General features: G+C 47.3%; 1 protein-coding gene across 5 annotated transcripts; it reads right to left on the bottom strand.

The window, feature by feature from the left end:
• Positions 1-50336: 50336 nt before the first annotated feature.
• On the bottom strand, positions 50337-126085 carry STK32A (serine/threonine kinase 32A). Of its 5 annotated transcripts, none has more exons than XM_029049733.2 (13): positions 125787-126085; positions 112258-112412; positions 99987-100042; positions 96867-97018; positions 89427-89600; positions 74440-74477; positions 74030-74119; positions 72186-72283; positions 66021-66137; positions 63885-64010; positions 62968-63096; positions 51315-51379; positions 50337-50578 (listed from the first exon to the last, which is right to left on the bottom strand). In XM_029049733.2, the coding sequence occupies exons 2-13, from the start codon at positions 112307-112309 to the stop codon at positions 50488-50490; spliced, it is 1188 nt and encodes a 395-aa protein (XP_028905566.1). In that variant the 5' UTR covers positions 112310-112412; positions 125787-126085; the 3' UTR covers positions 50337-50487. The 5 variants fall into 5 exon arrangements, with proteins under 5 accessions (XP_028905566.1, XP_028905567.1, XP_028905568.1 ...); XM_029049734.2 differs by lacking the exon at positions 125787-126085 and adding an exon at positions 125578-125779; XM_029049735.2 differs by lacking the exon at positions 125787-126085 and adding an exon at positions 113959-114323 and having other exon boundaries at positions 50337-50594.
• Positions 126086-144179: the final 18094 nt, after the last annotated feature.

Genomic DNA, 144179 nt, shown 5'->3' with positions numbered 1-144179 from the left:
AAAAGGCTTGGGGCCATACCTGCAAGGCAAAGGCTGCCTGGCTCAAACTGGAAACATGAGGGTTCAGGGCCAAAACTGCAAGGCAAACTCTAGGGGGCCCAAACTGGAACCAAAAGGGTGCAGGGCAAAACCTGCAGGGCAAATGCTGCGGGGCCCAAAGTGGAACCAAAGGGGTTCAGGGCCAATGCAGCAAGGCAAAGGCTGCGGGGTCCAAACTGGTACCAGAAGGGTTCCAGGCCAACTTGCCAGGCAAAGGCGAGAACCAAAGTGAAACGAAACGGGTTTGGGGCTAAACCTTCAAGGTAAACTCTAAGGGGCCCAAAATGGAAACAAAAAGGTTCGGGGCCAAAACTGCAAGGCAAAGGATGTGGGGCAAACCTGCAAGGCAAAGGCTGCGGGGCCCAAAGTGGAATCAAAAAGAATTTGGGGTCAAACCTACAAAGGCTGCGTGGCCCAAACGTGAACAAAAGGTTTTCGGGCCCAAACCTGCAAGACAAAGGCTGCAGGACCCAAACTGAAACGAAAGAGTTCGAGGCCAAACCAGCAAGGCAAAGGCTGCAGGGCCTAAACTGGAACCAAAAGGGCTTGGGGACAAAGCTGAAAGGCAAAGGCTGGGGGACCCAAACTGGATCCAAAAGGCTTCAGGACCAAACCTGCAAGGCAAACTCGAGGGGGCCCAAACTGGAACCAAAAGGGTTTGTGGCCCAACCTGCAAGACAAAGGTTGTAGGGCCCAAACTGGAATGAAAACGGTTGGGGCCCAACCAGGAAGGCAAAGGCAGTGGGGCCCAAACTGGAATGAAACCAGTTCGGGGCCAAACCTGCAAGGCAAAGGCTGTGGGACCCAAACTGAAATGAAATCAGTTTGGGGCCAATTCTGCAAGGCAAACTCAGGAGGGCCCAAACTGGAACCAAAAGGGCTCGGGGCCAAACCTGCAAGGCAAAGGCTGCGAGGCCCAAAGTGGAACCGAAAGGATTCGGGGCCAAACCTGCAAAGCAAAGACTGGGCTGGGGGGAAACCTGAATGAACGGGGTGCGGGGTCAACCTTGCAATCAAACTCTAGGGTGCCCAAATTGGAACGAATAAGGTTCGGGGCCCAACCTGCAAGACAAAGGCTATGGGGCCCAAACTGGAACAAAAACAGTTGGGGCCCAACAGGCAAGGGCAGTGGGACCCAAACTGGAATGAAACTGGTTCGGGGCCAAACCTGCAAGGCAAAGGCTGCGGGGCCCAAACCTGAATGAAAAGGTTTTGGAGACAAACCTACAAGGCAAACTCTAAGGGTCCCAAACTGGAAACAAAGGTTCAGGGCCAAACCCGCAAGGCAAATGCTGGGAGGCCCAAACTGTAACCAAAAGGGTTCGGGGTCAATCCTGCAAGGCAAAGGCTGCGGGACCCAAACTAGAACCAAGAGTGTACCGGGCCTAACCTCCAATGCAAAGTCTGCAGGACCTGAACTGGAACAAGAAGGGTTCAGGGCCCAACCTGCAAGGCAAAGACTGTGGGACCCAAATGAAATGGGTTCAGGGCCAATCCTGTGAGGAAAACTCTGTGGGGGTAAACTGGAACAAAAAGCACTGGGGGCCAGACCTGTAAGGCAAAGGCTGCCAGGCCCAAACTAAAACCAAAAGTATTCGGGGCCAAACCTGCAAGGCAAACTTAAGGGGGCGCTAACTGGAACGAGAGGGTTCAGGGCCCAATCTGCAAGGCAAAGTCTGGGGGACCCAAACTGGAACGAAATAGGTTCGGGGCCAATCCTGCAAGGCAAAGATTGGGGGCGGGGGCAAACCTGCAAGACAAAGGCCACAGGGACCAAACTGGAACCAAAAGTGTTCAGGGCCAAAACTGCAAGGAAAAATCTGGGGGGCCCAACGTGGATACAAAAGAGTTCGGGGCCAAACCTGCAAGGCAAACCTTAGGGGGCCTAAACTGGAACGAGTAGGGTTTGTGGCCCAATCTGCAAGGCAAAGTCTGGGGGACCCAAACTGGAACAAAAAAGGTTCGGGGCCAAACATGCAAGGCAAAGTTTTGGGGGGCAAATCTCCAAGGCAAAGGCATCGGGGCCCGAACTGGAACCAAACCTGCAAGGCAAAGGCTGCCTGGCTCAAACTGGAACCAAAAGTGTTTGGGACCAAACCTGCAAAGCTAAGGCTGGGGGGTCCCAAACAAACGAAAATGGCTCGGGGCCAAAAGTGCAAAGCAAAAGGTGGGGGGGCCAAACCTGCAAGGCATAGGCTGGGGGGCCCAAACTGGAACAAAAAGGGTTCAGGTCCCGGCCTGCAATGCAAAGGCTAGTGGACCCAAAATAGAACGTGAAGAGTTTGGAGCCAAACCTGCAAGGCAAAGGCTAGGGGTCCCAAATTGGAATGAAAATGGTTTGGGGCCAAACCTGCAAGGCAAAGGCTAGGGGGGCAAAGCTGGAATGAAAACGGTTTGGGGCCAGGCCTGCAATGCAAAGGCTCAGGGGAAAAACTGGAATGCAAAGGTTAGGGGTCCCAAAATGAAAGAGAAGGGTGCGAGTCCAGGCCTGGTACAAAAAGCGTTCGGGGCCATACCTGCCAAGGTAAGGCTGGGTGGCCCAAACTGGAACAAAAAGGATTTGGGGCCAAACCTCTAAAACAAAGACTGGGGGGTTAGGGGGCACGGAACAGGAACGACAAGGGTTTGGGGTCAAACCTGCAAGGCAAAGGCTGGGGTGGGGAGCAAATCTGGAAGACAAAAGCTGGAGGTCCCAAAATGGAATGAGAAGGCTTTGGGGTCAGACCTGGAAGGCAAAAGCAGGGGGCCCCAAACTGGCACGAAAAGGGTTTGGGTCAAACCTGAAAAGTAGGACTGGGAGGCCCAAGCTGGAATGAAAAGGGTTTGGAGTCAAACCTGCAAGTCAAAGGGGGGGGCGGGGAGGGTGTGTGTGTGTGGGGGGGTGGGGGACTGGAATGAAAGGGGTTTGGGGCCAAACCTGCAAGGCAAAGGCTGGGAGGGGAAAATATGGAAGGCAAAGGCTGGGGGGCCCAACCTGGAAAGAGAAGGACTCAGACCAGGCCAAGAAGGCAAAGGCAGGGGGGCAGGCTGGCAAGTTCAAGGCAGAGGGGCCCAGCCTGATATGAGAAGGGTTCAGGGCCAGGCCGGGAAGGCAAAGGCTGGGGGGCCAAAACTGGAATGTGAAGGCATCGGGTCCAGGCCAGGAAGGCAAAGGCGGCATTACTAAACCTGGAACGAGAAGGGTTCAGGGCCGGGCCTGGAAGGCAAAAGCTGGGGGACCCAACCTGGAAGCAGAAGGCTTTGGGGCCAGGCCTGGAAGGCAAAGGCTGGGGGCCCAACCTGGAACGAGAAGGCTTTGGGGCCAGGTCGGGAAGGAAAAGGAGGGGGTCCAGGCTGGGAACTCAAAGGCGGAGGGGCCCAACCTGGAACGAGAAGATTTCGGGGCCAGGCCTGGAAGGCCAAGGCGGGGGTGCTGAACCTGGAAAGCAAAGGCAGGGGGGCCCAACCTAGAATGAGAGGGGTTCAGCCCAGGCTGGGAAAGCAAAGACAGGGGGGCCCAACCTGGAACAAGAAGAGTTTGGGGCCAGGCCTGGAAGGCAAAGGTAGGGGGCCAGGCCGGGAAGGCACAAGCAGTGGCTGGGGTTGGGGCAGGCAAGCCTGGAAAGAGAAGTGTTCAGGGCCAGGCCTGGATGGCAAAGGCGTGGGGGTCCAACCTGGAACGAGAAAGGTTAATGGCCAGGCCTGGGAGGTAAAGGCGGGGGCCCTGGCTGGGAAGTCAAAAGTGAGTTGGGGGGCAAACCTGAAACGAGAAGTGTTTGGGGCTAGGCCTGGAAAGCAAAGCTTGGGAGGCCCAACCTGGAAGGCAAAGGCAGTGGGGTCAAACCTGGAAGGCAAAGGGAGGAGGGCCCAACTTGGTACTAGAAGGGTTCGGGACCAGGCCTGGAAGGCAAAGGGAGGAGGGCCCAACTTGGAACTAGAAGGGTTCGGGACCAGGCCTGGAAGGCAAAGGCGGAGAGACCAAACCTGGAACAAGAAGGCTTCAGGGCCAGACCTGGAAGATAAAGGTGGGGGGACCCAACCTGGAACAAGAAGAGTTCGGGGCCAGGCTGGGAAGGCAAATGCTTGCTGGGGGCAAACCTAGAAGGAGAATGCTTCAGAGTCAGGCTGGGAAGGCAAAGGTTGGGGGGCCAAACCTAGAAGGCAAAGGCGGGGGTGTGGGGGGGCAAACCAGGAAGGCAAATGCCAGAGAGGCCCAACCTGGAGTGAGGCTTCGGGGCCAGGCCTGGAACACAAAGGTGGGGGGACCTAATCAGGAACGAGAAGGGTTCGTTTTCAGGCATGGAAGGCAAAGGTGGGGGGAACCAACCTGGAATGAGAAGCGTTCATGGCCAGGCACAGAAGGCAATGGCGGCGGGGAGGGGGGCTCCTGAAACGAGAAAGGTTCGGGGCCAGTCCTGGAATCAAAGGAGTGGAGGCAACCTAAAACGAGAAGGCCTCGGGGTCAGTTCGGGAAGGCAAAGGTGGGGTGGCCCAGCCTGGAACGAGAAGGGTTCAGGGCCAGGCCTGGAAGGAAACGGCAGGGGTGTCCAACCTTGAAGGTAAAGACTGGGAGGCCCAACCTGGAAAGAGAAGTGTTTGGGGCCAGGCCTCGAAGGCAAAGCTGGGGGCATCCAACTTCAAAGGCAAAGTCGAGGGGCCCAACCTGGAACGAGAAGGGTTTGGGGCAGGGCCCCCTCGAAGGCAAAGGCGGGGGGACCCCAACCTGGAAGGAGAAGGGTTCAGACCAGGCCTGGAAGGCAAAGGTGGGGGAACCCAACCTGGAATGAGAAGGGTTCGGGGCCAGACTTGGAAGGCAATGGCAGGGTGGGCCCAACCTGGAATGACAAAGGTTTGGGGCCAGGCCTGGAATCAAAGGCGGGGTGGTGGGGCTCAACCTGGAATGAGAAGGCTTCGGGGCTAGGTCAGGAAGGCAAAGGCTGGGGGTGGAAAACCTGGAATGCGAAGGCTTCGGGGCCAGCCTGGGAGGTCCAAACCTGGAACGAGAAGGGCTTGGGGCCTGGGCCTGGAAGGCAAAGGCAGGGAGGGGTCCAATCTGCAAGGCAAAGGCAGGTGGGCCCAACCTGGAAAGGAAAGGCCTCGGGGCCAGGCCAAGATGGCATAGGTTAGGCAAGATGTAAAGTTTAGGTTAGGGGATAGGGATAGGATGGGGGAAAGATTAGGTCAAGGGAAAAGTTTAAGTCAGGGAATAAGTTATGCTAGGGGAAAAGGTTAGGCCGGGGGGAAAAGGTTAGGCCGGGGGGAAAAGGTTAGGCCGGGGGGAAAAGGTTAGGCCGGGGGGAAAAGGTTAGGCCGGGGGGAAAAGGTTAGGCCGGGGGGAAAAGGTTAGGCCAAGTTAAAAGGTTATTCTAGGCAAAAACGTTAGGCTAGGGGAAAGGATAGGATAGGGGTCAGGTTAGGCTTTGGGAAAAGGTTTGGCCAGGGGAAAAGCTTAGATCAGGGAAAAGGTTAAGCGAGGGGACGAGGTCTGGCCAGGGGACGAGGTCTGGCCAGGGGACGAGGTCTGGCCAGGGGACGAGGTCTGGCCAGGGGACGAGGTCTGGCCAGGGGACGAGGTCTGGCCAGGGGAAGAGGTCTGGCCAGGGGAAGAGGTCTGGCCAGGGGAAAAGGTTAGTTTAACGGGAAAATATTAGGCATGGGGAGAATGTTGGGGTAGGGGTAAAGGTTTGGCTAGGGTAAAATGTTAGGCCTGGGAAAAATTTAGGCCAGGGAAAAAGTTAGACTTGGGGAAAGGTTTGGATGGGAAAAAGCTTAGGCCAGGAGAGTAGCTTAGGCCAGGGAAAAAGGTTAGGCCAGCGGAAAAGATTAGTCTAGGAAAAAACGTTAGGCTAGGGGAAAAGTTAGGCTAGTGGTCAGATTAGGCTATGGGAAAAGGGTAGGTCGGGGAAAAGGGTAGGCCAGGGGAAAAGGGTAGGCCAGGGGAAAAGGGTAGGCTAGGCAGAAATGTTAGGCCAGGGGGAAAGGGTTAGGCCAGGGGGAAAGGGTTAGGCCAGGGGGAAAGGGTTAGGCCAGGGGGAAAGGGTTAGGCCAGGGGGAAAGGTTAACTAGGATAAACTTCTTTTCTTCTTTCATTGACACTCATGCCCGTCACCCCCACCAATTGTTCTGGACTTTTAATTCTCTCCTCAGGCCCCCTGTTCCTCCCCCTCCCCCATCACCCCCAATGATCTGGCCACCTACTTCATCACAAAAATTAACACAATCAGGTCTGAGCTCCCCAAAGTCACCCCTCCCCCTTCTGCCTCCCCCCCACCCCTGCATCCCTCTCCCCTACTTTCCCAGCTTTCCCTGCAGTATCCTCAAAGAAGTGCCACCCCCTCCACCTGTGCTTCAGACCCCATTCCCTCTCACCTTATGAAAACCATTGCCCCTTCCCTCCTTCCCTCCTTAACTTCTATCTTTAACCGCACACTCTCCAATGGCTTCTTCCCCTCTGCCTTCAAACAAGCCCATGTCTCTCCCATCCTAAAAAAAACCCTCTCTCGACCCCACTTCCTCTTCCAGTTATCGCCCTATCTCCCTACTACCCTTCCTTTCCAAGCTCCTAGAACAAGTCATCTGCATTCACTGCCTAGAATTCCTTAACTCCAATTCTCTCCTGGACCCCCTCCAATCTGGCTACCATCCCCTCCACTCTTCCGAGACTGCTCTCTCTAAGGTCACCCATGACCTTCTTGCCAAATCCAATGGCTCCTACTCCATCCTAATCCTCTTTGACCTCTCGCCTGCCTTTGCCACCGTAGACATCCCCTTCTCCTCCACACCTTATCTCACCTTGGCTTCTCGAACTCTGTCCTCTCCTGGTTCTCCTCTTATCTTTCTGGCCATTCATTCTCGGTCTCCTTCGCAGGCTCCTCCTCCCCCTCCCATCCTCTAACTGTTGGGGTTCCTCAAGGGTCAGTTCTTGGCCCTCTTCTGTTCTCCATCTACACTCCTCCCTCAGTGAACTCATTCGCTCTCACGGCTTCAACTATCATCTCTATGCAGATGACACACAAATCTACATCTCTGCTCCGTCCTCTCCCCCTCCCTCAGGCTTGTATCTCCTCCTGCCTCCAGTACGTCTCTACCTGGATGTCTGCCGGCCACCTAAAACTCAACATGTCCAAAACTGAGCTCCTTATCTTCCCTCCCAAGCTCTGTCCTCTTCCTGACTTCCCTATCACTGTGGATGGTACGACTATCCTTCCCGTCTCTCAAGTCTGCAACCTCGGTGTCATCTTTGACTCGGCTGTCTCATTCATCCCACACATCCAATCTGTCACCAAGACCTGCCGGTCTCACCTTTATAATATCGTCAAGATCCACCCTTTCCTCTCCATCCAAATGGCTATCTTACTGGTACAGGCTCTCATAATATCCTGGCTGGATTATTGTATCAGCCTTCTCTCTGATCTCCCTTCCTCCTGTCTCTCCCCGCTCCAGTCTATTCTTTATTCCGCTGCCCGGCTCATCTTCCTGCAGAAACGCTCTGGACATGTCACTCCCCTTCTTAAAAACCTCCAGTGGTTGCCTATCAACCTCTGCACAAAACAAAAACTTCTCACTCTAGGCTACAAGGCTCTCCATCACCTTGCCCCCTCCTACCTCTCCTTCCCGCTTTCTACTGCCCACCCCATAGGCTCCGCTCCTCTGCTGCCCACCTCCTCACTGTCCCCCGTTCTCACCTATCCCGCCGTTGACCCCTGGGCCACATCCTCCCACTGTCCGGGAATGCCCTCCCTCCTCACCTCCGCCAAACTAATTCTCTTCCCCTCTTCAAAGCCCTGAGAGCTCACCTCCTCCAAGAGGCCTTCCCAGACTGAGCTTCCCCTTTTCCCTCTGTTCCCTCTCTACCCCCCCTTCAACTCCCCTCAGCTAAACCCCCTTTTCCCTCCCCTTTCCCTCTGCTCCTCCCCCTCTCCCTTCCCCTCCCCTCAGCACTGTGCTCATCCGCTCATTTGTATATATTTTTATTACCCTATTAATTTTGTTAATGAGCTGTACATCACCTTGATTCTATTTATTGCTACTGTTTTAATGAGATGTACATCCCCTTGATTCTATTTATTGCTATTGTTTTTGTCTGTCTCCCCCGATTAGACTGTAAGCCCGTCAATGGGCAGAGACTGTCTCTATCTGTTGCCGATTTGTACATTCCAAGAGCTTAGTACAGTGCTCTGCACATAGTAAGCACTCAAGAAATACTATTGAATGAATGAAAGCAGCTGGATGGTTTTTTCAGGAAGCAAAATTCTCCTTTTCAGATGCCATTTATTTTCATGCCTTGAAGACTTCAAATTAGAAAATTGAAAGCAGGAAATGGTTTGCGTAAGGCAAATTTCTCCTTTTTCCACTTGAAATAATCTCCACAGAGGCCTTGAAGACCTCTGAGAAACCTGAACTAGACATTGCATCCAGGAAACTACCTTTCTCCTTTTTCACCTCCAGTACCTTCTTTCGAGGCCTCCAAGACCTCAGGTAGAGAAAGAGAAGTTGGAGATAGTTTCCTTCAAGTTTCTCCTTTCTGACCTTAAATATTTTCTTTACGGTCTTGAAGACCTCTGGTAGAGAAATCCAAGCTGGAGAGTTTTGCATGAAGCAAGTTTCCCTTTTACACCTCAAATGTTCCCTCATTCATGCTTAGTACTTTCCAAACCACGAGTTTGGGAGTCGGAGGATGTGGGTTCTAATCCCTGCTCTGCCACTTGTCTGCTGTGTGACTTTGGACAAGCCACTTAACTTCTCTGTGCCCTCAGTTACCTCATCTGGAAAATGGGGATGAAGATTGTGAGCCTCATGTGGAACAACCTGATTACCTTGTATCTCCCCAAGCTTATAGTCTAGAGGACTTGAGTACTTACTTTGTGCAGAGCACTATACTCAGCGGGGCCGGCGCAATCAATCAGCATCCAAAGCATCTGATGAGTAGCTGGTCAGTCTTCTGCTGCCCATGGGGTCGGGTGGTCCGGTTTGGGGCTGTGCTTTGGCTTTCTGGGGATGGAGGTGACCGTTAGGTGACTGATGAGGTGGGCTCCAGGTGGGAGGGGAGAGTGTCAGCCCATCACAGTTGGGGGTGGGGAAGAATTGGATGGGCCTCCCATGGGGTGCCAATTCCTCCAGCCAGGAAACAGGAAGTTTTATGTTGAGTAGGAACCTGGTCAGGGGTCACTACTGACCTCCAGAGGGACTCGGTCACTGATCTGGTTTGTGGACTATAAAGTTGCAGTGGATTGTGTATGCACATACATATGTATGTATAGCAGGGGATAAGGTTTCCTTCACTATGCTCTCTCAAGTGCTTCACATAGTGCTCTAGACTTAACTGCTCAATAAAGACCATCGATTCCTTCCACTTGCCCGAAACAGAACCCAGAGAGCCCCAAGCTTACAGCATAAAACTCACCATCCCATCCAGTCCTGTCTGCACCAACATGTCCTTGGGGAGGCAGGGTTGGACCAGGGGGCTGGGTCTCCCCTGATGCACCTGGGGCTCAGGCTCCTTCCCTGGCCTTAAGGATAAACCTGGTCAGGTCTCAGGGTAATCTTGCTCTGTGGCCCTGCTCAGGTCAGGGGGGGTTGCAGCCAGGGCCCAGCCCCATCTGTGCCCCCATGCTCCCATGCTGCAGCTGGACTGTGTCCTGCAAGCTGACTCAGACCAGAAGTGAGAGTAAGCACAAGAGAAAAAGAGCATGAGATTGAGAGAGAGCGAGAAAACTAGAGATGAGGGGCGACCCCTCAGACATAAGAGAGAAGCTGCCACTCACACATCCTGCAGGGGAGGCCCTGACTGGCTTTGTCACCTCGAGGCAGGACACTCCAGGCAGTCTGGGTTTCCCCAACAGACTCAGCCCCTGCAGACCCCCTCCTTACTACACCCACCCCCCAATTCCCCAGAGTTTTACCTGTGAATAGGATTGTCTGGCAGACTTCTCCAGGGCGCAGAAAGAAGCTGGGCTACTACCCTTTCTCTCTGGCAGTCAAGTCCCTGAACACTTACCCAGTGCCAATCTGATCCTTCACCCCTGCTCCTCTTCCATTCTCCCAACAGTAGACCCGGATGGGGCAGCTGACCCCAAGTTTGGCCTGGAGCGAGACCACACCCTCTTAAGCATCCTTTTGGGCAAACTTGGTACAGGAGAAACAGCCCCTGCCCACTGGGAGCATACAAGCTAAGTCAGTCTGTCAGTCCATTGCACTGGAGCTCTTTCCATGTGCAGAACACTGTACTAACTCCTTGGCACAGTACAGTAAAGCCATGTAATGAACATGCCACAACAAGCTCACAGCCTAGAGAGGGAAGCATTGACTTTGGAGCAACACGGTGAGAGGAGAATTCTTCAGAGAGTTTAGCAGTACATAGAATGCATGGCCCCTGTTCTCAACAAGCTTCCGGTGTACATGACAGATATTAAAATTGAGTTACACACAGGTGGACTAGCACATACAAGCTCAATAGATGAAGTTGTATACCCTGAACCCATGATAAATTTGAATAGGCATAAAAAACAAGCAGATAAAGTAAATCAATATGTAGAGCAAAAGGGTGGCAGTGTTGCATTAAGACAGCAATAGCATTTATCGAACACCATTTGACAGAGAACCATACTAAGAGCACGACAGGAGTGAGAGGCCTCAGTCATTGAATAGTTTTTACCCAGCACTTACTACAGAGCACAATATAACTGACAGATTCTCAGCCCAGTATGAGCTTACCATCTAGAGGGGGAGACAGGCATTAATATGAATAAATTACATCCATTTGAGTAGGAGCCATGACAAGTGGGTGGAGGAGTCATGTGGAAGTATTCTGTAGACTAGATTCCACTTCAGAGATTTGCACTTGGTAACTCAGTCTCCCAGGTGCGCAACGATTAAAGTACTTAAATACTGTTGGAGACTCAGCTTCTGTTAGAACCACGCTCGTGTTGATGGTGCTCTTGGTCAGGCTGGCTTATTTCTTGAGCGCAGAGTACTGTATTAAGCACTTTGGAGAGCACAATGTAACATACCCTGCCCACAGCAAGTTTACAGTTTACTCCACACGGGTGGAGTTACTGAACCCCCCCAACTCACTGCGGGGCTTTTATGGAATCCCACAGTGGCAGAACGGGAGATTGTATCTTGGGGTATAGGAACTGGGAAGCCCAAGAAGAGTCCCCAGCCAGCTGGCTGAGGTCAGCGCAATCCTGCCCTCGAGGGCCACATGATAATACCACCACCCCACCCCTTCCCCATTGGCGGGTCTCGCTTCCTGCCCCGGGGAGGCTCATATCCTGATACTCTAAGTCACTTCCAGGACCGACCCACGGCTCTGAATTCACTGAGGAGGGTGGGGGCGGGAGGGAGAAACATTTCCAATGGATGGGGGCTGGAGGTGCACACTCTTTTGGATAATGGGGTTGGGGGGGTGGTGTACAAGCCTTGCAGAAATAACCCCTCACCTTCCAGCACCTTCCAGACACAAAGTCCTGGGTTAAGGTTGTGGAAGATTACTGGCTTGGATGATTTTAAGATTGAGTGGGCAATACTACCTAACTGGAGCCTGGCACTCACATAGAAAGAGTTCAGTGACAGAGACACAGAGACAGTGAGCACACACCCCTATGCACCCCATAGTTTCTGCCCCATCAAAACCCTCACTTCATAACCCAGAGCAGCAATCATTCCCCTCCAAAGCAAGACTTTGCATCATTGCATTGCACCACCCCTCAATTTCCTCTGCTCCTAAGAACCACATCAGAGGCTCGAATACAAACACTGTTAACCACACACATGTCCAATCTGGTTATCTTCTACCTACCCCTCCACTTGGAACACATTAAGTGCCTACCAAATACCATCATCTCCAACAGAATCAACAAGTAAATGGTATCAAACCTTCCCCTACCACCCTCCGGCCTCTCTATTGCATGCACATCATTAATCCAGTCGACACTGACTCTCCAGCCCTAGGCTCCTGCCTGCCCCACTACACATGCAACTCCAAACTTTTTCACCCCCTCTGGGATAATTCAGTACAGGAGATATCGCTTATCCCAAGCCTAGATTATCAACTCCAGTCATTACTATCACTACTTACCTTCTAACCATTCCAGTGCTCAATACAGGGCTTGGCATATGGTAAACACTTAACAAATACCATTATAAATATCAAGAATACACATCAAGTCAATATTTACAGAGCACTTATTAAAGCCAGAGCACTATCTTAAGCAGTTAGGTGAGTACAAGGTCACACATAACTGCAACCCCTTCCCCTAAAGGGCCACCACCATTATGTCAATTATCACAGACTTGGGGCTCCCTTCCCTACTCCTTTAATTCAGACCCTGAACCCAGCCCATTCTTCAGTCCCCTCAATCACCATAATCCATAAAACCACTAATATTCCAAACCTAAGCATTCAAATCATTAATAAGTCATCAGTATAAAACCAACTCCCCTCACAAAAGTCACCCCCTCACCATTGGAGTCAACATCTATTAACCCAGTCTTAAGTTATCCCCCAAAAGCATCAACCCCACTCACTGCTGAGCCATCAAAACCAAACCACTTGCCCTACCCTCCTCAGCACCACTGGTATAAGAAATAGAGAAAGCCAACTTTGGGGGACTTTTAATCTAATACATCAACTACCACAGCTAAACTGCCAAGGCAACAACTAGCAGAGCTGAACCAAAGGTTTGTTAACCAAGAGAGCATCACAATCCCTGCTCACCAAAACCCCAGAAGAACACACTCTGCCTTCTCTCCACAGCCCTTCCCTAAGATAAAGACCCAGCAGCCTCTAGGGCTGTAAAGGGGCAGTGCCACTTGCCCTATTGTAGGGCACTTAATGGAGAGACTGGGTTGCTGGTGGGGGGGGGGGCGGGAAGAATTGCAGGAGTAGGGAAGAATAAAAAGGCAGAAGGCTATTAAAGAGAAGGTGATTTGCAGTTGCTCATTGTTAAAAGGATCTGGAAAAACATCCTTAATTATAGGCACCTGCAACCCATTCACATACTCCTTGAGGATGGGGTCTAATTCTCATCCAGGGCTATTCCAGCGCCTAGTACAGTGCATTGCACCCAGGAAGATATTCAATAAATAAGAATGAATGAGCAAATGAATGAATGAATCAATCAGTCAATAAACTCAAGCTCTTCCCTGAGGTTTCCCCTGTCCCCAGGCCCCTCTGTCCCCTCCACTCTTTCTCTCCTTTTTGTTTCCTTTTTAATGGTATTTGTTAAGCATTTTCTGTGTGCCAAGCTGAGTGCCACGGTGGATACAAAATAGGTTGGACACGATCTCCGTCCCATATGGGGCTCACACTCTTGATCCCCCATTTTACACATGAGGTGACTGAGGCCCAGAGAAGTGAAGCACAGGGTCACACAGCAGATGGATTGTGGAGCTGGAATTGGAACCCGGATCCTCTGACTCCCAGGCACGAGCCCTTACCACTAGGCCATGCTGCTTCTCTCCTCCCTGCTCCTGTTCCTTTTAGCCTCTGGAGAAGGACTGTTGGTGTAAGAAGTAATTAGAGGAGGCCAAGTTTGGGGGCTCTTAATCCAAGAGCCTGGAGAGAGTGGAGAGAAAAGGCAGGGAGGGTGAAGAAGACAGGAAGAAAGGACGGGTCAGCTTTCAGGCTGGCCACTAGGGTGGCCACTGATGGCCCTTTCAGATCTTGGACCAACAGCTAATAAAAATGGTATTTGTTAAGCGCTTACTTTGTAGCAAGGACTGCACTAAGCCCTGTTGCCCAGGATGTCATGTGTCTCATGAACACTTTTTTAATGGTATTTGTTAAGCGCTTACTATGTGTTCGACACCGTTCTAAGCGCTGGGGTAGAAACAAGTGAATTATTTCAGAAACAGTCCCTGTCCCTTACAGGGCTCACAGTCTAAGTAAGAGGGAGAACAGAATAACTGAGGCCCAGAGAAGGGGAGTGACTTGGCCAAGGTCACACAGCAGACAAGAGGCAGAGGCAAGATTAGAACTCTTAACCTTCTGACTCACAGGCCCATGCATGATTGACTTTTTTAAACCTCACAATGTTGATCCTTTCTACTCATTCTTCAGCGTGTCACTATTTTACTCAAATTCACCCTTCATCTGCTCTACTCATTTTAGGGAGGTGGAATTTAGGGAAAATGGGGGAATTTTATGGTTCTTTTAAAAGCAAGCCTCCTCCAAGAGGCCTTCCCTGACTGAGCCCTCATTCCCTTTTCTCCCACTCTCTCTGTGTCACCCTGATTTGCTCAGTGGAAAGAGCATGGGCTTTGGAGTCAGGGCTCATGAGTTCGAATCCCAGCTCTGCCACTTGTCGGCTGTGTGACTGTGGGCAAGTCACTTAACTTCTCTGTGCCTCAGTTCCCTCATCTGTAAAATGGGGATTAAGACTGTGAGCCCCACGAGGGACAACCTGATTCCCCTATGTCTACCCCAGCGCTTAGAACAGTGCTCGGCACATAGTAAGCGCTTAACAAATACCAACATTATTATTATTATTATTATCCCTTTATTCACTCCCCTCTCAGCCCCACAGCACTTTTGCCCATATCCATAATTTCTTATATTAATGCTGGTCTCCCCCTCTAGACTGTAAGCTCTGTTTGGGAAGGAAATGTGTCAGTCAATTCTGTTATATTGTACTCTCCCAAGCAGTTAGTACAGTGCTCTACACACAGTAGGCACTAAATAAATACCATTGATTGATTGAATGATTCGCTCCTAGATTGACAGCCCAGAGCCTGGACAATGCCCCATGATACTTTCTCGTGCTGCCAACAAACACCTCAGTGGTGGGGAACAGTTTCTGGGTCCCAAGTGGGACAAAAACCTCGTCTGAAGTAATTGTCTTCTGTTCTAAAAACTTCACATATTAAAGGCCACCCTATTTATCTCACTCCTCATCCTGTGCACTAATGTTTGCAATTTGTGTTTAGTTTGCTATCTCTTTGAAGTGGCTCAACTAATTCCACAGAAAGTACTTTTTTTTCAGCTGGGAGAATTTGGTCAAGGAGCCGAGCTGAAAAATTGCTAAGGGCTCTTGGCACTAAGCTGAAACCAATCCAGGAATTGAGAACTGATAATTGACCTTTGGAACGTCAGTCCCAGCTCAAGCCCATGTGTTTGCCTTACTTGTCAGTGATCAGTCTATCAGTCAATGATATTTACTGAGCCCTTACTATATGCGGAGCACTGTACTAAGCATTTGGGAGAGAACTATAGGACAGAGTTGGTAGATACACTCAAATTGATCTATCAATCGTATTTATTGAGTGCTTACTGTGGGCAGAGAACTGTACTAAGCACTTGGAAGAGGACAGTAGAACAGAGTAGCTAGATACGTTCCTTGGCCACAAGGAGTTTACGGTGTAGAGGGGGAAACAGACATTAATCTAAATCAATAAATTCTGGATACGTGCAAGTGCGAAGCAGAAGGTGATCTTCCATCTTGTCCAAGCTTGGTGCAGTTTTTTGGTGCAAAGAAAGTGCTTAATAAATACCATCATTATCATACACACCTTGCTTCTGCTGCAGGCACATGGGACATTGGAGGGGAGTGGGAATATACACACACACACACCCCACTCCCCCCCCCCACACCCCCTCCACTCCCTCCCTGCCCCTTGCTTCTCCCCCTCTTTCCCTGTAGCTCATCTCTAAACTCCATTTCTTCCCTCTGCTTATAAAGTATTGAAGTGTCCAACTCTCCAACTAGATTTTAAGCTCAGAAGGTATTGTGTCAATGTTTCAGCATTCCTTGCTCCCCACTTGTGCTCTTACATTGTGAGCCCCCCAAGTCTAATTCCCACCTGTGCCTTCTCTCCCCATGCTTCGATCAGTGTTCTGCACCCAGTAAGAACGTAATACCATTACTATGGCTGTTATTGCTACTATGGCACAGCTCCAAGCTCATCTCCTCCAGGAAGCCCACCCTGATTGACTCCATCCATTTTCCTCCCACCCCAAAACTGTGAGTGAGTGTCCCGCTCCGGGATTCAGGAGTCAGAGTTCACCAGTGACTGTGCGTGGCCACGGATGAGTGTGTGGTCCAGATTCCTTCGGCCAAGGGGAGTGATGCCCTGGCTACCACATGAGGCTCTGGGTTCGAGGCTGTGCGTGACCGTGGGCCGCCCAATCTGCCTCGCCCCTTTCTCGGACCCAGACAGCCACTGGCTTGCAAGCCTGGGCCTGTCCGGACAGATACCAGAAGAAATGACTTTGTCCCTGACAAAATTCTGCTGCGATCCTCACCTAGAGCTATGGAACCCCATCTTGAGAGGTGAGTGGATTACTGATACGGGGGTCCACAGTCTCCCATCCTACCTTCTGGAAAAAGCTGAGAACTGTGTTTGTTACCATACATTTCAGTCTGGGTAGGGAGTTGTAGACAGCCTAGTTTGGGGCACATACTAGTCTCCCCATCCCCTAAGACACGGACCCTAATTCCAAGAAAGGATATGCACAGACAACAGCACTTAGAATACTCACCAGTGCTTAGAACAGTGCTTGGCACCTAGTAAGCACTTAATAAAAGCCATAATTATTGTTATTACTAAGACTTGCCCCCCTCCCCCTTGCCTCCAGGCCCTTGATTCTGTTACTCAGAAACTCCAGTCCCCTTTAGCCTGTACACTTATTGTGAGGAGAGAATGTGTCTGTCCTATTATACTATCCCAAGCGCTTAGTACAGTGCTCTGCACACAGAAGGCACTCCATCAATCCAATTGATTGATTGAAGGTGCAAAACGGCACAAACCTGCCTTCTGCCCTCCCAGCCCACAGCCCTGTTGACTTGGTTTCAGGCAGGAGTCTGCATAACTCTGCTTATGAGAGAGAAATAGGGTGGAGACACATATACACCCCGTACTCCTCCTGACATTAAATCCCACACGCTGCTGCGTTGAGCCCATAAGGGTCCCTTCTCTGGGGACTGAGGCTGTGCAGTGACCCTGCAGACAGGACTATATAGAGGTAGGATTAGAACGCATGACCTTCTGATTCCCAGGCTCGTGCTCTATCCACTAGGCCAGCACCCCCTAGTGGCAGTAGGCATCGGTCTGGGTAGCTGCGCCTCTCTACCGCCCCTTGGTGGCATCAGCCGTTGGTCTGGGAGGCTGCCTTAGCGCTTAGTACAGTGCCCTGCACGCAGTAAGTGCTTAATAAATACGATTGAGTGAATGGAGGTATTAATAATAATAATAATGTTGGTATTTGTTAAGTGCTTACTATGTGCAGAGCACTGTTCTAAGCGCTGGGATAGATACAGACTAATCAGGTTGTCCCACGTGAGGCTCACAATCTTCATCCCCATTTTACAGATGAGGGAACTGAGGCACAGAGAAGTTAAGTGACTTGCCCACAGTCACACAGCTGACAAGTGGCAGAGTAAGGATTCGAACCCATGACCTCTGACTCCCAAGCCCGGGCTCTTTCCACTGAGCCACACTGTAGGCATTGTTCTGTGAGGCTTCACCTTTCTATCACCCACGGTGGCACTAATCTTTTCTCTTTTTTTTTCATGGTGTTTGTGAAGTAATTTACAATGTGCCAGGCACTGAGCTAAGCGCTGGGATCGAGATAAACTCATCAGGTTGGACAACAGTCCACATCCCACATGTGGGTCGCAGTCTTAACCCCATTTTAGAGATGAGGTAACTGAGGCTCAGGGAAGTGAAGTGACTTATCCAAGGTCACCCAACAGAGAAGCTGAGGGGTCTGGATTAGGAGCCAGGTCCTTCTGACGCGCAAGCCTGGGCTGTAGCCACCAGGCGGCGCTGCTTCTCCCCTACATGGCGATTCTGGGCGGCCGCGCTTCTCTATCGCCACCTGGTGGCACTTTGCTCCTACTGCGCCGGATTCCTCCCTGGGCCTCCAGCTCGCTCCGTCGTCTCCGACTCCTTTACCATGGCTTCCCCCTGGCCTGGATCTCCCTCCCTCTCCACATAGGCCAGACCACCACTTTCCCCTTCTTCAAAGCATTATTAAGGTCGCAACACCGCCAAGAGGCCTTCTTGGATTAAGTCCTCTTTCCCCCCAGGCTCCTCCCTTCTGCAACGTCAACACCTTGGATCTGTGACTTTAGGACATTTGCTGTTTTCCCTGCAGTATTTATATGCATATCTGTAAACTACACACTATGGGTGAAGAACTGTGGTGGATGGGTGTGAGCGCGGATGGGGTAGTTGGGAGGAAAGAGGTGAAGACATACTAGTGATTATTGAGCATTTACTATGGACAAAGCACTGTAGGATGTGCTGGGGGAGTACAATACTATGTTGATGAGCATGTTTCCTACCTACAAGGAGCTGACAGTGAAAATTTCCAGCCATTTAAGAAACCGACAATCTAAGCAAAAACGTTTCAGGCAGCCAATTGGATCATTAGCAGGTTTTCAATTGTGGCCCAGAGTTTGAGAACCTCATTTTGAGGAGGAGGAGAATGATTGACAGTGAGGAGCACCGCCACTGTGGGAGAGACTGAGGCAGGGGAACAGCATGGCACCATGTAACCCATCGGACAACTGCTGCTGCTTTTCCTCCTCCTCTTCCTCCTCCTCTTCCCCCATCCTCAGGGCTCACGTCTCTGCTGAGACAACAGAAGTGCGATCCTTGGTGAGCCAGGGGTGTTGGCAGCCACAAGGAGTTCTTGGCACCTGCTCTTAGAATTAGTGAGCCAGTGACTCTCTGCAGGAGAAATCCATCAATCATTTTCATGGAGTACATACTGTGTGCAGAGCACTGTACTAAGAACCGGGGAGAGAACAAAATAAAGTTGTTGTTGTCTTATGCTGCTGGGTCGTGTCCGACCCATAGCGACGCCTTGGACACATCTCTCCCAGAACGCCCCACCTCCACCTGCAATCGTTCCAGTAGTGTATCCTTACAGTTTTTTCGGTAAAAATCTGGAAATGGTTTACCACTGCCTCTTTCTGCACAATAAATGAGTCTCTGCCCTTGACTCTCTCCCATGCCGCTGCTGCCCGGCCCAGATGAGTTGAGAGTTTATATTTTATTAAGCCCTTAGTACAGTGCTTTTCACAGAGTAAATTCTCAATAAATATGATTGAATGAATGAATAAATGAATGAATGAAAGAGTTGGTAGACATGTTCTTTGCCCAGCACCACCACCTTACAGAGTAGAGGGGGAGACGTTAATATTGATAAATTACTGATATGGGCATAAGTGCTGTGGGGCTAAGGGGTGAATGAAGGGTGCAAAGGAGACACAGAAGGGAGTGGGAGAAGAGGAAATAATAATAATAATAATAATGATAAGTATGGTATTTATTAAGCGCTTACTATATGTATGCCAGGCACTGTACTAAGCACTGGGGCTGCTACAAGCAAATCAAGTTGGACACAGTCCTTTGTACCATGTTGCTTTACTTACCTGAGCCTCAGTTCCCTCATCTGTAAAATGGGGATTAAGACTGTGATCCCCCCATGGGACAGAAACTTGTGTCCAACCTGATTACCTTGTACCTACCCCAGTGCTTAGAACAGCGCTTGGCATAAAGTAGGTGTTTAATAAATACAATAATTATTATAATTATGACTGGAGATTACTCCTGCTTCCCAACCCATTGAGCTGCACCAGCTTTCTAAAAAATATTTGCTCAATCCATCAATCCTATTTATTGAGTGCTTACTATGTGCAGACCACTGTACTAAGTTCTTGGGAGAGTACAATGCAACAGATAGTAGACACGTCCCCTGCTTGTAACAAACTTATAGTTTACACTTAGATGTCGAAGGCAGAGGCAAGGGAGCAAAGGGCGTTGTGGTTCCCAGGACTCTCTCTCCATTTAATCTCTCATTTATGCCCTTAAGGGTGGGCAGATGTGGTACTTGCCAGGACAGCTGAGGTGAGGAGGAGGAGGGGAGGTCTGCCCAAGCACCATAAAAATCACTAACAGAGCCAGAGCAAAAGGAAGACAGACATCCCAAAAGAACCCATTCATTCAATTAATCAATCCATCAGTGGCATTTATTGAGCACTGACTACGGGCACCGTACTAGGTGAGAAGCAGTGTGGCCTATTGGAGAACACACAGCTCTGGGAGTCAGAAAGACCTAGATTCTAATTCTGGCTCAGCTAGGTGACCTTGCACAAGTCACTTTACTTCTCAGGTCCTCAGTTTTCTCATTTGTAAAATTGGGGATTAAGACTGTGAGCCCCAAGTTGGACATAGACTGTGTCCAACTTGATTATCTTATACCTACCCCAGTGCTTAGTACAGTGCCTAGCACATAGTAAGTGCTTAAGAAATACCATAACCTCCCCCCCTTAGCCCCCCCCCCAAACAGTCTTAAAGTCAGTGATGCTCCATGAGGTAGACTAGTGTCCGCATACTGGCTTGGTCACAGAACCAGAAGATGGTGAAGGACCTTCTAACAAATCCAGTTATACTTGGGGTTACAGTTCCCATCGTTCCATGACTTCGAATGTTTGTTCTGGAAATGGACACAGTCTTCCTGTAGGTCCTTTTTCTGATTCCAGTTGTTCGGCTGTCCATCAACCCAGAACCTGGAAAATGACAAAGACTTTAATTCCAGACCCTCTAGACTGATAGCACATTGTGGGCAGGCAATGTGTCTGTTTATTGTTGTATCATACTTTTGCTAGCACTTAGTTCAGGGCTCTGCACACAGTAAGCTCAATAAATATGATTGAGACCAAGAGGTAAAATCCTTTTTAGTGATCCAGAATCCATCAGAGGTATTTCTTGAGCGCTTACTGTGTGCCAAGCACTGTATTAAGACCTTGGGAGAGTACAGTAGAGCAATGTAACAGGCACGTTCACTGCCCATGATGAGCTTTCAGTCCAGAGGGGTTGAGCAATGAGGAATCCCCTTGGATGTCCAGAGGCTCTGTCCATCTAACTCCAGAGACAGTGGAACAAAGAAGAAGCTGAGGAAAGTCAGGAAAAGCAATGTGGCCTAGTGGACAGAGCATGAGCTTGTGTATCTAAGTACATATTTATAATTCTATTCATTCATATTAATGATGAGTATATATCTATAATTCTATTTATTTATATTGATGCTATTGATGCCTGTTTACTTGTTTTGATGCCTGTCTCCCTCCTTCTTGACTGTGAGGCTGCTGTGGGTGGGGATTGTCTCTATTTGTTGCTCAAGTGTACTTTCCAAGTGCTTAGTATAGCGCTCTGCATACAGTAAGTGCTCTATAAATATGATTGATTGAATGAATGAATGAATGAGAAGGATCTGGCTTCTAATTTCAGCTCTGCCACTTGTCTGCTATGTGATCTTGGGTGAGTCTCTTCACTTCTCTGGGCCTCAGTTCCCTCAGCTGTAAAATGGGGATTAAGACTCTGAGCCCCAAGTGAGCCTGAGTAGGAACCCAGGTCCTCTGACTCCCAGGCCTGGACCCTTTCCACTAGGCTGCGCTGCTTCTCTCCTCACTGCTTCTATCCAGTTCAGCTTCTGGGAAAGGTCTGTTGGTGTAAGAAGTACGTAGAGGAGGCCAACTCTGGGGGGCTCTTAGCCCAGGAGCCAGAGGAGACTAGAGGGAAAAGAAGGGGAGTGGAGGGGAAAGACAGGAAGGAAGAGCAGGTCAGCTTTAGGGTCGGTCCCTAGGGTGGCCACTGATGGCCCTTGAAGATCTTGAAATGACAGATAATAATAATGGTATTTGTTAAGCGCTTACTATATGCCAAGCACTGTACTAAGCACTGATGCCCCAGAGTGTCATGTCTCACATAACACTTTTTTATGCTATTTGTTAAACGCTTACTATTTGTTCAATACCATTCTAAGTGCAAGTGAATTAGTTCGGGTACAGTCCATGTCCCATATGGGGCTCACAGTCTAAATAGAAGAACAGGAGAACCGAAGCCCAGAAAAGTGCAGCGACTGGACCAAGATTACAAAGCAGGCATTTGGCGGAGTCAGGTTTGGAACTCAAGTCTTTTGACTCCCAGGCCTGGGCTCTTTCCACAAGGCCACACTGCTTCTTAGAAGTCCACCTGAACCTTGCACGTTTCTCCAGTGGTGTTCCCCTCTCCTGTCCCCGGAAGCACAGGCACCGCTTCCAAGTCATGGAACTCGGTAATCAGAGTAAGGGAATGGAGAGATGCTGGGCATGGAAAATAAAAATGGTGGACAGGAAGGCGACGGGATTGACCCCTAACGTTCTGGCTGGGTCGGCTGTGAATCCAATTAAGTTAGGGGTAAGATTGGGCAAATGGCCATTCTGCTGACTACCTTGTTTGCGGGCCTGTGACTGAGGCCACAAAGCAGGTCTGCTGTGGGGTTCTCTGATCTCTCCTCCCAGAATACCTTGGGGTTGAGACATGCCACACAAAGCCCCTCAGGACTCACCGTAGAAAGGGTTTCCAGTTTTAGCGTGCAGAGGATGGACCAAGATGCCATGTGTCTGCTCACTGCACTTCTCTGTGCCTCAGTTACCTCATCTGTAAAACGAAGATTAAGACTGTGAGCTCCATGTGGGACGGCGTCTATATCCAGCCTCATTACCTTGTATCTACCCCAGTGCTTAGAACGGTGCTTGGTAAGCACTTAACAAATACTACAGGTATTATTATTAGCAGACTAAACAGCAGTGTTCAGCCTTTATTCACTGAACGTGCCAAAACCCACCTCAAGCTCATACATAATCTTCCACGTCCCTTCTGATGAAAAACACTCAGGACGTACCTCATTTCTGAGCAGAGACAGTTCACTGCCTATTGTCAAAGTGGATGAAGTTTTACTGCTGAATAAACCAAGTCAATTCAGGATGAATGGGTCTTCTAGGAGGGTACAGAGACCATGGAAATCCAAAGGCGGCGAAGCTGAAAATGGAGTATTAAAACATGGCATGAACTCAACTTTGTAAAATAAAGAGCTAAGCCTGAACTGTAAATCAATGCCATGAAGTTTCTCATAACTCGGAAGATGTCGTTAAAAGATGTCTCTGCTTACAGCTGGAAATTATGAGGAAGAAAATGTAGAATCAAGGGATAGCCTTTAGACTTTATACTAAGAATAATAATAGTAATATTATTATGGTATCTACTCCAGCGCTTAGTACAGAGCTTGCCAGTCAGTGCTTAACAAATACCATAAAAAAGGGCTATAGACTCTTACCAGGAAAACCAAAGCAGTAGCATCAGCGGTGTTGGCCTTTAACCTGGAAGCAGTGTGTATCCTTTGGCAAACAAGAGCAGCAGTGCCTGGCATATAGTTAGTGCTTAACATATATTATTATAATTATTATTATTAAGGGATAGGCTTCAACCCATCAACAGTCAATCAACCATACTTACTGAGCACTTATTCTGTGTCAAGCACTGGATTAAGCAACTGAAAGAGTCCACTAGAGTTAGTAGTTACAGTCCCTGCCCTCCAGGGGCTAAAGAGGCCAGCAAGTTGCCATTAAGAGTCCTTTCAGCCTTAAGTGGCAACTCTCAAAGAGCAGAGAAGAGACTGCCTGCCTATCAATCTTAATTAACCTTACTGTCTCAGTCTTACTTGATTTCAGCTGTTCTTAATTAGCTTCATTAACAGTAAAGTAAAACTAAAACAAAATTTTAAAGGTTACCGATGGAGTAGGACTAAAACTTTTGCCTCAGCATCTCCCGGTGTTGTGAGTTCTGATCCTACTTGGCTGATCAGAATCTTTTTTAAAATTCTAAGACTGGAGCAAAGATTAGAACCCAGGCCTCCAAGCCATTATCTTCCCTCTAGTTCATAGCAGGCCTCACAAGGGAAGGGTCTCATTCATCCAATTTCAAACAGAGGATAAAGTCAAAGCAGAAAAAAAAACCCCTTAATACCACAGGTTTTCTCTTAGGGAGAAGCAGAGAAGGCAGTAGACGTGGAGTAGAGGTAAGACTTCCGTCTCTCAATTCAGAGGCTGTCAATTCTAACCTGTGGGATAGTCTGTAAAGGAAATATATGTGTGCACCTGTCTAGAAATAAGTATTGTCATGTGTAAATAAGATGGTGTATATAAGCATCTGAATAAAGTGAAATAAGTGTGTAAATGTACGTGTGTTTCCTCAGTGTATATCTTTGTTGGCATAGCACCAAGAAAAATGCTCTGTATGTTTAAGGGTGTGAATATACTTGTGCACACAAAGAAAAAATGAATATCTCTCTTCTTTTTAACAGGATATTTGCTAAGCACTGGGATAGATATCAGACATGGTCACAGACTTTACCCCACGTTAGACACAAGAAATCAGTGAGGCATGGAGAAATTAAGTGACTTCATTCATTCATTCCGGTGAATCTATCGAGCGCTTACTGTGTGCAGAGCACTGTACTAAGCACTTGGGGAAGTATAATACAACCAAAAACAGACACACTCCCTGTCCGCAATGAGTTTACAGTGTAGAAGCAGGGAAACAGACATTACTATAAACAAATGACAGATATGGACATAATTGCTGAGGGGCCGGGAGGGGAGATGAATTAAGGGAGTCTCACATCAGACAATGGCAGAGCCAGGACTTCCGTGCAAGTATGTGTGTGTCTGCAAAGGGGTGAGTCTTAGGACCTCTAAGTATTTTCCTGCAGAGAAGTAAAGTCATTTGTTTCTGTGTAAGTATACATGCACCTACATACTTCCCACTCTCTTCCTGCCATGATTCTTGAGGCACTCGGTCCCTTTTTGATGGGTTGCACTTCCCTCATCTGTAAAATAGATATTCAAAAGCCCTTTCTTCCTCCCCCTTAGACCATGAGCCCCACTGGAGGTTAGTTCAGGGCCTGCCCTATACTAAACCCTTGAAAAATATCACACATCATTTATAGCTATCAATTTTGCAATACTGTCTACCTAGCTGCCTCGAGACCGTGAGGTCACTGAGGGTTGGGAACGTGTCTGCTGATTCTGTGGGATTCTTCCAAATGCTCGGTCCGCTGTTCTGTACACGTTAAGTGCTCATGAATACCATTAATGGTGATGATTATCATTTCCATCGTTAAGCCCAAATAGACGATGCCATCAAGGTACAGTACTTTTCAAGAGTTTAGTGCAGTGCTCTGCACAAAGTGCTCAATAAATATGATCAAATGAATTAATGAATGAAACTTGGCTTCATTGACTCCGTCCTCTCCTGATTCTCCTCTTATCTCTCTGGCCATTCATTCTCAGTCTCCTCCACGGGCTTCTCCTCCCCGTCCCTGAAAGGTTCAGTTCTTTTTCCCCTTCTATTCTTCATGTACACTCACTGCCTTGGAGAACTCATTCGCTCCCAAGGCTTCAATTATCGCCTCTATGCAGATGACATCCACATCTATATCTCCTCCTCTGTTCTCTCTCCCTCCCTCCAGGCTCACATCTCCTCCTGCCTTCAGGAAATCTCTACTTGGATGCCCTCCCGCCACCTCAAACTCAACATGTCCAAGACAGAGCTCCTTATCTTCCCTCCCTGTCCTCTCTCAAACTGTCCCATCACTGTAGATGGCACAACCATCCTTCCTGTCTCAAAAGCTCATAACCTTGGTGTCATCCATGACTCTGCCCTCTCCTTCATCTTCATCCCATATATCCAATCTATTACCTAATCCTTTCAGTCTCACCTTCAAAACATTGCCAAGATCTGCCCTTTTCTTGCCATCCAAACTGCTACAACGTTAGTACAGTCACTCATCCCATTCTGACTGGATTACTTCATCAGCCTCCTTTCTGCCCTCCCAACCTTTTGCCCCTCCCCACTTCAGTCCATACTTCACTCAGCTACCCGGATTATATTTCTACAGAAAGTTTCAGGGCATGTCACCCCCCCCCCCCCAAAAATCTCCAGTGGTTGCCCATCAACCTCCGTATCAACCAAAAACTCCTCATTATCAGCTTTAAAGCACTCCATCACCTTGCCCCTTCCTGCTTCACCGCCCTTCTCCCTTCTCTCCTTCTACATCCCAGCTGGCACAGTCTGCTCCCCTGGTGCTAAGCTTCTCACTGGGCCTCAATCTCACCTGTCTTGCCACCGGTCCCTGGCCCACTTCCTCCCTCTGGCCTGGGACTCCCTCCCTCCTCAGATCTACCAAACAATCATTCTTCCCCCCTTCCAAACCCTACAGAAGATTAACCTCCTTCAAGAGGCCTTCCCAGGCTAAGCACCCAATTTCCTCAGCTCCTCCTCCCTTCTGCTTCACCTCGATTCTCTACCTTTGCCCTTCTTCCCTCTCCCCACCACATAACACTTATGTATTTATCTATATATCTATAAATCTATTTATCTTGATGCCTGTTTACTGTTTTTGATGTCTGACTCCCTGTCCTTGTTCCCTCCCCGCACCTCCACAGACTGTAAACCCACTCTGGGCAGGGATTGTCTCTCTTTATTGCTGTATTATACTTTCCAAGCACTTAGTACAGTACTCTGCACGCACTAAGTGCTCAATAAATATGAATGAATGAATGAATGAATGAATGAATAATGGGGCTGAATCTCTCTCTCATCCCCGGGTGGATCCCATCATTATACAGAGTGCCTGCGCCTCTCTATCACAGCCTAGTGTCAGAAAAGTATGGCACTGCAGTAAGTTTTTTCTGTAAAGAACTGAAGCTGGTTTTCTCTAAGCGCTGGCATAGAGAGTAACTCAAAAGGTTGAACACAATCCACGTTCCACATGGGACTCACAAGTCTTAATCCCTATTTAATAGATGAAGTAACTGAGGCTCAGAGGAATGAATTGACTTGACCAAAGTCACCAAGCAGAAACATGGCAGGGGCTGGATTAGAAGCCAGGTCCTTCTGACGCGCGGGCCCAGGTTGTAGCCACTAATGCCAGTGGTTAACGTGAAGCAAATTTCTCCTGTTGCACCTCAGACCTCAAACATTCCCTCATTCACGCTCAGTTCAAAGGCCTTCCAGTAGTCAGGAGAGTGAACTGTTCAAAATCAAGGAACCTCATCCTATGACATTTTATTCTTTCTTTTTAAGGAGATGTGAGGTAAAATTCCCTTGGAAATTTACAGTAATGTTCAGTTTTTGCATCGACTTTTAAATAGCCCAACAGTACTATGTATTTCATCTCTCTTTTATTTTCCCCTAAAAATTGCTAATATATTGAAGATGCTGAAACCTATTCATCAGTATGCCACCAAAGACAATTTTAGGCTATTTCTGTAATGAATCCTTTAATCAAACCAATGATCGTACTTCACCTAAATAAATAAATACATAAATAAGTACCAATAACTATGAATAAATTGGGCTTTTTTTCCCCTGTCCTGGACTAAGGTCGCCTTTCCCCTCCATTCCTTTCCCTTTTGTGTCACCTAGGCAACTGGATTTGTAAGCTTTAAGCACATTCCTAAATATTTGGGAGGCTACAATGCAGTTGACAGGCATCCCTACCCACAAGGATTTTACAAACAATGGGGGAGACAGACAGGAAAGTAAAGTGGAGAAACAGCGTGGCCTAGTGACAAGAGCACGGCTTGGGAGTCAGAGGACGTGGGTTCTAATTCCTGATCGTCCGCTTGACTGCTGTGTCTATTTGGGCAAGCTGCTTAACACCTCCGGCCTTCAATTCCTTCAACTGTCAAATGGATATTAAGACTGTGAGCCCCACTTCTCGGCAGGGACTATGTCCAACCTAATGACCTCAAATCAAGCTAACCCAGGAACAGCCAGCGTGGCTTATTGGCAAGAGCATGGGCTTGGGAGTCGGAGGACGTGAGTTCTAATTCCTGCTCTGCCACTTGTCTGCTGGGTGACTTTGGACAAGATGCTTAACTTCTCTGTGCCCTCAGTTACCTCATCTGGAAAATGGGGATGAAGACTGTGAGCCCCATGTGGAACAAGCTGATTACCTTGTATCTCCCCAGGCACTTAAAACAGTGCTTGGCACATCATAAGCACTTAACAAATACCATTAAATAATTTTTTTAAAAGTGCTGAGAACAGTGCTTGGCACACAGCAAGTACTTAACAAATATCATAATTAGAATTATTATTGTCATTATAATTAATAATAAATGAGGGAAAGTGATGGAGTAGATGGATATGTCGATGAGGCATTTCTGTCGCCTAAACTGCTGGCAGTAGGATGTACCCTTCCCATATTTACCAATCCTGTTGGAGCAATGGCACCCACAGGTCATGGGACTGGATGAGATGCCTGGTGGTGTTTTTATGGGAAAAATGTGCAATAGTATCTCTCAAAAATACAGATTCTCATAGATGCAGTCTCACCAACGGTGCTCCCTTAGGACTGAGAGCCCAGTTTTGATCATTTGCCATAAAGTTTTCCAGGAGGAAAGCAAGCACTCACCAGGTGAATATCCAGTAGTCACCAATGATTATTCTTATGTTGAATCAGAATATCAGAATGCTGATCCCTTACCTTTTTAAATGTTTGCCTGTCAGCCTGGTTTCTGAAATCCTCAGGGTGGAACCTTCCAATAAATTATTTCCCTTAATTAAATACAGAATTAAAAACACTGTTTATCTGGAATGTTTTACTGTCAATTGCTAAGCAGCATGGTGTAGTGGATAGAGCATGGGCCTGGGAGTCAGAAGGTCATGGATGCTAATCCCAGCTCTGGCGCTTGTCTGCTATGTGGCCCTGGGCAAGTCATTTCACTTATCTGTGTCTCAGTTACCTCATCTGTCGAATGGGGATTAAGACTGAGCCCCAGGTGGGACGGGGACTGTGTCCAACCCCATTTGCTTGTATCTACCCCAGTGCTTAGAACCGTGTTAGGCACTGAATAAGTGCTTAACAAGTACCATGATTAGTAGTAGTCTATCTATTCTATAGGTCTCTAAATTTTGAATGGAGCTAAGAGTACAAGTGGAGATACTTGAAAATAGAGGGATAGGCCTTGCTTAGTAAGGAGCAATTACAGCCATTTTGCCATGGTAAATTAGGCAGGTCTAGGCCCAGGAGGAGCTCCTGAGACCTGCTGGTGTTGGCAGCAGCAAGTTTTTCTCATCTGCTCTACCAGTTTCTGCTCCCCTTCACCAGCTCTGAAGGCAAATGGTTGTGTACATCTAGGCCGGATTGGGAAGTGCTAGGAATCTGTACGGGGCTGTATGTTTAGTGGTGTGCAACGTGGGAAGAAACTTACAGGAGTATGTGTGAAGAAGTGTGGACCATAAGGGGAGAGCAAAGGGTTGCATTAGTGTGTTAAGAAGGGTGGGTAAAAGGGAGCAGGGATATGTATGTGGGGAGGGCTAGGGATGTGTAATAGGGAAAAGGTGTGAATGTGTCATTTCAAAGCCAGTAGGTACCACAAGGATACGTGAGTTTTGCTTGCCTTATGCATGGTCCATTAATCCAAGGAAGCTGTCCACACTGAGAAATATACCTTGCAAAATATCAGGCTGGACCTGGGACACATCAGGTCTGCTGGGGGGTTGGGGGGTGGGGCGGCGGCCTTTTCAGGCCTTGAAGACCTGCGGTAGAGAAGTAAAAGCAGGGGTTTTGGCATGAAGCAAGATTCTCCTTTTTCACCTCAAATAATCTCAACTCACTCTCCCTTCAAAGGCCTGAGGTGGACCAATGCCCAGGAGATGTGTCTGCATGAAGCACATTTCTCCCTTTCCAGCTCATCTATTTTCTCTTCAGGCCTTGAAGACCCTAAGGTAGAAAGATGATCATGTAAGTTTTTGCATGAAGCAAATTTCTCCTTTTTCAATCTCATATATCGTCTTTTTTTGCCCTGAAGACCTTAGGTAGACAAACTTAAGCAGGAGACTGTTTGCATGAAGTACGTCTCCCCTTTTCCACCTTGTATATTCTCTCTAAATTCTCAATTAAAGGCCCTGAAGGCCTTAGGTGGCATAACAAGCAGTAACATTTTTTGCACGAAGCCAAACTGCTCCTTTGCCAGCTCAAATGCATTCTCTTTTTGCAGGCCTTGAAAACCATAGGTAGAGAAATAAGGGGATATATTTTCTTCCATGAAGCAAATAATTTCCCTTGCCCATCGGCTATTTTCTCCTCATTCTCAATTAAAACACTTTAAAAGTGAGAGGTGGCATAACAAAAAGGAGATTTGTCCAGGGAAGCAGAATTTCTCTTTTCAACCCAGATATTCCTTTTTTTGGCCTTGAAAACCTTAGTGTAGAGAAACAAAAGCAGGAGATAGTGTACATGAAGCCAATTCCTCCTCTTTCAAATGAAATATTCTCTCTTTGTTCTTTATTAAAAGACCTTGAAGGCCTGAAATGGACTAATGCACAGGAGATGTGTCGGCATGGAGCCAATATCTCCTGTACCAGTTCACATAATTTCTCTTCCGGCCTTGAGGATCTTAGACAGATCATTAGGAGAGCATTTGCATGACGCAAGGTTTTCTGTCTTTTAATCCCATCTATTGCCTTTCCGGCCCTAAGGTGGAGGAACAGAAGCAGGAGATTGTTGCATAAAGAAAACCTGTCCTTTTTCCCTGACATATTCTCTTTTCGGGTCATGAAGACTTCAGGTAGAGAAGTGAAAGTGGGAGATGGTTTTGCATGAAGCTTATTTCTCCATTTTCATCTCTAAGAGTCTCTTTTGAGGTCTTGAAGACATTAGATAGGGAACAAAAAGTAGAAGATTCTTTGCATGGAGCAAATTTCTCCTTTTTCACCTCAAATATTCTCTTTTCAAGTCTTAGAGACCTTAGGTGGACAAATGAAAGCAGGAGATGGAAAAACTCCTGCTATATTCATGGCAACAGTAATAACTTGGAAGGAGTCCAGCCAGTATTCCTGTGGGCATTGTCCCAAATCTGTTCTCTACTTCTCTGCTCCCCAAACACCTTTGCTATTTCTTCAATTGGTGGTACTTACACAGGTTGCAGGAAAAAAAATCATAAAGAAAAGCAAATAAACTTTTCCTATGTTACATATGCCCATGCACTTAGTTTATAGGATTCTTCAATTAAATCTCTCCTTTGTGTGCAGTTGCACTTATCAGAGTTTTCCATGACCACTAGTTGCACAAAGTTTCATTGCAAATTTTTCTCTAATACACCCTTAATAGACCAATAATCAATCACAGACATCTTAAAACACTGAACTTACTTTCTTAAGAACAATTTGCTCCCAAATCCCATTCACTATGCCTAGTCACAAAATCCTGTCTCAGTGTGTCATGGCATCACTATTGGTCAGATACAGCTTGACAGCATAACAGTATACTTGTTCTTACATCTGTGAGTAGGATTTTAAGGGTCTAGAGTCAATAATGAGGTGTCAGGTGCCAGAGAGTTCATTCATTCAATCGTATTTATTGAGCGCTTACTGTGTGCAGAGTACTGTATTAAGCACTTGGAGTGTACAATTCGGCAACAGAGAGAGATAATCCCTGCCCAACAACGGTCTCATGGGGCAGGGCTCATCAATCAATCAATCCTATTGATTTACAGAGCACTGAAGTACACGTTTGGGAGACTACGATATAACAAAGTAAGTACACACATTCCTTGACCACAATGAACTTACAGTCTAGATGGGGAGACAGACAAAAATAGAAGTAAATAAATGATGGATATGGGCATAAATGCTGTGGGGCTGAGGGAGGAGCGAATAAAGGGTGCAAATCCAAGTACAAGAGCAACTCGGAAGGGAGGGGCGCAGAAGTAGGCATAATCCTAAAACTACTATATTCTCCCAGTTTAGGACATTCCTCCCAAACAATATGTACTTAATCAATCCACAGATAACATTTATTGATTGGAATCGGAGTCCAGAGGCCAGGAGCTAGGAGGGCAAGTCTGGAGCCCCCACGAAGACAGGTTTCCAAGAATTTGGTGCTCCAAGGGCCGAGAGCCCTCACCTCTCCTCGCCCCCATCTCATTCATCCTGTGGAAAGCAATGTGTAGGCCATTTGGTGGAAACATAGCCTTAGCAGAAGTAACACCGGAGAACTTTTAAAATGCCAGTGTGAAAAGTACCTTCTGGGTTAGAAAATCCTTTGTAACTGCTGGATTTAACTGCTGACCATTGAGAATGTGTCAACAGGCTCTGGGCCTAAGATGACCTTATCTGGGGATCAAGATGTCTATGTGAGCGATTGAAATGCACAAGTAAGGGGGAGGGGAGGGCTATTGTTCGGGTATAAATAATAACTGAATAATTGTCTTTAGGGTCTTATACTAATCACCTCTGGAGGTGTAGTGTTTGACCCAGCACCCCCCCCCCCGCCCCCAAAGTGAGCTCCTTGAGGGATGGATTGTGTCTCCTCAAGGAGCTCACTTTGGGCGGGGGGGGGGGGGGTGCTGGGTCAAACACTACACCTCCAGAGGTGATTAGTATAAGACCCTAAAGACAATTATTCAGTTATTATTTATACCCGAACAATAGCCCTCCCCTCCCCCTTACTTGTGCATTTCAATCGCTGACCTCCCTTCCTCCTCTCTCGCCCCGCTCCGGTCTATTCTTCACTCCGCTACCCGGCTCATCTTCCTGCAGAAACGATCTGGGCATGTCACTCCCCTTCTTAAACAACTCCAGTGGTTGCCTATCGACCTCCGCTCCAAACAAAAACTCCTCACTCTAGGCTTCAAGGCTCTCCATCACCTTGCCCCTTCCTACCTCTCCTCCCTTCTCTCTTTCTACCGCCCACCCCGCACGCTCCGCTCCTCTGCCGCCCACCTCCTCGCCGTCCCTCGGTCTCGCCTATCCCGCCATCGACCCCTGGGTCACGTCCTCCCGCGGTCCTGGAACGCCCTCCCTCCTCACCTCCGCCAAACTGATTCTCTTTCCCTCTTCAAAACCTTACTTAAAAATCACCTCCTCCAAGAGGCCTTCCCAGACTGAGCTCCTCTTCCCCCTCTACTCCCTCTGCCATCCCCCCTTTACCTCTCCGCAGCTAAAGCCTCATTTTCCCCTTTTCCCTCTGCTCCTCCACCTCTCCCTTCCCATCCCCACAGCACTGTACCCGTCCGCTCAACTGTATATATTTTCGTTACCCTATTTATTTTGTTAATGAATTGTACATCGCCTTGATTCTATTTAGTTGCCATTGTTTTTACGAGATGTTCTTCCCCTTGACGCTGTTTAGTGCCATTGTTCTTGTCTGTCCGTCTCCCCCGATTAGACTGTAAGCCCGTCAAACGGCAGGGACTGTCTCTATCTGTTGCCGACTTGTTCATCCCAAGCGCTTAGTACAGTGCTCTGCACATAGTAAGCGCTCAATAAATACTATTGAATGAATGAATGAGTACCATTTGTATTTCACTCTCTCAACTGCTTAGTATAGTGCTCTGCACCAAGTAAGTACTCAGTAAATCCTATCAATTGATTGATTGATTACCTCCACTTCCTCTCCTCCCTTTTTGATTCTGTACAATATGCTGGAAGAAGTGTGGAAGAAGGCCACTTCTGAATTTTTACCAAAAGAATGCTATGTATATAGTACCAGAACAATTGAAAATGGAGGTGGGGCGTTTTGGGAGAGATGTGTCCATAGAGTCACTGGGTTGGAGACAACTTGACAGCATAAGACAAGACTCTAACCTAATCTTCTCTGACCTTGGATCTACCTCTAGAGGCCTCTCCATTGCCCTGGAATCTCCCTTCTCCTGTATTTTACTGACACAGTTATCTCCTGATTCTCCTTTTACTTCTCTGGCTGCTTCTTCGCAATCTCTTTCACTGACTCTTCCTTCACCTCTCATCCCCTAACTGTGGCTGTCCCTTCCTTTACACCAGCTCTTTAGAGGAGTTCATTCACTCCCATGGCTTCAGCTAACACTTCTGTGTTGATGTCCAAATCTACCCCACTATCCCTGACCTCTCACCTCCTAGTGCGAGGTCTAGGAATCAGTCTACTTGAGTTCTAATCTTGGCTCTGTGTGGGATACCAAGACCCTTATTGAAAATAAATACTCAGAGTCGTCTCAAGGTAACAATCAAAAGAGTTTTATTACGGTTCTTGCAAGAACCGGGGACAGTCCCGGCTCCAACGAATCGGAACAAGGAGTCCCCTTTTACAGAAGCAGAGCAGCTAGTTAAATAGAGAAAAGACAAAGAACCCCCCCATCTTCTGTTGGCTTTTGTTTTCATTGGTTGGGCGGAATTCCTTTCCTTATTAGGGAATTTTTTGCCTAGTTTGTGTTTCCAATGGTCAGGTGGTCTCGGGGGGGGATGTAACCTTAGTCTAGTATTTCACCATTTTCAGCTAACTGAGGATACCTCAACACTATGGTCAGCCATTTTATCCCACTCAATCCCTCCTCTTATATTTGGAAATCCTTGAGGGTTCCTCACAAGTTACTTGTGTTCAAATTTTCTCAAAGCCACCGAGTACTGGACGTCGACATCATCCTTGTCAGAGTCAACCCCCTCTATTGGGAGCCATCCCTGGCTTTTCATGATCATCATTTGAACATTTCCTTCTGCCTTGACCATTTTGGATAAGGAACTTTGTACGATCCCTGTAATCAGCAAATGGGTAGGAGGATAATTCCACTGAGAGCAATCAGGCCAAACCATAGAACCTACTTCCACCAACTACCTCCAAACCATGCCCACCATGAACTATTATAGGGGGAGCTCCATGTTTGAACAGGGACGTAAGCTAGCTTCCTGATGTCTTGTGTTATCTCTTTGACTAGTCTTCCATTATCGTCGATTTTCATGCAACAATTGGTAAGGTTGAGTTTCCCACAGACTCCTCCTACTTCCACTAATCTATGTTGTATTTCTGCTTCCCATGTCTGGGTCGCTTGGTCTAACAGGTCCAATGCCTTAGCAGTTTGGTTGGTGACTTCCACAACGGCTTGTAGCCTAATTAACCTGTTCAGCATGTAGATGGGAGTTCTATATCTCCAACTTCCACCTCGAGCCCAGGTCGCAGGCCCATATTCTTCAATTATTCTTTCAGGGGGCCACTCCTTTCCCCACCCATTGGCATTTCCAGCTTGGGTAAGGGAGGTGTCTATACTTCTTGTCAGCCTCCCCATTTCTTTATATAATGGAATGGCCAGATGCTTTCCAGCTTGTTCTGGTAGGAAGGAGAATTTGGGCTGAATTAATCCTATATAACAAACCCCAGTCCACTTTAGAGGAAGATGGGTGTATGCTGTCTTTCCACAAATCCAACAGTGTCCCTTTAGGGCTGGCTGTTTTTCCTTAAATATACAAGTTCGATTTTCGCTGTCTCGTATATTAGGATAATATTGCTGATCCACTAGCCCCAAGGGTCCTGCTCCATAGTTGTGATCGTACTGGCACTTCCAAAGTTTTTGTTTGCCCTTCCACTCACACTGTCCTACCACAACTTGCCCCTGTTTTGTTTTGAAGACTCCAAAACTGAGTTAGTCCCCCTCTCCTCGTCTGATTTTGCCACTTTCATTCATAATGGACCTTTGTCCAATTACCAGTTTGATTTGCTGCCTTACACTTGGCATGATCTAAGTTCCCTTTGCACATGCCCCTAATTGTGCCTCCTCCTCCTAACTTATAGTGGCATGAGGAACTATTAGCAGACCCATCTGGGGCGTTAGGAGGGTGATCGAGGCATGACACCCAGGTTCCGTTAGAGCACTTGACATGGGTCTGATTCCATTGATCCTTATACTGTGTACAGTTGATGGTTTTGAGAACGGCACTCCTTGAATAAGTGTAATCACAGTGGCTAACGCCCATCCCTCTCCCTATTCCAGTCTGATTTAGGCAATATTTACTCTCTGGGGCTGCCGCTAAGGCCCATTCGTGTTGCTCCTCTGATTTCCAGAACCCTGTCCCATTATGTGTTTGTGACCGATTACTCAGGATCCCAGCGGGGCTGAGGGGAATGGATACCCAAGGCCATTGGGTTGAGCCTTGTGGCCCACCACAGATCCAGCAGTTAGTCAGATTAAATGTTACAGCAATCATCTGGATTAATTGCTAGAACTGTTTTTCTCCAATGGGAGAGGGATTGATGGGCAAGGCTGAGCAAACACTGGAGGCCAACAGGAGCATCGCCAATACCGGAGTTGGTCCTTTCGATCCTCCCAGCAGGCCCATCTTAAGGCCCCCTAGGTCGCCTTGGTCGACCCCAAGGAGTGACACCATTAGTGCAGCCGGATATGGATGGATTGGATGTGGGGGCCTCTAGCAATACACGCAATTACACTACTTACAAAACAAAAGAGTGACTGTGGTATTATGATCGAGAGAGAAATACCTAAGATCCTTCACCTCCTAAGCAGAGGTGAGGAATTGTCCATCGGGGAGATCTTATGTTCTCCCGAGGTGCAGTCTTAGTTTGTTGTCTGGATCTGGAACTGCGGTACAAGCCTCCGGAGTGTCCACAGGTCCCTTGGTGCGAGTGCGATGGGTCCACCCCCGCTCCTGAGTCCGGTCAGCGGTGTCAGATGTCAGAAGGATCTGGAAGGGTCCCTCCCAGCTGGGCATCAGCTTCTCCTCTTTCCAAGTCTTTATCAGGACCCAATCTCTGGGTTGGTACTTATGAATCGGGAATCCGAGGGGAGGGGTTTGAGCAATAAGTCCTTTGATTTTTAACTCTTTCAGATGTTTAGTCAAAGCTAACACATATTCTCTAATAAATCTATCCTTAGTCTCCTATACTGGGTCCACTTTCCTCTTCTTGACTCCTGGGTAGGGATGCCCAAACATCAGTTCATATGGCGACAACCCAATGTCCCTCCTTGGCTTGGTTCTTATTCTTAGCAAGGCCAGAGGCAAGCATTTTGTCCAGGGCAGCTGAGTCCAATTTGGTCAGTTGCCTTTTTATCTCCTGGTTCATCCGTTCCACTTTACCCGAAGACAGGGGATGCCAAGGAGCATACTCTTGGGACAGGGATTGGAGGATTTTCGCTGTGAAGTGTGTCCCCTGATCTGAGTCTATCTGTTCTACCAGCCCATACCGAGGAATTATTTGTTCTAGGAGTACTTTGCTGACCAGTGGGGCCGTAGCTTGGGGCAACGGAAAGACCTCAACCCATGAAGTCAAGTGGTCCACTACGACCAAGAGGTATTTGAGACGTCCTACTGGTGGGAGTTCAGTATAGTCTATCTGGACATTCTGGAAGGGCCGGTAACCCGGGGGTCGGCCTCCTGGTCTGACTTGGCGTAGGGCAGACTTATTCATCCTTCGACAAATCAGGCAACCCTCCACCAGTTGTCTGGCCAGGGTGTACAGTCCAGGTGACACATACCTAATCAGTACTGCATCACATAGATTCTGAGCATCCCAGTGACTCCCTTGATGTAGATATTGCAGCACACATCTCATACCTGCTTTGGTTAGTACCTCTCGACCATCCGGGAGAAACCAATGACCATCTTCCCTTCTTTGGGCACCCAGCTGGGTAGCTTTCTGTTGTTCCTCAGGAGTAAAGGATGGAGAAGGGAGACTAGGGGATAAGGTGGGAATCAACACCATTATTGTCTCGGCTTGCCTCAGTTCCCTTTCCCCTGCCCTTCTAGCCTCCTCATCAGCCAGTCGGTTGCCTCGGGTCTCGAAGGAAAACCCAGCCTGGTGTCCCTTTTACATGAGCCACTGAAATGACTTCGGGCAATAGTAAGTTACTTAGAACTTCTGTTACTAAAGTACCATGAGCTAGATCTTTACCCTGGCAATTAACCAGTCCTCTTTCCTCCCATATCTTCCCAAACAGCTTTTTGTACAACTACAAAGTACTGCAGGTTAAGATACTCATCTTTGCCTTTCAAGAATTATCCAGCTTTGCATTTCAAGAATTTTTCTACCACCACCACATGAACTTTGTTTAAACTAAAGCTCTGTGGTAAGACTATACATTTCAAACTTACAGTAATGCTTAATGTAAATGCAGTTTCTCCTTGTGCATATTCCACTAAAGACAGTACCCAACCTCTTCCTGAATAAACAGGCTTGTCAAAGCTCAGGAAGTGAACATTTTGCTATACAAACAACTTGAAGAAACTTGCACCTGCACTTTTTTTTTTCCAAAAAAAAGTATACAATTTCAATAAACTCCTGTACTTCCAAAGGTTATAAAGTTGGGAACATTTACATTCAATTAGTTTGGTTCAAAGAAGAAGGTCAAATGATAAGATTCTGCAATTCCAATTTCACCCCATTGTTTTCCTAGATTGGTTTATCAGACCTATGTACATTTAAAAATCCCATAATTACTCTCCTCATCTCTCCTCACATAGACTTTGGTGGCTTCATCTAGCAAATCTCATATTTCCTTCCTGTTCTACCCCTCTATCTTTTGAATCTTTCTGGCAATATCCGGCCAGGCGTTAGTTACAAAATGTAACTTTAGGCTAGGGATTAACTCATCACTTGCTGAGTCTATCCCCCGAGTATTTGCGGACCCCTTCTCTTAGCCCTCCAAAAACGCGGCTGGTAACTCGTCCTTTCCTTGTGTGATCTCAAAGGCTCTCTTTATATTTTGGGGTCTGGGAACAGCGTTCCTAATTCCCGCTATCATCAAATCTCTCAGATCCTGCATCTGCCTTCGGTGGGCCGGGTCATTATTATTCCACCCGGGGTTGGTCATGGGGTATTTTTGATCAGCTGGAGTGACCCCAACCCCTGGAGGGTGCCGGCGCTCCCATTCTGTCATAGCTGCTGCTCTAATTTGGGCTCTCTCATCCTGGTTAAATAACATACTAAGAATGTGCATTAACTCGCCCCACGGGTACAAACTTTGGCCAAGGAAGTGATCCAATTGTTCTGCTACTCCCGTGGGATCCTCTTAGAGGGATTTTAAATCCTTCTTGAAATTCCTTACTTCCATGCCACTCACAGGGGCCCCTACATAACCGATATGCCCAGTTGCAGTGGGCACTTCCCGGAGGGGATACATTTTCTCCCCAGGGGAGACAGGGTCAGGGAGCGGAAAGTTCTCGAGATCCCTTCTCAATTGTCTCAATTCCTTGCTCAAAATTCCAGCGGGCGTATCCCCAGTTACTTCGAGATTAATGGGGGGGGGGGGCACTCCCGGGATCGAGAGAGACGGCCGGCGCCTGTGAAACAGGTCGTGACTGCGGGGGGAGGAATGTAGGGAGGAGGTAGGACGAGGAGGGGGTCCCACGGATGCGGGGGCTTATCCCTCTCCTCGTCTTTTCTTAACGCCCCGATTTCCTTACTCTTTGAGGGTTTTGTTGCTGCAAAGAGGTTAATTTCCGGTAGCCAGAAACAGGCATACATGCTTTCTTCAGGACTGGGCAGTTTTTTGTCATTCTCATAAAGAACCAGTTTCTGGCACGCCCAGTCCTCGGAGGAGCCATACCTTGGCCAGGTTATTCCTCCTCCCAAATCTTCTTCCCCCCCAAAAAAGCAACAATATTTTATCATTTTTTTTATCTTTCTCTCTCTTTTTTTTTTATCTTTCCCTACATATTTTGGTAAATAATTCCAATTCTGTAACCAGTTACCTAAAGGACTATCTTTGGGGATATTCAGGACATCTACGTCCTTCTTGGAGGCTTGCAATTTCCTAGATAGAAGAGGGCACTTGCTCTCCCCCCTCCTATCCCTGGATCCCAGAAGAGGGTACTTGCTCTCCCCCCTTCTGTCCCTGGATCCCGGAGGAGGGCACTTACTCTCCCCTCTTCTACTAGGGTGGTGAGGGTTGCCCACTCACCGTCAGTCACCCGGGAGCCTACTCTGAGGTCTCTTCCCTGGATCCCAGAAGAGGGTACTTGCTCTCCCCCCTCCTATCCCTGGATCCCAGGAAAAGGGGGTACTTGCTCTCCCCCCTTTCCCCAGACCAAAGAGCACTTATCTTCGGGTTATGCGCGCATAAGTTACCTGACTGTTCTCGCATCGGCCGGCCGGTCTTCTCTCAATTCGCTGCCTCCATGCTTTTGATTGCTACCGAGTTCCTCTGCTTCTGGTTACTTTCTCGAAGAGAGGGGAGGTCCCCGACCGCTCCTTCTCAAAGGCTCCCAGGAGTAAAATTCCCGGGTGGCGCCTGCCTCTGAGCGGGGGTCCAGACTGTCCTCCCAAAGAGAAATCAATCCCGGATGAGCCCCCAAAACTGTGTGGAATACCAAGACCCTTATTCAAAATAAATACTCGGAGTCGTCTCAAGGTAACAATCAAAAGAGTTTTATTACGGTTCTTGCAAGAACCGGGGACAGTCCTGGCTCTGACGAATCGGAACAAGGAGTGCCCGTTTTACAGAAGCAGAGCAGCTAGTTGAATAGAGAAAAGACAAAGAATCCCCCCATCTTCTGTTGGCTTTTGTTTTCATTGGTTGGGCGGAATTCCTTTCCTTATTAGGGGATTTTTTGCCTAGTTTGTGTTTCCAATGGTCAGGTGGTCTCGGGGGGGGGGGGGATGTAACCTTAGTCTAGTATTTCACCATTTTCAGCTAACTGAGGATACCTCAACACTATGATCAGCCATTTTATCCCACTCAGCTCCATCACTTGCCTGCTATGTGTGACCTTGGCCGAGTCACTTAGCTTCTCTGCATCTCAGATTCTTTATCCCTAAATTGGGGATTTAATATATTTTCTCCTCCCCTTTAGATTGTTAGCCCCATGCGGGACAAGGACTGTGTCTGATCTGATTGGATTGTACCTACTCCAGGGCTTGTGTCCAGGGTTTATGTACAAGGATGGAAACATAGAAAGTGTGTAACAAATATTACCATGATCATTATTGTTATTGCATTTCCATTTGCTTCCAGTTCATCTCTACCTGTATGTCCCTCAGTCACCTTAATAATCAATATGCCTAAAGCTATACTCCTTATCTTCTTCCCAACTCCTATCCTTCCCTTAACTTTTACATCACAGTTGACAACACCACCATCCTCCCTTTCTCTGAAGTCCAGTAACCTGCCATTATCCATGACTCTTTCAACAATCATAGTCATTCTCTTGCTAAATCCAGTCAATTTTTCCTCCACACCATTTCTCAGATTTTCCTTTCTTCTTCATACAAACAACCACTATCCTTGTCATAACCTATCTTGACTCCTGCATCAGCCTCCTTGCTGTTCTCCCTGCCTTTTGTCTCTCCTCTCTATAACCCACATTTTACTCTCTGGATCATATTTTTTTTAAAAACATCATTCTGCATGTCTCTCCCCATTTATTATGATTATTATATTTGTTAAACACTTACTATGTGTCAAGCACTGTTCTAAGCACTTGGGTAGATACAAGTTAAGCATACCAGATAGAGTCCCTCTCCCCCATTGCGCTCACAGTGTAGCATCTCTAAAATCTGCCCCTTCCTCTCCATCCAACCTGTTACCACATTAATCCAAGTACACATCCTATCCTGCCTTGATTACTGTATTAGCCTTCTTGCTGAACTTTCAGCTTCCTGCATCTCCCAACTCCAGTCCATACTTCACTCTGCACCCGGGATTATTTCCCTACAAAAACAGTCAGACCATGTTTCCCCTTTCCTCAAGATACTCCAGTGGCTGCCCATCCACCTCCACGTGAAACAGAAACTCCTCAACAAAGCACTCAATCAACCTGCCCCCTCCTACCTCACTTTGGTATTTTCTTACTATAACCCAGCCCTCAAACTTCTGCTCCTGTAATGCTAACCTTTTCATTGTACCTTGGTCTCCTCTATCTCACCACTGACCTTTCACCCACATCTTGCCTCTGGCCTGGAACGCCCTCCCCCCTCATATCCGACAGACAATTACTCTCCCCTACTTCAAACCCTTATTGAAGGCACACCTCCTTCAAGAGGCTTGCCCTGACTAAGCCTTCATTTCCTCTTCTCCCACTCCCTTCCGCATCATTCTGACTTGCTCCCTTTATTCATCCCACCACCTAGCACAACGGCACTAATGTACATATCTGTAATTCATTTATTTATTCATATTAATACCTAATCAATATTAATTAGAGACTTCCCCTCTAGACTGTAAGCTCCTGGGCAGGGAATGTGTGTATTTATTGTCATATTGTATTCTCCCAAGCTTTGCACACAGTAAGGGCTCAATAAATATGATTGAATGAAGTAGAAGGGAGAACAGGTATTAAATCCCCATTTCACAGGTGAGGAAACTGAGGCACAGAATTGTTAATTTACTTCCCAAGGTCACACAATAGGCAACTGGCAGAGCCAGGATTAGAGCCCAGGTCCTCTGACTCTCAGACCTGTGCTCTTTCCACTAGGCACACTGTTATTCCTGTCAAAATATAAATCACAATGGGTGTAACTTTATCTTCTAATGCTTCCCATGGCCACTCATTTGATTTTTGAGGAAATGGACCTGTAACCAATGGGCCCTGGGCACATGGCATCAGCTGCAGAAAAAGAACATAAAGGTACCACAGTGAACCTGTCATCAGCCCAGGGCTGTTTAATTTGGTCATCTCTGGAACTGCTCAAGGAGAAACTTCCTCTGGAGGGTCAGCATCAACAGAAGGATTCTCTAAAGAAAGGTTTCCACATATTATCAACAAAAGGAGGAGGAACCAGGTCTGTTTTCATCACCAGAAGAGGAATTCTGGATAAGGGTTCCCACATAATTATCATCAAAAGGAGGAAGAATCACTACAGTATAGATGAACAAAAGAGGACTTTCCTGTACCTGAATACTGTCATCAAAAGAAAGAAGGAACTTTCTCACCAGACAGAACTCTTTGAACAACTAGGAACCAAGGGGAGGATGTTAGGAACCATTTGGGCATTTGGTTTGCTCTGGCTATAAAAGGCAAAAGCTTTTGCTGTAAGGTGCATCTACCAGATAAAGCTGGGATTCTGCACACTAATGTTTGGGGCCAATGGAGTGATCTAATAAAGAGGATCTGTTGTGAACCATGATCCTGTTTTGTGATCTCTTCAGTAATGGTTACCTGGTGGGATGGTACTGTAACCTGAACGGGTCAGTGGTAACAGGGACCACTGAGATTAGGGGAAATTTCCTATAGTGAAACAGCATGCCTAGGTGAAGAGCTGGATTGGACTTCATAGACACTGAATGCTCACTAACCTATTTAGACTGCTTAGCCATACTACATATCACACAAAGAAACAAATTTTCTAAGGTCAGGCCTAAAACCTCAAAGTGAAGAAAAGTTCAGAAACAGAAAATAATGAGATGTTGTTAGTTACTCAAAATCATCCAGTCCCCAAATTTCACTTTTAAGCCTGAAAATTTCTTTAAATTTAACAGATAAAGGCAGCCATTTGCTCCTTTTGGCTCTATGTGGACGTGGCCTGATCAAATGAAATGTTTGGTTTTTTTTCTGACAAGCACAGGGATAGACATGTCCTTGTGTAAGAAACATGAACAGTTATATGATGCTCATCATCAATAACTTTATTGTATTCTCCCAAGCAAGCAAGAAAGTGCTCAATACATGCTATTGATTGATTGATCTAGCATGTGGACTGAAAGAGAAATGTGCCCAGCATGTGGCATCAACTGGTCCTGGTCCTGCTGCCAACCACTAAAAGGCTGTTGGGCCAGGCAAATGCCCAGCATCTGGCCATGGTAGCCATGGAAGCTAGAGAGCTGGTGGCCACATGGACCAATCACATGAGGCAGAGGGAGGCAAGTTATCACAGTGGGTGAGTGCAACAGATGCAGCTGCCAGTTTCCCTGAGTTCGAGGATGTTTCCAACATGTACTTGCCCCCAAGAAAGATTGTCACCTTTCTGCATTAGGCAAAAGTAGCAGGAACTTTAGAGACCCAGGGGCAGAAGCTGCTGTGCTTACTCACTGCTCTCTCACTTCCTATTTATTTGCTATTGTTTTAATGAGATAGATGTTCATCCCTTTGATCCTATTTATTGCTATTGTTCTTGTCTGTCTCCCCTGACTAGACTGTAAGCCCGTCATAGGGTAGGGACTGTCTCTATCTGTTACCGATTTGTACATTCCAAGTGCTTAGTACAGTGCTCTGCACATAGTAAGCATTCAATAAATACTATTGAATGAATGAATGAATGAACTTCCTCACAATTAATCAATGATATTTATTGAGTGATTAGTATGAGCAGAGCACTGTACTGTTTGGGAGAGTACAATATAACAGAGTTGGTAGACACGTTCCCTGCCCACAGTGAGCTTACTTTGCAGAGACAGACATTATAAATTAATAAATTACAGATATATGCATAAGTGCTGTAGGGCTGAGGGAGGGGTGAATAAAGGGTGAATTAAGGTAGGAAAGCAGCGTGGTTTAGTGGATAGAGCTCAGGCTTAGGGGTCAGAAGGACATAGGTCCTAATCCTGACTCTGCCACATGTCTGCTGTGTGACCTTGGGCAAGTCACTTGACTTCTCTGGCCCTCAGTTACCTCACTGTAAAATGGGGATTAAGAGTATGAGGCCCACGTGGGACAGTGACTACATCAAACCTGCTTAACTTGTATCTACCCCAGCACTTAGAACACTGCTTGGCACATAGTAAGCACTTAACAAGTACCATAAATATTATTACTATTAGGGTGCAAATCTAAGTGCAAGGGCAATGCAGAAGGGAGTGGGAGAAGAGGAAATGGGGGCTTAGTTGAGGAAGGCCTCTTGGAGGAGATGAGATTTTAATTAGGTTTTGAAAGCGGGAGAGGATCATCAGTTGGGTATGAAGAGGAAGGACATCTCAAGCCAGTGACAGGATGTGGGTGAGGAGTTGGCAGCAAGATAGAAGAAACTGTGGTATAGTGAGTAGATTGCCATTAGAGGAGCAGCGAAGTGAGGTAAGAGAGGACAAGGTGATTGAATGCTTTAAAGCCAATGGTAAAGAGTTTCTGTTTGTTGCAGAGATAGATGGGAAACCACTGGAGGTTCTTGAGTTGTGGAGAAAAATAAACTGAACAGTTTTGTAGAAAAATAGTCCAGGCAACAGGGTGAAGTATGGATTGGAGTGGGGACAGACTGGAGGCAGGGAGGTCAGCAAGGAGGCTAATGAAGTAATAATAATATTAATAATAATAATGGTGGTATTTATTAAGCGCTTACTATGTGCAAAGCACTGTTCTAAGCCCTGGAGGGATACAAGGTGATCAGGTTGTCCCACTTGGGGCTCACAATTTTAATCCCCATTTTACAGACAAGGTAACCGAGGCACAGAGAAGTTACGTGACTTGCCCAAAATCACACAGCTGGCAAGTGGCGGACCCGGGATTAGAATCCATGACCTCTGACTCCCAAACCCGGGCTCTTTCCACTGAGCCACGCTACTTCTCTGTAATTAAGATGGGATAAGATAAGTGCTTAGAATAATGTGGTACCAGTTTGTATGGAAAAGAAAAGGTAGATTTAGCGATTATATGAAGGGCTAACTGACAGGATTTGTTGACAGGTGGAATATACAGATTGAATGAGAGAGATGAGTGGAAGATAACACCAAGGTTACAGGCTTGTGAGAGGGGGAGAATGGTGGTGCTGACTCCAGTGATGGAAAAGTCAAGGAGAGGACAGGGTTTTCCCTTGGGAAGATGTGGAGTTCTATTATGGAAATGTTAAGTTTGAGGTATTGGTGGGACATCTACATTAATATATGTTAATACAATCATTCATCCTATCCCTTCTGAATTACAGCATCAGAAGCAGAAGCAGAAGCAGCATTGCCTAGTGGATAGAACACAGGCCTGGAGGTCAGAAGATCATGAGTTCTAATCTCAGCTCTGCCACTTGTCTGCTTTGTGACTTTGGGCAAATCACTTCACTTCTCTGTGCCTCTGTTCCCTATCTGTAAAATGGGGATTAAGACAATGAGCCCCATGTGGAACAGGGACTGTGTCCACTCCAATTATCTTTTATCTATCCCAGCACTTAGATCAGTGTCGAGCACATAGTAAGTGCTTAACAAATACCATAATTGTTATTATTATTATTATCAGCTTCCTTGATCTCCCAGCTCCCTCTCTCCTCACTCCAGTCCCTAGTTCACTCTCTGCCCAGATCATTTTTCTACAGAAATGTTCAGGACATGTCACCGTGCTCCTCAAAAAACTCCAGTGGTTGCCCATCCATCTCCACATCAAACAAAACCCCCTCACCATTGGCTTTACAGCATTCCACCACCTCACCCACTCCAACCCCAACTCACTACTCTTCTACAGCCCAGCCCACACATTTCACTCCTCTAATGCTAACCTCACTGTGCCTCGATTTCACTTCTCTCATCGCCAACCCTTAGCTCACATCCTGCCTCTGGCCTGGAACACCCTCTCTCCTCAAATCCATCAGACAATTACTCTTCTCCCCTTCAAAGCCTTACTGAAGACACATCTCCTCCAAGAGGCCTTCCCAGACTAAGTACCCCCTTTCCTCTTTTCCCACTCCCTTCTGTGTCACCCTGACTTGCTCCCTTGGTTCTTCCCTCCTCCCAGTCTCAGCACCTTGTGTACATATCTGTAATTTATTTATTTGTATTGATGTCTGTCTCCCCACATCTAGACTGTAAGTCCGCTGTGGGCAGGGAATGTGTCTGATTATTATTGTATTGTACTCTCCCAAGCGCCTAGTACAGTGCTCTGCACACAGTAAGCACTCAATAAATATGATTAAATGAATGAATGACATCCAAGTAGAGATATCCTGAAGGTAGGAGGAAATACGAGACTGCAGAGGAGAGAGATCAGGTCCAGAGATGTAGATTTGGGGAATCTCCCAAAACAGTTTCCAGGGAAATGTGGAGTCCAGGGAAGGAGAAGAGTAAAGCAAAGACTTGAGCTTTTCATGTTCTGAGCTATTCTGGGTTGTGCAGTCCCAGGTATTAGGTATTAGAAAATACACTATTCTCCAAAGCACTTAGTATAGTGTTCTACCCCGAGTATATGCTCAATAACTGCATGCCTGCATCCTGGAAGCCTACATCTGGGCTATGGAAGTTCTGCCCTTTAACCCACTTTGGACTCGAGCAAATCAGATCTGTTTAAAAATACTCCCAGCACAGAAATCCTCCCAATTATCAGCTTTGCTATGAAGGAATCTGGAAAGGTATTATATTCAAACCTTACAAGGACACCATTTTCTATCTGTTTACTTCTCATCAACAATATCAGATGAGCAAATAAATGGCTAGTAGCAGAATAATCTATTCTAAAATATTTATAATTGCAAGCATATAAACTACATTAAGCCAGTTTTTAGAACTAGATCTATATGGAATTTAAATTAAAACAGATGCCACAATTCATCATATTTAAATATGTCCAGATGTGCACTACCAAAATTTTCATTTCAGTTTTAAGTTTCTCAAAAGGTGCCATAAAAGTCTAAGGTATTAGTGCAATAATTCTTTTAAATGTACAATCAATGAAAAATTTGGAAGTTGGATATCATTTTCCTGTTTTGAAACAATTTGACTTCAACTTTAATAAAACAAAACCCTACTGACTTGCAGTTCTTTTCCCACAGAACGCAGAAAAATTGGTACAAATTGAAAGATAAATGTTCTTTTTGAGATCCAGGAAATGTGCATCTCGATTCAACAAATCTAGTTTCCTGATAGAAGAAATATATGATCATTTAATGATCTTCCTAGGTTTCTAACTGTGGAGGTTTAAATGTCAGAAATGTTCCTAATTTCCAAACAGCTAGGAAGAGGCAATTGAGATAATAATAATTATAATAATTAATGCTAGGCACATAGTAAGCACTTAAATACCATAACAATAATTATTACTATATATGCAAGCACTCATACTAATTGTAAAGGGTGATTGATGGCAGGTTTCATATACCAAGGCTGGCTCATAAGATTCCCCCTGAAGCAATCTATTTGCATGCATGGGGGGAGGATGTGTGTGTGTGTGTGTGTGTGTGTGTGTGTGTCTGTGCATGTGTATGTGTGTTTGTGTGTGAGATATGGAGACTGCTGGAACAGCAGGTGCCCACACAGAGCCATTCACAAGAGTGAAATCCTTGAGTCTTTTATTTCATGATTAACAGATGCACTTAGTCTATACATTCAGAGGAGCTGAAAGAGCATGGGGCCATGAGGAAGGCAGGAGAGTACAGTAGGACACCCAACTCTGAAAGTGTTTCCATTCCAGAGAGGGAAATGCATTTCCTGACTCCTATCATTGAATCTTTCTTTCCTCAGCCTCTAAAACTCATAATGTGGTACTTAACTGTTGGAGTCCTGATATTCCACCACCATCATGGCTCTCTGCAAGCTGTGATGATGATTCCATGGGTCCAGGTCAACTGCACCCTCTCCCACCTCCCCAGGTCATTCCAGCTCTCCACATAAACCTAGTTTAGAACAGTGCTCGGCACATAGTAAGCGCTTAACAAATACCAAATACTAGTTGTGCCCTTCAGCTTTCTGCAGGCCTCTCTTCCCAATCACTAAATGGCCTGCTGTTAACCTAAAGGAAGTGAGTGCTCTACTTCAGCATCTCTAAAGCATCATTCCCACTATCCTGGGCTTCAGCTTAGGCTCACCATTTTGAAGGTTGAGGAATGAATCCATTAGCAGTGCCTTGAAGGGAGGCATCCCGAGGGGTTGTTGAAGGTAGCTATCTCCATGCCCTGGGTGAGCTGGGTGAGATAGCATGAACTATCTCCTCATGCTCTTGAGGAGGCCCCGCCCAGGAAATGCTCATTTCACTGTGCTAGGGGAAACTGCTTCAGCAGGGTCTGTTTCTACATGTGCCCGACTCCAGAGGCAGGACACTGGTTGCTCTGGGAACCGGGTTTTCTGCTCAGGGAACTACACGCCTTTTTATGTAGTTGGAAAGGTAAAAAGACAAAATTGTTACAGAAAGGAAAAGCATAGAGATGAGAGGCATCTAATATGGGAGATGCTGTTCTGAAAGTCATCTTTGAATCCAGGCAGGACCACATTAGCTCTTCCCTTGGGCCTCAGCCAAGCTATCTGTTCTAAATGGGCTTCCCTGGGGCTAGAGAAGGGGCTTCCCATGCCAGAGTGGCCAGTCAGCACCAGTGGCCTCCAAAGAAAATGGCACTCCCTAGCTCTCCATACCCAACCTGGAGTTTCTTGCTAAAAACAATAGGAGCCACAGACTCTGCAGCAGGGTGAAGCAACTCCTGCCACAGGTCTTGAGGGGCTACTCTCATGGTTGGGAAAATGGCCAACTGGATTGTGCCCTGCTGGGCTTGGGTGATACTAAAGGGGAGTTTATTCTTTCCCTCTGCCCCTCCTCCCTTCCCCATTCCCCCTACTCCCTCCCCACAGCACTTGTATATATTCATGTATATTATTTATTACTCTATTTTATTAATGATGTGTATATATCTATGATTCTATTTACCTATTTTGATGGCATTGATGCCTGACTACTTGTTTTGTTTTGCTGTCTCCCCCTTTTAGACTGTGAGCCCGTTGTTGGGCAGGGATTGTCTCTGTTGCCGAATTGTACATTCCAAGCGCTCAGTACAGTGCTCTGCGCACAGTAAGCACTCAATAAATATGATTGAATGAATAGAAACATCACCTCCAGTCACCCCACCAGAATCAACAGATTGGGCTTGAAATGCAATGGCCATGGGCTTACCCTGTCCTACTAGAGACTGGTCACTTCCTTGGGGTTCAGCAGTGAGTTCTGGCCACCTGCTGAGTAGCTGGAAACAGAGGGAAGGCAAAGTTTGGGGAGTTCTACACTGCAATCCAGCACACATTCCAGCTTCGTCAAAGGCTTTTTTTCTTGGTGCATTAATATCCCAGGAAAGAATCCAGCACATCGTTTGAAATACCTCCTTCTCAGCCAAACACACTCTAGACTCCTTCTTAAAAAAAGAAAAAACTGGTCAAAGTCACTGCCAGTGCTTTCCAGTCTTACTGAAAACTGAACTTGTGCCCCAGTGGACCTGGAGGACAGGCAATCATCCCTGTGTGTGTGTGTGCATATGTGTGCGTGTGTGTGTGTATGTTGTGGGGCTGGGGACAGCAGAGAAAGAGGAACAACATATGACTCAATGGGGCCCAGATCAATACTCCCACTATTTTGTTGCTGAGCACGAGTCCCCCATGGGGACCTGACAGGAAACACTGGAGAGTGAAAAAGTGGAAGAGGCAGTTTCTACTTTTCTTTTGACAAGGGAGAGGGCATCCTCAGCTACCCCTAAGGATCACAAAATAAATACTATCTGCTGGAAACACAAAATCTCTTCCTCCCCACAGGTATGCATGCCCCAGAACACCACTACCATCCAACAACAGTGGTGTCCCACCAACACCTTGTTCCCAGCTTGTCCCTCTGGGATCCACCAGTGAGACCCAGTCCCACATGAGAAGAGCCAGTCAGCCCCAACATGGTGAGCTAGGAGGGCTGAAGCCCCAACACCTAAGACCTCTTCTACAGAGCATCGGGATGGGTAGGGTCTGTGAGATGTTAGTTGAGTTCCCCCCATGCACACACTCTTTCCACTCATTTCCTGGAAATGGAATTTCCCTTAACCCTTCTCAGGAGGGAAAAGTTGCTACCCTTCTCCAGGAACAGGTCATGTGGCCCTTCCCCCACTCCCTACTGCTGGACTTTGCACAGAGAAGGAAGAGGAGAGAAAGAATTCTGTTTTATTTCAGAGGCTCCTGGTGGAAGTCAGAGATATAGATCTCCTGAGGCTGGGGAGGGAGGACAGGAGAGTTATACTTCCTGGGTCCCTGGAACAGGATGCTTTTAGGTACATCAGTGAGGAAGCAGGTCTCAGAGGTTGTTGTTCTGACTCCCATCTTCACTGTCGTTGGTTTGTTCCTGGGCTATACTGCCTTGGCTGGCCTGGGAGTCCTTTATGGTCCTTGGAAGAGAGAAAGCTAGTTGAGGGTCAGACAGCACAGCAGGCCAATGGTGAGCATTGGGGGAACTGAACTAGAATCTCACACACTTAGAATTCCTTAGCCATAGAATCTTCTCCCATCTTTGTGAGCTTCTCTCAGTTCAACCAAATCCAGGTTCTCTCCCTCTCCAGCTCAGTCTCCATGAGCATCTCCCCATGTCTGGCTGCATACATTCCAAGCACTTAGTACAGTGCTCTGCACATAGTAAGCGCTCAATAAATACTACTGAATGAATGAATGAATGTGCCATCTTTGCCCAAGTTCTAACCAGCAGCTGCTCCCCTTACAGGGTCCCCTTCCTCAGCTGGAGCACTGAACTCCTGTGTTAAATTTCTTTACCCGGGTTCTGGCTGGGACTGGGGGAAGATTCACATTTCTGGGTTGTCAGACCTGTTCCTACCATGCTATGGGTCCCTTCAGGATACCTGACCTGCCCCCTGTCCACCCACCACCCTAATGGACCAAGTTGTGGGTAGAGACTCGAGTGAGGAGGATAAGCTAGGGATGGGCCAGCTCCCTCTTGCCCAAGAGAGGGCAGCACAAAGATTGGGCTTCCAATTGCTGCTCTTATTCTTTGCATCTTAAATGCACAAAAGCAGATCTGAGATTGAAGACAAACAGAATCATTCTGCAGTGAAGAACCCAGCTTAGAGGCTCAGAAGTCAGAGGATCTGAGCTACTGCGAACATTACTTACTTTTCTCGGTTGAAAACAAGAAATTCCTTCTGGACGGAGTCGAGATGCTCCTGAAGCAGGAGAGTCTTTCAGGTTGAAATGAAAGCAAGAGGTTAGGTTAGCATGTGATCCCAGCTGTGCAATGCAGGACCAGAAAAGGTAGCACTGATGACAAGGGAGAGCCCCCAGAAATTACCACCGAAGAAGTAACTGATTCATTTCACTTCCAAGAGTTTCACCCTGGGGAAATAGCTGATCTCTCTCAGGGGAACGCTGCTTGCACTAGGCTGGACAGAGGTGTTTCTTGAAACCTCCCAGCCTGTTCTACTGGACTAGCTAATGGAGGAGTGACTTCCCTTGGTGCCTGGTCACATAACTTGAGGATGGCTGGACACACTTCCCTGAGAACCAGAGGTGAGGGCCTGGCTGGAGAAATCCTGTTGCTGTCTATTGCTCCTCCAGTATCCTCTAGCTGCCCAGGTCTGGCTCTGGAACAGCATCCACAAGTGGGAAGCAAGCCAGGGTGACAGCGGTGCTACAGGAAGCTTAGTTAGGATTAGTATTCCTTAAAAGCGCTGTCTCTCATTGACCATGGGCCTCGTGGTCAGATAGGCAGTAATTGAGACTACAGGAAACGTTTGTAGCTTTTGGCTTTTCTTCCTCTCCCCAGATGAGCTGGCTGGTCAAAGCCCCTACTGGACAAAGCCAGGGCTGGGGGGAGGTTTGGCAGAACCAGGACCATGGGGGCAACCAAGGCAGGGTCAATCCTGGCTAGCATGGGAGGCTTGGACCTTGTCCTCGCCTACTGCTTGGGTCCTCCTGCAGGCCAAGAAGTCAGGGGACCAGAGGAGGAGACTAAATGTGAATGACATCTGGACATCTCCCTTCACTGCTTCTGGGGATCTCAGGGTGGGACCAGGCTGCAGGGCCCACAGCCAGGGAATGGCAGGCGAAGGGGGCCGTGGCTCCTGCACAAATCATTTTCAATTTGGAGAGTTGGGCAGGCCAGGCTCAGGCTGCTGAGGGGCTGGACCAAGCCAACCCAACACAAAACTAGCTAAATCCTTCACCAGGCAGCGCAAAGAGCACTATGGAGACAGGGGGATATTGGTGCTAACTCCCCCTGACTTGCCTGTTTGCCACCCCAGCTTGATGTCCTCCTGCCAAGACTCCTCCCTACCCCAGCACTGCTCAGAATTTCACGTGGTAGTACCCTTCCAAGCTAGAACTTTCTTCTGCACTTGTGCCCTAGTCACCACCATCACTATATCCCTCTGGGCATGCTCAGTAGAGCAGCCAGTGATAGCATGATATATTACAATATAGTGATAGTGCTCACATCCATCTGAGTCCCTAGTTTACCTTAAACTGTAAGCTCCATTAGGGTAGGGCCTTGCGCACTCTCCACTCTACAAACCCTTCAGGCTGCAGAACACCAACCTCTTGCTCCTTAGGGAAGGGTGAGGGGGCAGGATCACAGCCCTGGTGACCAGCCGGGAGAGTGGCAGAAGAACAGTGGAAACAGTAGCAGCGTTTACTTGCCGTCTCCCTTCCCCCACCATCTGCTCCATGCCCGGATCAAGTGGAGACAACACAGCAAAAGTATGGCGCCACCACTCTGGAAAGCGCCACCCAAAGACTGGCCAGGGTTGTTACAGTTTCACAGATCCCTGCATAGAGCTGCACAAATTGGCTCTGAGGGTTTTTCAGCATGGATCCTGGCTCACCCCTCTTCACCCTCCACCCTACCCATGACCATCTGGCACTCATTCTAGGGACAGTTCCAGGACCAGCGTAAACGGGAGGTTCGGGACAGCTGGAAACCCAGCTTTCTGGCCACCCTGGCCATCCATCATGCATGGCCCAGGAAAAGCAAGTTTGCACATGGCAGCAGTGACCACGATGGGAATTAGGGCTGCTGCTGCAGTTGGTAAGGAGGGAGAGAAGGTAAGGGCCTTGATGTCTCCTCCCCTTCCTTTTCAGTGGTAAGAGCAGCCTGCCCTGCCCACTGCACCTATAGGCCCCCGGCTGGGCAATTCCCCCCAACTAGCCCGGCTGAAAGCGGGACTCCATGGACCACTGTGGGCTATTCCAGGGACAGGTTGGAGGCCCAAGAGCGGGACTGACCATCCATCGCTTGATGCCTGAACACTCCACTCTACTCTGGGTCTCAGGAGGTTGGGGGCTGTGGAGAAGGATGAGGATCCAGCCTGGGGAGCCATTTGTAGGGGTGCATCTTGTTAGAGAAAGACAGTGAGGTCTTGAGTGCCTGATTCAGCTGCCCAAACTCCAAAAGGAAATCCACATTGCTGCCCAGGTCTCCTTGGAGCCCCTAATGTTCCCTGGCTTAGCCAAGGCACCACCCACACCATTCAGTCTCCACAACACAGCAAAAACACTGGTTCCTTCACCCTTCTCCCTTGTGAGAAAGCCGGAAGGGTGCAGCTAGAACTCTTAGCCTCCCCATCTCGCCTGCAGGCAACAGGCTGAAGAGAAAAATCACATGGTCCCAGCTCTGCTCTGACCAGTCATGTGGCTCCGGACAAGTCTTTTATCTTCTCTGGGCTGCCATTTCCCCAGCTGGACACAGGGGAGAACAGTCCCTACCCTTCCTGCTTTCCTCAAAGGGTGAGCAGCAGACAGAAAAGCATAATGGGAATTTCAAAATCCAGCTATCATTACTTTTATCGCTAACAATAAGCACTTAGTATAGTGCATTGTGCTCAATTAATAATTATGTCAAGGTGTGTTAAACGCTTATTATGTGTCAAACACTGCCCTAGTGCTGAGGTAAATACAAATTAATCAAATTGGACACAGTCCAAGTACCCTATGGGGCTCACAGTCTAAGTAGGAGGGAGAACAGGTATTGAATTCCCCTTTTACACATAAGGAAACTGAGGAAGAGAAAATGTAAGGGACTTGCCCAGGGTCATACAGTGGGCAACTGGCAGGGCTTGGATTAAAACCCAGGTTCTCTGACTCCCAGGCCTGTGCTTTTTTCTCTAGGCCATGCTGATTTTTATCCCTTCACATTATAAAAGCACCACTCTGCTTTTTAACCCTTCACATTATAAAAGCACCACTCCTTTCTTCACTCTCTACATGTCATCTTCAACTGTCCACTTTCCAATGGCTTCCCCAATGCTTTTAAATATGTTCATGTCTCCCCTATCCTAAAACAAACCTTCCTTAACCACACAGCTCCCTCTGGTTATTCACTCCATCTCCCTCCTACCATTCCTCTCTGAACTTGAGTGAGTTGTCTACACCAGCTGCCTCCACTTCCTCTCCTCCAGTTTTCTCTTTGACCACCTCCAATCTGGCTTCCTCTCCCTTCATTCTCCAGAAACTGTCCTCTCTTAGGTCGGCAATAACCATCTTCTTGCCAAATCCAATGGCCTTTTTTCCACCCTAATCTTCTTCAACATCTCACCTGCCTTCAACACTGTGGGCCACTCCTTTCTTCCAAAATCAAGGGAGGTCTTTCCTCATTCCTTCAGGACATCTCTACTTGGATGTCCCACCAACACCTCAAACTTATCATCTCCAAAACAGAACTCCTCATCTTCCCATCCAAACCTTGTGCTCCCCTTGGTTTTCCCATCACTACAGATGACACCATTATCCTCCTTGTCGCCTAATGCCCGTAATTTTAGTACTATACTTAGTTCATGTCTCTCATTCAACCCACATAGTCTGTCACTAAATTCTGTCAGTTCCACCTTTACCACATCACTAAAATCTTCCCTTTCATCTCCATGAAACTGCTATACGCTGAACCAAGCACTAATTCTATAGTGATTACTGCATCGGCCTCCTTATTGACCTCCCTCAATCAATCAATCATATTTATAGAGAAGCAGCATGGCTTGGTGGAAAAAGCACGGGCTTGGGAGTCAGAAGTCATAGGTTCTAATACTGGTTCCACCACTTGTCAGCTGTATGACTTTGGCCAAGTCACTTTCATTCATTCATTCAATAGTATTTATTGAGCACTTACTATGGACCCTTCCAGCAGCTGAACCTGCTTCTCTGACTTCATTGGTTCAGGTGGTCCCCTTTGTCTTCCTCACCCTCACATCCTCATCGTCAATCAATCAAGTGTATTTATTGAGCGCTTACTGGATGCAGAGCATTATTCATTCATTCAATAGTATTTATTGAGCGCTTACTATGTGCAGAGCACTGTACTAAGTGCTTGGGATGAACAAGTCGGCAACAGATAGAGACAGTCCCTGCCGTTTGACGGGCTTATAGTCTAATCGGGGGAGACGGACAGACAAGAACAATGGCACTAAACAGCGTCAAGGGGAAGAACATCTCGTAAAAACAATGGCAACTAAATAGAATCAAGGCGATGTACAATTCATTAACAAAATAAATAGGGTAACGAAAATATATACAGTTGAGCGGACGAGTACAGTGCTGTGGGGATGGGAAGGGAGAGGTGGAGGAGCAGAGGGAAAAGGGGAAAATGAGGCTTTAGCTGCGGAGGGGTAAAGGGGGGATGGCAGAGGGAGTAGAGGGGGAAGAGGAGCTCAGTCTGGGAAGGCCTCTTGGAGGAGGTGATTTTTAAGTAAGGTTTTGAAGAGGGAAAGAGAATCAGTTTGGCGGAGGTGAGGAGGGAGGGCGTTCCAGGACCGCGGGAGGACGTGACCCAGGGGTCGACGGCGGGATAGGCGAGACCGAGGGACGGCGAGGAGGTGGGCGGCAGAGGAGCGGAGCGTGCGGGGTGGGCGGTAGAAAGAGAGAAGGGAGGAGAGGTAGGAAGGGGCAAGGTGATGGAGAGCCTTGAAGCCTAGAGTGAGGAGTTTTTGTTTGGAGCGGAGGTCGATAGGCAACCACTGGAGTTGTTTAAGAAGGGGAGTGACATGCCCAGATCGTTTCTGCAGGAAGATGAGCCGGGCAGCGGAGTGAAGAATAGACCGGAGCGGGGCGAGAGAGGAGGAAGGGAGGTCAGAGAGAAGGCTGACACAGTAGTCTAGCTGGGATATAACGAGAGCCCGTAATAGTAAGGTAGCCGTTTGGGTGGAGAGGAAAGGGCGGATCTTGGGGATATTGTAGAGGTGAAACCGGCAGGTCTTGGTAACGGATAGGATGTGTGGGGTGAACGAGAGGGACGAGTCAAGGATGACACCGAGATTGCGGGCCTGCGGGACGGGAAGGATGGTCGTGCCATCCACGGTGATGGAGAAGTCTGGGAGCGGACCGGGCTTGGGAGGGAAGATGAGGAGCTCAGTCTTGCTCATGTTGAGTTTTAGGTGGCGGGCCGACATCCAGGTGGAGACGTCCCGGAGGCAGGAGGAGATGCGAGCCTGAAGGGAGGGGGAGAGGACAGGGGCGGAGATGTAGATCTGCGTGTCATCTGCGTAGAGATGGTAGTCAAAGCCGTGAGAGCGGATGAGTTCACCGAGGGAGTGAGTGTAAATGGAGAACAGAAGAGGGCCAAGAACTGACCCTTGAGGAACTCCAACAGTTAAAGGATGGGAGGGGGAGGAGGCTCCAGCGTAGGAGACCGAGAATGATCGGCCAGAGAGGTAAGAGGAGAACCAGGAGAGGACAGAGTCCGTGAAGCCAAGGTGAGATAAGGTATGGAGGAGGAGGGGATGGTCGACAGTGTCAAAGGCAGCAGAGAGGTCAAGGAGGATCAGAATGGAGTAGGAGCCATTGGATTTGGCAAGAAGGAGGTCATGGGTGACCTTAGAGAGAGCAGTCTCGGTAGAGTGGAGGGGACGGAAGCCAGATTGGAGGGGGTCTAGGAGAGAATGGGAGTTAAGGAATTCTAGGCATCGATTGTAGACGACTCGTTCTAAGATTTTGGAAAGGAAGGGTAGTAGGGAGATAGGACGATAACTGGAGGGGGAAGTGGGGTCAAGAGCGGGTTTTTTTAGGATGGGGGAGACGTGGGCATGTTTGAAGGCAGAGGGGAAGGAGCCCTTGGAGATTGAGTGGTTAAAAATAGAAGTTCTCTCATCTGTAAAATGGGGATTAAGATGGTGAACCCCATGTGGGACACCCTGATTACCTTGACTCTACCCTAGTGCTTAGAACAGTGCTTGGCACATAGTAAGCACTTAACAAATAACATTATTATTAGTAGTATCTGTCATTCATTCAATCGTATTTATTGAGCGCTTACTGTGTGCAGAGCACTGAAAGTACAATATATCAGAGTTGGTAGACACATTTCCTACCCACAACAAGCTTACAGTCTAGAGGGACAGACATTGTTATAAATGAATAAATTACAGATATGTTCAGAAGTGCTGTGGAGCTAAGGGTGGGGTGAAAAAGGGCACAATTCCAAGCACAGGATGGCACGGAAGGGAGTGGGAGAAGAGGAAATAAGGGCTTAGTTGGGGGAAGACCTCTTGAAGGAGATGTAATTTTAAACAAGGCTTTGAAGCTGGGGAGAGTGATTCTGTGTTGGATGTGATGGTAGAGAGAGTTCCAGGCCAGTGGCAGATTGTGGGGAAGGGATCAACAGTGAGACAGACGAGATTTAGGCACAGTGAGTAGGCTGGTATTAGAGAAGTGAAGTGTAAGGGATGGATTGTAGTAGGAAATCAAAGAGGAATCAAGTAGGAGGGGGCAAGGTGACTGAGTGCTTTAAAGCCAATGGTAAGAAGTTTCTCTTTGATGCGGAGGTGGAGGGGCAACCCTGGAGGTCCTTCTGGAGTGGGAAACATGGACTGAAGGGTTTTGTAGAAAAATGCTCTGGACAGCAAAATGAAGTATGGACTCAAGTGGGGAGAGACAGGAGGGAGAGGGGTCAGCAAGGAGGCTGATACAGTAATCAAGGTGGGATAAGAAAAGTGCTTAGATTAATGTGGTAGCAGTTTGGATGGAGAGGAAAGGAACTTCAGAATATGCTGCAACCTTGCCCATCTCCTTGCTGGTTGCACTATTCGATTCAAAGCTCTCCATCACCTTGCCCCTTCTTACCTCACTCTAGATCCCAGCCCGCAAACTCTGCTCCTTTGGTGCTAACGTTCTCACTATGCCTTGATCTCGCCTGTCTCACAGTCGACCCTTGGCCCACGTCCTACCTCTGGCCTGGAACGCCCTCCCTCCTCAAATCCGCCAAACGATCACTCTGTCCCCACCCCCCCGGCTTCAAAGGCCTTCCCAAACTAAGACCCCTTTTCCTCAGCTGTCCCTACCTTCCATGTCACCTCAAACTCGCTCCCTTTGCCCTTCCCCCTCTCACCACCCCACAACACTTATGTATATATCTATAATTCTATTTATTTATATTGAGACCTGTTTACTTGTTTTGATGTCTGTCTCCCCCTTTCTAAACTCTAAGCCCGGTGTGGGCAGGGATTGTCTCTATTGCTGAATTGTACTTTCCAAGCACTTAGTACAGTGCTCGGCACAGAGTAAGCACTCAATAAATATGACTGAATGAATGAATGAATGAACTCTGTGCCCCAGGGGGACACAGCAGGCTAGAAGGAGGATTTTAGTGATGTTGTGAAGGTTAAACTGATAGGATTTAGTGACAGATTGAATATGTGGGTTGAGTGAAGAAGAGTTGAGGATAATGCCAAGGTAATGGGTTGGCAAGACAGAGGAGATGGTGTGTTGTCTGCAGTGACTGAAAATTCAAGGGGAGGACAGGGTTTGGATGGGAAGATGTGGAGTTCTGTTTTGGACATGTTACGTTTGATGTGTCAGTAGACATTCAAGTAGAAATGTCCTGAAGACAAGATGAAATACCTCCCTCCCTCTTGTCTCTTCCCACTTTAGTCCTTACTTCACCCTACTGCCCAGATCCTTTTTCTAAAATACTACTCAGTCCACTTTTCCCCGATCCCCAAGAACCTCCACATGGCACAGAGGATAAAGCACGGGACTGGGAGTCAGAAGGTCATGAGTTCTAATCCCAAATCCACCACCTGTCTGTTGTGTGACCTTGGGCAAGTCACCTCACTTCTCTGGGCCTCAGTTACCTCATCTGGAAAATGAGGATTAAGACTGTGAGTCCCATGTGGGATGGGGACCATTTCCAACCTGATTATCATGTTTCTACCCCAGTTCTTAGAATAGTGCCTGGCACATAGTAAGTGCTGAACGAATACCATTATTATTATTATTATTATCATATAGAAACACCTAACTATAAGCTTTAAAGCACTCAATCAGCTCACCCCCTCCTACCTTGCCTTGTTGATTTCCTACAACAACCTGGTTCACACACCTCCATCCTCTAACGACAACATACTCACTGTTCCTCGGTTTCATCTACCTCACCACCAACTCCTTGCCCATGTCCTTCCTTTGGCCTAGAGTTCCTTCCCCCTTCAAATATTCCATACACAACTCTCCCCACCTTCAAAGCCTTATTAAAATCACATCTCCTCCAAGAGGTCTTCCCTGACTAAGCCATTTCCTTTACTCCCTTTCCCTTCTGCATCACCTATGCACCTGTATGTGTACCCTTTCAAGCACTTTCAAGCACTCGGTGAAGCAGCATGGCTCAGTGGAAAGAGCCCGGGCTTGTGAGTCAGAGGTCATGGGTTCGAATCCCGGCTCCGCCACTTGTCAGCTGTGTGACTGTGGGCAAGTCACTTAACTTCCCTGTGCCTCAGTTACCTCATCTGTAAAATGGGGATTAAAACTGTGAGCCCCACGTGGGACAACCTGATCACCCTGTATCTACCTCAGCACTTAGAACAGTGCTCTGCACATAGTAAGCGCTTAACAAATACCAACATTATTATTATAATATTCACCCCACCCAGCCCCACAGCACTTATGTACATAACCATAATTTATTTCAATGTCTATCTCCCCCTTTAGGTTTTAAATTCCTTGTGGGGAGGGTTGTGTCTACCAACTTTATTGTATTCTACCAAGTGCTTGGTACAGTGCTCTGCACACAGTAAGTGCTCAATGAATACCAATGATTGATTCTAGCGCTTAATACAGTGCCTGGCACAAAGTAAGCACTGAACAAATACCATCATTATTATTAAGTGATTGATTGTCTCTGCAATTACAATAGTGATGGTGATGACAGAGTCTCCCTCGAAGGGCAACGGATCAGACTTAGTCCTGAGGCTTCTGAATCAAGAACTTGTGTGGAGGAATTGATCCCAGTGCTAGTGGCTTGTGCAGAGCCATTCACACTCTCTCCTAGCCTATTGTGTTCCCCTGGGGCACAGAGTACAACAAGCAAGGAGATGGGCGGGAATGCAGCACATTCTGAAGTGAATGCACAGGTTCCTTGCCTATAAGACCCACTGGCTGATGAAGCCCAAGATCTTCCCAGAGGTGTAGGGACAAACCTACCATCCGCCTCCTGGGGCTGGCTGCAGGAAGCTAATGGACAAAGCACTCCAGCCCCTGGCTTATCAGGTCACCTGTCTCCCCAGCACTTGGAGCTACTCCCCCATACCATAGGCAGAACATCAAGATCTGAGATCTCTATAACATTTAATATAATCATAATTAATAATAATTATGGTATTTGTTAAGCGCTTATTATGTGCCAGACTCTGGTCTAAGTGCTGAGGAGATAGACAGAGAAAGGTAAAGAAGCAGCATGGCTTAGTGGAAAGAGCACAGGCTTAGGAGTCTGAAGTCGTGGGTTCTAATCCCGGCTCCACCACTTGTCAGCTGTGTGACTTTGGGCAAGTCATTTAACTTATCTGTGCCTCTGTTACCTCATCTGCAAAATGGGGATTAAGACTGTGAGCCCCACGTGGGACAACCTGATTACCTTGTATCTACCCCAGTGCTTAGAACAGTGCTTGGCACATAGTAAGTGCTTAACAAAAACCATTATTATTATTCTAATTATTATTATTATACAAGATAATTGGGTTGAATACAGTCCCTGTCCCATATGGGACTCACAGTCTCCATCCCCACTTTACAGATCAGGTAACAGGCACAGAGAATTTAAGTAACTTGCCCAAGGTCACACAGCAGACAAGTGGCAGAGCCAGGATTAGAACCCAGGTCCTTCTACCTCCCAGGCCTGTGTACCCACTAGGCCACGCGGCTTCTTAACAAGGTAACAACCAAAACAAATCCATTACTGTTTCCCTGAGTCTATTACTTCCCTCTCCAGGGCCCTCTGTACTTCCCTGTAGGTATTCTAGGGCTCATGTTCTTCTCCTCTTTAGGAGGAGCCTCATTCCTTCAGAGTCCTAGCTGCAGGACTCCAAACCTCCAGGGATTCTCTTAGATCCCTCCCTTTGCCCTGTATATGTCCAGGGTCCATAGCATGAGCTCTCCCTGATTCCTGCTCACCTTCCGCTTGCCTCAAGGTAGCTGAAGAGTCTCCTTCTTCCCATAACCTGGCCCTTCTACTTCCTCTACGGTCTTTCACTCTGATTGTTTCAGCTTACACCTCAGGGAGGGGCACTCCTGGCTTCTTCCTCCCCATCCTATGCATGGGGATCAGTGGAATTGGTTGTCATACAGATCCTGCTGTTTCTAACTGCACAACAGTCTCAATCCAAACTGCTGCCACCCTCATATAAGCTCTGATCTTATCATGGCTAGATTATGATAGCCTCCTCACGGGTTTTTCAGCCTCCAGTCTGTCACCCATCCAACCTCTACTACTCACTCTTGCAGGGACCATATTCCTGAAGTGTCACTCTGCCCACAACTCTCCTCTCCTCAAAACCCTTCAGGAGAGTAAAGGCTAGAGAGATAGATTTGGGAGCACAAAGGTGGTATAGCCGAAGCCATGTGAGCTGATGAGCTCCCTAATAGATTAGATGGAAAGCAAGAAGAGTAGAGGACCTAGGAAAGCACCTCAGTGTCACCCATGATGAGAGCATGAGAGACGGAGGAGAAGCCAGCAAATGGAACTGAAAAGGAGCAGTCAGATAGGAAAAGAAGAATAGCACTGTGTCAGCAAAATTGAGCCCTGATCGTGCTTCATAGAGAGATTGGTCCACAGTGTCTACAGCAGAAAAGAGATCGAGGAAGGTCAGGATGGACGACAGGCCTTTGGACTTAACTCTAATGAGGCCACTGGTGACCTTGGAGAGAAGAATCTCAGTGGAATGAATGGGTTGAAAGCCAGACTGTAGAGGGTCAAGAAGAGAGTTGGTGGAGAGGAAATTAAAGCAGTGGGTGTATGTGATCTATACTAGGAGTTTGCAAGGGAATGGGAGGAAGAAGACGGGGTGTGAGCTGTGAGTGACCTTGGGGTCAAGAAAGGGTGTTTTTTTTTAAATGGGGGAAGACTTGTGAGTGCTTGAAGGCAACAGGGAAGGAGCTACTGGAGAGTGAGAGATTGAAGATGGCAGAGTCTGGTGGGATACAGTTGCTGCTGTTCTCCTCTCAACATTCTGAAAGTAGAAGAGGCTGCCTCTAAGTTCTGGCAGGGAGCAGCATATTGCTGTGGGTCTGGTGGCATGGAGAGATTCACATCTCACAAGCTGCTCACTTCCTTGGAGTAGGGAGGGGAGTGATTGGGGCAGGGAATGAGACCTTTCTTTACTCTGTCCTTCACAGGCACCTAGTACAGTGCACAGCACCAAGTGGATGCTCAATAAATACATCTACTACTACTACTACTAGAAAGGAATAGCAACAGCAATGATAATGGTGATGGTAATGATCAGTCATTTTTCTCTTTCTTTTCCAGGGGATTTCTGGGTAGAGGTGGATGTGGAGAGGAGGAAGGGAGACTCTCACTCACCTGGGATGAATCATCCTTCCTGATGTTCTTCTCTTTCTTGGCCAGACGCTTTTTTTTCTTATGAAGTGGTTTGGACTCCAGGATCATTTCTTCCAGTTCAAATGTGGGGTCACAGTTCAGTTGGCCTTTCTACAGAGAAGGGAATGGCAGGTGTTCTACCCTCCATATCTCAAAGTCAACATGCTTTCCCAGGCTCCAATGAAAACTCCACCCCCCAAGCCCAGTTCTTTTCCCCGAGTTGGCCCATGAACCAGCTGCTCCTGGAGGCTTAACGTGACATGGTGCCTCTCTGCCACCTCTCCTTCCCCGCTATCCCTCAGCTCTCCCTGTGGCAACCTTTCCTAATTCTTCACACTTATTTTGGTTTTTCTCATTTTAGATAAGCTCTCAGAGGTTGTAAGTGCAAACTCTCCCTTTCCCAAACTGCATTTTTCTTCTTTGTCCTGGGAGATTCCTTTAGTATTCTTTGCAGAGTTGTACATGTGCCCAGATTTCAGGGATGCCACCTGGCCACCTGGAGCTGGATCTACAGGTGCCCAAGAGCCCTCTCTGCCCACTGCTAGCTATCTCCAAGGTGGGCAGCCCCTATCCACAGTCTTCCAGACATCAGACTGGACAGGGGGGGAAACCAGTTTGTGGTACTCCTTGGTCTCCATCTCTGGGAATGCATGTTTACCAATGCAGGGGGTGGGGCAGGAGTCAGGGCCCACTGGGCACGTGTCCAACCATTAGGGCCTTGTAGAAGCCATTACCCTGGTGTCAGTGGGATTAATGGGAGTGTGGTCCCCCCGCCCCAGAACCCCGCAGAAAGAATTTCCGCTACCTGGGCCCTAGGACTGGAGTTCATTGTATGGAACCAGGCCTTGGGCTGACCCCAGAGTGAAAGCACCCCCAAAGTAGTGGTTTGATCGCCTTACATTGGGAATGAAGCCTGGAATCAACCTCTTCTGAAACACAGCATCCCAGTTCATGTTAGCCAGGTAGGGGAAGTCCTGGATATCCGTCAGCTGAGAAAATCGGTTTTCGGGATTTTGCTCCAGAAGCTGGCAATGGAAAATGACATTTATGGACCTGAGGCATGAGTAGACCCCCTTAGGGTTAGCTTGCTCGTGAACTACCAGGCCCTGACTCTGAGCATACAGTGAAGGCATAGCGAGCTAACCCTGGGGAGTCTTTGGGGAAATAGACTATTGCCGGGCTTGCCAGTCTCTGGAGGATCAGACTTTCATTTCCAAAGTGTACCAGCTGTTCCTCCAGTTCTTCTGGAGCCCCAAGCGTTGGGGAGAGAGAGGAAGACAGAGAAAGAGAGACAAGGAGAGGGAGAATGAGTCTGCAGACCCTCTAGGAAAAGCTTCTATTGGGCCAGGCCATGGAGTCAGCTCTGCGGGAGGCACCTCCAGGTGAGGAGCAGTGAGAACACGTTCAGCACCTGCCAGAACTGTACTCCCTCTACCACCCCCCGTTCACCTCTCCGCAGCTTAACCCTCTTTTCCCCCCATTTCCCTCTGCTCCTCCCCCTCTCCCTTGCCATCCCCTCAGCACTGTACTCGTCTGCTCAACTGTATATATTTTCATTACCCTATTTATTTTGTTAATGAAATGTACATCGCCTTGATTCTATTTAGTTGCCATTGTTTTTACGAGATGTTCTTCCCCTTGACTCTATTTATTGCCATTGTTCTTGTCTGTCTGTCTCCCCCGATTAGACTGTAAGCCCGTCAAACGGCAGGGACTGTTTCTATCTGTTGCCGATTTGTTCATTTCAAGTGCTTAGTACAGTGCTCTGCACATAGTAAGCGCTCAATAAATACTATTGAATGTGAATGGAAGCAGACTTTGGGTTGAGGCCAGGAATTGAACTATTCACCTGAGTAATCAGAGCAGAGGAGTTGAAGCCAATTGCTACAGGCAGTTAGTCAGTTTCCTGGCACATTAACCCAGAAGTGGTCTACCCTTGTCGCTGAGGCAGGTAACCCCTCCCAGGAGAACTGACTCTGCAGGAGGCCCCAATTGTGAGACACCTTTTGGGTAAGGAGTCCATCCCTGCCCCTGGCAATCTGGTTGCGCTCAAAAGACTGAGGTGAGTGGGACCTCAACTTCCAAAAGTTCCCCTTACACCACCATTAGCCCTCAGTTAACCCCATTTTTAACTAATTTCTCCTAGAGATAAATTTAGGACTCACTGCTTCAGGGATAAAATGCATGACTTCAGAATAATGTTTTACAGGGCTATACTTTCTTTTGTTTTATACTGGTAAGATTCAGTTGCGAGCAAAGATTGGATGATGGATTTTCAAATCTTGTGCAGGGTTTGGAAAGAGGGATCACTCTCCCATTAGAATGTAAGCTCCTTGAATCAGGGATCATGTCTTCTAACTCTCTTGAACTCTCCCAAGTGCCCAGTACAGCACTCTACACATGACAAGCACTCAGTAAATACCACCGATTGATCTATTGCACAGGCTATGTGGTGGAAGGAAAGTGCTAGGAATCAAGTTTTCTTTGTTGGACAGCAGCAGTTGCTGGGCTCCTGATGATTGTTTGTAAAAAGTCTCAATCCTGCTGGAATGGACCAACTTGAAAGAGGGAGTAGATGTCTGCCTGACTGCCCTTCAGAAGAATGGGGTTCCAAATGCAAAGAAACTGCAAACCCATGCAGGACAAGGACGGTCTCTGACCTGATTATCTTGTATCCACCACAGCACAAGCACTTAACAAATGCCACAATTATATTATTCAGGTATAATTAATTACCCACATAGAACTCCCCAGAGGCAGGAAATGGACTTCCCCCAAACCTGAGGGGAAGCATGATCATCATCACCATCACTGCCATCACCATCAAGCCAGGAACAACTGAGCTGATGGGGTGCAGAGTGCTGGCCTGGGTGTTTGGGATCACACCCAAGGAGTCAAAAATGAAATGAAGTCTAATGAGGGAGACCAGCAGACTAAACAGTCAGAAGCTGGACAGAGGATTCATTTACCCACCACACGGGAAGGAATAGAACCCCTGGCTAGAGGTCTCTTCTCCCTCGGCCCTCCGCTCCTACCTTTCGCAGCAGTGATACCATGTCCCCTGACCAAGAAGCTGGATAGGTCACTATGGCTGTCTGGAACATGTGAACAATTTCACTTGGTGATGTGCTGGAGCGGATATGATATGGCCTCTGGGAAAACAAAACAGAAATAGTTTTGAGGGGAATCCCAACACCATTCTTTCAGAAATCAACATTCGACAAGGCAGGTCATGGGGCAGGCTCCTGTTACGTCCAAACTGGATGCAGAAGAGGTGTAATCTAGTTGAAGCAGGTAACAGGTAGGAAAGAAGGTGGATGAGTCACTTCCTGGGCATTCCTTCACCAACCCAACCAGAACTTCCAGGGTTAGGAGATGTTCCTGCTATTTCCACTTCTCCTTCTCCAACTCCTTCTGAATCTGCTTCACCCCATTGAGACCACTATCTCCCAGGTCTCCAATTCATTCAATCTTATTTATTGAGCACTTACTGTGTGCAGAGCATTGTACTAAGCACTTGGAGAGTACAATACAACAATAAACAGACACATTCCCTGCCCATAAGGAGCTTACAGTCTGAAGATCCTTTCTTGCCACATCTAATGAATTCTATCTACTCTACCCTAACCCTCCTCGACCCTCTTGAATCCCTTTGATGATGATGGCATTTGTTAAGTGCTTACTTGTGCCAAGCACTGTTCTAAGTGCTGGGAAAGATACAAGGTTATCAGGTTGTTCCACGTGTGGCTCACAGTCTTAATCTCCATTTTACAAATGAGGTACTAAGGCACTGAGAAGTTGAGTGATTTGCCCAAAGTCACACAGGTAGGCAAGTGGTGGAGCTGGGATTAGAACCCATGACCCCTGACTCCCAAACCCGTGCTCTTTCCACTAAGCCATGCTGCTTCTTGACATTGCGGACTACTCCCTTCTCCTGGAAACATCACTCTTGGTTTTACTGACATGGTCCTCTCCTAGTTATGTCACTGCCCTAACCTCCATCGTTTTTGCCAGCTCTTTCTCTGCCTCCCAGCCCTTCACAATAGTGGGTGTTCTTCAAGGCTCTCTTCTAGGTCCTCTTCTTTTCTCACTTCACACTCACTTCCTTGGAGAGTTCATTCACTTCCACTGTTTCACAATTTTGGCCTCTATGGAGTCAGAGGACCTGGGTTCTAATCCTGGCTCTGACACTTGCCTACCTGTGTGACCTTGGGCAAGTCACTTAATTGCTCTGTGCCTCAGTTTCATCTGTAAAATAGGATTAAAAACCTGTTCTCCCTTCCCCTTAGACTATGAGCTTCATGTGGAACAGGGAATGTGTACAACCTGATCATCTTGTACCTACCCTAGGGCTTAGTCCAGTACTTGGAAGGTAGTAAGCACTTAAAAATATCATCATCATCATCATCAACAACCAACAATAATAATGAATCTACTACAAGTCCCAACCACTCTTGCTCTCCTCTGCAATCTTTCATTTCCTCCTACTTCCAAGACATCTTTCTATGGATGTCCTGCTGGCACCTCAAGCTCAGTATGACCAAAATTAAACTTCTCGTTTTTCCTTCCAAACATTATTTTCCACCTAACATTTCCACATTACAGTTGACAATCCCACCATCCTACCAGTCTGTTAAGCCCATAACCTTGATATCATCATTAACTCCTCCTCCTGCAATTTCCATATTCAGTCTGTCACCAAATATTATTGGTGTTTCCTCCACAAATCTTCCAGCTGCTGCCTCTTCCTCTTCCACCACATTGGTCCAGGGATGTATAACCTGGCTTTTACATCTGCATCCATGCTCATCCCCGTTTCCAGTCTCTCCTCCAGTCCATACTTCACTCTGCTGCCCAGATCATTTTTCTAAAATATAATTCTCCTCATATCTCCCCACTCCTCAGAAGCCTGCTCTTCTCTGTATCAAGCAAAAACTTCTGACAATTGGTTTTAAGGCACTCAACCAGCTTTCTCCCTCTTAATAATCCACTCTCTTGTCCCACTATATCCCAGATCACATTCTTCATTCCTCTCAAGCTAATTTACTCACTATGCTTCGTTCTCATATTTCTCACCACTGATGTCTTTTTCACACATTTTTTTCTGCCTGCAACACCTTGCACCTTAAAATTTGACAGACCACAACGCTCTCCATTTTCAAATCCCTTCAGAAACCACATCTCTTCCAGTTCTTCTCTGATTAATTTTTAATTTCCCCTCCTCTGAATTCCTCCTTCTGTTTCTCCAGCACTTCTGCACCTCCTAAGTACTTTAAAGCACTCGATTATCTTGTTCCCTTCTACCTCACCTCACTACTCTCCTACTATAACCCAGCCCACACACTTTGATCCCCTAATGACAACCTTCTCATTGTACCTCGTCTATCTTGCTACTAACCTCTTGTCCATGTCCTGCCTCTGGCCTGGAGTGCCCTCCCTCCTCTTATCCAACAGACAATGACTCTCCTCCACTTCAAAGCCTTATTGAAGGCACATCTCCTCCAAGAATCCTTCCCTGATTAAGCTCGCCTTTCCTTCTTCTCTCACTCCCTTCTGTATTGCCCTGACTTGCTCCCTTTATTCATCCCCCCCAACCCTTATGTATTTGTAATTTATTGATTTATATTAATGTCTGTCTCCCCCGATAGACTGTAACCTTGTTGTGGGCAGGGGATGTGTCTGTCATATTGTTGTACTGTACTCACACAAGCACTTAGTACAGTACTCTGCACACAGTAAGCACTCAATAAATACGATTGACCAACTGACTAATATTCACAATCTCCAGGAGCACTTATGAGCATATTTTACCTACCCCATTAGTTAAGCACTAACATGTTAGTGTCTGTCTCCCTTGCTAGTTTGTAATCCCCTTGAAGGCAGGGATCATGTCAATTAAATCTATTGTACTCTCTCAAGTGTTTAATAAGATGCTCTCCACAAGGGTAACTGCTTAATAAATACTATTAATTGATTGCACTCCTTAGGGATAGGGACAGGGTCTTGCTGCTGTAATATTTAGGCAGTCCTTAGCACTCAGCAGGTGCTAAATATATTTCACCGACTGATGGAATGATCCATATATTGAACGATGGACTGAGCCTTCACCACCAAGCAGAAATAGTACTTTGACCTGGTCTGCAGGTTGCAGTTAAATGGTTAGGGAACCACTGTGGATTCTGGGAGAATTCCTCTCCAAACCACATAGTGATCCTTGTATCTGGATAGAGAAGGGGTATAATGGGAAATCTTAGATCTGAGACCAGGCTACTCTCAGCTCACTGGCTGGATGGACTAACCTGTGAAAACGTTCTAACTCTGACAGTGACCTGGCCCTGAGAAAGGGAGCTTATGGCTCCCATCATCTCTTCGACACACAATGGTCCTAGGAAATATTTTTTTTTTGAGAAGCAGTGTGAGAGGAGGCAAAAGAAAACACCATTTACCTAACCCTCTAGCCTGCCGGTTCTCAAGTCCTGCTGATCCTCTGAACTTCATTGCATAAATGTGCCCTTCCCTTTCTTACTCCCCCATTCAATCAGTGGTGTTTTTTGGGAGCTTACAGTGTGCAGAACACTGCCCTAAGTGCTTGGGAGAGTACAATACCACAGAGGTGGTAGACACATTCCCTGCCCACAAGGAGCTAGTATGACCCTTAATCCCTTGGAGGCTAATTCACTGCCACAACCCCCATGCCTCTCCCTCAGCTACTAAATTTTCCTGTCCCGAAGACTGATGCAGTAGTCAATCTCCCCCTTGCTCTAACATTCTAAAACAGTCTCAGGGGCCATTAGCAAAGAACTAACCAACGTCATTTATTACAAAGCTGAGCATGGAGCACTGTACTAAACACTTGGGAGAATACAACTGTAGCAATATCCACTCTCCCTACCTTCAAGAAGCTTGCACTCTAATTGGGGAAATAGAAAAAAGTATTTACAAATAGAGGGAGCAGGAGGAAAAACACAATAGGAAGTACCATAAATATATCATAGAATTCCTACGTGTTAAGGCTGGGTGTCAGGCTGATGTAACTGGGTTAATCAGGGAAGGCTTCCTGAAGGAGGTGAGCTTTTAGGATGGCTTTAAAGGTGGGGAGAATTGTGGTCTGATGAGTTTGTGTTAAAGGAGAGGGAACTGGGCACAGTTAAAAGGTGACATAAGGAGTAGTGAAAATTGCAAAATGGGGACTAAGTGGGTGAAAGGAACCAATATGTATAAATTATTTTAATGTCTGTCTCCTCCACTGGATTGTAAAATCCTTGAAGGCAGGGATTGTGTCTACCAACTCTATTGTTCTCTCCCAAGAACTGAGTATAGTGCTCTGCATAAAGTAAGTGCTCAAGTCCTCTATACTGTAAGCTTACTGTGGGCAGGGAGTGTGTCTGTTATATTGTTATACTGTACTCTCCCAAGCACTTAGTACAGTGCTCTGCAAACAGTAAGTGCTCAATAAATACAATTGACTGACTCAATAAATAACTACTGATTGATATTGTACTCTTCCAAAAACTTAGGACAGTGCCTTGCACAGAATAAGCCCTTGATAAATACTATTTATTGATTGGCTCATAAGTGGGGGATGGATAGGTAGATTTGAGAGTCACCTGTATTGACGAGGAGGCTAAAGCCACATGAGCAAATAAGCCAAATATAAGGGAGACTTGAGCGTGTTTGAAGCCAGAAGGGAAGCAGCCATCCAAGAATGGGAGACTGAAGACAGTTTTAGGACAGTCTTAGGAGGGGAGTCTTAGTCTTAGGACAGCCTTAGGAGGGGAGAAGACTGGAAGAAGATATTCCTAAGAGGAGAGAGGGGAGAGGGTCTGAGGCACAGGTAGAAGGGGTGAACTTGGAGAACAGGTGAGACTCAGGTAGGACAGAGAAGAAAGTAGGAAGAGGAGGAGGAGGAGGAGGAGGAAGAAGAGGAGGAGGAAGAGAAGGGTGCACTGTTGTGGTATGATTGCCAGACTCCCAGAAGAAAAAGAACTGGGGGAGCATTAGGAGCATTAATTAGACAGCAGTTTCAGGGAACAAGGAACCAGACTGAACCAGAAACTGCCTTCTGGTCCACTGTGGGTCATCCTCCAGGGGGGGAGACAGACATTAAAATAAATTTTGCAATTCTGCAGTGGATCTAGGCTAGATCTGTGATGGGAGCCTATGAAACTAAAGAAGGAACTATGCCAAGGGGGACTCATGGCGAACCCAGCCCCACTCCAGCCTTCAAGATTTTCTTGCACAGGACAACCCCCTCCCCAGCTGATCCTGAGATCCCCAAACTGCCCAAGGGTGTGGGCCCCAGACTTGAAAGGCCTGGGCAGTTATCCCAATGCCAACAAATCTGCAGGCTGCCTCCTTTTGGCCATGAAAATCACAAAAAAGGCATGTTAACTGTTTTCTGACCCCACAAGTCCAGGTTGTAGAAAAGATTCATTTAGTGGTCTCATTGGACTCCTTTGGTGCATTTTGCCCAACTGCCTGACCCTCTCTCCCTCTGGATATCGCTTCCTTTGGCAAGCTGGACCTCACCCCCTTGGGGCTACCCCTCCCCCCACGCATCATATCAAGGAGCAAAAGGGCCTGGCAACTGCCCCACTTATGCCCTGTGTATGAGTGCCTAAGACTGTTCTTAAAATGTCCCTCTGCCCCCCAGGCTAGGAACTTTCCAAGTTTCTGTTGTACTCTCCCAAGTGCTGAGTAAAGTGATCTGTACAAAATAAGCACTCCATAAATACTTTGATTTACTGATTGATTTCAATATAGCCCCAGACCCAGCACAGGAGCTATAACAGGTCAAATCATCCATGCAGGACAAGGATTGAATTTGATTGACAACCCAACGACTGCAGAGGTTGCTCAGATGGAGTATAAGATTAGAATGGGAAAATGCCTTTCTTTGAACAGACGTTGGTTTTCCATTCCCTAGCTGGAAACTCCGGAAAATCTTTCTAGCACTCATTTCTCCATTGTTTCTGTTTGATGTAGGGACAAAGAATACTCCAGGGCTGAGGGCCTGGGTGCTCATCTGCGCTGGTGTCACATGGTATCCTACTGGCCAATCACATCTCTGTGCATGATGTAGTTCTCAGTTGTAAATTGAAACACAGAGGACAGAATTGGGTTGCGCTGACTTGGTGAGCCAGACCTTTCCCTTGTCTAACCCCAGTAAATCAAACCCTGGAAGGGCCATCTTACCATACCCGGCCTCGCAGTAGCTCATAAGCAGTGACGCCCAGTGACCACCAGTCGACTGCAAAGGAGTAGCCCATTTGACTCCTGGAGATAAACATTTCGGGAGCTGGAAAACACAGAGAAAAGGAGCTGGAGGTTCCGTGCGCAAAGCAATAACTCTGGGGCCAAGGATCACCTCACTGACTTCCTCAGAACTCAAACTTGGGCAGGGAATGTGTACTTTCTCAAGAACTTAGAACTTGAGGGCACTGCATTCCATAGGCCCTCAGTAAATACCATTACTACAATGACTACTGCTCTGAAGGTTGAGGAAATTATTATTAGTATATCATTATTATATTTTTAAGTGCTACTATGTGTCAGGCACTGTTAATTATAGTACTTGTTAAGTGCTTACTATGTGCCAAGCACTCTTCTAAGTGCTGGGGCAGATACAAGGTAATCAGGTTGTCCCACATGAGGCTCACAATCTTAATCCCCATTTTACAGATGAGGGAACTGAGGCATGGAGAAGTTAAGTGGCTTGCCCAAGGTCACACAGCAGACAAATGGTAGAGAGGGGATTAGAACCCAGGTCCTCTGACTCCCAAGCCCGTGTTCTTGCCACTAAGCCATGCTGCTTCTCTAAATGCTGTTCTAAGTGCTGGGGTAGATACAAGTTAATCAAATCAGACACAGTCCCCATCCCCGATGGGGCTCACAGTCTAGATAGGGGAGGAGACTCTGGGCTCTATGGACTTCGCCACAAAAGTTCACAGAGGCACGAACTTAGGGCAGCCTGCTTTCCCTTACATAAGAGGAAAATGGCACTGAGCAACAGCAAAAAGAGATGGGCTAGGTTAGGAATGCTCCCCTAGCTCATTCCCCTAATCCTGGGGCCCACAGAGGCCAGGGCTAGATGCCCAAGTTTCAATGAGTCAGCAGTCCAGGATCCACCAAGACCCTCCTGTTTTTCTAGGGAAGGTAATGCCTCTGAGCTTTGGAGCTCCCAGCTGCATCCAGACCACCTTCCAAATGTTGGCAGGATCGCGCAATGTCAGCCTGCAGTCTGAAACTCAGGCTGCCACCCTGACTGCAGCTGGAGTAGAAATAGTATTTATTAAGTATTTACTGTGTGCACAGCCCTATACTAAGCACTCTCTTAAGCTGTACATCTTAAAAAACTCCAGGCATTATCAATCCCCACACTCCCAACTGACCCAATAGCTAACAGCACTATTCACTCCCAGGGAGAAGCACACAGTTGTTTACAAAGGAGGGAAAGACAAGGGCAAAGAGGAATGGCTGACCAAATGAAGACCCCAGGGCTTTCCTGGAGTCCACCAGAAGCTCTGGCTTTGACCCTGGGCTGCATATGCCCACCCTGCCTGGGGTACATTGTTTTCTAAGGATCCCTGCCCCCCTGCCCCCAACACACACACACACTCATCCTGGAAGGAATCATCTAGACTACAGTTGGTCTCAGAGAGCGTCTATTTCCCTCTCCCCTTGCACGGTGGGGCCATACCCCTTGCCCCCACCTCTGTCCTGAAACTGCGAGCCTCTGAGTTTCTGCCCTGGTGGAAGGAAATCTGCAGTGCCCTCTTCAATACTAACAGGGCCTTGTATCTATGCAGAAAGGGCAGGGTTGATTAACCCTTAGGGAACTCAATTCTCTTCCTCCTGGTCCTCTAGGGCCAGGACCATTCTGAGACCCATCTGTGATCAGAACCTGAGATCCATGTTTCACTGATTTTCCTCAGAATTCAACCTCTGTACAAAATGAAGGTCTGCGATCAGCACAGATTATGGTATGGAGTGGCTAAGAGAAACACCCAGTTCAGTGGGGGTTCTGCGCCCACCAAATCAATACCCATGTATGGTTTTGTGCCCGCGATGGCTGTGAGCTGCATCTCCTTGCTCATTGTGGTGGCGATGTTGAAGTCTGTGATGTGCACATGCCCTGGGGACAGACAGAAAGGTCTCACATTAGTGTCTGTGGCCAGACTGAGCCATTATCACTGGACCTCCAGCCAACAACCACCTGCCTAGCCTGCATGACTTGGGGTTAGATTTTTGGCAAGCATATATAAAGCCATGGGGTGGGGGATCAGGAGGGGGTATGAATACCCAATTGCTAATGTGCCTCCACCTGAAACCCCCAGGGATGGGTTTTGATTGGCCACTGGGATGTCCCAGGCCACAGTTCTGACTGGGGAGGGTCAGCCCAGTGTTCCTTGCACTTCAAACTGGGCAAGGATTTTAAAGCCAGCTGTCACTCACCATGCTCATCCAGCAAAATGTTGTCTGGCTTCATATCCCTAGAACAAGGGAGGAAAAAGTCATCAGCAGAGCTGTTTGGAGGGGTGTCTCTGGGATGGAAAAGAAACTTTTCCTTAGCTTTTCCCTTTAAAGCCAGTGTGATATTCAGGAGATATCCCTTTTGGAATGCAAGCTCTTAGAGGACAGAGAGGGATTCTTCTGATCTCATCTCCCTCTGAGCCCACAATGAGAGCTGAGCCCTGCTTCCCTCCACCGCTCTACAGCAAACACATGTTCTGAAGAGAATTGTACAGATTTCACATGAATGTCCTCTAATAATGATGGTATTTGTGAAGTGCGTACTCTATGGCAAGCACTGTACCAAGTGCTGGGGAAGATATGAGATAATACAGTTAGATACAGTCCCTCTCCCACAGAGGACTCACAGTCACTAGCAGACGCTAGTGGGAAACATTTTGGGAAGTTGGGGGATGGATTGAGTCAGGCCAAATGACTCTGACCTCTGGGGGTGTGGGAGGGGAGGCTGCAGAAGGCATGAGGGCTCCAAGGGAGGCCTAATATCCATTCAGAAGTGCCCAGCAAGCTCCCCAACATGGCAGGGTGTGCTGAGGCTGTCAGGAGGAGGCAAAGAAACACAGTAACTTTGCCTCTGCTCTTCCAGATCACTCTTCATTATCCCCTGCCCTAAGTTAGTCAGCCTGATGGTCACTTCTTATTTGATATATATATCAAATGCCGTCAAGTCATTTCCAATTCATAGCAACTTCAGGGACATATTTTCTCCAGAATGTCCTATCTTCTGCCATAATCCGTAACCTTGCTATCGGCTCTTCCATTATCGTTGTTACAGTTTCTATCCATCTAGCTGCTGGTCTGCCTCTTCCATGTTTTCCTTGGACTTTTCCTAGCATTAGTATTTTCTCCAGAGAATTGATCCTCCTGATGATGTGTCCAAAATATGTTAATCTGAGTCATTTGGCTTTCTAAAGACCACAATGGTTTAATTTTCTTCAGAACCCATTTGCTGTTTCTCAGGCAGTCCATGGTATTCGCAAAAATCTTCTCCAATACCATATTTCAAAAGAATCGATGCTCTTTCTATCCTGTTTTTTCACTGTCCAGCTTTCAGTTCCATGCAGTGTCACTGGGAACACCATAGAATTGACAATTGTTACACCACCATGTTTCATGATTTTTTCCAGGCTTTTCATAGCAAATCTTCCCTAACAATAATCTTTGACATATTTCTTGACTACTAGTTCATTTGTTATTGATTATCGATCCCAGGAGAGAAAAATTGTCAACTATTTCAATCCTCTCTCAATCCACTTGTGTTAAAACTTCCTGTTATCATGATCTTTGTTTTCTTGACAGTCAAATGCAGGCCCATCATTTTGCTCTGCTCCTTGACTTATAATAATAAGTCCTTCAAATCTTCTTCGCTTTCTGCTAGTAAGGTAGTATCATCTTATCACTAGGCCCCAAACACATCACTCACAACAGGAATTGCCACAAGAGCATTGATGTTTTGGGGGCTAAAAACCTACAAAAAACCATGCCCCTGACTTGAGGAGAAGATCTGATTCTGAAGGTTATGCAAGACTCAGTGGAATCTTTTTTACTAGAATGGAAAAAGATGTTAGGTTCCTGCCATAGCAGCTGGTCAGCCAGCTCAATTGATGGCCAAATAGCAAAGGCAAATAGTCATGGCTTAGTTGACAGAGCACAGGCCTGAGGGTCAGAAGACCTAGTTTCTAATCCCAGCTCTGTCACTTGCCTGCTGTGTGACTTTGAGCAAGTCATTTAACTGCTCTGTGCCTCAGTTTCCTCACCTGCAAAAAAGGAGATAAGGAAGTTGTTCACCTCTCCCCTTAGTCTCAAGCCCCATGTGGGATTGTTCACCCCTCCCCTTAGTCTCAAGCCCCATGTGGGACAGGGACTTTACCGATCTGCTTTTATTGTACCACCCCTGCACTTAGTAGAGTGCTTAGCTCATAGTAAATTCTTAACACATACCACAATTATTTTTCCTAAGAACCTGTCAATCAGTTTTCTGAATCAGCTGTGCTTTCTCTCAAGAGAAAGCCTTATGTAGCTGAAGGGGAAATGGAACATTCACTTCTTCACTCTCAAAGATGCAAGGGCTTGCATACAATTCAACAATTTACTCAGGAAACCACCTGATTAAGCAATTATTTCTGTGGATAACCACACCTACAACCCTTAAACTTCTCTGTCCTCACTATGCCCTTCAATCAGCCCATCCCTGTCCTCCCTTCCCAGCAGCCCCCATCCACCTCCTTCCAATCCCTCCCCACCCCTGACTCTGCCCCCACCCTCATCCCCCACCCCATCCCTGTTATCTTTATCAGTGCTGCCCCTCATTCCTTTCTCCACTTGCTGGCTCCCAACAGCTCACTCCCACCCAGTATCTCCACACTTCTTGTGTGGTCCCTTCCCTTTGGACCCCTAACCAGAGCTTCAGTCAAGTGCAGCCTGTGGAACCCCCAATCTGTCATGGAAAAGCTATCATTCATCCTTGACCTGTTACTGACCCAATCACTCTTCCTCCTTGTCATCATTGAAACCAGGCTCTCCCCTGATGACAAGGACGCCTCTGCTCTGTCTCTAGAGGGGGATTCATCTTCACCCACTCCCCCATACTCACTGGGAAAGGGGGAGGAGTTGGGTTCCTTCTTGCTCCCTAATGCCACTTTCATACCATTCTACCTCCCCCATCCCTGTCTTTCCCTTACTTCGAAGTCCATATCATCCTCCTCTACCACCCACTCCAGAATCTCATCATGTTCATCTACTGCCCCCCATCCCCTCTACTACTAGTCCCCACCTCCAACTTTTTAAACCATTTTGATCCCTTTCTCACATTCCTTCTTTCTCCATCCCTACAACGATCCTTGGGGACTTCATTATCCACACAGATGCTCCTGACAACCTTTCCGCTGCCCGCTTTCTATCATTCCTCAATTCCCCTGACCTCCTGATCCACCCCAGCTCGCCCACTCACCAACTTGGACACACAATTGATCTCATCATCTCTAGTCATTCATTCATTCAATCACATTTATTGAGTAATTACTGCGTGCAAAGCACTGTACTAAGCACTTGGGAGAGTACAATGCAACAATAAACAGACACATTCCCTGCCCACAAGGAGCTTATAGTCTAGAGGGGGAGAGACAGACATCAATCAAACAGACATCAATACAAATAAATTACAGTCATTGTAGTCACTGTACAATCTTTACCCTCACCAACTCTGAAATCTATCTGTCCACAACCTTCTCACCTGCCTTTTCTCCCACACACCTCCTCCTCACAAATCTGTTTTGTTCCCCCACAGAGACCTCCAATCTTTTGACCCCAATCAATTTTCTAAGTCATCATGCCCCATTTAGTCTCTATACCCAAACTACCTTCCCTTAACGACAAAATTGATTCCCTCAACACTACCCTCTCTTCTGAACTCAACTCACTTGTTCCCCTATCCCTTCACCAATCTCATATCAATAACCCACAGCTCTGGATCAACTCCACAGTTTGCTTCCTTCACATCTGTGCATGAGCTGCAGAGCACATCTTGTCTACTGCAAGTTCATCCTTGCATGCTTTAACTCTGCCCTCTCCTCTGCCCAGAAAAATTATTTCTCCATCCTTATTGACAACCATGACCATTGCCCTCACCAGTTGTTCAAAGATGTTTAACTCCCTCCTTAAACCCCCTTTTCTCTCGCCTCCCCATCTCTTGCCCATAATGATCTGGCCACTTACTTTATTGAGAAAATTGAAACCCTCAAACATGATGTCCCTAAAATCTCCCCTGCTCCTCTCCAGTTTCTCCCTCCTCCTGCCCCTTCTTCGACTCTCCCATTTTCCCCGGAAGTATCTCAAGAGATCGCCTGCCTTCTTTCAAAATCCACCCTCTCCATGTGTGCCTCCAAGCCTATCCCTTCACATCTCATTACAGTACTTGCCCCCTTCCTTCTTCGCTTCCTGACTGCCATCTTCAACTGTTCACTCTCCAATGGCTTTTTCCCCACTGCTTTCAAATGTGCTTGAGTCTCCTCTATTCTAAAAAAAAAACCCTTTGACCCCACAGCTCCTCCACTATAGCCCCATCTCCCTTCTACCATTCCTCTCCAAATTCCTTGAGACAGTTGCCTACACCTGCTGTCTCTATTTCCTCTCCTCTAATTGTCTCCTTGTCCCCCTCCAATCTGGCTTCCTCCCGCTTCACTCCACAGAAACTGCATTCTCAAAGGTCACCAATGTTCTCTTTCTTTGTTAAATCCAATGGCTCTACTCTATCCTAATTCTCCATGAACTCTCAACTACCTGCGACACTGTCAACCACCCCCTCACCCCCTTCTCTTGGAAGCATTATCCAACCTTGGCTTCTCTGACACTGTCCTCTTCTGGTTCTCCCCCTACCTCTTTGGCCCCTCATTCTCAGTCTCTTTCACAGGGCCTCCTCTGCCTCCCACCCTCTAACTGTGGGAGTCTCTCAGTGTTCAGTTCTGGGTCACCTTCTATTCTCCATCTTTACCCATGCCCTTGGAGAACTCATTTGCTCACAGGGCTTCAACTACTACCTGTATAAAGATGATAACCAAATCCTGCCTTCAGGATATCTCTACTTGGATGTCCTGCCAACACCTCAAACTTAGCATAGCCAAAAGAGAACTCCTTAGGTTCACACCCAAACCCCATCCTCCCCTTAGTTTTCCTGTCACCGTAGCAGCTCCACCATCCTCCCTGTCTCACAAGCCCATAACCTTGACGTTATCCTCGACTTATCTCTCTCATTCAACCCACATATTCAATCTGTCACTAAATCCTGTTGGTTCAGCCTTCACGACATCACTAAAATCCACTCTTTCCTCTCCATCCAACATAACATGCCACCACGTTAACACAGGCACTTATCCTATCCTACCTTGATTACTGTATTAGCCTCCTTGCTGACCTCCCTGCCTCCTGTCTCTTCGCACTCCAGTCCATACTTCACTCTGCTTCCCGGATCACTTTTCCAAAAAACGTTCAGGCCATATTTCCCCACTCCAAAAGAACCTTCAGTGATTGACCAGCCATCTCCACATCCAACAGAAACTCTTTACCGTCAGCTTTAAAACAATCACCTTGCCCCCTCCTACCTTACCTCACTACTTTCCTACTACAACCTAGGCCACACACTTTGCTCCTCTAATGACAACCTTCGCACTATACCTCGATTTCATCTATCTCATCACCAACCTCTCACCCAAGCCCTGCCTCTGTCCTGGAATGCCCTCCCTGTTCATACCTAAAAACTACTCTCCCCACATTCAAAGACTTTTGAAGGCACAGCTCATAACTAAGCCCTTTCCTAACTAAGCCCTTATTTCCTCTTTTACCACTCTCTCCTGCATCACTCTTGAACTTAAATTTGCTTTATCCCCATCCCCCAGTTCCAAATCACTTATGTACACATTTGTAATTTATTTATATTTATGTCTGTCTCCCCCTCTAGACTGTAAGCTCGTTTGGGCAGGGAATGTGTCTATTGATTTTGTTATATTGTACTCTCCCAAGCACTTAGTACAGTGCTCTGCACATAGTAAGTGCTCAATAAATGTGACTGATTTGTTGTTGGCCAGAGGGGAAGCAGGTTTTACAAGCCTTTACCTACTGCTCAGCACTGATCCTGGACCAAGTCTCTCAGCAGGTTAAACCTCAGCCAAGGCACAGCCACTGAGAACAGGGACCAGGCTTCACTGAAATCACAGGAACCACGGACCATGGACTATGCCATCCCCAGAACTAGATCTCTAACACTGGCATGAGGGCATGTGGAGGAGCTGAATGCTGATTACCTTCCTAGACTCCCACCCACACCACCCCTCTCCATCCCTCACTCTACCACCAGTGACCCAATAGCAAATTCTTCCTGATTCCAGGACATGTCTGAACTCAACCTACATATCTCTCCTCTCCTCCTCCCTACCTCCCCAATCCTGCCAAAGACCACCATCCTCCACATCTCTGACCCAGTAGTCAAAGAGCCTCAACAGCTTTAGGGAGTACAGGACTGGAACACTGCTAAGTGTGGGTTGTCCATCTTGTGGCTTCCCTGGATACTCCAGAAATAGGTACCCCAAGCAGGTTTCACAGATTTGCTGCCTGGTGTCCATCAGCCCAACCTGGCTTAATCCAGGTGAAATGGATTCAGCCATGACAATGAGTCCCAGTTTTCATGCCTGTCTTAGTTAGATTGCCAAGGAGATTGGTCCAATCACCACCACTGGTATCAGCTGGTCCCATCCTAAAGGGTGGAAAATCTATAGCTCTTCATTTTGTTCTATTGAATTTCCAATACCTGCGTCTGTGCTTGTGTCTCCTGAACCCGCATCCTTAGGGTGTGTGACTGTGAAAATGCAAGGAGAAAGCCAAAAGGCGAAAGGCCACCTGAAAGGTTTTGCTTTGTGTGCCTCAGCTGGGGTCTGGCTGTGGTTTTAGTAAATGGAAAGAGGGCCAGCAGGGAAGAGGCAGGCACATCTCATGGCTCAGTGTAAAGAGCCCGGGCTTGGGAGTCAGAGGTCATGGGTTCAAATCCCTGCTCTGCCACTTGCCAGCTGTGTGACTTTGGGCAAGTCACTTAACTTCTCTAGGCCTCAGTTACCTCATCTGTAAAATGGGGATTAAAACTGTGAGCCCCATATGAGATAACCTGATTACCTTGTATCCCCCCAGCACTTAGAACAGTGCTGTGCACATAGTAAGTGCTTAACAAATACCACCATCATCATCATTGTTATTATTATTATTATTACATCTGATGAAGGCTCGCTTCCCCTTGGGGCAGGGGGTGTTTCTACCCTCAAACAGAATTCCCTCACATCCAAGCTAACAGGCGAGGAGAGGGATGGAATCTGTTCTCCAGACTGCCTCAGGGCTGTTTCTCCAAACATAAGTGTGACTTTGAGAAAGAGGCTAGTGGCCAAGCAGTGTGGGGGGTTCCAGGCGGACCGTGCTCCCTGGCCCCCAGGCTGATGGTATTGCTGCCCCTTGAGGGGCCAACCTGGCAGCCAGCGACAGCTGGACTGACACAGTCACAGCCTCCATAACCCCTCAGGCAGCCCTGATGGGTCTCCCGGTGTCATTGTGGTCAAGTCCACGTGACTACTGGCTTGAGTGATCCACGGTTGTTGCCATCTGACGTTACCATGACTACTGGCTACCTTTCCTAGGAGGTGGAGTGGCCCTGACATGGAGAGATAAGACAAGAGCTTGATCTTTATTCTTCCTGGAGAGAATATCTAGGTCAGGGATGCCCTGGGCTCTGTTATTGGGAATCTGCTAGGTTTTGTAGTCCCAGAGCCAAGGCTCTCTGACCCGAGCTGGTGAAGGTCTCCAGCTAAAAGCATTGTAAACCTTTCTTCAGTCCTCCTGTCAGCCTTTCCCTCTTGTGAAGATTTTCTTTGCCCTCTGCCACCCTTCCCCCTCCCCCTGCTACAGTGGGCTGTTCAGGTCCCTGTGAAGGGCAAGGAGATGGAGTTGAGACTCTGCTTCCATCATAGTTCCAGTGGTTAAGGCTGTGAAACTGGAGCAAAAAGTGCTGGAATAGGAGCAAGAGGATACAAGAGTCTTCCAAAGTCCAGGACCTCCTGTTTAAGGGAAAACCCATGGCCCTTCTGGAGTTGAGCCATATCAACTCCGCAAATGGACCACCTTGGAAGCGGCAAGCCATTTCAACTCATTGTTCCTGCACCTGGTGCATGACCAAAGTAACTGTTCTTTTCATGTTGGAAATTCATACTCATTCATTATTTGTAGGCCCTGACCAGCAGTGGGATAGAATACTGTCACCAAATACCCTCATTACCACCTTGCAATTTGTTTTCCAGAAGGCAGTAGTCACCTGAAGTTGGTGAATTGGAAAGACTCAAGAATCTCTTTGGTTTGGGATCTGCTGAACATTAAAGGACATTTACCAAATCCAGAGGAAAAAGCATAATAAACAGCAGAAAAGAGTGGTTGGGAAATCAGGAACCAGAAAAGAGGCAAACTACTTAACTTCTCTGTGCTTCAGTTACCTCATCTCTAAAACGGGGATTAGGATTGTGAGCCCTATGTGGGACAACCTGATTACCTTGTATCTACCTCAGTGCTTAGAACAGTGCTTGGCACATAGTAAGTGCTTAACAAATACCATAATTATTATTATTATTAGATCTCAGGTGTGGAGGTAGAGAGGCCAAGTGGAAGGAGTTTGGAACTGGGACACAGGAGACTGAGGTTCTCACACCAGACCTGCCAATGAATGCTGCAGGATCTCGGGCAAGTCGCAATCTCTCTGAGCCTGTCTTCATTTGTACTTTGGGGTGAAGGCATTTCTTCTCTCCCCATCTCTTAGTTTGTGATCCTCACATGGGACAGAAACTGTGTCCGATTTGATTATTTCTATCTCTCTCAGCGCTAAGTGAGCTAGTCTTACCTTCCTTCTTCTCTGAGTTCTGGCTGTACTTACTACCTTTTTGACAAGGACGAGTCCAAAATACATAAACCTTCCCAAGGACAATCCTTGCTTCCTTAACATTCTCCTGCCCCAATTTTCCCACTCACATTCTTCCCAGCTGTCTCCCAACAGGAGGTCTCCTGCCTGCTTTTAAAATCTAATCTCTCCCAATGTGCCACAGACTCCATCCTCTTTCTCCTCTAAAAAACACCTGCTTCTTCCCTCAACCCTCAGGACATTTCACCCCCTTCATAAAAATCTCTAGAAGTTGCCTAACCACCTCCCTATCAAACAAAAACTCCTCACCATTGGTTTTAAAGTACTCCATCACCTTGCCCCCTCCTACTTCACAGTCACTTCTCTCCTACCACCCAGCCTGCTTACTTCACTCCTCTAATGCTAACCTTCTCACTGTGTCTCGATCTCACTTATCTTGCTGCCGACCCCTGGCCCACATCCTGCCTCTGGCCTGGAAAGCCCTCCCTCCTCATATCCGAGACAATTACTCTGCCACTATTCACAGCCTTATTGAGGGCATATCTCCTCCAAGAGGCTTTCCCTAAGCCCCCACTTTCCTCTTCTCCCACTCCCTTCTGAGTCACCCTAACTTGCTCCCTTTATTCATCACCCCCTCAGCCCACAGCACTTATGTACATATCTGTAATTTATTGATTTATGTTAATGTCTGTCTCCCCCTCTGGACTGTAAGCTCATTGTGAGCAGGGAATGTGTCTGTTTATTGTTATACTATACTTTCCTAAGAGCTTAATACAATGCTCTGTACACAGTAAATTCTCAATAAATATGATTGACTGACTGACTCTTTCCCATACACCCACCCCCCACAAATCTATCCTTTTCCCCTACAGACATCTTCGTTCTTTTGACCCCCTCCAGTATTCTACAGCCATCCTACCTACCCAATTTGGTCTCCATACCCAAACTACCTCCTCCTGATGAATCGACACATTCAGCACCTCCGTCTCCCCTGAACAGAACTCCTTTGCTCTCCTGTCCCTCCGCTGGTCTTGTTCCACTAACCCATAACCCTGAATCAACTCCACAGTATGCTTCCTCCACTCCTGTGCCTGAGCTGCGGAGCACTGTTAGAGGAAATCCAGACATCTCTCTGACTGTGTCCACCTTAAATTCATTTTTATCTGCTTGAATTTGGCCCTCTCCACTGTCCAACAAAATTTCTCCTTCCTAATTCACTCCCATGCCCATTGCCCCCACCAGCTTCCAATCAATTCCCTTCCGAAACCTCCTGTCCCCCTGTCCCCACCATCTCTTTCCCCTAATGACTTGGCTACATACTTCATCAACAAAATTGAAACCATCAGGTGCCATCTCCTCTCAGAGAAGCAGCATGGCCCAGTGGCAAGAGCATGGGCTTGGGAGTCAGAGGACATGGGCTCTAATCCCAGCTCTACCACTCCTCTGCTGTGTGATCTTGGGCAAGTCACTAACTTCTCTGTGCCTCAGTTACCTCAACTGTAAAATGGGGATTAAGACTGTGAGCCCCACGTGGGATAACCTGATTACCTTGTATCTACCCCAGCACTTAGAACAGTTCTTGGCATATAGTAAGCGCTTAACAAATACCATTATTATTTCCCTAAAATCTCCCATGCTCTTCTCCAAACCCCATCCCCTTCAGCCTCTTCAACTCTCCCTATGTTCCCTGCAGTAACTCAAGATGAAATATCTTGTCACCTGTCTAAATCTACCCCCTCCACCTGTGCTTCTGACCCCATCCCTTCATTCTTTTTTAAAACACTTGCCTCCTCCCTTCTTCCCTCCTTGCATGCCATCTTCAACAGTTCATTTTCTAATGACTTCTTCCCAACTGCTTTCAAACATGCTTATGTTATCCCTTAACCTAAAACGCCCTCTCCTTTTACCTCATGGCTTCCTCCAGTTATTGTCCCAGCTCTCTCCAACCATTTCTCTCCAAAGTTCTTGAGAGAGTTATTTACACCTGTTATCGCCACTTTCTATGTTCCAGTTCTCTCGTAGATCCCCTTCAATCTGGCTTTGGCTCCCTTCATTTCAGAGAAACAGCCCTCTCTAAGGTAACCAGTGACCTTCTTCTCACCAAATCTGGCCTCCACTCCATCCTAATCCTTCTAGACCTCTCAGCCACGTTTAACACTGCAGACCACCCCCTTCTCCTTGAAACTTTAGCCAATCTGGGATTCAATGTTCACCTATTCAATCCATCACTAAATCCTGTCGGTCCTACCTCCACAACATAACTAAAATCCACCTTTCCCTCTCCATCCAAACTGCTACCATGTTAATACGATCACTCATCCTATCCTACCTGGATTAGTGCATCAGCCTCCTTACTGACCTCTCAGCCTCCTGTCTCTCCCCACTCCAGTCCATTCTTCACTGTGCTGCCCGGATCATTTTTCAACAAAAACCTTCAGGACACTCATTCATTCATTCATTCATTCATTCATTCAACAGTATTTATTGAGAGCTTACACCCCGCACGCTCCGCTACTCCACACCCCGCACGCTCTGCTCCTCTGTCACCCACCTCCTCACTGACCCCCGTTCTCGCCTAGCCCGCCGTCGACTCCTGGGCCACGTCCTCCCGCTGTCCTGGAATGCCCTCCCTCCTCACCTCCACCAAACTCTCTTTCCCTCTTCAAAGCCCTACTGAGAGCTCACCTCCTCCAAGAGGCCTTCCCAGACTGAGCTTCCCCTTTTCCCTCTGCTCCCTCTGCTGCCCTTCTACCCCCCCTTCACCTCCCCTCAGCTAAGCCCCCTTTTCCCCCCTTTCCCTCTGCTCCTCCCCCTCTCCCTTCCCCTCCCCTCAGCACTGTGCTCATCCGCTCAATTGTATATATTTTTATTACACTATTTATTTTGTTAATGAGATGTACAGCCCCTTGATTCTATTTATTACTATTGGTTTTGTCTGTCTCCCCCGATTAGACTGTAAACCCGTCAATGGGCAGGGACTGTCTCTATCTGTTGCTGATTTGTACATTCCAAGTGCTTAGTACAGTGCTCTGCATTAATTCATTCATTCAATAGTATTTATTAAGCACTCAATAAATACTATTGAATGAATGAATTAATGCAGAGCACTGTACTAAGCGCTTGGAATGTACAATAGAGGGATAGAGACAATCCCTGCCCAATGACAGGCTCACAGTCTAATCGGGGGAGACAGATAGGGCAAAACAGAACAAAACAAAAACAAGACAACATTATCATGATAAATAAAACAAGGGGATGTACACCTCACTAACCAAATAATAAATAGGGTAATAAATAATATATACAAATGAGCACAGTGCTGAGGGGAGGGGAACAGGGAAGGGGGAGGAGCAGAGGATGGGGTGGGGAGGGGAGGGGGAGCAGAGGGAAAGGGGGCTCAGCTGAGGGGAAGGGGGAGGAGCAGAGGGTGGAGGGGGAGCAGAGGGAAAAGGGGGGGCTCAGTCTGGGAAGGCCTTTTGGAGGAAGTGAGCTCTCAGTAGGGCTTTGAAGAGGGGAAGAGAGTTAGTTTGGCAGACGTAAGGAGGGAGGGCATTCCACGACAGAGGTAGGACATGGTCCAGGGGTCAACGGCGGGATAGGCATGAATGGGGGACCATGAAGAGGTGAGCGGCAGAGGAGTGGAGTGTAATGGGTGGGCAGTAGAAAGAGAGAAGGGAGGTGAGGTAGGAGGGGGCAAGTTGATGGAGAGCTTTAAAGCCAAGAGTGAGGAGTTTTTGTTCCGTGCAGAGGTTTAGGCAACTACTGGAGGTTTTTAAGGAGGGGAGTGACATGCCCAGAGCATTTCTGTAGGAAGATGATCCGGGCAGCAGAATGAAGAATAGACTGGAGTGGAGAGAGACAGGAGGTAGGGAGATCAGAGAGAAGGTTGACACAATAATCCAGTTGGGATATTATGAGAGCTTGTACCAGCACGATAGCCGTTTGGATGGAGAGGAAAGGGCGGATCTTGGCGATATTGTAAAGGTGACATGTCAATCTGGTCCTCAAAAAACTCCAGTGTTTGCCTATCCACCTCCACATCAAACAAAAACTCACCACTTCCACTTAGGAGGCCTTCCCAAACTAATCATCTCCTTTCCTCTTCTCCCACTGCCTTCTGTGTCGCCCAGACTTGCTCCCTTTGTTCATACCCCCCCCAGTCCCACAGCACTTAGGTATATATCTGTAATTTATTTATTTGTATTGATGTCTGTTTCCTCCCTGTAGACTGGAAACCCGTTGTGAGCAGGGAATATGTTTATTGTTGTATTGTACTCTCCCAAGTGCTTAGTACAGTACTCTGCACACAGTAAGTTCTCAATAAATACAACTGAATGAATGAAAGATTCACTGAAACTGTCCTCTCTTGGTTCTCCTTCTTTCTTTCTGACCTTCCCAGTCTCTTTTACTGCTTTCTCCTTTGCCTCCCACCCTCTGACAGTAGGAGTCCCTCAAAGCTCAGTTCTAGGTCCCTTTCTATTCTCCCTCTATACCCATTCCCTTGGAGCACTCATTTGCTCCCATGGTTTCAATTACCATCTCTATGCAGATGATTCCCAACTCTACATCTCCAGCCTGACCTCTCTCCTTCCCTGCAATCTCGCATTTCCTCTGGCCTTCAAGACATATCTACTTGGATGTCCCGCTGACATCTCAAATTAAACATGTCCAAAACTGAACTCCTTATCTTCCCAGCCAAACCCTATCCTCCCTCTGTCTTTCCCATCACTATAGACAACACCACTAGCCTCCGTACCTCACAAGCCCGTAACCCTGGCATTGTCCTCGAGTCATCACTTTCATTACACCCACATACTCAATCTGTCACTAAATCCTGTCAGTTCTTCCTTCACAAATTGCTACCATGCTGATCCAAGCACTTATGCTACCCCGCCTTTACTACTGCATCTGCCTTCTCACTGACCTCTCGGTCTCCTGTCTCTCCCCACTCCAATCCATCCATCGTCCCTACTTCAGTCCATACTTCACTCTGCTGCATGAATTATCAACAAAAACATTCAGTTCATATCTGCCCACTCCTCAAGAACTTTGAATGGCTGCCTCCATCTCTGCATTAAACAGAAATTCCTAATCATTGGCTTTAAAGCACTCAATCAGCTTGCTCCATCCTACCTCATTTCACTAAACTCTTATTACTGCCCAGCCTGCACACTCGGCTCCTCTAGCGCCAGCTTACTCACTGTGCCCGTATCTCATCTATCTTGCTGCCAACCCCTTTCCCATGTCCGTAAAATGGGGTTTGAGACTGTGAGCCCCATGTGCGATAGGGACTGTGTCCTACCCAATTTGCTTGCATCCATCCCAGCACCCAAGCGCTTAGTACAGTGCCTGGCACATAGTAAATTATTATCCCCTCCAAGAGGCCTTCCCATATTAAGCCTCTTTTCCCTGGCTCGCTCTCCCTTCTGCATTATCTATGCACTTCAATCTTTGACCTTTGAACATTTGATATTCACCCCACCCCAACCCCACAGCACCTATGAACATATCTTTAAATTATATATTATAAATTACATATTTATTCATATTAATGTCTGTCTCCCCCTTTCTAGGCTGTAGGCTTTACAGGCAGGGAATGTGTCAGCTAATTTTGTTGTACTGTACTCTCCCAAGCGCTTAGTACAGAGTTCTGCACATAGTAAGTGCTCAATAAATACAATTGATTGATTGATTGACTTGGCCCCTGCCCTCCTTGCTCTGTGAATGCACAGTGGCCAACTTCAATTTCAAGGTGGCTGATGAAGGAGTGGAGGGGAGTAGTGGAAGAGCACGTCAGGCCACACACTCAGAGCTTAGCCCAGAGCTCTGGGCCCCAGGCACTGCTGTTGCTTCATATCTTCACAGCCAACCACAGCCCCGAGGACAAGGAAGCCTGATGACTACCCAAGGTCCAGCCTGGCTGACTTCTAATGAGGGCACCACCCCTTTAAGTTGATCAGCTCTGGTTTGGGATAAGAAGGGGATGGGAGGCCCAAGGAAGGCGCTGGGTAGTCATCCAGATAAGCCACCAGATGAAAAATGACTGTGGGATTAGCACTGCCTCCCCTCCCTCCACCTCCAGGTCCTAATAAAATGTGGAGGGTGGAGGGATGGGGGAGGTGGACATTCTGGTCCTGAATGGGTGGAGAATACGGGTAGGCTTTGGGATGTGGCAATCGCTGCCTTGTTTCTCTCTCTTCTCATGCACCCTCATTCTCTCTATTGCATGGTTCCTATGATGAGGATCGGAGCAGTAGGAGATACAGAGAAGGCAGGTGAGTGAGTAAGAGTGGGAATCCAAACCCAGCTCTGCATGGAGGGACTCCCTGGAACCTTGAACTCAACTCTCCATCTTTCCTCATGTTATGGATGCAGATGAAGCCCAGGGCAGCAAGTGCCTCTCCCTTCTTGGAGCTGCCATACACTCTCCATTAAAGAGGAAGATCCCTCTCCCCACCCCCCAACCCCCTACACGAACCTGTGAATGATGTGCCTGCTCTGAAGGTAGTCTAGGGCCATAGCTAGCTCACAGATGAAGAGTTTCACTGTGTCTTCCTGGAAACGGACATTCTGCTGCAGGTGATAGCGCAAGTCGCCCCCAAGGAGCAGATCCACCACCATGAACATGTCCTCTTCATCTTGAAATGAGTACCTGGAAGAAACAAGGAAGCCCTTCAATGGTAGCTTTTCTTCCTGCCTTTGCTTCTCCCCAGAGACCCCTTGCCACCCTGGATCCTGGCTGACAGATCACACCTGTGGAGTCTCTAATCCCCAGCTCCATCATCCTCCCCTCCAATTGCCCGGGCCCCTTAGGACATTGTGTAAGGTAGCAGCTGGTGGAAGAGTCCAGATCATTCCCTGGGCACAGGGCAGCAGCTGGGGAAATACTACTGGGGAAATACTACTGCAGTATTGCCTGGTGGAAAGAGAACAGGGCTAAGAAATCAGGACACAAGTTCTAGCCCCAATTTTGCCACTGACCGGCTGGGCAAGTTATCTATAAACTGGGGGATGTAATAACTGCTTTTCCTACCTCTTCAGCTGTGAACCTCGTACGCAAAAGCAGTTGTAATAGTAGTCATCGTTGTCTTAGCAGTAGTATTTACTGAGTGCCCACCTGGCATAGTACACTGAACTAACTTGCTGCACAGTAAGCACTCAATAAATATGATTGAATGAATAATCATTTGGGAAATGACACATTCCCTGCCCATAGGGAACTTACACTTTAATGGAGGAGACAACATAAAAATATTTACAACTAGGGTAGCCAAATAATTAAGTAAACATATATATACAAAATATAATGTATATATACATAATAATATCATGCATACATATATACACATGCTAAGGAGGGTTTAATTAAATGCTACAGTTGGCTGAAGGGATAATATGGCTCGAGGTGCTGGGAAATCAATCAGGGAGAGCTTGTTATAGGAGCAAGTGGGATTACAGGAGGGATCTGAATGTGGGGAGAGCTGTGATCCTTCTGAGAGGGAGGGAGGGAATTCCAAACTGGGGGAACACCATAAGTGAGGAGATGGAGGCAGGAGAATAGAGAGCTAGGAATAGGTAGAAGGGTGTCTTGGAAGGAGCTAAAACAGCAACAGAGAATAGCAGGAGAAGAGAGCAGTTAGATAATGTGGGGCTAGATGGTGGAGAGTCCTGAAGCTGACAGGGATGAGTTTTTGTTTGCTACAGAGAGATCCAGAGAGCCAATGGAAAGTTTTGAGGTGAGGAAAGAAGTGGGGTGGGTGATGCTTCAGGAAGATGATCCGTGCAGCAGTGTGGATTACAGATTGGCCAGCAGGAGAGGTTTGAGGCTGGGAGGCCAGCGAGAAGGCTAATTCAATAGTCTACCCCTGGCAGGATCAGAGCTTGTACCAGGGTGGGAGCAGTTTGGATGGAAAGGAACTTGTGGATCTGGGGATATGTGTCCAATCTAATTATCTTTTAACTTCTTTAGGGCTTAGCCAGTGCTTGGCACTAGTTAATAAGCACTTAATAAATACATGAATAAATAAAATGCTGTACTTCACCCAGCACAGGGTACCAAGTGGTACGACCTTGTACCACACCCCATCCCCAATTCCCCTCCCACTCTACACACACACACACACACACACACACACACACACAGCTGCAGCCAATTTCCTTGATGCTTACTGGGTAATTGGGCAGAGGATAGGGTATTTCCTCACCTGGGACTGCTCAGAATTTTTAAAATTAAAATAACTTGGTTAGTGTTATTATAGTGTTCCTGGTATCAGGTGGCATTACCCCTAGGGAAGGAGTCCACAAGCAAACAGAAGGAGAGGCCGAAGAGCGGGTTAAAACATATATAGAAACCCACCAAAAGCACTAAACTAGCAGCTTTAAATAAAAAGTGGCCAAAGAGACATTCCTTGCTAGGATCCCCAAAGAAGGTAATCTCTGGTTTTCTGGGCTTGGGGCCTCTACATCTCCTGGCTCACTTAGAACTTACAACTTCAAACCATAAGCCCTACCTTGTTAAAAGGGGTCAGAGGCCTTGTGTTCAACTGTAGATTAAATCTCCTGACTCATATCATTCAACAGCAACCCAATTTTTGCACCTCTCTCACCTTCCTGCCCTTTCATCACTCCCCTACCCATCTTTCTGCTTTCCCTCCTTGGCTTCCACCTAAGTTCCCTGGGAGTGGAAGAACAACACAACCATCAGGATGCTCTATCACATCCCCTACTGGTGGCCAAAAGTCAGTCAATAACCAGTTCCTCCTGAAACAGTTTTAGGCTCCTCTGACTCTGCTCTCAGAATTACATTTGGCTTCTGACAAAGCCTTTGTGCCTCCCTTGCAGATTCCATAGGCACAGGAATCATCTCTGACCAAATTCCAGGCAAGAAAATTTCTTCTCCAGCTTCAGAAGGATCCCCTTGCTCCCAGCTAGGAAATTCCTCACACCCTTGGCCAGGACTTCCCCATCTGTTGCAATCCCAAATTTGCTAAAGGTGACAGCTGCCTGGAAAGGTGGGTGACTGCACCAGGAGCCCCCAAGGTACCTGCAGACAGGAATCGAACAGGAACACTTGCCATGTTCTGGGATGGTCCCTGGTGTTGGAGATCTGGGTCAACAACCTCAGATCAATCAATCAATCAATCAATCAAAGGGATTTATAGAGTGCTTACTGTGTGCAGAGCATGTACTAAGCACTTGAGAGAGTACAATAGATTTGGTAGATGCAATCCCTGCCTGCAAGTAGCTTGACAGTCAATAGAGGGGAGACAGGCATTTAAAGAAATTACAGGTAGGGGAAAGAGTAGAGTACAAGGGTATGAACATAAGTACTGTGGGGCTGAGGTGAATATCAACAGATGCGATAGCAGGAAGGGAAAAATCAAGGAAAGACAACCTGCCAGAGAGCAAGGAAACATTTCTAACCTCCACTTGTCTGAGAGAAAGGCACCTGCTCTGATGAGTAGGAGAGTTTCAAATTTCAAGCTATTATGCACTTCTCCAATTTCATCCTCTGGACCTGGGGAAATCTTAGCTGAACCCCTTCTCCCCCAACCCCCACTACTCAAGTGCTCTACCCTACAATGTTAACCCTTCACACGCTCCAGTGCCACGGGGCACTTGCTTTAATAGCAAGCATGGAAATAAACCTCATATTTATCACATAGCAGACCAGACAATCACCTAAGGTGTTTTCCTTTGAACTAGAGACAATCACTAAAGCATGAGGCGGGGGGCGGGCTCCAACTGGGGAACAGGGTGGAGCTCTTTTAAAGCCAGTAACATCTAATCCCCTCTGACTGCTGGAGGGAGAGAGGCCGGGGAAAGGAGGATCGGGAGGGGAAGAGGGGGAAACGTTCCAACCAACCTTACTGCATTGGGCTCCCAGTTGGAGGGAAGACCCAGGGCAGGGACAGAAGGACAGGCAAAAGGTTCAGAGGGGAGATGCTTGCTGTCAGAGGGTGGACCTGTTAGGGAGAATTTTCAGCTTGTCCACTTCCCTCCCCCACTCCAGGGGTCTTCTTGCTGCTGTGATGCTTAAAGGCCCCTATTACAAACAAACAGGCCCCATCTCCCCCAATCCCATCTCTTCTCCAGCACTGCCCCAGAGCTGACTGGTCATGCAAGCAACTCTAGAGGTGGTTCCTGTGGGATGAGCCTGTGGGTGTTCCAGTCAGCACCTCCACTCAGGCTGGCACGCCCCATGCTCCCTGTTCCCTTCTGGGACATACCCCCCCACCCCCTCTGCCCAAGGAAAATATCCCTGGGGGTGGCTAGGACGCAGCTGCTAGCCTAATCACAGGGAACAAAATCTACCTAGGGAATGGGCTGTATTGGGAAGGATGGTTTGGTGATGTTTTTGGGTTTTGGTTATCAAGCCAGTGGTAAAAACACTATGTTCCCCACTCGGGTAGCCCTAAGGCATGTAGTATTTACTGTTTTAGTGCCCCAGCCAGGCCTGGCAGTCTGTACCACAAGGCTTGTGGGTGCAGCAGCCTCTGAACCAACCTGTTTTCTTGGGGACCTTGGGAGTAGCAGGGCCCCAAGGGAGAGAAGAGACAAAACAACACAGTCAGTGTGGCCAAAAGTCCAGAAATCCTGCTGGTCTGACCAATCCTGTTCCCCTCCCCCACCTGACCTGACCTCCCTCAACCCCCCACCACTATCACAACACACACACCCATCTGACCCAGGCCCTAGAGCTGTGGCAAGGGTCCAGCACTCATTCAGAAGAACCCCCAGTTCTCCAGGAAGCAGGGAACATCGGGTGAGAAGGGAGCCTGAACCTCCCTGTGGCTTTTTAATCAGTGAAACTTGTTCCTCTTGGATTTTCCCCACAGAGCCCCCACCCTTAGAAAATGCTCAAGAAATATTCATCCAGCAGCAACTTTTCCTTTTTTCTGCTGGTATTTGTTAAGCACTTACTATGTGGCAAACACTGTCCTAAGCACTGGGGTAGGTACAAGTTAATTAGGTTGGACACACAGTCCTTGTCCTGCAAGGAGCTCACAGTTTAAGTAGGAGGGAGAACAGGGATCACCATTTTACAGTTGTGGAATCTGAGGCACGGAGAAGTGAAGTAACTTGCCCAAGTTACACAGCAGACAAGTGGCAGAGCCAGGATTAGAACCCAGGTCCTTCTGACACCCAGCCCCATGCTCTATCCACTAGGCCATGCTCCCTTGACAAATATCCAGTGGGAGAAGTGACCTGCCTGGCACCTTCGCCTCTCCTCTCCTGTCCCCAGAGGAACCCTGAGATTAGGCTGTGCTGTCACAGTTACTCTTTCTGCCCAGGTAATGCTCCAAACAAGCTTCTAAGCATGGAATCGGACTGGGCTGGCCCTACCTTGGAGTTAAGGGGCATTTCTCACAAGCCTCTCATGTTTGGTCAGGCTCAAAGTGAGCACATTTGCCCGAAGAGGGACTGATCCCTTGGAAACAGGCAAAAATATTCACATCTTCAGATCCAGGAGGAGGCTTCCATCCCTCTTGATCTCTGCTTCTTAGTTTTTTCAGTGGGGTTATGAACTAGATGCACCCCATCCCCAAACCCCTCCTACAGGGACTGGGTTACACCCTTTGGGCTGCCTGGGGACTATCCCCATATGTTCTCATTATAGACTAGGACTTAGGTTTAAAAATGCCTTCTGCCCCAGAGAGGCTATTGCACACAATATCCCCTGCATAATGGCAGACGATGGTGCCTGCAACTGGAGGTGAATGCAGGTTTGAGAGGATAACTGGGTACTAAAGGAGCCCAGTTAACACTAGTGCATAGGGTAAACCTAGTGTACCAGAGATGCATATATATTATTTGAGGTTTTGCCTCTTTGTCTTTGAAACTTCTTTTCTGTCCACCTGCATATTTGGAGACCCAATTTCAGCTCACACAGGGCAGAGAGAAGAGAGTGCAATCTCCCAACAAACCCCTCTTTCCCCCACCCAATTCCACTGTACCTCAGTTTCCTGGCCTCTAGGTCCAGGCTGCTCACTCTGAAAGATGAAAGGAGGGGGCAGGGCTGCCTATCCTCCCCATTCCAGGCCTCCTACCCCAATTCCCCTGAGAAGCTGTAGTCAAATTGTTTAGGCTACCCTTGGGGATGTAGTCACAGTCTCCCATCTCCAACCCTTTCCCTCTTTGCTGCAGCCCAGGAGAGTCTGAGAATAGATCACAACCCTTGAAGTTCTGAGAAGGGAGGGAAGGAGCCTAAATGGGTGTGCATGGGACGTAGTATGGCCTAGTGCAAGGAGCAGGGGCCTGGGAGTCAGAGGACCTGAGTTCTAATCCTGACTCCACCCCCTGCCTTTGGTGTGACCTTAGGCAAGTCACTTTATTTTTATTTTTATTATTATTATTCTATTTGTTAAGCACTTACTAGGCTTCAAGCACTGTTCTAAGTGCTGGGGTAATCAGGTTGGACAAAGTCCCTGTCCCACACAGTGCTCACAGTCTAAGTAGGAGGGGAAACAGGCATGGAATCCCCATTTTACAGTTGAGGAAACTGAGAGCAGGGAAGTTAAATGACTTACTCTAGGTCACACAGCAAGCAATTGGCAGAGCTGGGATTAAAACCCAGGTCGTCTGACTCCTAGGCCCATGCCCTTTCCATTAGGCCATGTTGCTTCTGAATTTAACAACTCTCTGACTCAGTTTCCTCAACTGTAAAATGGGGAGTCCCCTCTAGACTGTAAACTCACTGTGGGCAGGGAGTGTGTCTGTTATACTGTTATGCTGTACTCTCCCAAGCGCTTAGTACAGTGCCATATGCACAGTCAATTCTCAATAAATATGATTGACTGATTGATTGATTGATGGGGGACTTCTCCCTCCTACTTAAATTTTGAGTCCTCTGTGGTACTGACCTTAATAATTTGCATCTACCCCACAGTGCTTGACATAAAGTAAGCACTTAACAAATATTATTGGGGAAAAAAAAGAAAACTGAAGGTTTGGCTCTCTTTTGGATTGGCAGGGGGTAGGGGAGCGCTGAATGAGTGTGACTGAGCATTGTGGGTGTGGTTCTTTCTTCATTGGAAAGGGTCTCGATTGGACTGTGAGCCTGTTGTTTAGACTGTGAAACCATTATTGGTCAGGGATTGTCTCTCTCTGTGGCCGAAATGTACATTCCAAGTGCTTAGTACAGTGCTCTGCACATAGTAAGTGCTCAATAAATACTATTGAATGAATTGGAGCATGCCTGACTTCTTTGATCTCCTAAAGACATTATTACACAATCTCTGAACAGAGAACCTTCACTTAAAAAGCCTCCCAATGCCAACCCTTCAGTCTCACTGCATGGGTATACCAAGAGAGAAAGAGCTGGAGAAGAGAAGGCTGTTGGTTTTGACCAGCTCTTCTCTAGGGCCAGAGAGGAATGAGCTGGGGAAAAGGACATATAGTTGGAAGGGTTTCCATTATGCTCAGGATGTGGCTAACAAGGTGAGAAACATAAAACGTTTATTTTCCTATAGATCTTGTTGCAAACGACTGAGCCACAGGAGCAGCAGTGCGACAACCACACCTCGCACCACAACTTGGGTTCTCAGTTGCAATTGAGCCCAGTTTGCCTGGTAAATGCCTTGACACTTCTGTGGTGGGCTTCTTTGTGAAGCCCTCCTGACTGACCAGTTGAGATCGCATGATGAGCAGCAGGTTCCTGAAGGGCTTGAATGTATTCCTGGATGAGCCGTTCATAATGGTTTGCTGAGGTCTAGAGGGAAAACTTAGGGAAGTTTGATGGTCCATCGCTTATCATTAGGTTCAACTCTATGGAAGATTGGTCTCATACCTTGTTCACTTTCTCTAAGCTCCCCAACCCGCTAAACCAGAGCTCTGCACAGAGGAGGCAGGGGCCAGTACAGTGTTCATGGTGACTATGCTGCTACTGCAATTCAGAAAATCACCAGAAAGAGCTCACCACAAGTTGACCAAGAAGGGATGTTCTAAACCTTGCATGATCTGCAGTTCCTTGAAGACATTTCTCACTTCATTGCGCTCGACACATTTCTGTTTATTCATGTACTTCATGGCGTACATTTTCTTGGTGTCATTTTTTTGAACAATGCAGACCTAGTTAAGCAAATCAAAGTGAGAGAAATTGGTGAGTAAAACCACCCGTAGTGATGGAGCTCTTCGAGGCTGCCAGGATTCACTCCACTTGCTCACTCCTTGTTCATAGCTCCACTCTGCTCTGCCCTCAAGTAAAATGGTTCTTTTGTCCCCAAGTCAGTGGCAAACAGCATTTCTATAAGAACCCTGGTCTTTCATTAGACATTTTGGAAGAGCCTGCAGTTTCCATTTCCAGAAGCTTCAGATGTTAATATGTGCTGCAATGGGTTACATTGTATTCAAGCCTGGTATCTACAGAATCTTTGGAAGTGTCTGGCTGAAAACACCAAACTACCCTGAAGAGGGTCGGAGCACCATGCGGACAGACTTTCCCACATGAAGCAGGGAGGGCACTGGTGGAGATCCACAGGGTTGGGGGTCCCCTGTAAGACCTGGCACTTTGGTACTAGCCCTACCCCCATCCATAGAATATTTATGCATGCATAAGAGAAGCAGCCTGGCCTAGTGGAAATAGCATGGGGCAGGGAGTCAGAGGAGGTCCAGAGGAGGTGGGTTCTATTCCCGCCTCTACCAATTGCTTGCTGTGTGACTTCGGGCAAGTCATTTGACTTCTCTGGGCCTGAGTTTCCTCACCTGTAAAATTGGGATTGAATATCTGTTTTCCCTTCTACTTAAACTGAGAGTCCCATGTAGGACAGGACCTGAGTCCAACCTAGTTAACTTATACCTCTAGACTGCAAACTCATTGTGGGCAGGGAACATGTATGTTTATTGTTGTACTGTACTCTCCCAAATGCTTAATGCAGTGTTCTGCACACAGTAAGTGCTCAATAAATATGATTGAATGAATGAATAACCCCAGCACTTAGAACAGCACTTGAGACATAGTAAGCACTTAATAAATACCATAGAAAAGGACCTCTCCTGCTAGATTTGAAGGAATGGATTGTGTCTACCAATTCTAGTGTATTGTACTCTCCCAAGAACTTAGCTCTGCAGAATAAGTGCTCAACAGATACCTCTGATTGATTGATTGGTAGCTCCGGTATTGCTGCAGCTGCCTCAAGCTGATCCAGCTGTGCTGCCTCCCACCAGACCAATGGGGAAGGCCATTAGGCTTAGAAGGGACTGGGTGGCAGAAGACCTGGGTTCTAGTGCCTACTTTATCACTTACCTGCTATGTGACCTTGGGCAAATTACTTAACCTCTCTGTGCCTCAGGTTGCTCATTTATAAAATGGGATTAAATACCTGCTCTCCTTCCCTCTTATGCTGTGAGCTCTGTGTGGGATGGGGTCTGTGTCCAATCTGATTATCTTGTATCTAAGCATTTAGCAAAATGCTTGACAAGTAATAAGTACCATTTTTATTTTTATTATTAAGCCCCAGTCCCTGCATTAGCCTTCAGGTATGATCAGCTGCTGAGGAGGCTGAGTGGTTTATAAACACGGACTGTACCTGGAGCCCTGGGGAGTGTGTGGAAGCCTCCCTTCACTAACTTTGTTTAGCTTCTGGGTCACATTGTTAACTTTGTAATTTACTGTTGCTTTTTTTTCCACTGCTATTGTTCCATGGGTTTGTTTACCCCCATATGGGACATGGAACATGTCTAATCTGTTTACCTTGTATTTACCCACCACTTAGCACCACGCTTGGCACATGAAGTGCTGCATGAAAACCAACACTTCAGTAGTACAGCACTACAACTGCTGTTCCACAAGGACCATACAAGGTCTCAGATGCAGGAGAACTTTTAACCACAGAAAGGACTGTGAGTGAATGGGAATATGGCTGCTTCTAGAGGTTCCCCTTTATACCACCTGCGTGTGCCAGCAATGGGTGACTGCTGGGGGTGGGGAGGGGGTGACAAAAGGGGGCAGGATAGCAAGGGTTAGGAAGCTTGTTTACAAACCAGCGTCTCCCTGGGCATGAATCTGGGAGGCAGAGGTCTGCACAGGCAGAAATTCTGAACCTGAATTTTCCTCTCTCCCTTTTTCTTCCCCACCTACCTGTCTGCCTTCCCTCCCTCCATCCATCCATCCTCATCCTCTGCTGCGGCTGCTCTTTCAGGTGCTGGTTGTGAACATGGGGCTCTCTGTATCCCTGTTTTGCTGCTCTTTATCATTATTATTATTATGGAAATTGTTAAGTGCTTACTATAGTAAGCACTGGTCTTTCCTTCTTTTTTTATGGTATTTGTTAAGTGCTTACTATGTGCAGGGCACTCTACTAAGCACTTGGGTAAATACAAACTAATCAGGTTGGACACAGCCCATGTTCCACATGGGCCTCATAGTCTTAATCCCCATTTTACAGATGAGGTAACTGAGGTATAGAGAAGTTAAGTGACTAGTCCAAGATCATACAACAGACAAGTGGCAGAGCCGGGATTAGAACCCAGATCTTTCTGACTCCCAGGCCTGTGCTCTATCCACTAGGCCACAGTGCTCCTTCCCACTATTAGGGCACTGGCCTGTGCTCTATCCACTAGGCCACAGTGCTCCTTCCCACCATTAGGGCACTCAGTGGAGAAACATGAGGCACCTGACCCAAATGGGGTTGTCTTTTAGTTGTCTGTCCCAGGTGTTGATCATGCAGCCTGGAGATGTCTATGATGTAGTAGAAGCTTCCCTAGAGCTGCAGTCTGCTTAGCCTGAAAGTTCAGAGACTCCCTTGTCTCAGAGGTGGGTAGGGAGGATAAGAGACAAGCAGACACAAGTTCATACACACTCATCTTGAATCTTGATCTCACTGCACGAGGAGAATGAGGGGACTGAGCCAGCTCCTGTTTGTTGGGCTGGGAACTGAGCCTGGAGCATTTCTAAACCCTGAATTTACAGTCCCAGACCATGGTTTCTGAGGACATTTTCTCTGGGAGATGGTCTCTCTCTCTCTCAGGAATTGGCATTTTGAGTTAGTCCTGTTGTCAGTGATTAAAAAGACCTGGGCTTTCAAGTCTTGGCTCTTACCTTCCCAAAGCTGCCTTTCCCGATGGCTCGCAAAATTTCAAAGTGGTCAAAGCTGACTGAAAAGAAAAAAGGACACAATTACAGTGTCAGGAGGTCCCATTTCCACCATGGCTTATTTGCAGGCTAAACTAGAATGATTTAGGCAAATTTAGTTATAATCATGGTATTTATGAAGTCCTTACTCTGTTCTCAGCAGTAGGATAGACACAGGACAAACAGCCTGGAAGTTCCCCAATTGGTAACCTCTGGCACACTGACTCATGGGAACAGTTCTTCCACCCTCCCCCACACCTCCAAAAGGGTTTTCTTCCTCTCCTTCTTGGGGACCTCCACTCTATAGTCTCATGAGCACAGATGATGATCCAGCCCCACCTTGTTTGTCCTAGCTAGCCAGGAGACCAAGGTCAGAGTTCATAAGGAACACCTCAAACCTTTTTCTTGCAACATGGCCTAGTGGCTAGAGCATGGGCCTGGGAGTCAGAAGGACCTGTGTTCTAATCCTGGCTCCACCACTTGTCTGCTGTGTGACCTTGGACAAACCATTTAATTTATGAGTGCCTCAGTTACCTCATCTGTAGAATGGAGATTAAGACTGTGAGCCCTATGTGGGACAGGGGCTGTGTCCAACTTGATTAATTTGTATCTACCCCAGCACATTGAACAGTGCTTGACACATAGTAAATGCTATACAAATACCATCACCAGAGGACCAGCACAGAGTTCTCCAACTGCACACTGGGAAGCCCCAGTCTTCAGGGTCCCAGCACTGAACCCAAGGCCCTCCCACGGACACTCTGGCTTTATTTTTAATGGCTTTTGTTAAGGGTTTACTATTTGCTAGGCATTGTACTAAGCACTGGGGTACATACAAGCGGATCAGGTTGGTCACAGTCCATGTCCCACATGGGTTTTACAGTTTTAATCCCCACTTTACATATGAGGTAACAAGCACAGAGAAGTTGAGTGACTTGCCCAAGGTCACACAGCAGACAAGTGGAAGAGTCGGGGTTAGAACTCAGGTGCTTCTGACTCAGGTCCATGTTCTCTCCACTAGGCTACACTGCATTCCCACGATGATGTCCAAGGGTCTTTAATCTGACTAGTCCCACCCTTCAAAAGCGTGAAAGAAAGGTGCATGGAAATGCCAACCCTACACCAGGTGTGGAGATGAAATAAGATCCAGATCTTTCTGTTGGGAGCTGGAGATTGTGGACACTTACACCCACAGTGGAAGGAAAGGCCTCTACAGCTACTGATGACATGGTGTGGAGGCCCCCAGCTGGCATGTCCAGATTTTATTAATCTCTCATACCCGTAACTTTACCGTGGATTTTTCCATCACTCTCTTAATTGTCCTAATGCAAATGGATAAACAGGGCTTTGGGCCAACCACCACTTTAGTTTCAGGGCACAAGGCCCTTCTAAATTTGCTTGCCAGAAATGTGGCAGAGAAAGGGGCAGGCTGCTACAATTCCCGAACTTTCTCTGAGCCTCAGGGTTCGGGCTCTCCCCTCTGGAGCTGTTTTTTTCTTTCTCTTTTTTTTAATGGTATTTGTTAAGTGCTTACTATATTCCAAGCACTGTAATAAGCCCTGGGGTAGATAATCATGTTAGACACAGTCCATGACCCATGTGGGACTCATAGTTTCAATCCCCATTTTATAGATGAGGTAACTGAGGCACAGAGAAGTTAAGTGACATACCCAAGGTCACACAGCAGACACATGGCACAACCAGAATTAGCGCACAGGACCTCTGACTCCCAGGCCCATGCTTTTTCCACTAGGCCACACTGCTGTTTCTGGAGAAGAGCATGGGGACACAGGGGCCTGGGGTGGGGGTTATGCTCAACTAAAGAAAGTGGAGCAATGGGGGTATGTCAGAGCTGGGGAAAAAAATGAAAGAACAGAAATTAGGGGTCCTGAGTGATCCCTCAGGCCGCCAGGCTGTCATCCTCAGGCTCCAAACCTACTAGTTGGAGGAATGAGAATTCCCCGCCTTTTTTGCCTCTTCTGCTTCCACACTTGGTGGCCCTTTGACCTTCCCCAGAGCCACCCTAAAACCCATGTTCCAGGGCCTGGGTCAAACATGAAGATAAGAGAAAGGGGGTGCTCGCCCTGGTCTGATGAAATGATCACCTACTAAACAGCAGGCACAGTAACAATCAATCAATCAATGTTATTTATTGAATACTTACTCTGTGCCGTGCAGTACTCTGTACTAAGTGCTTGGAAGAGTACAATATAGTAGAGTTGGTAGACATGTTCCCTGCCCACAAGGAGCTTACAGTCTAGAGGGACAGTCTCCTGGCTGGGACTGCTAACAAGTTATTCCTGATGTGTCTTTGGGATACACCCTGAAAGAAATGCAGCACGAAATGAAAGTTCTGCACAATGTTAAACATAAAATAACTGTTCGAGAGCTTTTATTCTTTCAGTTGTCCCCCAAGATCATCAGCCCATGCGCTCCCTGGGTCAACCCCAAGGGCCCTCCAGCCCAGTCATGGCACCAGAATGCTAGGAGGAAGTATGTATTGGTTGCCCTCCTGGATGCCCCTCCTTATGTTTAGGGACAATTCAACATCCCCGACTTTCCCACCCAAAACCCAGCATGAAACATGCAATACCCCTAACTTTCTCCTCTCCTTCTGTAGCTCTCCCACAGTGACCTAGCTCAGGCTGTTCATACAAGGATATACCCAGTTTTCTTTGAATCCTGCTGGGGTTTCCAGCTACATAGCTTCCTATAGGAACAATTCCTTGCACTCACACCCCACTGAGGAAAATGTTTTCTTGTGTTTATTCTGAACTGTCCCTCTCCAGCTCCAGTGATCGCCTTAAAGAGATTTCAAGAGTTCAGTACTTGTAAGCTCCTTGAGGGCAGGTGTCAGGTCTACTAACTCTATTGTCTTGCCCCAAGGGTTTTGTACTGACACAGTAGGTACACAGTAGGTACTTGCTTAATAACACTGATTGATTAACTGATTTTCCACATGCTCTTCCCAAGTAGGAAGGCCGAAGGCAGGTGCAACTACGCTTTTCCCCAGATGAGGAGTCCAGGACAGTAAGAATAGAAGTAAATTGCTACCCAGCTGGTGTTCCATTTCCAGAAGTGCTACACCAAGCTCAGCCTCCTCCTACCCCTCTGCTCTGACCAGTCCAGACAACTGGAACTGGGCAAACAGCCTCGGTCACAGGCTGCAAACAGCACTGCCCTCTGGGCTGTCAGGAGTGGAGGTCCTGCAGGATGGATAATAATAATAATGTTGGTGCTTACTATGTGCAGAGCACTGCTCTAAGTGCTGGGGTAGATACAGGGTAATCAAGTTGTCCCATGTGAGGCTGACAGTTCATCCCCATTTTATAGATGAGGTAACTGAGGCCCAGAGAAGTTAAGTGACTTGCCTGAAGTCACACAGCTGACAAGTGGCAGAGCAGGGATTCAAACCCATGATCTCTGACTCCCAAGCCCAGCCTCTTTTCACTGAGCCATGCTGCTATTGACTCACCTGGGCAGACTGCCGTGGCTCAGCTAGCCCAGATACCAGCCCTGAATACTATAGAAACACCTGAACCCATTGGCAACCAAGCTGCATGTGTCTCTCTATTGGCAAGAATTCTCTTGGGTGGGCTTACTTGGGACATATGCTTGGGGAGATGTCTGCTCAGGGAAGCCCTGGTTGGGGGTACCCAGGTGCCACTGCTTGTCCTTCAGTCTCACCCAGATCCTACTCGGGTCCTGGTTTGGCCTGGGTCAGCTGGGAAATCTAGTAAAACTGTAAAACTAGAAAAACTAGTAAAACTAGAAAACTGGTACCAATTTGGGGAGAACCACAGTCCTCTCCCTGGTGATGGTGGGCTAAGAAGTGGGCCGCCTCTGGACCCAGAGTTCTCTACTACTAACTCCTAGATTCCTAGTTGCAGAGGTCTCAGGTGAGAAGGATTTCAAAGGGAAGCAAGACAATGCCTTTGGATGTGGGTCCTTGTTCCAGTCCTGTTTTCCTGCAGGAAAAAGGGACGGTAAGTAAGGCTGTCCTACCTTGGTGGTCCACCTTGTTTCATTTTCTTTGTAAAATTGAAAGATTGCTAAGACTTTAGGACCTTGAATGGTTTATAAAATATTTTAGTTATCTTTAAAAACTGGAGACAAGATGAGGCTGAAACCCTGTTCTGCTCCCTAAAATTACTTATCTACCATCTTCATCCAAATAACATTACTCACAAACCTCAGCCTCACTCCAACAGCATATTAATAGAAAGACAGACCCACAGGGTCAGAACTCATTGGTCTGGGCAGATGATACCTGAGAGGGAGGGAACAAATTGAAGTTTGAAAAGTCACAAAGGGTCTTGGAGAATATGGAATTGCTATCCCCCAAATCTGGCACCACTAGGACTAGGCTGTGCCCATTGAAGCTTGAAGGCTGCAGGATCAAATCAAACAAAACAGAGAAGCAGCATGGCCTAGCTAATAGAGCATGGGCCTGGGAATCAGAAGGACCTGGGATCTAATCCCGGCTCTGCCATTTGTCTGCTGTGTGACCTTGGGCAAATGACTTAACTTCTCTGGGCCTCAGTTACCTCATCTGTAAAAAAGGGATTAAGACTATGGGACATGGACTGTGTCCAACCTGATTGTCTTGTATCTATTCCAGCATTTAGTATAGTGCCTGGCACATAGCCTCGATCTCATTTAACTAGCTGCCAAACCCTCACCCACACCCTGCCTCTAGCCTGGAACACCTTGCCTCCTCAAATTCGATAGACAATTAGTCTCCCCCCTTTCAAAGCCTTATTGAAAGCATATCTTCTCCAAGTGGTCTTCCCTGACAAAGTCCCCCTTTCCGCTTCTTCCACTCCCTTCCGCACTGCCCTGACTTACTCTCTTTGTTCTTTCCCCTTCCTAGCCCCACAGCACTTATGTACATATATGTAATTTAATTATTTATATTAATGTCTATCTTCCCCCCTTCTAGACTGAAAGCTCATTGTGGGCAGGGAATGTAACTGTTTATTGTTGCATTGTATTTTCCCAAGTGCTTAGTACAGTGCTCTGCACACAGTAAGTGCTCAATAAATATAATTGAATAAATGAATAGTAAGCACTTAACAAAAACCAAATTAAAAAAATTACTTCACCCAGTGGGATTTGAGAGTAAGCACTTGGAATTTGTCAGTCACTTAGTCAAAAGTATCAGCAGACAAAGAGGGGCTACTGGAAGAAAATCAAAGATGGAGAGGGGAGAGTTACAGGTGTTGGATGGTGCATCTGTTAACCATGAGGTTGTCTAATCAGGAGAGGAGCCAACAGAGGGTTCCCTCAACTGTCATGGCACCTCTGTCAGAGTTGTCTACACTCACTGCCTCGAATTCTTCTCCTCCAACTCTCTCCTGGACCCCCTCCAATCTGACTTCTGTTCCCTCCACTCCACCAAAACTGCCCTCTCAAAGGTTACCAATGACCTCCTTCTTGCCAAATCCAATGGCTCCTACTCTATCCTAATCTTCCTCGACCTCTCAACTGCCTTCGCACTGTAGACCAACCCCTTCTCCTCAACACAGTATCAAACCTTGGCTTCACAGATTCCGTCCTCTCCTGGTTCTCCTTGTATCTCTCTGGCCATTCATTCTCAGTCTCCTTTGCGGGATTCTCCTCCCCCTCCCATCCTCTAACTGTAGGGGTTCCGCAAGGGTCAGTTCTTGGTCCCCTTCTTTTCTTAAGTCTATACTCACTCCCTTGGTGAACTCATTTGCTCTCATGGCTTCAACTATCATCTCTATGCGGATGACCCCCAAATCTACATCTCCTCTCCTATTCTCTCTCCCTCCCTCCAGGCTTGCATCTCCTCCTGCCTTCAGGATAACTCCCCCTAAAACTCAACATGTCCAAGACCGAGCTCCTTATCTTCCCTCCCAAACCCTGTCCTCTCCCTGACTTTCCCGACATTGTGAATGGCACAACAATCCTTCCTGTCTCACAAGCCCTCAACCTTGTGTCATTCTTGACTCTGCTCTCCCACTCACCCCACATATCCAATCCGTCACCAAAACCTGCCGGTTTCACCTTCACAAACTTGCTGGTACAGTCTCTCATCATATCCCGAATGTATTACTGCATCAGCCTCCTCTCTGATCTCCCATCCTCCTGTTTCTCCCCGCTTCAGCCTACACTCACTCCGCTGCTTGGATTATCTTTCTATAGAAACACTATGGGCATGTCACCCTTCTCCTCAAAAATCTCCAGTGGTTGCCTGTCAACCTTCGAATCAAGCAAAAACTCCTCACTATTGGCTTCAAAGTTCTCCATCACCTTGCCCCCTTACCTCACCTCCCTTCTCTCCTTCTACATCCCAGTCCGCACACTCCGCTCCTGTGCTGCTAACCTCCCCTCTGTGCCTCGTTCTCACCTGGCCCACTCTCGACCCCTGGCTCACATCCTATCTCTGGCCTGGAATGCCCTCCCTCCTCACATCTGCCAAATTAGCACACTTTCCCACTTCAGAGCCCTACTGAAAGCTCACCTCCTGTAGGAGGCCTTCCCAGACTGAACCTCCCTTGTCCTCTGCTCCTCCTCCCCTCCCCATTGCCCCTACTCCCTCCCTCTGCTCTACCCCCTTCCCTGCCCCACAGCACTTGTATATATTTGTACATATTATTCTATTTATTTTATTAATGATGTGTATATATCTATAACTCTATTCATTTACATTGATGCTATTGATGCCTGTCCACTGTTTTGTTGTCTGTCTTTCCCCTTCTAGACTGTGAGCCCATTGGGTAGGGACTGCCTCTATCTGTTACCGAATTGTATTTTCCAAGTGCTCTGCACACAGTAAGCGCTCAATAAATACGATTAAATGAGTGAATGAGGCAGAGGCTTCAGCTGGGCAGACCACAGGCTGAGCAGGAAATGATGACAGATTCCATCGCAACCACACTGAACCAAGTTCTCCCCTTACACCAAGTGGCACAACTTCACATACTGCCCCCTCCTCCTCCTATCCCCTCCAACCTCACCTGCCCTTCAGGATTCCCTCTGAAAACTGGGCTACACTCTTAGCCCTGCCTCTTCCCTCACAGAAAATAACATACCAACATACCACTCTTCTTCCCCAACCTACCTTCCTTTACAGCCAAATGCTCTCTGTTCACCCAGATGGAGATGGACTTTCACTCTGGACCTGAAATTCCTTGGGTCTGTTTGCCCATTCACTGATCCCTCCCCTGAGAGCACTTTGTGCCACTATTTCCCCTGTTTTGCTGCTCAGTGGAGAAGGGAGAGCCAACTCTATTCTTGGCTCCTCTCAACCTGCAGGCTACATAGCAGAGGGTCAGGGATAAGGTGAGTGCAGTGTGGCATAGTGGAGTGTGACTGTCACTAAAGGAGGCTATCAGAAAGAGAGGGCAGGTCTAAGATAAGGTGGGACTGAGGAAGATGTTTGATGGGTGGTTGGAAGAAAAGGAAAAGAGGGTGGGAGAAAATGGATATTCTGATGGGTAGTCGGAGGAGAAGGGGGGAGGGGGTGGAGAGAGAGAGAGGTTGGGGGGAGAGGGCAGGAGACGTGAGTGGTCAGAGGACTGATCACTTGATCTTGCTTTCAGAGTCCAAAGAGACCTAATTTGGTCTCTCTGATGACTAATGATGAGTGGCTACTGGTCCAAACTTCAGCAAACATCTGGATCCCGCCAATGTTATTTCTCTACCTGGGAAGATGGTTTCTTTGCCCAGATTACTCCAACTGCACAGTAAAAATAAATCCAATCAGTTCTGCCTGAGCTTGGGTTTTCACTTTGTGTTTAAGCTAAAACACTGTCAGGGAATTAGGGAACACCTGTTTGACAACACGTTGTCTCTCGGGACACAGCAAGACAGGGAGTAGGAAAAAATGCCTTTATAATAATGTTGGTATTTGTTAAGCGCTTACTATGTGCCGAGCACTGTTCTAAGCGCTGGGGTAGACACAGGGGAATCGGGTTGTCCCACGTGGGGCTCACAGTCTTAATCCCCATTTTACAGATGAGGTAACTGAGGCACCGAGAAGTGAAGTGACTTGCCCATAGTCACACAGCTGACAAGTGGCCGAGCCAGGATTTGAACCCGTGACCTCTGACTCCAAAGCCCGTGATCTTTCCACTGAGCCACGCTGCTTGCCTTCACACATATTGGTCAATCTGTGGGTAGTACAAGGTGAGCTTTCCCTAATTGGGGGGATTTTGGGGAACATAACCTGTACAGGAACATACAGCCCCATTCTATGAGAATGGAGGGCAAGGAATGAATTCTTACTTTGGGCAGTAATCACTGAAGAGCAACTATCCTGGAGAAATAAAAAACTTCTACACCGATTGCTAAATCACTCTACACATGAGGTTAGGAAGGTTATTCACAAACACTACCTATGGATCTGTTTTCTTCAAGACTCATCCCCTAAAATATCAAGCTATTTAACACAAAGAGCTTCATCATCTTTCCACTCCCCATGAATTCACTAATGGCCACAGAGTGCCCTCCTCACACTTGGCTGGCCTGAAGCAGCTTTATGGAAACAGCTGGTTATGACCACTGGAGGATATGATCCACACCAGCACACCCTTGACCCAAAGCCCCCCAACTCCACTCCAGCACTGCTGCTTCATGTAAGCACTAGTGAACTCAATAATGCCTATAAGCATTTATGTACATATTTCACATATTCCATTACTGAAACACAAACTCATGTCTTGTTCTATCCTCCATCTGCACTCTCTTGGAGAACTCATTCACTCCCTTGGCTTTAGCTACCAACTCTATGGGGATGACTCCCAAATCTACATTTCCACATCTATCCTTCTCTGCAGCCTTGTATTTCCTCCTGCCTTCTGTACTTCTCTACATGGATGTCCCACAGACACCTCAACTTAAACATGCCCAAAACAAAACTCATCATCTTCTCAACCAAACCCTGTCCTCCTCTTGACTTTTCCATCATTGTAGACAACACTACCACCCTCGCTGTCTCACAAGCCCATAACCTTGGCATTATCCTTGACTCATCTCTCTCATTCAACCCACATGTTCAATCAATCATATTAATGGAGTGTTTACTGTGTGCAGAGCATTGTACAAGAGCACTGTGCAGAGTGCTTGGGAGAGTATAATAAAACAGAGTTGGTAGAAACAGTCCATGCCCTCAACAAGCTTACAGACTACAGGTATTCAATCTGTCACCAAATACTGTCAGTTCTACCTTCACAACATCACTGAAATCCTCCTTTTCCTCTCCATCCAAGCTGATACTGTGCAGATCCAAGCACTTAGACTATCCCATTCTGACTAGTAATAACAATAATAATACTAATTATGCTATTGTTAAGCACTTATTATGTGCCAGGCACTGTACTAACTGCTGGGATGGATACAAGCAAATCAGGTTGGACAGTCCCTGCCCCCCATGGGGCTCACAGTCTCAATCTCCATTTTACAGATGAAGTAACTGAGGCCCAGAGAAGTGAAGTGATTTGCCCAAGGTCACCCAGCAGACAAGTGGCAGAGCTGGGATTAGAACTCATGACCTTCTGACTGCCAGGCCCATGCTCTATCCACTACGCCATCCTGCTTCTCTTGATGCTACTGCATCAGCTTCCAAGCCTCCTGTCTCTACCTTTCCAGTCCTTACTTCACCTGATACTTGGATCATTTTTATAAAAGAATGTTCAGTCCATGTTTTCTCACTCCTCAAGAACCTCCCGTGGTTGCTAGCATCAACCATAAACTCCCTTACCATTGGTTCTAAAGCCCTCAGTCACCTTGCCCCCTCCTATCTTACCTTGCTGATTTCCTACTACAACCCAGCATACTCACTTCGCTCCTCTAATGCCTAAACCTTGAGCTCATCCATCAGTCCCTCCTTCAAATTCTGCCCCTGGCCTGGAACTCCCTTCCCCTTAGTATCCGACATTCTCTCCGCTTTTAAAGCTGTATTAAAATCACAAATTCTCCAAGAGACCTTCCCTGTCTTCGTCTTCATTTCCCCTACTCCCTCTCCCTTCTGTGTCCACTCTGCAATTGGATTGTACCCTTTAAGCACTTGACAGTCACCCCACCCTCAGCCCCACAGCACTTACGTACATATCCATAACTTACTTTAATGTCTGCTTCCCCCTCTAGGCTAAGGTCCTCATGGACAGGGAGTATGTCCACCAATTCTGTTATAATGTACTCTCCCAAATGCTCAGTACAGTGTTCTGCACACCGTGGGTGCTCAATAAATATGATCGATCGATTGATTGCTAGACATATCTCCTTTTCCTTCTTCCTCCTATTTGTAAATTAAGCATCTGTCTTCCCAGCTACATTGCAAACCCCTCGAGGTCAAGGATCATGTCTAGTTCCCCAATTGTATAGTGCTCTGCACACAGGCACTCAATAAATACTACTGATCATGACTGGCAGAACGGACACCTCCTTGAATAACCTGCACATTCTCAGTGATAGAGGGGACAGTGGCAGGCTGTGGATAGCCAGTGAAGAGAGTCCATTTTGAACATCCGTTAGTTTCAGCATTATTCACTGGTTCCAGCACTCACTCCAGAATGCAAGGTGAGGATCTCATCAAGGAAAGAATAAGTGTGTGAACTGGGAACAGGGAATTCTTTGTCCTAATACATAACTGAGAAGCAGTGTGGCTTAGAGAAAAGAACATATACCTGGGAGTCCAAAGAACCAAGTTCTAGTTCTAGCCCTGCCACTGGCCTGGTTTGTGACCTACGTCATTTAGCCTCTGCACATCAATTTCCTCATATGGAAAAAAAAATAAAAAATGAGCATGAAATATCAGCTCTCCAGTAGATTGTGAGCTCCAAGAAGGACAGTAACTATGTCTAATCTTATTATCTTATATTCACCCCAGTGCTTGGTATGTAGTGTTTAATATTATTTGTAATAATAAAAAAATGAAATTGTTCTATATGCTACAAAAATAAATTCCACTGAGTTTCCTTAGAGAGCCAAGAACTCCAGGATCTGCTTCCCCAAATAAGTTTTAAGAATTCTGAATTCAGTGTTTTGGGTTACTTCCATGGTGTATCATTAATTCTTATTTTTCTATGGATCTGCCATCCCAGTGAGCCTTATGTGGATCGAGGACTTTGTCCAATCAGCTTATCATCTATCGAATTATTTGCATTAATTGAACACCTACTATGATAATAATAATAATAATTATTATGGTACTTAGTGCCTACTACGTGCTACGTAATGTTCCAAGTGTTGAGGCAGCAACAAGTTAATCAGGTTGGACATAGTACCTGTCCCCCATGGGGCTCACACTCTTAATCCCCATTTTACAGATGAAGTAACTGAGGCCCAGAAAAATTAAGTGCCTTGCCCAAGGTGACACAGCAGGTATGTGGCAGAGCCGGGATTAGAACCCTAGTCTTTCTGACTCCCAAGCCCATGCCCTATCCACTACACCAAAGCACAATAAAAGAAGATATGATCCTTGTTCATAAGGAGTTTACAGTAGAGTGGGAGAGACAGGCATAAAATAATTTACAAACAGGTGGAAGGGTTCAAAGAGAGTATGTAAAATGATATGTTCAAAAGTGCAACAAGAAACCATGAGTGCAAAAGTGCTAAAGGCATGCAAAAGAGATGAGATGCAATACTCCACACAGTGTTGGTCATGCAGTAATTGCGTATTAAATGTCCTAATTAGCCAATCAGTGGAATGGCATGTACTGCTTTGGGAGAAGAATAAAGTGATTTCCAACTACTAAGTGAAACAGGTCAAATTAGCAATTTGCTTTCCTAAAGTTCAGAGTGGAATAAATGTTGAATTAACCCTCTCCCTCTTGAAAGAGCAGCAAGCAGAGCAGTTGGCAGACAGTAAGAGACATGGTTGTGAAACCCCAGCAAACCAATTGCTGAGCTACCCTCAGAACTCAAAACAGCTACACTTCTGCCCCGGTGGCTGGAACATCCCAGACATCCAAAGCATGTTCAGTTTCTCTGCTAGGTGGGTACACCACCCCTCTGACCAGGCTCCCAGTTCTTGGATAGCAGGTACAGAGGCGAGTGCCAGAGGAGACACCTGCAGAACAGCCATGTATGGATGGCAGTTGGGCAAAGCATATCCTTGTCTACACAGTAAATTCAGAACAGGGCACCAGGAAGGGGTGGATTTTGCCTTGCCTCCTCAGGCCAAAAAATGCCCTCTGCACCTCCTGAAATCAGCTGTGTGGGCTGTGGTCTCCTTAAACCCATTCAAGGTCGGAAAGATGAGCAACCTTACCGTCCTCATTTTCATCCAACACTGGAGCTTTGCTGGAGGTGTTTGCTCCCATGATTCAATCTGTTCAGAGCTTCTAGGAACAGTTACATTATCTGGGAGGACCAAGTGCTGGAAGCTTCCTTCAGAAGACACATGGAAGCATCTGCCTTTTCTTCCTGAAATGCACATAAAAGTAATGGCCACAATCATCATTCCAGGGCTCCTAGCACCATCCGTTCTCAGCCCCATTGCTCAAATTGGGACTTAGAATGTTTTTGGCAAATTGAAAGGCCGTTGATATGCCCACTGAATATTAGAATAATAAAGCGTCATCAATGCCACAGACAAACTCCATTTAGTTCAAGATTACAGCAAGTATAAATTGAATCCTGCTCTGCATAATTTAAACATGGGCCTAAAGTTTTTAAAGTACTTTTGAAAGTTCAGAGTACAGAAAAGCTGACATCAATATCCATTTATCTGACTTTGGACTTTCAAAAATCCATTTAAACCAAGATGCAAAACAGCAAAAATATGGTCATATAATTCACCCATAAGGTACCTACTTTTCAAACATCCATGAAATTCTAAATATATCCAGGAACAAAAACTCCTCACTTCAAAGCTCTCTATCACCTTGGCCCCTCTTACCTCACCTCCCTTCTCTCCTTCTACATCCCAGCCCGCACACTCCGCTCCTCTGCGGCTAACCTTCTCACTGTGCCTTGTTCTCGCCTGTCCTGCTGTCAACCCCTGGCCCACATCCTACCTCTGGCCTGGAATGCCATCCCTTCTCAAAAACGCCAAACACTCACACTTCCCCCCCTTCAAAGCCCTACTGAAGGCTCACCTCCTCCAACAGGCTTTCCCAGACTAAGTCTCCCTTTTCCTCAGCTGCCCTTCCGCTCCGCGTCGCCCCAACTCACTCCCTTTGCTCTACCCCCCACCCCTGCCGCCCCACAGCACTTGCATAAATATGTACATATCTATAAGTCTATGTATTTATATTAATGCCTGTTTACTTGTTTTGATGTGCATATATCTATAATTCTATTTATTTATATTGATGCCTGTTTACTTGTTTTGATGTCCGTCTTCCCCTTTCTAGACTGTAAAACCGGTGTGGGCAGAGATTGTCTCTCTTTATTGCTGAATTCTACTTTCCAAGCTGCAGTATGCCAGGCAATGTTCTAAGCGCTGGGGTGGATAAAAGCAAATCGGGTTAAACACATCCTTGTCCCACCTGGGGTTCACACTCTTAATCCTCATTTTATAGATGAGGTAACTGAGGCACAGAGAGGTGAAATGACTTGCCCAGGGTCACGGAGCAGCCAAGTGGCAGAGCGGGATTAGAACCCACCACCTTCTTACTCCCAGGCCCGTGCTCTATCCACTACGCCATGCTGCTTTCCCACTGTGGTTTCCTCAACCTAGAAACATTCCAAGTCCCCAACCCTGAACCCAGGCCCCTTAGGCTATGACCCGAAGGAGAAGTTGAAAGAATCGCCACACTCTGGGCTAGCAAAGAAGCCCCCGCTGGCCTGGGTCGGCTGAATATCGATCGGGCGGGACATGCGGGTAACCGAGGACCCAGCGACCCGATAAGCTTCGTGGTTTATTGCTGTTGGTGAGTGGGACCAGAAGAAACTTTCTCGGACCCGAAACAGCTGTGGGCTGCCCGCTGACAGTCTCCCTTTCGCCTCGGCCGCCCCCCCCGGGTACCTCTGGCAAGGGGACCGTGAGCCACACGAGTCCCGTCCGGGCAGGAGGGCTCTTCCGCAGGGCCGGGAGTCGAAAGCCGAGAGCCGGGAACCAGGAGCTACCTGCAGCGGCAGGTTGAACTGCAAATGTGGACAGCGGACGGGACGGGATGGGGGAGAATGAACACGAAGGAAGGCGGGGAAAAGAAAAGGGTGAAGAAGCCGAACCGAGAAAGCGAAGTGGGAAGGGAAGCTGGCAGGGGCGTCGGTGGAGAACACGGGGCAGACCTCTCTCCGACGACCCTAGGGTTGATCGACGCAGACGAGGGACAGGAGGGAGGCAGAGAAACAAATGGAGGTAGCGAGGGCAGGGGATGGGGCTGAGGGCGGGTCCGGGGCGGAGCGGAGGTGGGGCTGGAACCGGGATGGAGCTGGGGTAGGAGCAGAGCTGGGGACGAAGCGGAGGCGGGGCCGGGCCAAGGATGGAGCGCGTCGGGGGGCGTTGGAGCAGGACTGGGGTAGGAGAGGAGGCGGGGCTGGGGCCGGAAAGGAACGGAGTTGGGGCGGGGATCCCTTGTGGGGGCCGCGCCTACCTTCTCGAGTCGCGGTTTACGATCGGGAAAGGAACGGGCTTTAGTCGATAAGGCGGAAATTGTGTACGTGGAATTTTGAAAAAAGCTCGTTGAGTTTCCTCGCAAACATTCTTGACTTGATTCGTGCGGGGCCCGCACCTCTCTCTTCCCTGGGAACCAGGTGCTTCTGCTGCAACCTAAAACCTCCTGAACCCCGGGCGGGACTGTCCCCCGGGGGCCCGTCTGCACCCGTTGTCCCTTAGCTGGGAGGGACCCCCAGCCGGGCCGCAAGTGTCTCCTACCGTGGCAGGGAAGGGCGAGCTTTCGGAGAGCCCCCGAGGGAGCGGCGAGCACCGGGCGTGGAGGTTTAAATTTAAACCGTATTCCTGGAGGTTTCCCCGAGGGAGGTGTTACTCGGGAAAACTCCCGCGTCTTAATTTTACATGACAAAAAAAATCAGGAACATCTTTGCCCACCCTCCTCTCCTGCCGCCCGAGTTATTGACCGTCACAGGTGCCTCCTGTCGCTGAGCCATGGGAAAGAGTAACCGAGAATCGAAAATTTCTCCTTCAGGAGACGGACGTGTCTGCAGTGGGGGAGTGTGATTTCTGGAGATAATTTTTCAGAAGAGGGTACTGGGTTTGCCTGGAATCTGTGCAGGCAGGGCACCCAGCGAGAGGGAAAAATCGTATCTTCCCAGGACCCCCGAGCATCAGTGGCAACTGTCTTTACTTCAAAGATGATGAGGCCTCCAGTAAGACTGCAACATCATCAGAAGCAGTATAGCCTAGTGGAAAGAGCCTGGGAGTCAGGGGACCTGGGGTCTAGCCCTGCCTCCACCACTTGCAGTCTACATGAAGTTGGACAAGTCACTTAGCTTCTCTCTACCTCAGGTTCCTCACCTGTACAATGGTGATGCAATCAATACCTGCTTGCTCAAACTGTTCAGACTGTGACCCCGATGAGGTACCTGATTATCTTGTATCTACCCCAGTGCTTGATGTGTACTAAGCACCTGATTATCTTGTATCTACCCTAGTGCTTGATGTATACTAAGCATTTAACAAATGCCATCATTATTATTCATTCATTCATTCATTCAATAGTATTTATTGAGCGCTTACTATGTGCAGAGCACTGTACTAAACGCTTGGGATGAACAGGTCGGCAACAGATAGAGACAGTCCCTGCCGTTTGACGGGCTTACAGTCTAATCGGGGGAGATGGACAGACAAGAATAATGGCAATAGAGTCGAGGGGAAGAACATCTCGTATTATCCAAGAACATAAGGGGCTTTTAGAAAGAATGCACCTTTTGTCTAAGGAAATACAGTCAGGCACCATCTCTAACCCCTACTCATTCTGGTAAGCATTGCTCAGGAACTAAAGGTTAAGATTGGAAAAGTGTTTGCCACAGCCAACAGAGCCTGCACTTGAGTTAATTTTGCAGTAGTGGAAATGATTTCTATTGAGCCAAACTCTCTCTCTCCCAGTCTCCTTGTGTCCAATGGCACATTTTGTGAGTCAGCAGGAAGAGAGAAACTCTAGTCACAGAACAAAATAGCTCCGAGACCTCAACAGCAGCACACATCATTGTAAACCATCAAGTACAATACTTTGCTGGCTTAGTAAGTATTAGGAAGGTCTTTTTCACTTGGAGAAAATGAAGTGATTATTGAGTGATTACTGTGTGCAAAGCTCTGTATACTAAGCACTCGGGAGTGTACAATAAAATAGAGTTCATAGACATGGTCCCTGCCCTCAAGGAGCTTACAATCTAGTGGGGAAGAGAGACATTAAAGTAAAATGCTGATAGGGGAAATGTCAGAATACATAACCGCTGTGAGTCTGGAGGTGGGGTGAGTATCAAAGTACTTAAGGGGTACAGACCCAAGTGCATAGGTGATGCTGAAGGAAGGATGAATTGAAGGGTTAAGTCAAGGGAGGCTTCTTGGAGGACATATGGTTTTATTAGGGCTTTGGAGATGGATAGAGTGGTGATCTGTCAGATATGAAGGGGAAGGGAGTTCCAGGACAGAGGATGTGAGCAAGGGATTAGTGGTCAGAAAGATGAGATAGAGATACAGTGAGTAAAGTGGTAATAGAGGAATCAAATTGTTTGGGCTGGATTGTAGTGGAAGATTAAAAGGCAAAAACAAAACAAAAAAGCTTGCAAAGTACAACAGCAGCAACAGCAAGAAAAACAACAAAAATTGCCATTAGTCTTTGCGCAACTAAACAGATCATTCAATCAATGGTATTTATTGACTTTTTACTGTGTGCAGAACACTGTACTAAATGCTTGGGAGAGAACAATGCAACAGAGTGGGCAGACACTTTCCCTACCCACAAGAAGCTTACAGTCTAGAGAGGGAGACAGACATTAATATAAATAAATACATTATGGATATGTTCATAAATGCTATGGGTCTGAGGGTGGGATAAATAAAGGGTGCAAATCCAAGTGTAAGGGCAACTCATAAGGGAATGGGAGAAGAGAAAATTAGGGCTTAGTCAGGGAAGGCCTCTTGTAGGAGATGTGATTTTAATAAGGCTTTGCATGTGGGGAGACTGATCGTCTGTCACTGTCACTGTGACTGGAGCCAGAGGACAACAGGAGCATCAAAGCAAAGCATATATGGACCAGGGAGATTGTTTCAGGGGGCAGTGTAGCCTCATCAAACCTCTGGGCAGATAGGAAGGCCTGATCGCAGCAGTTCTCTGACAGCAAGAGGGACCCCGTCAGCTACCTCTTGGATGAGGAAAGACCTCCAAAACAAAATCAGTCACTCGAGGGTATTTTTTACTGGGTGCTTATTGTGTACACAGCACCGTTCTAAGCACTTGGGATAGTAGATTAGAGTTAGTAAACACAAACTCTGTCCCCAAGGACCTTACAGATCCCATGAAAAGCAGTAAATCCTAGTGGATAGAGCATGGACCTGGAAGTCAAAAGGAGCTGGGTACTAATTCTGTCTTGCCACTTGTCTGCTGTGTGATGTCGGGCAAGTCACTTAATTTCTCTTTTCCTTGAGTTACTTCATCTGTAAAATGGGGATTAAGGCTGTGAGCACCATGAGAGACCATGGCTGTGTCCAACCTGATTATTTTGTATCTATCCCAGGGCTTAGTACAGTGTCTGGTGCATAGTAAGTGCTTAGCAAATACATTAAGAAAAAATCTCCATGAATCATCTTGCATCAGTCAGTACAGACTTGACCAGTTCTGCAATATCGATGCTGCACAGTCAATCCATTTACCACAAGTGATGCCAAAAGGAGTATAATAAAGAAGTGACACTTGTAGCTAGGGGAAGAACAGATTAAAAAAATTTCAAAACCCACATTGCATCACACCAGGCAGAGAGTCAGGATCCCAATCCCCAGAAGCTCCCTTTTTTGGGTTAAACCAGTTTGTATGCTACTGCTGAGTGAGACTCTCACAACCAATGTAGAAAATACTGGCAACCACAAGCAGTTTGGTATTGGAGGTGCCCATTGCAGATGGAGAAAGATGAGAGAAAGGAAAATATCATGCATTTCAAATATAGTGGAGTGGAGTAGAGTCACACTTTTATCTATTTTAGTCAAGAGGCATGGGACGGGAACCATGCTTCTCCCAAAATCTCTCCCCATACTTTCCTGAGCTATGCCAGTGTAAGGACATAGTTGTCAAAAGAAAAAAAACAGATAGAGAGGGGACTGCCCTTCCTTGCTACTCTAATCCTGGGTTGGGTCACTGAAAGAGGCACACATGATATATTCCTCCCAGCATGCAGCCTAACCTGATGGCATCACAGGTTGGGGTCTGCAAAAAGAAAAATAGGAAAGGAGTGCTGCTGGCCAATTTGAGAATAAGACAAGGCTGTGGGTGAAGGCTGGGAATATATCTGTCAGACAGGGAACAGAAACTCCCAGGACAGGGGCTCTATCCATTTCCAACTTTACCCCTTGCATCTGAATAGTAATAATAATAATAATTGTGGTATTTTTAATCACTTACTAAGTGCCAGGCACTGTACTAAGCGCTGGGGTGGACACAAGCAAATCAGGTTGGACACAGTCCCTGTCCTACATGGGGCTCACAATCTCAATCACCATTTAACAGATGAGGGTAACTGAGGCACAGAGAAGTAAAGTGACTTGCCTGTCACATAGCAGACAAGTGGAGGAGCCAAGATTAGAACCCATGACCTTCTGACTCCCAGGTCCGAGCTCTATCCACTAAGTGCTTTTCCCCACCCCAGCCCAGTATATGTGCAGGTCTGGGCTGCTGTGGTTGCTTCTTAAGAAGGGATAGGGACATGGTTCAGGCTGTTCCAGGGCAATGGCTGGGGCTTGGAAATAATCCATATCAGAGAGCCTGAACCACTACTTATTGTTTTACTGATGGGCCATTCCAGGGGGTCCCAGTTTACTTTGACCCTTGGCACCTAGAGGTAAATAAAGTTTGGGATGTCCCTTGCCCTGCTCCCTGACCAAGTTTTCCCTAGGAACCTGCGGGGCCAAAAATATTTTGGCCCAGTTCTATCCCCGATCCTGTGCAAACTGGCATTCTCAGGTCAGTCGTCAGGTGCAAGAAGGCTGTCTGATTGCAGGGTGAAGAGGGGAGTGAGGGGCTGACCACACCACTGGGCATCAGCTGTCACTCATGAAGGCACCTGGACCATTCAGAGAATCTGTTGCCTTGTCTAAAACAAATACCCTAGAGGGGGGGTTAATTATTCATTTTGATAATGGGGCAAATTGGGATAGGTCTTCTGGCAACTGGGCTGGGGACAGAATGAGACACAAAGTCACACCTGTACCAGAGAGATGGAGATACACACACATGGTCATGGAGGTGGACATGCAGGCGTATGATCAAGGAGGTGGGGAGTGGAAAATGTATTCCTTCCAGGCTAAGAGGACCCACACCAACGGTAGTTAGGGCTAGATGGGGCTCATTTCCCTATTCTGGACCTAGCTTGGGGTAGGGTTGAATGGGATGGGATGGAGAGGGGCAGGATGGGATGAGGAAGGGAGGGATGGGAGCAGTGTGGCCCAATGGAAAGAACATGGGCCTGGGAGTCAGAGAACCTGGGTTCTAATCCCAGTTCTGCCACATCTGCTGGGTGACCTTAAGCAAGCCAACCAGCTCTCTCATTCACCCCACACATCCAATCCGTCACCAAGACCTGCCAGTCTCACCTTTATAATATCACCAAGATCCGCCCTTTCCTCTCCCCCCAAACGGCCATCTTACTGGTACAGGCTCTAAAATATCCCGGCTGGATTATTGTGTCAGCCTTCTCTCTGATCTCCCTTCCTCCTGTCTCTCCCCGCTCCAGTCTATTCTTCATTCCACTGCCCGGATCATCTTCCTGCCGAAACGCTCTGGGCATGTCTTAAAAACCTCCAGTGGTTGCCTATCAACCTCTGCACGAAACAAAAACTTCTCACTCTAGGCTTCAAGGCTCTCCATCACCTTGCCCCCTCTTACCTCTCCTCCCTTCTGTCTTTCTACTGCCCACCCCATAGGCTCTGCTCCTCTACCACCCACCTCCTCACCCTCTCCCGTTCTCACATATCCCGCCGTTGACCCTTGGCCCACGTCCTCCCATGTCCTGGAATGCCCTCCCTCCTCACCTCTGCCAAACTAACTCTCTTCCCCTCTTCAAAGCCCTACTGAGAGCTCACCTCCTCCAAGAGACCTTCCCGGACTGAGCTTCCCCTTTTCCCTCTGCTCCCTCTGCTGCCTCTCTGCCCCCCCACCTTCGCCTCCCCTCAGCTAAGCCCCCTTTCCCCCCCTTTTCCCTCTGCTCCTCCCCCTCCCTTCCCCTCCTCTCAGCACTGTGCTCATCCGCTCATTTGTATATATTTTTATTACCCTATTTATTTTATTAATGAGATGTACATCCCCTTAATTCTATTTATTGCTATTGTTTTTGTCTGTCTGTCTCCCCCAATTAGACTGTAAGCCCGTCAATGGGCAGGGTTTATCTCTGTTACCAAATTGTACATTCCAAGCGCTTAGTACAGTGCTCTGCACATAGTAAGCGCTCAATAAATACTATTGAATGAATGAATGAACCTAACGTCACTGTGACCCCTTAATCCCCACGCTCCAGTCAGCGCATCCCTGTCCCCTCTTCCCAGAACACTGCCTCTTCCCCCTCCATCCTATATCTATGATTCTATTTATCTTGATGTTGTTTTGTTTTTGTTTTGTTTTGTTCTGTTTTGCTTTGCTGTCTGTCTCCCCCGTTTAGACTGTGAGCCCATTACTGGGCAGGGATTGTCTCTATCTGTTGCCGAATTGTACATTCCAAGCGGTTTAGTACAGTGCTCTGCACATAGTAAATGCTCAATAAATACTATTGAATGAATGAATGAACTCCTCCCCACCCCTTGTACTGCCCCAACCCTGTTCCCCACCCCATCCCTGTTATCCTGTTCCAACACCAGCCCTCATCCCCCTCTTCCTGCTCCAACCTTCATCAGCTCTAACCTCTCCCCAACCCTTGCTCCATCCAGAGAAGCAGCGTGGCTCGGTGGAAAGAGCACGGGCTTTGGAGTCGGAGGTCATGGGTTCGAATCCCGGCTCTGCCACTTGTCAGCTGTGTGACTCTGGGCAAGTCACTTAACTTCTCTGTGCCTCAGTTCCCTCATCTGGAAAATGGGGATGAAGACTGTGAGCCCCAAGTGGGACAACCTGATTCCCCTGTGTCTACCCCAGCGCTTAGAACAGTGCTCTGCACATAGTAAGCACTTAATAAATACCAACATTGCATTACACTCCCCCAAGACCCCACACACACACAGCCTCAGTCAAATGTGGCCTGTGGAAACCCTGCTACATCATGAGAAGCCCATCATTCATCCTAACCTGCTCCTGACACAGTAACTGCTCCTCCTCACCATCACTGAAACCTGGCTCTCCTCATCTGACAGTCACCCCTGCTGCTTTCTCCAGAGGGGGCCTCATCTTCTACCACTCCCCAAGACTTAGTGGGAAAGGAGGAGCAGTTAGTTGGGTTCCTTCTTTCTTTCCAATGCTGTTTTTACACCATTCCACCTACCCCATCCCTCTCTTTCCTTTTTTTGAAGCCCATATCATCCTCCTTTGCCACCCACTACAAATACTAGTCGAAGTCATCTACCACCCCCCAGGCCCCACCTCCAAAGTTTTGAACCATTTTATCCATTTCTCACATCCCTTCTCTCTTTCTCCATCCCTACATTGATCCTTGGGAACTTCAATATCTACACTGATGTTCCTGACAACCCTTCCGCTACCTACTTTCTATCACTCCTCAACTCCCCTGACCTCCTGCTCCACCCTAGCTCTCCCACTCACTAACTTGGACACATACTTGATCTCATCATCTCTAGCCACTGTACAATCTCTACCCTCACCAACTCTGAAATCTGCTTGACCACAACCTCCTCACCAGCCTTCTCTCCTACATGACTCCTCCCTGCAAATCTGTCTCGTTCCCCCACAGAGACCTCTGATCTTTTGACACTATTCAGTTTTCTCAAGTCATCATGTCCTATTTAGCCTCCATATCCAAACTCCCCTAACCTAAAAAAAACCCCTCCCTTGACCCCATGGCTCCTTCCACTTATTGCCCCATTGTCCTTTCATTCCTCTCCAAACTCCTTGTCTATACCCTCCCGCTAATTAATAATAGTTATGGTACTTGTTAAGCACTTACTATGTGCCAAACACTGCTCTAAGCGCTGGAGTAGAGACAAATTAATCAGGTTGGACACAGTCCTTATCCCACATGGGGCTCACACTCTTAATCCTCATTTTACAGATGAGGTAACTGAGGCACAGAGAAATAAAGTGACTTGCCCATGCTCACACAGCAGGCACACGGTGGAGCAGGGATTAGAACTCAGGTCCTTCTGACTCCAGGCCTGTGCTCTATCCACTAAGCGAGGCTACTTCTCTATTCTTACTCTCTTCCACAGGCTCCTCCTCTGCCTCTCCACCACTAACTGTGTGTGTCCCTCAGGGTTTAGTTCTGGGTCCCTTTCTATTTTTCATTTTCACCCACTCCCTTGGAGAACTCATTCATTCCAATGGCTTCAACTACCACCACTATGGGGATGATTTCCAAATCTACATCTCCACATCTCCAGCCCTGATCACTCTCCTTCTCTGCAGTGTCACATTTCCTTCTGCCTTCAAATCATCTCTTCTTGGATATCCTGCCATCATCTCAAACTTAACATATCAAAACAAAACTCCTTATCTTCCCACCCAAACCCTTTCCTCTCCCCTGACTTTCCCATCATTGTAGAGAGGACCGCCATCCTTCCTGTCTCACAAGCCCTATCTAGCTGCCTACTTCTTGCCCATTTCCTGCCTCTGGCCTGGAACGCCCTCCCTTTTCATATCCAACAGACAATTACTCTCCCCATTTTCCAAGCCTTCTCACTCCCTTTGTGTCATCTTGACTTGCTCCCTTTATTCCCTCCCCCCACCCCCACCCCACAGTACTTATCTGCAATTTATTTATATTTATGTCTGTTTCCCCCTTCTAGAGTGTAAGCTCATTATGGGCAAGGAATGTCTCTTACATTGTTGTGTTGTACTCTCACAAGAGCTTAGTACAGTGCTCTGCATTCAGTAAGCACTAAACTAATATGATTGACTGAAGTAACTTTAAGTTATTTAACTTCAATTAACTTGTCTGTGCCTCAGTTTCTTCATCTGAAAAATGAGGATTAAATGCCTGTTCTCCCTCCTACTTAGATTGTAAACCCCATGTAGGATAAGGACTGTGTCTGAGTTGATTAACTTGTATCTACCCCATCGCTTTGAGCACTTACTGTGTGCAAAGCACTGTACTAAGCACTTATATATATATATATACAAATACAGTAACAATAATAATAGGATGGAGAGGGGCAGGGTGGGGCAGAATGTGGCAGGGATGACCTGGAAACTAAAACCCTGCAGGGACACAGCTAATAATGATTTGGTCTTCACTTACCAATTCCAGGGAATCAATGGTCCCCCCACTGATACTCCCTCCAACCCCCTGTAGAGTTAGTCCAGCTCTGCCAACTTCCCTCTAGTGACTTTCATCTCTACCAGGTTGAAGCGCCACAAAAGTTATCAGTTAATCAGTCCCCTCTACCTAGCTTGGAAAAGAGACAGTAACGGGAATGGCATGATTCATTTTCTTTCCCCAACTTGAAAAGCAGCCTGGATTAGTTTAAAGAGCACAGGTCTGGGTGTCAGAGAACCTGGGTTTTAATCCCAGCTCTGCCACTTGTCTGCTGTGTGATCTTGGACAAGTCATTTAACTTCATTGTGCCTCAGTTCCCTCATCTGCAAAATGGGGATTCAATAACTGTTCTCCCTCCTACTTAGATTGTGAGCTCCAGAGGGGACCTGATTATCTTCTATCTACCCCAGTGCTTAGTGCAATGCTTGACACATAGTAAGTGCTTAACAAATACCACAATTATTATTATTATTATTATTATCTTGCCTCCATATAGACACTGGGCTCAATTTGTAGGATAGTCAAATGGCTTTTAGAAAATTTTCCTCAAGTCTCCACTGAACTGCTGAAAAAGCAGGTTCATCTGTGCTCCTGGTTGAAACCTCAAGATCATCTAGTAACACAAACTGGTCACCTGGTCCAGCTTCTGCCTCCAGGAAGGTGAACAACTAGACAACTGGGAAATAGATTGGGTCTGTTCTTTCCTTCAGTACTCCCTGTCCCCAGCCCAGTGTGAGACCCTGGCATCCAGATGTTCTTCTTTGTGCCCAACTGGAATAGCTCCTATAGTAATGTAGGGCTGGTTCCCTTTTGTGCATCTGATGCCTGGAGGCTTTCCTGCTCACCAGCCACAGGGTTCGAGCTGGCACGGGCCACTTTGAACTGCGGCAAAATACATGGGACTGCTTCGTGGCACGGGACTGCCATGAAACACAATTGCTTCTATCAGGTCTGTTAAACCTTTTCCTGCCTTCACTTTCCAGGAAACCCTAGTCTTCATTAGTTTGCTTCTCCTCCTGATACACCCTGAGAGATATGCTCTTAACCTGGGGTTAACAAGCTGTTTTAGTAGTATTTTTCTAGTTCCCTTTCGAAGCCACAGAAATATTGTGACAATTAGGAGCCAGGGGGACAAAGGAGTCTCTGCACTTCTGGGGTCCACTTCCCCCACAGACTGTGAGGTAAAAATGATTCAAACTGCCCTAATTAGGCTTTCCCCAAGAAGAGAAAAATGAGGAAAGTGGCTAGGGTTTCAGGAAATAATACCTCTGGCTTTAAAGGAAATGATATAAAAAAGAAAACTAGAAAACTCTCAAGAATGAAGTTTCCTCCCAACTATCATCTCAGTACTTTTGCTCTTACAGCCTCCTATTTCACTTGGGTCCATATTAATTTACATGCTCCACTATTTGAACATTTCTTCCTCTCTATATATTATTCTGTAGCTACCCCATTAAATTGCAAACTACGCAAGGGCAGGGATTTTGTCTCCTACATCAAATGAACTCTGCCAAGCACTTAATGCAATGCTCTGCTCACAGAGGCACTCTAAAAAATATTGACTGATTTCCTTAAGCAATAAAGCAATTCCACACCCAGTTTGAAGGCATAAGGAGAACTTTGAAAATTTTCCAACTGAGGGAGACCGTCGTGGCAGCCTGCCCCTGGGCCATTCAGCCAAGACATCGTGGTCTGTACAACTGATTTATTTGGAAAATTCAACTTGCTAAACAAAAAAGGGCAATTTATTGGGAAAATTAAAGCTTCCCTTGTCTGCCAGGTCTGAATTGAAGCCAGTGGGCTGGAACTGAGCCGTAGGAGGTTAAAGAGAGCCTTTCTGAGTTGATTCTTAGCTTGTCTTGCTCTCTCACAGAAAAGACAAGTGAAAAGAGCATGGGCCTGGGAGTCAAGGAACGAAAATAAGAGGCTATAATTCTGGTAACTCTCTGAGGCTGGGGACAGAATAAAGCAGAGGGGCAAGTTGGTTGAGGGAAGTGTGAGCAGGAGTGGAATGGAGCAAAAGGAGAAAGGAAAAGAGATAGGAAGATGAGAGACTACTCACCATCTCTCAATCACAGCACTGTCTTCTGCCAGAACCATGCTCCCCCAGTCAAGCCAGGAGTCATACAACAGCTCTGTAAACTGGCCCTCTGGGACTTTCAGGGGTGCCTCTTCCCTTGAGCAACTTCCAGACTGGCATTGTCCCAGTAGCAAGATGGGCTCTAGATTCCCTGAAAGTCCCCAGTCCAGCAAGGGCTGAGAAGATCCTACCTCTTTGTGGATTCAGCCAAAGCCAGGGCTACCAGCAGGGCAAAGAGGGAGGTCACCATTTTGGCTCTTCTTCTTGTCTTCACATGATTCCATGAGGTGGGGGAAGGAGAGAGGGTGGAAGAGCTCTGGTTGTCCCTGACATTCCTGAAGGTTGGGGGCAAAGCTCCAGGAGGAAAATAGCCCTTCACCTTCTGAAAAGTTGGTGACCCAGTTTGAACTCAGTCGGTGGGGAAAGACCAGGACATGGGGGAAGGTGTGGGGTCAGTGGGCTCAGGGCCCACCTCCTCGGGGGCCAATAGGCACTGGGGAAGGAGTGGCAGTGGAAGTGTCTGGGAAACAAACAGGAACCATGGCAACATAGGAATGCGGGGGGGGGGGTGATGGAGGAAAAGGCTAACTTCTTATGACAATGGCCAAGGTGAGAACTCACAAAGACAGCATCCATAAAGGATCCAGCAGCAGCCTGGAACCAGTTAATTCTAGATCAGATCACTTTCTGCAGAGCCAGACCAATTCCACCAAGCAGGTGCAGAAGCCAAGGTGATGATTTTGATGACCCCAAAGACTCATTTGAATGGTTATATCAGTCATATGTAACATACTTCCACATACCTACCCTGAGCATGAGTAGACTTTGGGGCAGGGAGAGAGGTAAATAACATTGAACCACTCTCTGGGAGGTGGTCAAGTGAATCACGGACAATAAGAACATGGGACAGCAGTCTGCTGGTGGACTTTGGCAGTAAAACTCTGCTCACCCAAAATCCAGACTCCCTTTGGGGAAGGTTTAGTGGGGATACGGACTAACAGCTTTCACACTGAGAATATCATTTGACCCTCAATCACCTTTATGTGGTAGGGAGAGGCAGGTATTCATATCATCCCATTCTACAGATGAGGAAACAGGCTCAGCCCAGAGCAGAGCTTACATCAATAGTCAGGTATCCTGACTAGAAGGTTTGTCCTCTTTTCATGAGGTTACATTCTCTTCAAGCATTCACTTCCTCTAAGCATCCTGTTGCCACTGGTGGAGACAGAATTCTGGGCTAGATGACCATGGGTCTCTGAGTGCCTGGCCTAGTCCAGGCCACTGACCCCTCCTTCCCCCAAGAAGAGTCAGCACCTTCCACCAACCCCAGACCTGCCTTCCTCTCAAGTCACCTCATAACACCAATGCCTTGCATATTTAGACTGTAAGCTCTTTGTGGGCAGGGAGCATGTCTACCAACTCTGATGTATTGTGCTCTCCCAAGCACTTACAGTACAGTGCTCTGGCCACAATAAGCTATCAATAAATACCACTGATGATATTTATGTGTCTGTTATTAATGGGTCTATCCATTACTTTCTGGTCTCACATTCTCTGAACTTCTGTAAATGTATATATCTAAAGCTCCATACGTATACAGAGTATATATTTAATTTATTTATTCAAATTACTTATATATTCAACTTACTTAAACTGTTGGGTCTCCTAGACAGGAATTACTCAATTGATTGTGTTTATTGGATCACATCTTATATTTATTTATGTTCTCCAAGTTCCTAATTCAGTGGTCATGCAGTGGGTGCTGAGTATAATGACCAGCTTCTTCTTCTTAGATGGCATTGAGTCGTTTCTGATTCATAGAGACTCTATGGATCTTTTTCTATAGAGTTTTCTTGGTAAAAATACAGTGGTGGTTTACCATTGCCTTGTTCTGCACCATAAAAACTTAAGTCTCTGCCGTTCTCTTTGATCAACATTTTGATTACTTGATCATCCACCTTTGATTTTTTCCCATGCCGCTGCTACCCAGCACAGATGAATCAACTTCAGTGCAGTGCAGTGTAATGAGTATTTAGTTTATACTGTTGATAATAAAGATGATCACTCAATCAATAGTATATATTTAGCACCTACTATGTTCAAGGCACTGTACTAAGAGTTTGAGAGAGTACAATGGAATTAGTAGATGTGACTCCTAACCCCAAGGATCTTATAATCTAGCAGGGGAGACAGACACTACAATAAATTAGAGATAGGTTAGCTTGAGAGGAACGAAGTGTGTGAATTGAGATGTAGTGTGGAGAGGAGCGAGGGTTGGTGGGGTGGAGAGAGCTAATTGAGTGTCTTAAAGCTGATCATCAGAAGTTTTTGCTTGATGAGAAGAGGCATGGGTAAAAAGTTGGAGGCTCTGAGAAGGGTGGAAATGTGTACAGAGTAATTATTTTAGAAAAATGATTCAAGCAAGAGAGGGAAATAAGGACTAGAGAAGGGAGAGGCTGAAGATGATGTCATTCTAAATGCATAAAATTAGGGCTACCTCAGGTTCCCTCACACACTTTATAAGCACTTAGCCTGCCTGCTTAGTTTCTTTCCTAGAGTGGAAGCCACATCATTGACATCTCTAGCATAGCCTCAGCACAGTTTGAGCTGAATCCCCCTCCTAAAAGTCGACAGCTTCTACCCCTGGAACAGTGGTGAGCATGTCTCTGAAGCAGGTGACCTTTCTTGTTAATTAATTTGCAGGCAGAAGCCTTGGTCTTCAAGCACTGCCCTCTCCAGAGACCATTAGCCTCCTCTTCTGCTTCTCTCCACTATTCTGATAACTGGATCTGAATGTTACTGTAACCCAACTGAGAATTACAGAATTGAAATTGTACCTGAAGGCAGCAACATTATTTCCCATTAACAGAGGGACTTGACAGTTTCTAGAACCTTAATACAAGAAGAATAAAAAATGAGAGGATGGTAAGCATGATAAATAATTAAGAGCTGAACCCCCCCGTACACCGGACCTTTGTTCTAGTTAATATGAAAAATCCTCTTATTTTTTATGCTTTCAGGGTGGAGTCAGCGTTGCAATTACAGTTTGCTTGGGCATCTCTTCTCCAAGGCTTGGTTAAGTGGGCAAAGTTGGGATAAACCAATTATAGGAAAATTACTAACATTTCTGGCCTAAATACTGTTTCAAAAAGATGATTTGAATTTTAAGGGTCATTTTTCTCCTAGAGAATGTCCAGGACCTTTCCATCAACTATCTTTCTTTTCACAGATCTGGCAGGCCATGCTGTATAGATTGATACATGCCAGAAACATTTTTTAAAGCAAAAAGGCTCTGTTTCTGCAGGCCTCTAAGGTCCTGATGTCCACGGCATTTAATGGCATTTCTGCATTCATTGTATTTGTTTCATTCTTCAGATTCCTTGCATTTATTTTATTTTTGCATCATTCCATAGACTGCATTATTGCACTTCTTGCTTGCCTTTTTGTACCCCTTTAGCATAGCATCTGAGTACTTCATAACTTTCCTTAGAGCTTGATCATTTATTTTTTGGCCTCAATTGCCTATTAATCAATAAATCAACCATATTTATTGAACAATTACTGTGTGAAAAGCACTGTACTAAAATCTTAGGATAGTACAATATAACAGAATTGGTTCCCTGCCCCTAAAAAGCTTACAATCTAGAGGGGAAGACAGACATTAATATAAATAAATAAATTACAGATATGTATATAAATGCTGTGGGGTTAAGGAAGGGGTGTATAAAGGGTGCAAATCCAAGTGTGAAGGCGAAGCAGAAGGGAGAGAGAGAAGAGGAAATGAGAGCCTAATTGAGGAAGGCCTCTTGGAGTAGGTGTGCCTTCAATAAGGCTTTGAAGGTAGGGAGATTGTTCATCTTTCAGTTACAAAGAGGGAGGGAGTTCCAGGCCAGAGGCAGGATATGGGTGAGGGAGTGGTGGCAGGGAAGACAAGATTGAGGTACACTGAGTAGTGTGGCATTAGAGGAGCGAAGTGTGTGGCTAAGGTTGTAGTAAGAAAGCAGTGGGGAAAGGTAGGAGCAAGTCAAGGTGCTTTAAAGCTGATGATAAGGAGTTTCTGTTTGATGTGGAGGTGGATGGGCAACCACTGGAGGTTTTTGAGGAATGGGGAGACATGGACTGAACATTTTTATAGAAAAATGACCTGGGCAGCAGAGTGAAGTAAAAATAATAATAATGTTGGTATTTGTTAAGTGCTTACTGTGAGCAGAGCACTATTCTAAGCGCTGGGGTAGATACAGGGTAATCAGGTTGTCCCAAGTGAGGCTCACAGTCTTAATCCCCATTTTACAGGTGAGGTAACTGAGGCACAGAGAAGTTAAGTGACTTGCCCACAGTCACACAGCTGACAAGTGGCAGAGCCGGGATTCGAACCCATGACCTCTGACTCCCAAGCCCGGGCTCTTTCCACTGAGCTATGCTGCTTGGACTGGAGTGGGAGAATACAGGAGGCAGGGAGATCAGTAAGGAGGCTGAGGCAATAGTCAAGGCGGGATAGGATACGTGCTTGGATTAACATGGTAACAGTTTGGATGGAGAGGAAAGGGCAGATTTTAGTAATGCGTTGAAGGTTGAACCGACAGGATTTGGTGACAGATTGAATATGTGGGTTGAATGAAAGATGAGTCAAGGATAGCACCAAGGTTGTGGGCTTCCAAGGCTGGGAGGATGCTGGTGCTATCTACAGTGACAAGAAAGTCATGGGGAGGACAGGGTTTGGGTGGGAAGATAAGGAGTTCAGTTTTGGACATGTCAGCAGGACATTCAGTAGAGATATCCTGAAGGCAGAAGGAAATGTGGGATTTCAGAGAAGCAGAGAGATCAGGGCTGGAGATGTAGCTTTGGGAATCATCCACATAGAGTCGGTAGCTGAAGCCATAGGAGCAAATGAGTTCTCCAAGGGTGTGGCTGGAGAATAGAAAAGGACCCAGAACTGAACCTTGAGGGACCACCACAGTTAGGGGGTGGGAGGGAGAAGAGAAGCTCGTGAAGGAGACTGAGAATGAAAGGCCAGAGAAATAAGAGGAGAATCAGGAGAGGACAGAGTCAGTAAAGCCAATGTAAGATATTGTTTCCAGAAGAAAGAGGTGGTCAACAGTGTCGAAGGCAGCTGGAAGGTCACTGAAGATTAGGATGAAATAGAGGCCATTGGCTTTAGCAAGAAGGAGACCAGTGGTGACTTATGAGAATGCAGTTTCTGTGGAATGAAGGGGGAGGAAGACAGGTTGGAGAGGTCAAGGAGAGAATTGGAGGAGAGGAATTGGAAACAGTGGGTGTAGAAAACTCACTCAAGGAGTTTGGAAAGGACTGATAGTTGGGAGATGGGGTGATAACTGGAGGGAGCCAAGGGGTAAAAAGGGATTTTTTAGGATAAGGGAGACCTGAGTATGTTTGAAAGCAGTGGGGAAAAAACCATTGGAGAATGATAAATTGAGGATGTCAGTCAAGGAGGGAAGAAGGGAGGGGTAAGATAAGATGTGAAGGGATGGGGTCAGAAGCACAGGTGGAAGGGGTGGATTTTGAGAGAAGGCAGGAGATCTCCTCTTGAAATACTGCTGGGAAAATGGGAGAGTTGAAGAAGGGGCAGGAGGAGGGAGGGACTGGAAAGGAGCAGGGGAGATTTTAGGGAGATTGTGTCTGATGGTTTCAATTTTCTCCATAAAGTAAGTGGCCAGGTCATTAGGTGCAAGAGTTGGGGGAGGCTGGGAACAGGAGGTTTGAGGGGAGTCAAAAGTCTTACACAACTAGTGCAGGGCATGGTCAAGGGAGTCAATAAAGATGGGGAAATAATGTTGCCAGGCAGAGGAGATGACAGAATTACAACAAGCAAGGATGAACTTGCAGTGGATGAGGTTGCCTCTGTTTGCCCAGAATAAAGATTGTTTCTTGCCTATTTGTAATAAAATGTTAGGTATGGGGCTTTTCTTTCCCCTCTCTGAAACTGGACCTTGAGCCCTACTGGTGGCCTCACTTGCCCCCTCTTTTCTTTCCCTCCTTACACTTCCCATCTTTCCCTGCAGTATCCTCAGAGGAGATCTCCTCTCTCCTCGCAAGTGCCACCCCCTCCACCTGTGCTTCGGACCCCATTCCCGCTCACCTTATAAAAACCATCGCCCCTTCCCTCCTCCCCTCCCTAACTTCTGTCTTTAACCTCTCACTCTCCAATGGCTTATTCCCCTCTGCCTTCACACATGCCCATGTCTCCGCCATCCTAAAAAAACCCTCTCTTGACCCCACTTCCCCTTCCAGTTATTGCCCTATCTCCCTACTACCCTTCCTTTCCAAGATCCTAGAACGAGTCGTCTACACTAGCTGCCTAGAATTCCTTAACTCCAATTCTCTCCTGGACCCCCTTCAATCTGGCTTCCGTCCCCTCCACTCTACCGAGACTGCTCTCTCAAAGGTCACCCATGACCTCCTTCTTGCCAAATCCAATGGCTCCTACTCTATCCTAATCCTCCTTGACCTCTCAGCTGCCTTTGACACTGTAGACCATCCCCTTCTCCTCTACACCTTATCTCACCTTGGCTTCACGGACTCCATCCTCTCCTGGTTCTCCTCTTATCTTTCTGGCCATTCATTTTCAGTCTCCTTTGCAGGCTCCTCCTCCCCCTCCCATCCTCTAACTGTAGGCATTCCTCAAGGTTCAGTTCTTGGCCCTCTTCTGTTCTCCATCTACACTCACTCCCTTGGTGAACTCATTCGCTCTCACGGCTTTAACTATGATCTCTGTGCAGATGACACACAAATCTACATCTCTGCCCCTGTCCTCTCCACCTCCCTTCAGGCTCGTATCTCCTCCTGCCTCCAGGATGTCTCTACCTAGATGTCTGCCCGCCACCTAAAACTCAACATGTCCAAAACTGAGCTCCTCATCCTCCCTCCCAAGTCCTGCCCTCTTCCTGACTTCCCTATCATTGTGGATGGTACGACCATCCTTCCCGTCTCTCAAGCCCACAACCTTGGTGTCATCCTTGCCTCGGCTCTCTCATTCACCCCACACATCCAATCTGTCACCAAGACCTGCCGGTCTCACCTTTATAATATCGCCAAGATCCGCCCTTTCCTCTCCCCCCAAACGGCTATCTTACTGGTACGGGCTCTCATAATATCCCGGTTGGATTATTGTGTCAGCCTTCCCTCTGATCTCCCTTCCTCCTGTCTCTCCCCGCTCCAGTCTATTCTTCATTCCGCTGCCCAGATCATCTTCCTGCAGAAATGCTCTGGGCATGTCACTCCCCTTCTTAAAAACCTCCACTGGTTGCCCGTCAACCTCCGCACAAAACAAAAACTTCTCGCTCTAGGCTTCAAGGCTCTCCATCACCTTGCCCCCTCCTACCTCTCCTCCCTTCTCTCTTTCTACTGCCCACCCCGTAGGCTCCGCTCCTCTGCCACCCACCTCCTCACCCTCCCCCGTTCTCGCCTATCCCGCCATCGACCCCTGGCCCACATCCTCCCACTGTCCTGGAATGCCCTCCCTCCTCACCTCCGCCAAACTAACTCTCTTCCCCTCTTCAAAGCCCTAATGTGAGCTCACCTCCTCCAAGAGGCCTTCCCAGACTGAGCTTCCCCTTTTCCTTCTGCTCCCTCTGCTCCCTCTCTGCCCCCCCCTTCACCTCCCCTCAGCTAGGCCCCCTTCCCCCCCGTTTCCCTCTGCTCCTCCCCCTCTCCTTTCCCTTCCCCTCAGCACTGTGCTCATCCACTCATTTGTATATATTTTTATTACTCTATTTATTTTGTTAATGAGATGTACATCCCCTTGATTCTATTTATTGCTATTGTTTTTCTCTGTCTGTCTCCCCCGATTAGATTGTAAACCCGTCAATGGACAGGGATTGTTGCTATCTGTTGCCAAATTGTACACTCCAAGCGCTTAGTACAGTGCTCTGCACATAATAAGCGCTCAATAAATACTATTGAATGAATGAATGTATGAATGAAGCCCCACTGAAGGATTACTCATCATTCTGAAAACTTTTTATTATTAAGATCCCACAGACAAGTGGCTGGCAGGGTTCTCTAGTGAGTTAGCTGTTTTCCAGTTCCCAATTATCATTATTATTGTTGGCATTGTGATATGTCTTCTCTGTGCAGGGTGCTGGAATCTGTACTGGGGAAAAATTCAAGGACATTGTTTTAGACAGCTCAAGCAATTACAACCTTTCTGCTCATTGTTACTAGAGTGGCAGGTGAGTCTGGGTGGAAGATGTGGGGAAGGGAGGTTGTGCTGTTTGTCCGACCCTGAAGCCTCAGTGGAGAAGGACAACTTGAACTATGAAGGTTAAAGACAGGTGTGGAAGTTTAAAAAAAAAATTGCTGAAGCCTCAGTGGAGAAGGAAAACTTGAACTATGAAGGTTAAAGGTTATAGGGTGGACAGTAAGAAAGAGATAAGGGAGGCGAGATAGGAGGGAGCAAGGTGATGGAGAGCTTTGAAGCCAAGAGTGTGGAGTTTTTGTTTCATGGGAAGATTGATAGTGGTTACTGGAGGTTTTTGAGGAGGCGAGTGACATGCCCAGAGCATTTCTGTAGGAAGATGATCCGGGCAGCGGAATGAAGAATAGACTGGAGTGGGAAGAGACAGGAGGAAGGGAGATCCGAGCTAGATACAAGATAATCAGTTTCCTGTCCCACATAGGGTTCACAGTCTAAGTAATGCAGCATGTGATGATGTCATATGCCACATTGTGGAGAAGAGCATTTCTCAGCCACTTCTCCCATGACACACTGTGGCTGGCTGGCAGACTCTGCTTTGCAGCAGCAGCAGGGTTATTGCTGTCCCATGGGCTATATGTGCCCCAACAGCTCTGGAGGGTTGGGGTGGGGGCTGGGTGTAAGCAGGATTCCTCTGGGACCCTGCTCAGGGTAGATGGGTTAAATTCATTCATTCATTCAATAGTATTTATTGAGTGCATACTATGTGCAGAGCACTGTACTAAGCGCTTGGAATGTACAATTCGGCAACAGATAGAGACAATCCCTGCCCATTGACAGATTTACAGTCTAATCGGGGGAGACAGACAGACAAAAACAATAGTAATAAATAGAATCAAGGGGATGTAGATTTCATTAACAAAGTAAGTAGGGTAATAAAAATATATACAAATGAGCGGATGAGCACAGTGCTGAGGGGAGGAGAAGGGAGAGGGGGAGGAGCAGAGGGAAAGGGGGGGAAAGGGGGCTTAGCTGAGGGGAGGTGAAGGGGGGGGCAGAGAGGCAGCAGAGGGAGCAGAGGGAAAAGGGGAAGCTCAGTCTGGGAAGGCCTCTTGAAGGAGGTGAGCTCTCAGTAGGGCTTTGAAGAGGGGAAGAGAGTTAGTTTAATAATGTTGGTATTTGTTAAGTGCTTACTATGTGCCGAGCACTGTTCTAAGCGCTGGGGTAAACATAGGGGAATCAGGTTGTCCCACGTGGGGCTCACAGTCTTAATCCCCATTTTACAGATGAGGGAACTGAGGCACAGAGAAGTTAAGTGACTTGCCCACCGTCACACAGCCGACAAGTGGCAGAGCTGGGATTCAAACTCATGAGCCCTGACTCCAAAGCCCGTGCTCTTTCCACTGAGCCACGAATGACGGGAGGGCATTCCAGGACAGCGGGAAGACGTGGGCCGGGGTCGACGGCAGGATACGCGAGAACGGGGGAGGGTGAGCAGGTGGGCGGCAGAGGAGTGGAACCTACGGGGTGGACAGTAGAAAGAGAGAAGGGAGGAGAGGTAGGAGGTGGCAAGGTGATTGAGAGCCTTGAAGCCTAGAGTGAGAAGTTTTTGTTTCGTGAATGGGGTAGCCAGTGTGGCTTAGTGGAAAGAGCATGGACTTGGGAGTCAGAAGATGTGAGTTCTAATCCCAGCTCTGCCACTTGTCTGTTGTGTCACCTGGGGCAAGCCACTTAACTTCTCTGTGCCTCGGTGACCTCATCTGTTAAATGGGGATTAAGATTGCGAGACCCACGCGGGACAACCTAGTTACCTGGTATTTACCCTAGCACTTAGAACAGAGCTTGGCACGTAGTCAGCGCTTAACAAATACCATGATTATTATTATTATTGTTATTATTACATCTGATTTCATGAGGGAGGTGGTGCCAGTGGCCCTCCTCTTCCCCCTCACCCCGTGGCCCCATCCTAGCCCCATTCTTGGTCACATGGGGACGCCCCTGTTCCTGCAGAGGCCTTCCTGCCTCAGGGAGTGCCCATTTATTAGGCCTCTCCCAAGTCAGGAGGAGACTAAAGCAGCAAATACCAAATGATTCTCAAGATTTACTAAGAATGTTCTCCACCTAGAAAGCAAATAGTGCTCCTTGAAATAGTGTCTACCAATATTACCAATACCAAAGTTGTTTACATAAACAGCAGTGGATAGAGAGATCAGTATATGGAAGGAATGAAAGGTCTTTCTGAGGCTTTCCCAGAACTAGCATATTTGCACATCAAAAAACTAGATGGGATAATGTGCTAACGAGCTTAGGACCCTATACCCAGTCAAGGATCTTACAGTCATTCATTCATTCAATCATATTTATTGAGTGCTTACTGTGTGCAGAGCACTGCACTAAGTGCTTGGAAAGTACAGTTCAGCAATAAAGAGAGACAATCCCTGCCCACACCATACTTACAGTCTAGAAGGAGGGAGACAGACATCAAAATAAGTAAACAGGTATCAATATAAATAAATAGAATTATAGATATGTACATATATACACAAGTGCTGTGGGCGGGGAGGGACGATATAGCAAAGGGAGTGAGTTTGGGCTACGCGAAGGGGAGGGGGAGCTGAGGAAAAGGGGGGCTTAGTCCCCAGTCTACTGGGGGAGATAGAAATAAAAATAAATAACATATGGAGAAGCGGCAGAGTGCTCTGAAGATAGTGAGAAATGCTAACTTGTGTCCTCCAGCTTTGTGCCAAAGTGGCTAACCTGTCCCACACATCAGCCCTCAGGAGGCTTACCCCCAGACCCTTACCCTGAGGTCTGGCCGGTGCTGAGAGGGGGTAGCTCCTCCAGAGCTGCTGTGGTGCATTATGGCCCATGAGATAACAATAACCCGGCTGCTGCTGCTGTCAAATCATGGGTCAGGCTGATGTCAGGAGTAGGGGAATGGTTTGAGAGTACTCCCCATCTCTACTTCGAGAAGCCCTGATCCTGTTCTCCATGGCAGAGGTGCACCCAGGCTCTTCCTTGTCTCTGCCATGTACTCCAACTGCCTGGTGCCTCTTGGCATTTCCTCTACTGTCCCTGCAGCTACCCAGGCCAGTGCCACCTTCTCCCCCCAAACTCCCAGGCCCTCTAGAGGAGGGGTCAAGGGGTTGCCTCCCTGTTGGCATGCTAAAGACTGCAGCAGCAAGGGCAGCATCCCAGCACTCCCTAAATTTCACACTAAGGAGCAGCTTTCAAGTTCCCTGCTCCCCAGAGTCACCCATGCCAGGCTAACTGCCTGGGGCATACTGCCCTCATTGTGCCCAGCACCATGGCCACACCCTGCATGGGACTCTTCATTGGCACCATGGAGAAGTCTAGTATAGATGTGGACTCTATGGCAGGCTGCACAGCGGAGTGAACCTTGACACCTCCAAAGCCAATCACAAAATTCCCCTGACCTTAGTCTAAAGATGAATGATATCATTTCAGGCCTTGGGGCAACAGGTGTTAGTCTCTTAGGTTCATACATAGAGTCACTGATGAGAATTCCTGAGTACTCCTTCCCTCTCTCCCTACTCCTGCATCCCAAGAGAGTCTTCAAGTCAACATTGCTGACCTGACCTTCTAAGCACTTAGTACAGTGTTCTGCTCAAAGTAAGTGTTCAGTAAATATAAATCAATCATATTTTTTGAGCATTTACCCTTTGAAGAGCACTGTACTAAGTGCTTGGGAGAGTACAATATAACAGAGTTGGAAGACATGTTCCCTGCCCCCAGTGAGCTTACAATCTAGAAGGGGAGATAGACGTTAATATAAATAAATAAATTACAGATATGTATCCAAGTGCTGTGAGACTGAGGGTGGAGTGAATAAAGTGTACAAATCCAAGTGCAAGGGTGACAAAGAGGGGAGAGGGGGTAGAGGAAATGAGGGCTTAGTTGGGGAAGGCCTCTTTAAGATGTGATTTTAATAAGGCTTTGAAAGTGGGGAGAATGATTGTTGGATATGAAGGGGTAAGTGGTTAGTGGTGTGATAGATGAGATCTAGGTAGAGTTAGTAGGTTGGTATTAGAGGAGCAAAGTGAATGTGCTGGGTTGCAGGTTAGAGGGCACAAGGTAATTCAGTGCTTTAAAGCAGATGGTAAGGAGTTTCTGTTTGATGAGGAAGTGGATGTACAAACACTGGAGGTTCTCTACCATTAATTAATTGACTAACCTGGAAGAAGTCTTCTTTGAATGGTCCAGTACAGCTACTCTTTTCCCGAAAATAATCTGCACATATCACCTGCCCCCTCTCACCCTCCCTACCCCACCTCCTTCCCCTCCTCTTAGCATCACCAACTTAGTGTGAGCAGCAGGCACCACCTTTGACGGGGACCAGGCAGGCTGAGGAGAAGGTTGGGGAGAGAGATCAGAACTGGCAGGTCTGCTACCAGGACTGATTCTCATTTGCTAACAGAACTGATGCTGCTTGTCAGGGGAGAGGAAAGAGATAGGGCAGGGAGGGACAGGATGAGAGGATCCTAAGCTAGGGCAGAGGAGAGCAGCCAGTGAGCCTGGGCCATGGGAAAGTAGAGGGCAGAGGGCCATGGTCCTGACCCTGCTTGATCTACTTGCTAAATCCGGTGCTGTTTGGCACCAGGCAGGGAATGAAGCTCTTCCGTACCCAGGATGTCACAATGGACTCCAGGACCTAGACATCCATGGGGAGTCACAGCCCTTAGCACCAAGATACACACATAAAGCCCGGTGGCCCAAGTCCATGAGCATGGTCCCACTTGCTGCCTCAGCTACCCAAACTTACAATCCAAGTGTGATGATTCATTTTCAATCAATCAACCAATCAATCAATTGATTGTATTTTTTGAGCACTTACTGAGTGCACACTATTGCACTAAGCACTTGGAAGAGTGCAATGTAACAAAGTTGGTAGATATGTTCCCTGCCCACAATGAACTTACAGTCTGGAGGGGGAGACAGACATTAATATAAATAAATAAATTATGGTTATGTACATAAGCGCTGTGAGGCTGAGGGAGAGGTGAATAATGGGTGCAAATACAAGTGCTAAGGTGACACAGAAGGGAGTGAGAGAAGATAAAATGAGGACCTAACAATAATAATAATTGTGGTATTTGGGAAGGCTTGTTGGAAGAAATATGCTTTCAATATCATATGGCTTTGAAGTTGGGGAGAATGATTATCTGTTGGATATGAAGAAGGAGGGCATTGCAGGATAGAGGCAGTATGTGGGTGAGAGGTCAGCGTTGAGGTTGGCATTAGAAGAGCTAAGTGAGGCTTAGGATGTAGTAGGAAATCAGGGAGGTAAAACTGGAGGGAGCAAGGGCATTTTAGCACTCCCCCTTCTTGAGCAAGAAAAGAGCTCCTCGAGTCTTCCTGTAAGAACAATAATAATAATGAAAACTGTGGTCTTTGTAAAGTGTCTACTGTGTACCAGCATTGGGACTGATACAAAATAATCAGCTGGCACACAGCACAGTCCAAGAGTTTCCCTTCTTAAACAACTCCAGTGGTTGCCTATCAACCTCCGCTCCAAACAAAAACTCCTCACTCTAGGCTTCAAGGCTCTACATCACCTTGCCCCTTCCTACCTCTCCTCCCTTCTCTCTTTCTACCGCCCACCCCTCATGCTCCGCTCCTCTGCCGCCCACCTCCTCACCGTCTCTCGGTCTCGCCTATCCCGCCGTCGACCCCTGGGTCACGTCCTCCCACGGTCCTGGAACGCCCTCCCTCCTCACCTCCGCCAAACTGATTCTCTTTCCCTCTTCCTTGTCTCTGCCATGTACTCCAACTGCCTGGTACCTCTTGGCATTTCCTCTACTGTCCCTGCAGCTACCCAGGCCAGTGCCACCTTCTCCCCCCAAACTCCCAGGCCCTCTAGAGGAGGGGTCAAGGGGTTGCCTCCCTGTTGGCATGCTAAAGACTGCAGCAGCAAGGGCAGCATCCCAGCACTCCCTAAATTTCACACTAAGGAGCAGCTTTCAAGTTCCCTGCTCCCCAGAGTCACCCATGCCAGGCTAACTGCCTGGGGCATACTGCCCTCATTGTGCCCAGCACCATGGCCACACCCTGCATGGGACTCTTCATTGGCACCATGGAGAAGTCTAGTATAGATGTGGACTCTATGGCAGGCTGCACAGCGGAGTGAACCTTGACACCTCCAAAGCCCTTACTGTGTGCCGAGCACTGTATTAAGTGCTTGAAAAGTGCAATTTGGCAACAGAGACAATCCCTACCCAACAATGGGCTAACAGTCTAGAAGGGGGGAGACAGACAACAAGAGCAGAGAAGGAGTCTGTGAAAGAAACAGAATGAGTGACTAGACATCTAGGATGAGAACCAGCTAAGGACAGTGTCAGCGCAGCCAAGGTTAGATAATGTTTCCAGGTGAAGGGGGTACTTGACAGTGTCGAAGGTAGCTGAGAGTTCACTGAAGATTAGGATGGAGAAGGAGAACATTGGCGACCTTTGCGAATGCAGTTTTTGTGGAGTGAAGTGGGAGGAAGCAAGACTGGGAGGGAAGAAAGAGAGAATTAGAGGAGAGGAACTGGAGACAGCAGGTGTAGACTACTGATCCTAGGAATTTGGAGAGGAATGGTAGGAGGGAGATGGGATGATAAGTGGAGGTGCCATGGGGTCAAAGGTGAGGGTTTTTTTTGTAGGAGAGGGGAGACGAGCACTTTTGATAGCAGTGGGGAAAAAACCATTGGAGAGTGAACAGTTGAAAATGGCTGCCAGGGAGGGAAGAAGCGAGGGAGCAAGTGGTTTAATAAAGTGTGAAGGGATGGGTCGGAGGCACAGGTGGAGGGGGTGGTATTTGAGACAAGGCAGGAGATCTCCTCTTGATATACCACTAGGAAAATGGGAGAATTGATGAAGGTGCAGGAGTAGAGAGGGACTGGAGAGGAGAGAGGATATTTTAGGGGGATTACATCTAATAGCTTCAATTTTCTCCATAAAGCAAGTGGCCAGGTCATTCGGGGAAAGAAATGGGGGAACTGGGGAGACAGGAGATTGAGGAGGGAGTTAAATGTCTTAAACAACTAGTGAGGGCAATGGGCATGGGATTCAATAAGGATGGAGAAATAATTTTGCTGGGCAGAGGAGAGGCAAGGTAAGGATGAGCTTGAAGTGGACAAGGTGGGCCTGATATCAAGATTTCTGCCACCAGTGCCCTGTGACTTGAGCGCAGCAGTGAAGGAAATGGACTGTGAAGATGATCTAAGGCTGTAGGTTAGTAGTATGAGATGGATGAAAGGACAGAAGAATGAGTTCAGTTCAGTAGAGAATGGCATTAAAGAACAGCAATTTTGTCATCAAGGGCAGGTAGTGTGGGTATGGAGACAAAATGGGGTGTGACTTCCGAAAATTGGAAGAAGTCTCTATGGGGGAATAGGACAGATTTGTGGAGAGGGGCTGTGTTGGAGAGATGGCTGGTGAGGAGGCTGTGGACAGGGGAATTTCAGAGTTGGTGAGGGTAGAGATTGTACAGTGACTAGAGATGATGAGATTGAGTAGTATGTGTCCAAGTTGGTGAGGGGATGAGGTGGGGAGGAAAAGGAGGTCACTGGAGTTGAAGAGTGATAGAAAGCAGGCAGAGGAAGGGTCATAGAGGAGAGAAACAGCATGGCTTAGTGGAAAGAGCACGGTCCTGGGAGTCAGAGGTCACGGGTTCTAATCCCGGCTCTGCCACTTGTTTGCTGTGTGGTCTTCGGCAAGTCACTTCACTTCTCTGTGCCTCAGTTACCTCATCTGTAAAATGGGGATTAAGACTGTAAGCCCCACGTGGGACAACCTGATTCCTTTGTATCTACCCCAATGCTTAGAACAGTGCTTGGCACATAGTAAGCACTTAACAAAACCAGCATTATTATTAATATTACATCCATATGGATATTGAAGACCCCAAAGATCAATGTAGGAATGGAGATAGAGAAAAGGAATGTGAGAAAAGGATCAAAATGGTGGAAGTTGACAGACTGGCTAAATTTTAGACCATATCACACTCACAGACACAACAAAAGCAGAAGATATCCTTATTGAGACTCTTTGTTAAATGAGACAATTGGTATAGACTGCCTGATAACAGGAGCTCTGAAGCTCAAGCTGGGAATGAGCCAGGTTCTTGCTCAAGGGAAGTAGAGACGATTGAAAGCAGGTGGGATCCTTCCTTGCTCTACCCCCACCCCTGACTCCCAGGGCTCTGCCAGCTCACTTTTCAACATTCTCCTTCTGTAACCAGGTAGAGAGTTCCACGACTCTTCCTGTAAGAGACACACACAACCCAGAATGGGGATTTGAGGGCCCCAGCACCACTGGGAAGGATGAAGCCCACTTATGCAAGACCAGCCAGTGAATAGTAGTAAGAGGGTTGAGAGCAGTTACTCTGGGAGTCTTGACAAGGGTGACGGCACTATGGACCTGCCAGAGATTCAGCTGGATGAGCTGGACTGGCTGCATGAGTAGCCAGCATGCAGCAGGTCAGTGCTCAACCCCTCACTTTCCTTGGACCTTAACTCAGCAGTCTGGACTCATATAGTGACCCAAGGGGTGCTGATGAGGTGGGGGTGAAGACGAGTGAGGTGGGATGGTGCAGACAATATGGGAAAAGCCCAGGGGAGGGGGCAGGAGAATGGTTAGGGGCCATTAATTGCCCAGAACCGTATGGCCACTTGGGAAATTGGGTCACAGAGAGCCCTGGAAGTGCAGATGGTATGTGGGGTCATTTCTACCAGCGATTAATGGGATTCAATACTTACTGGACAGCATAAGATGCATTTGTTGACAAAGGTCTTGCCATTAGAGCCACAGAGAGGATGGTAGTCATCGGAGCAGAAGGTTTTTGTTATGCAGCAATCAATCTGCCCAAAATAACTCATTTCTGTCTTCACACCTGGAATCTCTTTTGAAGCTTCTGAACCCAGTTGAACAGCATAGCAGTGTCCAGCTTGGGGAAGCCTGCAAGGGACTGGATGGCTTCAGTGCCCTCCCCTCCCCACCCCCACAATCCCCCAAGTGTGTTGTTGGAGTCTGGGGTGGGTCTTGGAGAGTTAAATCATTCTGAACTCTGTAGAGACCCCTCTCCACCCCATCATGCTCAAGAGGATCAAAGTGGGATTCTGGGATTGGACCTCCTCCCAGTAGATTCCATGATAGGGGAAGACATGCCAAGCCCAATCCATATGCCTCTAGGACTGTCTTGTGGCCTAAAGTGGGCTCCTCAAGGACCCTGCACGTAGCTCATCCTCAAAGGAGATCCCAGTGCCCCAACTCAAGGGAAGCTACTGATCTGTGTCCTTCCAGGAGGCTTGGTGGCTGCCTGGGGGAGGACTGAGCAGACTGACTGGGAGCCTGTAGCTTCAGATTTAAATATTTGGGCCAGCCTCAGTCAGAAGACCAGGGAGGGGCCCCAGTGAGCCACTGGGAGCCTGTAGCTTCAGATTTAAATATTTGGGCCAGCCTCAGTCAGAAGACCAGGGAGGGGCCCCAGTGAGCCACAGCTCCCAGGAAGGAGCTGGGCATTGAGGGTCATCCCTGTGCCCCTGTGAGCCCCACCCTGCTCCTGAGGAATTTTCTTTAGGAACCAGGAGAACCCAGCTAGCTTTTTTTTGCCTGGTGGCACTGAAGTCAAAAGGGCCCAGGGAGAGCAAGGCTGGTTCTGCTGTAGCAGGATTTCTGTGAAGGAGCAGGACTTCTGGAAAGGAGCAGTGCAGAGGCTCCCTGACCCTGTCACCAGTTAATAGCTCTCTCAGCTCTCATTTCTAGCTGAAAATGATCGAGGCAACTTTACCCACTCCCAACCCCACCCCTGTCCTCCAGTGCCAGGCTGGCCCCTGGATGTTGACAACTATATGACCTTATTATATGGAAAAAAGCTACATTAACACTTACACATTCTCCATAGTGAAGTCTCCTGATTGAGTCTGAAGAAACTAGCAGGCAAAAAGAAGAGCTGATTGGTGTTGTGCCAGCCCACAGAATAGATTCAGACCCTGGCCTGAAACTCCCTCCCCTGAAAATCCCCCAGACCTCAACTCTCCCCATCTTCAGAGTTCCCCTAAATCCCAAACTCCTCCAGGAAGCTTTCTTCAATTAATTCCACATGCTGAGTTTTATCAACCCAAAAGTCACTTCTAGCACCATGTATACATTTATATCCAACCTTAGCATTACAGCATATTATGTACATTACAGTATATTCTTTTGTACATTTAATAATTTATTCTAATACTTCATCCTGTCATATTTGCCTGCCCACCTAATTTTATCCTTGATCTTCCTCCTGCTTCTACTCTCTGTAAATCATTTTTGTCTGCCACCTGCCACCCCCAGCCTACTGTGGTGCAGCCCAAGAGCAGGGACTATCCTGCTCCAGGGTTATCATTGACAAGAACATGCCCTGCCCTCGAAACTCCCAAATAATGATAATAGT

The sequence above is a fragment of the Ornithorhynchus anatinus genome, chromosome X1, assembly GCF_004115215.2.
Source record: "Ornithorhynchus anatinus isolate Pmale09 chromosome X1, mOrnAna1.pri.v4, whole genome shotgun sequence".
Classification (NCBI taxonomy): Eukaryota; Metazoa; Chordata; class Mammalia; order Monotremata; family Ornithorhynchidae; genus Ornithorhynchus; species Ornithorhynchus anatinus.
The sequence above is the reverse complement of the archived record's forward strand: the minus strand, read 5'-3'. Positions and strand labels throughout refer to the sequence as shown.

Coding starts and splice junctions, on each gene's coding strand:
- STK32A (XM_029049733.2), bottom strand. CDS start 112,309: ATGGGAGCAAACACCTCCAGCAAAGCTCCAGTGTTGGATGAAAATGAG. Junction 51,380..62,967: donor GGAAGGATGATTCATCCCAG/GTGAGTGAGAGT, acceptor TCAACCTGAAAG/ACTCTCCTGCTTCAGGAGCA. Junction 50,579..51,314: donor CTTGTTTTCAACCGAGAAAA/GTAAGTAATGTT, acceptor CTCTCTTCCAAG/GACCATAAAGGACTCCCAGG.